Raw genomic sequence first — 144,179 nt, forward strand, 5'->3', positions numbered from 1 at the left:
CTTTCGCATCAAACAATATGCGAAAAAGAACACTCCGCAGCCTCGCCGAAGTCTATCAAGTTGCAACAATAAATCCATGGAGCGACACTGCTATTACCTTCAACGCAAGTGATGAACCTAGATTCCGAACAGCCCGAGCACCAGCCGCATTGGTCCTCAGTCCCATAGTGGACGGCTTTCGCCTCACCAAGGTGCTCATGGATGGAGGCAGCGGACTGAACCTCATTTATGAGGAAACCCTTCAAAAAATGGAAATAGACTGGAACCACAACGAGCGAAGCAGCACAACCTTTAGAGGAATAATTCCCAAGTCGGGAAGCGCGCTGCACAGGAAAAGTCACACTAGATGTGGTGTTCGGCACGCCGGGTAATTACAGGTCCGAAGAAGTCACGTTTCAGGTGGCCTCGTTTAAGAGCGGACATCACGCTTTACTAGGGCGGGAAGCATTCACAATCTTCCAAGCAATACCCCATTACGGGTACATGAAGCTTAAGATGCCCGGGCCGAATGGAATTATCACTCTAGCTAGTGATCCGGACATAGCACTCCGCGCCAAAAACAAGACGGCCGCATTAGCCCTTAAGGCGCTATCCAAAGCCTTAGCGGCCGAGGAACTGACTGCGCTGTGCTCCACGGTTAACAGGGATGATGTGATACTCGATAAGAGATCCAAATCCACATCCTTCAAGCCAGCCGACGAAATAGTCAAATTCCAGGTCCATCCAACGGACCCCAACAAAACAGCTTCAATCGGGGCAGGACTGAACCCTGATGCAGACGCCGCACTGCGAGAGTTCCTACGAGAGAATTGGGACATCTTCGCCTGGCACCCTTCAGACATGCCAGGGATCCCACGCAGGCTGGCCAAACACAGCTTAAATATCCTAAAAGGATTTAAACCTGTCAAACAAGCCCTTCGGCGTTTTTCCGAACCCAAGAGACGGGCTATGGGAGGGGAGCTAGCCAAGCTATTAGAGGCCGGATTCATTAGAGACATAAAACATCCGGACTGGCTAGCAAACCTGGTGATGGTACCAAAGAAGGACAAATCCTGGCGCCTGTGTGTCGATTTCAAAGACCTTAACAAGGCTTGCCCAAAGGATCCCTTCCCCCTCCCCCACATCGATCAAATTATCGATGCCACCGCAGGACACGATTTGTTGTGTTTCCTCGACGCATACTCCGGTTACCATCAAATCAAGATGGCAGAATCAGACCAAGCTGCAACAACATTCATCACACCATACGGCCCATTCTGCTTCAACACAATGCCCTTCGGGCTAAAAAATGCCGGCGCAACATATCAGCGCATGATCCAGACATGTGTGGCAAACCAGATCGGCAAAACAGTGGAGGCGTATGTGGATGATGTGGTCATCAAATCAAGACATGTCGAATCCCTAGTAAACGACTTGAGGGTTACATTCGATAACCTCCGACAATATGACATCAAGCTCAACCCAGAAAAATGCGTCTTCGGCGTTCCAGCCGGAAAGCTCTTGGGCTTCATTGTATCCGGTAGAGGAATTGAAGCAAACCCAGCCAAGATCCGAGCTTTGTCACAATTGGATGTCCCAAAGGACCTTAAACAAATACAAAAATTAACCGGGTGCGTGGCGGCTTTAAGCCGCTTCATTTCCCGCTTGGGAGAAAAAGCACTACCCCTTTATCGCCTCCTTCGGCGCACCGAACACTTCGAGTGGACGGATGCCGCCACGGCCGGACTTGATGAAATAAAATCCATATTGGCAACAAACCCAGTCCTGGACACACCAATTACCGGCGAACCAATGTTATTGTACATTGCAGCAACACACCAAGTTGTCAGCGCAGTGCTCGTTGTCGAGCGGGAAACGGATGGACACAAATTCCCCCTTCAAAGGCCGGTCTACTACGTGTCCACTGTCCTCACTCCATGCAAATCACGGTACCCGCATTATCAAAAGATTGCATACGCGGTATTCATGGCATCCCGGAAGCTACGACACTACTTTCAAGAGTGTTCCATAACAGTAGCCTCGGAAGTGCCACTAAACGATATTATCAACAATCGCGATGCAACGGGCCGGATTTCAAAATGGGCCATCGAGCTTCTCCCGTTCGATATAACCTATAAGCCATGGCGAGCTATTAAATCGCAAGTTTTGGACGACTTCATCGCAGAATGGACGGAGGCCGAGCTCCCTAAAGAGTACGGCACATATTCAAACTGGATTATGCATTTCGACGGCTCCAAAATGTTGGCCGGACTGGGGGCTGGCGTCGTCCTGACGTCCCCCACAGGAGACACAGTCCAATACGTGCTCCAGATCATGTACACGGATTCCAACAATGCAGCCGAATATGAGGCCCTCCTACATGGTCTTCGGATAGCAGTATCCATGGGTATCCAGCGCCTAGAGGTACGCGGGGATTCAAACCTCGCGATATCCCAAATAAATGGAGACTTCGACGCCAAGGACCCAAAAATGGCAGCTTACCGCAACACCGTCCTAGAAATGTCAGCTCAGTTCGAAGGGTTGGAGTTTCACCATATAGCCCAAGAAAACAATCAAGCAGCGGACGTCCTGGCACGCATCGGAGCAAAACGCGATGTAGCACCCCCCCCAACATCTTTTTGGAAAGATTGTTCAAGCCATCCATAGCATGGGAGGGGGAACCCGCAAATAACAGCCGGACCCAGCCGCACAACTCGACGCCGAACAATCTGACAAAATTGGAGGCTCTACCAATGAAATTACACCTTCAGTCCACGTAATAATGGTGGTCATCGCCCCGTGGACAGAACCATTCCTAGCCTAACTTACTAGGCAGGAACTCCCGGAGGACCAAAACGAGGCCCGCTGCATAGTGCGGCGATCTAAAGCCTATACAGTCCATGAGGGAGAGCTTTATAAGAAAAGCGCTATCGGAGTCCTTCAAAGGTGCATCTCCGAAGAGGAAGGGCAGAACCTTCTGGCCGAAATTCATGCCGGACTCGATGGTCACCACGCCGCTGCTCGGTCCCTTGTTAGCAATGCTTTCCGTACAGGCTTTTATTGGCCGACGGCCCGGGCAGACGCTCAGGACCTAGTCCAACGATGCGCTGGTTGCCAACTTTTTGCCAACCAAAGCCATATGCCACCCACCGCACTCCAAACTATACCCATCACCTGGCCTTTTGCGGTCTGGGGGCTTGACATGGTCGGACCCCTTAAAGGTGGGACCGATAGAAAAAAATACCTACTGGTCATGGTGGATAAATTCACCAAATGGATAGAAGCCAAGCCTATTAAAACGGCCGAATCTGGACCTGTGATAGACTTCATATCCGGGGTTGTACACCGTTATGGCGTCCCCCACAGCATCATAACCGATAACGGTACAAACTTTACCGCCGACGAGGTAAAACTCTGGTGCAAAAACATGGGCATCAAGCTCGATTATGCTTCCGTCTATCACCCACAAACCAACGGCCAAGTCGAATGTGCAAATGGTCTTATCATGAGCGGCATTAAACCCAGACTGGTGCGGTCCCTCAAGGAATCTAACACGCACTGGGTAGAGGAGCTCGACTCCGTGCTATGGGGGCTGCGGACCACGCCAAATCGCACCACCGGATACACACCATTTTTTATGGTGTACGGCGCAGAGGCAGTTCTGCCCTGCGACATAATTCATGACTCACCTAGAGTGCGCATGTACGAAGAAAGAGAAGCCGAGCTCGATCGGCAGGAAAACTTGGACGCCCTAGAGGAGGAGCGTGACGTGGCAAAAGCCCGTTCCGCATTTTATCAACAGCAGGCCCGAAGATATCAAAGCAGAGAAGTACGGGCCAAAAATTACAATGTTGGCGAACTAGTTCTACGCCTGCCGGATAAGAAAAAGGACAAACTCAAGCCCAAGTGGGAAGGTCCATTCATAATCGACCAAGTCCTGACTGGCGGGGTGTACCGCCTCCGAGATGCGTCGGATAACCGACTCGAGCCGAACCCGTGGAATGCCACCCGTCTCCGAAGATTCTATGGCTAGCGCCGGACTCTGTGTTTGTCTCCTTCCTCTGTCCACTTTTTGCATTTTTCTGTCTTACATTTCTCCCCTTCCCCTCTTTTCTTTTATAGCCCTTAAAGGCTCATCTAGTGACGCGCCACTCGCGCTCATTAAACCTGGGGGCTTCTTTAACAGAAGCTTATTTATATGGGCTTCACGCCTAACACATGCGTCAAACTTCCGCATGTACCTTTTTCCTGACCATTATATGCATCAATATGACTTAAGTTTTGGCCAAGCTGGGTTGCCTGGCTCCTGTGCTTACCCCTACGTTCCCGATTGTTCGGCTAGGCGGTAAAGGGAGCACCTCTGCGATTGTTACTGCCGGGTCAGCCGGATGTGTACCGCAGACTGGGTGAAGCCGAAAGCTAGCGTTCTTAAGGGAATATTCGGTCGGTGAGATAAAAGATGATCTTTTTACTCATTTTATGCGCCCCCAGATGCTTTTTTCTGCGTCTTTTTACGCAGTCCGGACATGCACTTTAGGGCATGCCTCCCAGCGAAAGGAACCCCTAATGGAACTATTCTCTCTGGAAGATGTTTCTTACTAACCATGTAATATAACATAACTAGTTGGGCCCTTGTCTGATAAAGCACTAATGACCCCTATGCCTGGTCTCCACGCATACCACGGTTCTTATATAACCGCTATGGTATTCGGACACACTCCGGACCGTCAGGTCCCGAGGTTGAAGCGAAAAGGTCGGCAACGACAAACGATCTACAATCCGGCTAGAAGGCATTACACATGTCAATTTAAAATTACATAGTCATTCTGACTGATTGTATTCCTCTTCTATACCATCCAACAGGCTGTCTAATTTACAGTCCTGCTGGGAATACTTCGCGGCTAACTCTACTTGGCCGTATACTAAGCTTACAGGGATCTCCTTCCCGTCAGGCTCCACTAGTCCGACCTCGGCCATGTGGTTTGGGCCAGACTTCGTAAAACGGGTCTTCACCATGGCCCAGGCCTCCCTAGCGCCTTGTCGGCTGGCCGATATCTTCCACAACCGGAAGCGCCGCGGAGCTCCCTTCAGCTTCTCCACAAGCTCTCCAAGGCCCTCAGGCATGGAGTGGGCAAGCCATAAGGCTTGGGCAACGCCTCGCATCACCTGCCGAATTCGCTCGTGCAGTTGCATGAGTTCGGGAAGAAGGTCACCCGTAGAACCGGGCATCTCCTCTGCAGGACGACCTATGAGCATACCTACAGACATTACTCTGTTAGTCGACTTCCTCGCCGAACTCTTTTTTCAAAGTTCGTTCAAGCACTTACTAAAAATGCCGCGTCAAAGCCGTTGATTCTCCTTCGTGGAGTCCGACAGCTGGCCACGAACATCTTTAAGTTCGACGTCCAGCTTGGTGTTGGCATTCTGAAGATCATTCTTCTCTCGCCTCACCTTTGTCAACATACTCTCACCGGCCTTTAGCCGGCGTAAGAGTTGTTGCTTGTCCGGATCTAGTCCGGCGCCATCTGCAATATGATTTGTCAAATTTGCACCCACACCGCACAATACTAATCTTTCGAAGTGTATCTTACCTGAGGGGGTCTCTTTGGGCTCCCCTGCTGCGGCTAGTGCGGCCTCTAGTTGGGCCTTGCACTTTTCCAGCTCCTGGGACAGTACGGTATTCTTCTCTGTAAGAAGCTGCATATTAAATGATCCTTAAATCGGTTGCTCTAACTGTTTCAAGTCTCGGGGGCTACTGGTATATATATATTTGACCAAAATTTTCTTACCCGTATGTCTTTTACATACTGCTCCGTGGCTCTGGCAAAACCATTTTGAGCGGCATGGAGGTACGCATCTCCCGAACTAAAGGCATCTAAAGCCTCTTGGGAGAAACAAGCGTCGCGTAGAACTATCCGGCGACGCCTGTGGTTCATGGCACTCTCCACTTCAGAATTTGTGGCAGACAGCCTGTCCGCATCCTCTGTCGGAGGAGCGTCTGGTACGCGCCTTGTGCTCGCCTCCGCTTCCTGGCCAGACGATGGAGCCTGGCTGGTGGAGGCGCGATTGGCAACCTCTCCAGATGTAGTCCAGCGAGGTCTCTTCCTTCTGAAGATAGCACGAACGTTAATATGCCCTGACAGAATAACACCAGGGAAACAGAGGGTGCGCTATACCTTTGCGCCGGCATCTTAGTCCGGACTACATTCCTTTTTGCCCCACGGGGCCCTGCGGCCCCTCGTTGGCTAGCCGCCGCAGGTTTGGCCTCCTGCCTCGGAAATCTCCCCTGCAAAACACGGTTGTCGTCAGAAACACCGGAATACGTGAGAGTGGAATCTCTCTCAAGGGAACGAGACTCCGGTTTCTGTCACCTGGGAGGCCGGGATTAACCCTGGGTAATCAGCCGTGATGGCTACCAAGGTATTGTCCTTGCTTAGCTGGTGGAACACCCCGTCGATTAGCTCCACCGATATGTCCGGATCCTCTTCAGAGTCCGGATCGAGGGACCGTTCTGGGTCCTCGGGCTGTGGAGGGCGGCTGTTTATATCCTTTACCACCTGTCGCAGTTCCTGCATTGAAGTCGTTAGACTACATATCTAACCATGGGAGTATAAAACAAACGGGCAAGCGCAGTTGTTCACTTACCCAACTTGGAGGATTGTACATAGTAAATCCGGCCTGCGGGTTGACGTGGAGGATTTCCTCCTTTTCTCCCTTATACAAAGAGGATAAGATCTTTACTAGAGCGGCAGCTGAGGCCAGCCCCTTACGACCGTAACGGGTGGCGTCATCCTCCCCGTTGAAATCCCACATGGGGTGGCCTCTATATTGAAGTGGCTGCACCCCCCGCATAATGCATGCGGCCATGACTCCAATCATGGTTAGTCCGGAATGAGCCAACAGTCTTATCCGGCCCATCAGGTAAAGGACGTCTCTGTCGCTTTCTCTCTGAGAGCTCCGCGGACGCCAGCTCAAGCGTTTCTTCAATGGAGCACTGTTGAACTCAGGGAGACCGACTCGGATAGGGTCCGGTAGCGGGACGTCATCTATGTAAAACCATTCCGAAGGCCAGTCCTCGGACGCCTTCTTTGGGGTTCCGGATAGGTATTCGGTTCCGGCGATGCGCCATACTTCGGCTCCGCCCACTTGGTATATAGACCCCTCTCGAGAACGGGGCACCAGGCAGAATAACCTCTTCCATAGCGCGAAATGAGCCTCAACGCCTAAAAAATAGCTCGCAAAGGGCGACGAAACCCGCAATATGTAATACGGAGGCGGGCGTGAGATTGTGCAGCTGGAGGCCGTAGAACTCCAGAAGCACGCGGAGAAATGGATGAATTGGAAACCCCAGTCCCCTTATTAGATAGGGGACGAGGCACACCTGCTCTCCTTTAGAAGGATTGGGGGTTCTCTCCGCTTGTTTTCCGCCATTATAGGTGGCGAGACCGGCTCGGACCGGGACCATGTATGCCTGAGGGAGAAATCCCTTGGCCTGAAGCGACACTAACTCGCTATGCGGGATGGTGAAACTCTCCCAGTCCCCGGGTTTGGGACCGGAGGGGCGAGGGGAGGAGCTGCGACGGATGGTCATGTTGGAATGGACCTTTGCTGGAAGCGCTCTGATGATAACTCGCGGAGAGGAGAAGATGTGGTTTGGACCTAAATCCCCATCCCGTTAAATACGCGGCTCATTTATACGGCTAGGGGCGTGGATGTAAAAACGCCCTGGCTTTTCGTATTCGTTTGACACATGGAAGACGGCCATTATTGGGCATGGAAGCCGAGGAACACTACATTACAAAAATCGGACATTATTCCTACAGGTACACAAGATTTGGAGAAGAACCCGCCTTGCAATGCCTAACAATCTGCGCGCCGGACTCGTCGTCATTGAAGCCTGGTTCGGGGGCTACTGAGGGAGTCCTGGATTAGGGGGTGTTCGGGTAGCCGGACTATACCTTCAGCCGGACTCCTGGACTATGAAGATACAAGATTGAAGACTTCGTCCCGTGTCCGGATGGGACTTTCCTTGGCGTGGAAGGCAAGCTTGGCAATGCGGATATTCAAGATCTCCTACCATTGTAACCGATTCTATGTAACCCTAACCCTATCCGGTGTCTATATAAACCGGAGGGTTGTACTCCGTAGGCAATAAACTCCATACACAACAATCATACCATAGGCTAGATTCTAGGGTTTAGCCTCCTTGATCTCGTGGTAGATCTACTCTTGTACTACCCATATCATCAATATTAATCAAGCAGGAGTAGGGTATTACCTCCATCGAGAGGGCCCGAACCTGGGTAAAAAACATCGTGTCCCTTGTCTCCTGTTACCATCCGGCCTTGACGCACAGTTCGGGACCCCCTACCCGAGATCCGCCGGTTTTGACACTGACAGTCGTCATTCCCGAACACCTTTGATCACCGTGATCATCCAACTAGCATCCGTCATGGTGGTTCGGCCGCATTGGTACTCGACCCAATCATCGACGGATTTCACATGACACGAGTCCTAATGGACGGTGGTAGCAGCCTCAACCTACTCTATCAGGATACAGTACGCAAAATGGGCATTAATCCCTCACGAACCAAGCCCACGATAACTACCTTTAAAGGATTATACCAGGCGTAGAGGCCCGTTGTACGGGCTCAATCACACTGGAGGTGGACTTCGGTTCCCCAGATAACTTCCGAACCGAAGAGTTAATCTTCAATATCGTCCCCTTCCGCAGCGGCTATCACACACTGCTCGGACGAACCATGTTTGCTAGATTCAACACGGTGCCACATTATGCTTATCTCAAGCTCAAGATGCCCGGTCCACGCGGCGTCATTACAGTAAATGGAAACGCGAAACGTTCCCTCCGTACAAAGGAGCATACTGCAGCCCTAGCAGCAAAAGTACAGAGCGGCCTTCTCAAGCGGCACCATAATCCGGCCGCCGAGCCCCTGTACATCGTTAAGAAGGTCCAGACTATACTGCAACAGGGCAGCTCGGTTAGTCAAGAGCTGACTTAGTAAATTCGGCCTCCGTCCCAGCCCCGATGAGGAAACGACATCCGTACCACGCGTACATAACTACACACTCAAAACCCCATGGGTAGTGACGGCGGCATAACTCGCTCGTGATCGACAACGCGGCTTGATCGACCCTAGAATTCGCACACCTTTAATTTTTCCTTTTATTACGGGTTTTTTCTCTTTTCGAGGTCTATGCGGACGACCCGTTTGCAGAACAAACAAAGGAGGCAAGGAGCGCTAGCATACAAGGAAATCCACATGTGGTCTCTATTAAACGATTGCCATACTTGTTTTACATACCCACACGCAGCTCGCACTTGGTTGCGCCATGTTAAATAGATTTACTTGCTTATCAAATTACTTGCACAAAGTATGCCTCGACGTACTAATTACATCACAATGGTGAATAAATGGTGCCGTCAGCTTATTACTTAATTTTCTTGTTTCCTCACCTTTGTATATATTACTTATTGGACACGTATACCATGATAAGTATTACGGTGCCAGGGGCTTCATTACACCCTGCATTACGACAATAAAAGTCCGAACACTTTTCCATTATAGTTCGGCACCCCGAACCTATAGCATTATATGCATCGGCTCTGAATCATGTCTTTGGTCAATAGTTGGGTTGCCCGGATCCTCTGCTTACTACCTTACGTTCCTCTATATCGGCTAGGGTAGTAAAGGGAGAACTACTGCGATTGTGTCCCGGTTCTTCCGGACGAGCACCTCAGTAGAGAAAGCAGAAAACTAACTGTCATGATGCGGCGAGAGCTGGTCAGCTGTTCGAGAGGTTCCAAATCGTTAGAGATTTTTCCGCTTCTTGCGAAGAATCGGTTCCTCCGATTAGGCGTGTATAACGCCCCTAGTTCGGCCTTCTGAATACCAGGGGCTTCGCCAAATCTCTTAATTGTCAAACTCCTTTGGCTAAGTGAGGGCGGTAATGGCCGCATAGTCTAATTGCCTTGTTCGTTGCGCTAAACACCTCCTTTAAGGACCAGAATGTGGAGTAAAGAGTGTTTAGATTTATCCCTAACACCCCCGTACTATCTACCTGGGGGCAGAAGCCGACGACTGGTCAACCATCAGATTTCATAAACGGCCGCACAGGAGGTAAAATGTAAATCTCAAGCATTATAATACATAACATCGTTGTTCCATATTACAGGACAGGATAATACAAATGTTCTCATGGGAATATGATATCCTTCGAACATTGCTCCGCCACATGGCGGGACCCCTCCAGGACGCCATCAAAAGAGAGCCCGGGTCGACGATGCTCCTTGCCCTTCGGCGGCCCCTCGGTCATCAGCTTCTTGGCATCCAGCTTTGCCCAATGCGTCTTGACACGGGCAAATGCCATACGCACACCTTCAATACAAACCGACCGCTTCACGGCTTCGAGCCGCGGATAGGCACTTACAAGCCACGTAACAAGTCCGAAGTAGCTGCTTGGTATAGGCTCGGCAGGCCACAGCCAGACTATTAGGTCCTTCATGGCTAGCTCTTCCGACCTATGCAGCTCGACCAACTGCTTCAGCATGTCGCTGAAGGGCAACGGATGTTCGGGTCCAAGATATTGGGACCAGAGTAGCTTCTCCGTAGACATCCCTTCTTTGGCTCTATAATGCTTGGCAGCATCTGATATACTGCGCGGCAGATCCGTAAACGCCCCTAGAAAACCCTTCGGATAAGTACAAGGAACGTTTCTTCTACATAGTTGCTTTGCATGGTGAAAGACTTACCCGCCGCAATCTCCTTGGCTGACTGAATTTCCTGGAGGGCGTTCTGGGCTTCAGCTCGTGCATCCTATGCGCTCTGGTGGGCCTTCGCTAGTTCGGACTCTTGCGCCTTGCAATCGCGCTCCAAGGACTCAAATCTCTCGATCGCGCCCTGGAGCTGTTGCTGCACCTTGCCAACCTAGGCCTTGTGCTTTCCGCGCGCAGCGCGTTCCATGGCCGCTTTGTTCTTGGCCTCAGCTAACGCCTTCTTGAGGGCTGTCACCTTGATCGTGGCCCCTAATAAAGCATATGACACCTTAGTCCAGACGGCCTATTCATTTTTTCTTAATGCGTACCCACATGTTACTGCATACCTTGGCTATGCTCCAGCTTCTTCACGAGGCCGAGCTCTTCCTCCGCCCGCTCCATTTTCCGCTTCAGTTCGGAGACCTCCGCGGCTTGAGCAGTGGCAGCCTGCAATGATACCTGCTTATTCACACAGACAACTTATGTTAGATTCCTGCAATATTTCTTATCGATCCTCTGTTTGGCTATTTCTTTCCGAACACCAAACAGAGCATCAGGGGCTACTGTCTATACTATGATATTCTTCCTACAAATGCATTACTTCAAAGCCCGATAGAAGGCTAGTGTAGGCTTCGGTCAGTCCGCTTTTCACGAACTGGACCTTCTCTATTATCGTGCCCATAAGGGCGCATTGTTCATCCACAATAGAGGTGCCTCGTAGCGCCTTGATACGTCTTCGTCGTATCTACTTTTCCAAACACTTTTGCCCTTGTTTTGGACTCTAACTTGTATGATTTGAATGGAACTAACCCGGACTAACGCTGTTTTCAGCAGAATTGCCATGGTGTTGTTTTATGTGCAGAAAAGGAATATTCTCGGAATGACCTGAAACTCCACGGAACATCTTAGAAAAAACAATAAAAAATCCTCGCCAAAGATGAAGACCAGGGGGGCCACACCCTTCTCACGAGGGTGGGGGGCGCCCCCCCTAGGGCGCGCTCCCCTACCTCATGGGCCCCCCTGGAAACCCTCTGACGCCAACTCCAACTCTATATATTTGCTTTCGGAGAGAAAAAAAATCAGAGAGAAGAAATCATCGCGTTTTACGATACGGAGCTGCCGCCAAGCCCTAAAACCTCTCGGGAGGGCTGATCTGGAGTCCGTTCGGGGCTCCGGAGAGGTGGATTCATCGCCGTCGTCATCATCAACCATCCTACATCACCAATTTCATGATGCACACCGCCGTGCGTGAGTAATTCCATCGTAGGCTTGCTGGACGGTGATGGGTTGGACGAGATTTATCATTTAATCGAGTTAGTTTTGTTAGGGTTTGATCCCTAGTATCCATTATGTTCTGAGATTGATGTTGCTATGACTTTGCTATGCTTAATGCTTGTCACTAGGGCCCGAGTGCCATGATTTCAGATCTGAACCTATTATGTTTTCATGAATATATGTGAGTTCTTGATCCTATCTTACAAGTCTATAGTCACCTACTATGTGTTATGATCCGGCAACCCCGAAGTGACAATAATCGGGAGCACTCTCGGTGATGACCATAGTTTGAGGAGTTCATGTATTCACTATGTGCTAATGCTTTGTTCCGGTTCTCTATTAAAAGGAGGCCTTAATATCCCTTAGTTTCCAATAGGACCCCGCTGCCACGGGAGGGTCGGACAAAAGATGTCATGCAAGTTCTTTTCCATAAGCACGTATGACTATATACGGAATACATGCCTACATTACATTAATAAATTGGAGCTAGTTCTATGTCACCCTATGTTATGACTGTTACATGATGAACCACATCCGGCATAATTCTCCATCACTGATCCTGTGCCTACGAGTTATCCATATACTGGGTTACGCTTATTTACTTTCCTGCTGCTTCTGTTACAATCACTACAAAATACCAAAAACATTACTTTTGCTGTCTTTACTTTTGTTGCCACTACCACCACTATCATATTACTTTGCTACTAAACACTTTGCTCCAGATACTAAGTTTCCAGGTGTGGTTGAATTGACAACTCAACTGCTAATACTTGAGAATATTCTTTGGCTCCCCTCGTGTCGAATCAATAAATTTGGGTTGAATACTCTACCCTCGAAAGCTGTTGCGATCCCCTATACTTGTGGGTTATCACGCCTCCATTAGATTATCGGTGTGTCTGGTTGGATAGAGGTCACCGGCGGAACGGGCACATTCCTTCCTTTTTGGGGAATGCCGTTCGATGGACTCCGGAGCCGCATAGATCTCCGGAATAGTATCCGGATCAGGTCCAAAGGGAACTCGGCCCCCGTCACCAGTCCCCATAGGGGCTTTTTGCCCCATGTGTCCGGCGAATGAGGAATCGTCCTGGGGTGCCATCCCGACGATCTCCGGAAGCCCCCCCCCCCCCGATCGGGGAAGGTCTTTTGCGACACCACCTTGTCGTCACCCTTGGGAGAGAAGGAATGAGTAGGTCATGGAGACATGCTAGCCATCTCCTTTGAGTCTAGCGACCCCTCTGTCGAGGATCGCGGGGAGCATCGTGTGCTGGACTGCAATAACAAGGTTTAAGGTATATCAATATTACAAACCGGGAAGGCCAGAAGTTTTCGAATTCTGGTACTTACGAGGCGGCCTGATGCTTGGTCCGGCGAGGTCGCTCCGGACTGCTATAAACATCCCACACGGAGTTATCCGCGAGGGAGGCTCTAACCCTCTCAGGCGCTTTTGCCTCCGGATTTGTGGGGGGCGCTCTCTTATTCCTCCCCACTTTAGGTGGGGAGTCGCTTTCTTCTTCCTCTTCGTCGTCATCGTCAGCAGAGAAAGAGGAAGTCTCATCTTCGGACATCACGTCCGGAGCGCCTTTTTGGAGAGGGCCCTTCTTGGCCCCTTTGGCTGCTTTCTTGGCCGTCTTCTCTGGCACCTCATAAGGTGCTAGAAAAAGCATTTTCGTCAGTAATGGGAATTCTTGGTCTTCGGGCAGCGGAGCCGGGCAGTTAATACCCTCAGCTATCTTGATCCAAGCCTGAAAACACGGGTAGCTTAGGCTTTTTCTCAAAATATGCTAGTAAAGGGTACGCATTGAAAACACTAAAAGAACTTACCGGGTTAGCCTAGCGTTTTAAGAAAAGCCTACAATCTTTGGTCGTGGGTGGTGGCGTCTCGCCGGCCTTGAAGAGCACTTTCCATATTTCTTCATGCATCGTGCCGAAGAGCTCTAGTAGCGTCTGGTGCTTGGCCGGATCGTACTCCCACAGATAGCAAGTCTGGCGTTGGCACGGAAGGAACCGATGAATGAGCATGACCTGGACCACATTGACAAGCTTGATCTTCCTATCTATCATGTTCTGGATGCACGTCTGGAGCCCAGTCAGCTCGTCTGAGGGACCCCAGGTTAGGCCCCTCTCTTGCCAGGAGGTGAGCTGCATCGGGATTCCAGATCGGAATTCAGGGGCCGCCACCCAGTTGGCGTCACGCGGCTCGGTGATATAGAATCACCCCGATTGACACCCTTTCATCGTCTATGCGAATGAGCCTTCGGTCCAGCTAATGGTGGCTTCTTGTTCACCATGGCACCTCCACATTCTACTTGATGGCAGCTCACCACTTTCGGCTTCACATTGAAGGTCTTCAGCCATAGGCCGAAATGAGGCGGGATGCGGAGAAAGGCCTCGCACATGACAATGAATGTCGTGATGTTGAAGATGAAGTTGGGGGCTAGGTCATGGAAGTCTAGCCCATAGTAGAACATCAGTCCACGGACGAAGGGGTGAAGAGGGAAGCGCAGCACGTGGACGAAATGTGTGAGAAACACAACCCTCTCGTGGGGCTCTGGAGTGGGGACGATATGTCCCTTGGCCGGGAGTCGGTGAGCGATCTCCTTGGCCAGATATCCGGCCTCCCAGAGCGCCTTGATATCCCTTTTCTTGACAGAGGAGGCCATCCACTTAGCCCCAGATCCATATCCGGACATCTTTGGAGTGCTTTCTTGGACGAGGGAGAAGCTAAAAGCATGGGCGCTGGAGCTCAGGGACGGAAGGACTGAGGAGGAGCCGAGGTGTGGGTGAAGAAAGGGAATCCTTATCCCCTTATAAAGGCCGTGAATATCAAGCGTGTCCCCACTCGCCTATTCCCAAGGGCCGTGCAAACGGCACGGTTGGGTCGTCCACACCCGTATTGATGAGAATCCCGTAATAAGGGGACACGATCTCTACTTCGACAAGACGTGCCAATGGCAACCGCGTCTCGAAACATGGAGCGGCAGACGAAAACGGTTCGAAATTATGACTGGACAAACATGATTTCATGTTGTAAAAAGCTGACAACAGATTAGACTCGTGCAAAAATATATTCTCTCTGCAGTTATGTATGGTGTGTGTGACAGGTCCGGATACTATCATCACATCCGCAGACTATCTTGAAGTTCGGGTAGAAGGGAACCCGCCTTGCAATGCCGAAGACAATCTGTGCGCCGGACTCCTCATCATTGAAGCCAGGTTCAGGGGCTACTGAGGGAGTCCTGGACTAAGGGGTCCTCGGGAGTCCGGCCTGTTATCCGTGGGCTGGACTAATGGGCTGTGAAGACATGGAGGCCGAAGACTGTACCTCTGTCTGGATTGGACTCTCCTTGGTGTGGAAGGCAAGCTTGGCGACCGACTATGAAGATTCCTTCTTATGTAACCGATTCTATGTAACCCTAGACCCCCCCGGTGTCTATATAAACCGGAGGGGTTAGTCCGGAAAGGATATACTCATTACCATAGTCATTCAGGCTAGGACTCTAGGCTTTAGGCATTACGATCTCGTGGTGGATCAACTCTTGTAACACTCATATTCATCAAGATCAATCAAGCAGGACATAGGGTATTACCTCCATAGAGAGGGCCCAAACATGGGTAAACATCGTGTCCCCCGTCTCCTGTTACCATCGATCCTAGACGCACAGTTCGGGATCCCATACCAGAGATCCGCCGGTTTTAACATCGACACTCCGCCTTACGGCCACGGGCATATTCAGCATGCTCGTCACACAGGATCTTCACCTCGGCCTCCAGCACCCGGCAGCGACCTTGGGCGGCCTCGGCCTCCTCGCGAGCAACTGCTGCCTGAGCCGCGGCTCGCTTCTCCCTCTCAGAGGTCGCGCGACCTGGCACAACGCTGCCCGAATGGTCATGTCAGAATGGAGCCAACCAGAGACTAGCTCCAGGCGACCAGCTGCCAGCTGGAGGGCTTCGGTGCTTTGGATATCTTATTGCATCCGGGCCATCTCAAAAAGGGCCCGCTCGAGGACGTCGGGAGAAGCGGAGGAACCTGGTGTCTGCAACATGGCAGAAGAAGGAGGAAGAGGTGTCGTCGTCACCATGGCCTGGGAGGCAGGAAGCTCCAGAGCCTCTTGGACCTCAGCACTCGAGCCGGACACTGGCACCTCCTGAGTCAGCGGCGCCTCGGGGGCTGACTCCTCCCGAGGATGCTCCACCCAGCCTCGCGAGGATGATCGGGCTGGAGAAGCACGAGCACCGTCCCCACCTTTGCTCATGGAGAGGGGCGCGGCCGCAGGAGGCGACCTGGGCTCAAGCAGCACCACCTCGCTCTCGCTTCTCCTCTTCACCGCAGGCGTCGGCCTAGTTACACAATAAGGAAGAAGAGTCAGAAACAAGCACCAGCAGCGAGAACAAGGCAGGACGATAACACTTACTGATCCGCCGCGACATAGTCCCTCTGCTTCGGGAGCTTGAAGCCGGAGAGCTTCGCAACCCGAGGCGCGGGCGCGCCAGCTCCCGGAGCAGAAGCAGGAGTGGCAGCTAGGCCAGAAGCGGCTCCAGGCGGCATCGGAGCAGAAGCAGTGTCCCGGGAGATCAGCACCGATTGGTCCCTCGTCGGGATGATGGACGGCTCTCCCTTCTCCTGACGGGCGTCAGCCTCGTCATCGTCAGGAAGGGTGTGGAGGATGTCAGCTTTGCTCAAGGGGGAGGTCTCCCCCATCCCTTCAGGGGGCACCTCCGAGTCTTCCTCCTTCTACTCTTCCTCCCTACGGGATTCACCTGAAGACAGCTCCACCGGCGTCGGCGCCACAGGGGCCCCGGTGGGCGCCGGCGGCACCAGTCCGCGCCCGACAAAGGTCGGCCTAGAGGGAACGACTAGCGCCCCATCCTTGCAGCGGAACAAGGGAGTGAACACATTCGGCGGGTACTCCTGGTCGTCCCCGACCAGGATATGGAGAGCCGCAGCCAGCTCATCATCGGACAAGGCGCTCACGCTCAGGCGAACCTTGTCCTCTTCATTACAAAGCTCCCACAAGGGGCGCGTACGCGCCTGAAGTGGGGCTACGCGTAGCATCAGGAATTCCCTCAGGAGCATGGCCCCTGTCACCTTCGCAGCCTTCGCATTGCCCAGCTTCAGGTCGGGGTTCATCTGCTCCAGCACCAACATCGCCCGTTCATCAGTGAGCTTCGCGCGAGACCACCCCTTGTCGGACTGGAGCATCTCCGTCTGCAGCGTCAAGCCTGGGTGGATGCACTTTGCGTTCATCATGGCCCACTTGCTCCGGAAGCCGTCAGCCTTCTTCCCAGTCTTCGAGATTGAGTTGGCCTTGCCGGCCACGATGAAATTGTCACACCTGGAGGTATGGCCATCGTTGATGCGGAGGAAGAAGAAGTGGCATAGTAGAGCCACGGACGGCATCATGTCGAGGTACGCCTTGTAGTAGAAGGCGAAGATCGACAAGAGAAGGATAGATTTGGGATGAAGATGCAGCGCCTGCAGTCCGTACTGGTCAAGGACCTCGTAGAAGAAGTCAGAGAAGGGGGAAACCAGCCCCGCGATGATGCTGCTCATGAAGAAGGGGAAGAAGGTGCTTCCCTGAGGCTCCGGCATGTCAAAGCCGGCCCGGAGCTCAGTCTTCCCCCTCTCGTTGCTTTTCCCCACAGTCAGCAAGCGTGTGGAGGCGAGGTTCTTCTCCGAGACATTGGGCGTGTCGAGAGCTGGCTCGTACCAAGCTGGTGACGAGGCGGGCTTGACCCTCCGGGGCGCCATTGGCCGCTGATGCGGAAAAGGATGGGGGTAGATCTGGAGATTTCGGAAGCAGGGAGCAAGAAAGGGGATCTGGAGCAAGGCGAAAGGAGGCAGTGAAGGCAAGCGATGTCTAGGCCAGCCTTTTGACAGTTGGGAAGTATCCGAGACAACGTGGGTAGCGGAGACGCCCACGTCCAATCAACTGCCATGCATCGACCAAGGTCGCACGCTATTAGGGCCTGCGGCACTCTGCACTTGCCACTTGGCTACGCCTCGAAGTCAAGCCCGAGCGCGCCTTGGGCCCGGGGGCTACTATCGGTGTTCTGGGAACGGGGGTCCCCAGACTTGCCAAACTGCGGCCCATGGCGTGGCTCTGCAAGCGGGCCCTTACGACCCATCTTCACCAACAAGCATTCAAGACCCTTGCGAGGGGCCAAGCCTCATGAGGCGAATGACACAAGACCTCCTCAGGAGCGGCCTCACCAGGCTGGCTCGCGAGGGGCGGAGAGATCAAGGCAAGGCAAACCTCGTGAGGTTCCAATGACGTGAGCCATGACGATCGAGACCAGGCGGGTGCTAGGAGGGCGCCAGCGTGCACAGTGTCCTTGTTTCCTCTTTGGTGCTAAGGAGGCAACCATAGACGAAGAGTACTAAGGCGTCAAGCAATGGTTTCCATATCGTTGCAACAAGACCAAGACCAGCAGGACGGCAAGACGGAGGTCACCGTGGAGCCCAAGGCGGTGTCACCGCCAGAGCCTTTGGCAGGCGAAGACTGCTTTTGTCAGGATAACTTGTACTAGCTGTCCCCTTTCAAATTGGCCATTGTTGGCTCCATTCCTGGTCAATATTTGGGGAGAGGGTCAGGGCCTCTGTAAACAGGATTAGCCACCACAAGTAGGAGAAGGATCGGAGCCACCTCAACTTGGACTAGATCCAACCCATCCTCACATCCACCAAGCACAAGAACACCTCGCCTCAGGATGTTGTTCTTCCCCTTGTACTGTTCATCCTCAGCCCAAGAGGCAATCCACCACACCACACTGGAGTAGGGTATTACACCACAACGGTGGCCGAACCAGTATAAATCTCGTGTCTCTTGTGTTGCGAGTTCAGGGAGCTAGCCTTTGAGATCGTGAAGTGCTTGAGGGCGTGATCAGTGAGGGGGAGATCTTCGCGCACACCCAAGTGTTCGAACCTTAAGGGTTTTGCCGGAACCCGAAATCTGACATATTGCATGGTCTCCGGATGGCTATCTCCATGGGCATACAGCGCCTCGAGGTGTGTGGGATTCTGACCTCGCAATAACCCAAATAAAAGGAGACTTCAACGCAAAAGATCCGAATATGGCGGCCTAACGCAACACCGTACTGCAAATATCAGCTTGGTTTGAGGGCCTCGAGTTTCATCACGTGGCTCGAGAGAGTAATCAAGCCGTGGACATCCTTGCTCGCATGGGCGCTAAACGTGACCCCGTCCCACCTAACACCTTGGAAAGGCTCTCCAAGCGATCCGTGGCATGGTAGGATGAGAACGGGAGCACCGACCCAGAGCCAATCATAACCCCCGATTCCGAACACAGTCCCGATATCATCAGGGGCTGAGGCACCAAAATAACACCATCGGCCCATGAAATTAGGGTTGTAATTGCCCCATGGACCGAGCCTTTCCTTGCCTATCTCACCAGGAATGAGCTCCCTGAGGATCAGACTGAGGCCCGTCAGATTGTTTGAGGTTCGAAAGCCTACAAAGTTCATGAAGGAGAACTATACAAGAAAAGCACTACCGGGGTCCTTCACTGATGTATCTCCGAAGAAGAGGGATGGAAGCTCTTGGCTGGAATACACGCTGGTCTTGGCGTCCATCATGCCGCAGTTCGGGCCCATTAAGTAAAGCCTTCCGCATGGGTTTCTTTTGGCCCACAGCCCGGGCAGATTCACAAGACCTCGTGCAGCGCTGCATTGGATGCTAGCTTTTCGCTAACCAAAGCCACATGCTGCCTACCGCCCTCTTGGCCCTTTACGGACTGGGGCTCGATATGGTCGTACACCGTTACGATGTCCCACACAGTATTATTACTGACAACGGCTATAAATTTACAACTGATGAGGTGAAAACTTGGTGCGCCAACTTGGGCATCAAACTTCATTACGCCTCTGTATACCACCCTCAGACAAACGGACAGGTCTAACGGGCTAATGGCATGATAATGAGCGACATCAAACCCATACTAGTGCGATCTCTGCAAGAATCAGACAAACACTAGGTCGAGGAACTCGATTCCGTACTTTGGGGGCTGCGGACCACGCCCAATCACAACATTATTCATGACTCACCTCGAGTGTGCATGTATGAAGAGAGAGAAGCCGAGCTCGATTGGCATGACGACCTGGACGGCCTAGAGGAGGAGCGCGATATCACGAAGGCATGTTCTGCATTCTATCAACAGCAGGCTCGGCAATACCAAAACAGAGAACTACGGGCAAAGACCTACAATGTCGGTGAACAAGTTTTACGCCTACCAGAAAATAAAAATGACAAGCTCAAGCCCAAATGGGAGGTTCCCTTGATTATAGATGAAGTTCTCACTAGAGGAGCCTATCGTCTTCGCAACGCTCCGGACAATCTCATGGAGCCAAACCCATGGAATGTTGCAAGGCACCGAAGATTCTACGCCTAAGTCTGCACATCTCCCTATTTTTCTCGTTCTGTCTTCTCTCCCTTTTTACAACTTTTTCCTTTTTTGCCTCGTTTCTATATGACTTCTAAGTTCGTGTTTGGATAAACCGTACACCTAAAGGGTAGACATCCTCAAATGTACTTACCCCACAATACTTGGGGGCTTCTTTTCACAAGAACCTTATTCTTGTTATCATATTTCGAGTCTCAAGCTCATCATATATATATATATGTGTCATCTATCCATATATGTCCTTTATTCACCATCATATGCACCTTTATGACCTATGTTCTCGTTTTTGCTAAGCTGGGTTGCCTGGCTCCTATTCTTATGCCCTATGTTCCCGTTTGTTCGGCTAGGGCATAAAGGGAGCACCTCTGCAATTGTTATAGCCGGGTCATCCGGACTTGTACCTCGGACTGGGTGAAACCGAAAGCTAGCGTTCTTAAGGGAATGATTGGTCGGTGAGCAAAAGACAAACTGCCCTCGCGGCACTACAAAGCCCCAGCATATAAACGAGTACTGTGATTTCTTAGCATCACAGCCTCGGTATGCACAAATAACCGCATACTAGCCCAGGGAAAGGAACCCTTAACAGAACTATTCTCGCTAGAAGATGTTTCCTACAATCAAATGTAGTATAACATAACTCCCCGAATACAACTTGTCTATTCAAGCAATGATGACCGGACTGCCTGGTTTCCGAACATACTTTGGTGTTTACCTATGGTATAGTATTTGGCAACACTCCTAAGCTCGGATTGTAGGAGGTCGAAGGAGAAAGTTTGCCATGAAAATTGTTTTACAAATTCGACTGGAGATAAGTTTGTTGACAAAAGTACATTGTTACTTAGACACAAAAACTTCTTCTTCCTCTAGACCCTCTAGCAGGCTTTCTAGTTTATAATCTTGTTGGGAGAACTTGGCGACCACCTTCACTTGGTCGTACACCAGGCCGACCGGAATTTCCTATCCGTCGGATCCTCAAGGTTTGACCCAGGCCATATGATTGGGATCAATTCCGGTGTACCGTGTTTTTACCATTGTCCAGGCTTCCCGAGAACCTTCTTGGCATGTCGATATCTTCCATAGCCGAAAACGGTGCCGAGCTCCCTTGAATAAATTCACAAGGTCCTCCATACTTCCTGGAGGAGAATCGGCTAGCCATAAAGCCTTAGCAATACTTCTCATCGCCTTCCGTGCTCGCTCATGCACCTTGGACAGCTCTTGTAGCAGGTGGCCTTGAAATCCGGACACCTCTTCTTTGGGCCGCCCAGTCAACACACCTGCAGACATAAAACTTGTCAGGATTCGCATCAGCGAACTATACGACAAAAAGATAAAGGACATACTGAATATGCCGCCTCTCAGCTTTTTGTTCTCCTTCAAGGAGTCTTCTAATTGGGCTCGCACATCTTTCAGCTCTTCGCCGAGCTGGGTGTTGGCATCCTACAACTTGTTCTTCTCATCCTAGTCCGTGTTAGTACACGCTGACCAGCGGCCTCTTGCCTTTTGGCATGTTCTTTGTCTGCCTGCGCGGCCTTCAGCTTCTCCTCCAGCTGCGCCGCCGATCCTGCCATTGTAAAACAAAACTCTGCTAATTTGCACACACATGACTAAGACATTCTTATCTTTCCAAACGGAAGGGAACATTACCAATGAGTGCCTCCTTGAACTTCTCAAGTTCGGCAGTAGCAGCAGTCAGTTGCGTCCGACACTACTCCAGCTCCCAAGATAGCATGATGTTCTTCTGCGTGAGTACCTAATTACACATAGATCCTTAAAATCAGTTGCTTCAACTGTTTTCAATTCTCGGGGCTACTACTATATGGATATTAAATCTACTCAAAATTATCTTACTCGCATATCCTTTGAAAGTTGGGGAGTGGCCCCAGCAAGGCCATCCTGAGCAGCTTGGATGTATGCCTCCGCCGAACTAAAGGCATTAAAGGCCTCTTTAGTAAAGGTAGGATCGCACATGGAGGCCCTCCGGCGTCGATGGTTCATAGCACTCGCCACCTCGGAGTTGGTGATGGATACATTGTCCGACTCATCAGAGAGAGGACAATCTGGCCTGGCACCCGTATCGACTCTCGCCCTAGAGGCAGGTTCCGAGGCTAGATTGATGGGCGTATGTACGGCGAGATCTCCGGATATAGTCCGATGAGTGCTCTTCCTGGAATATGGGAAAGAGAAAAACATCACAGTTCGACATGTTTGCCGCAGGGCGTATCAAAAGCTGTACCTTTTAGTTGAATGTCGGAGCTTGGAAGAATCGCCGTCCGCCTTCATTTTTGAAGATCCGCGTGGTGTCGACGTACCCTTCTTAAGGGATGACCCCGATGCGGCATGACGAGATGAGCGCTGCCCCTTTTAAAAACACAAGACATTAAAGTGGGTAAAGCGCAGTAAGAAAACTCTTTTTGAGGAAACACCTTCACGGTACATACGTGGGAGGAAGGGAGAAGGCCGGGGTACTCGGCTATAATGCCACTTCCGTGCCATCATAAATCATTTGATAGAAAACCCCCTCCATGAGCTCTACGGATATGTCCGAATCCTCTTCGAATCCGTGATCCAGGTCCCGATTATGGTCCTCCGGCTGCGGGGCGGGGCTATAAATCTCAGCGACAACTTTCCTCCATTCCTATCAAGAAATGGTGGGGTTGAGTTCGGCGAGGTACGACTCGGGAGGATCATTAAGTAAAATTACTGAGCGAAGGCTTACCCAGCTGGGAGGATTGTACATGGAAAAGCCATCTTGGCACTTAAGGCGAGTGAATTCCTCTTTCTCCCTATGGAACCCCAGCTTAGAGCAACCAGTTTACCTTGCATTGCCAGCCCAGAGATCACGTCTTCTGGCAATACACAACAACATGGTATAGAAACAACAACTTTATTAATGCTAGAGGATTACATGAGTCTGATATTACATCGAGATACGAGGCCAAGCAGCACACTCGGTGCGGCTGAACAGTATGTACATTATTTAATGAACATGACGGGGGCCTCGATCACACGAACTACGCGGCGGCGAAAGAACGACGAAGTGGTAACTCCATAGCATAGGGACACCAACGTGGACACGGCCTAGATGCGAGATGCACTCCGATTCGAACCGACTAGCCTAAAAGCTGGCATGACATGCCAGGTCACTACATAGAATGTACTTGCAAGCTCACAACAAACATAAGCACGATGACAAACAATATCATGACAATTAATCAGGTTAATGCAATAAAAGAAATACTAGTAATGCGGTGCAATCCACGTGTGCACCGAGTCCCGCGGACTCGTTTACCAGATGGGTTACCTCGTAACCAAATGGTGACGATACCTGGGTCACAACTGAAACCAATCACTCATGATGCAACTCGTGAGTTCATGAATCATCACGAAACCAGTGCCAACAACAATTATTTAGGATGGGAGATTAATGATAAAAGTTGATCCATGGTGTGACTTACTTCCGAGTTATGCCCATAACCGAGGACGCGGCTATCGATAGATTAAATACAGTCTGCAGAGGTAGCGCACTTTATCCACACCACGGAACCCATGGCCTCGCACTCCCATTCGGGTGGACCAAGGACGTTCCAATGAAACCCTCCCCTTGTCATGACACTCTCCCGACCACTCCGACAAATTCCCCCTCAGGCTAGGTCTTGAGTGTCCTTGCGCCTACCAAAGGCACCAATGGCCACCGTCGTGGCAAAAACGGTCCCAAATGGGGACAAGGTACCATAAAAACAAAACGAGCACACAAGGTTATGTCTGCTTACCGGGCCAGGGTATGCACGCCCATAACCTTCCCTCGCGGGAGGCACCGGTGAGAGGCACAACAAAGGACCGAATCAAGACCCCACCATAAGGTAAATGTGGCCGCACTGAGTAAAACCCGATTCAGTGGCACCATGACGGGATCAACATCATATTCAAGTTGGACTTAATCAGGTTTAATTTTAAAACAAAAACTTTATATAAACAACCCATACTATGCCATGGTCATGCAACTAATCAACATAATTATCTTTCACTACTCAGGATCAAAAACATTACTGGTTCTACCTCATTTTTAGTATCATGCAATATTTTGATTAACTCGTAATTCATATGAATATATAACTTATTAAAAGAACCATCATTATTTATCATAGCAATATAACTAAAGCAAAATTTTATTCTACTTGACTAATCTAGTCCATGCATTCAACTAGAGACTTAAACAAGCACTTGCAAGCATGATAAAGTAACTAGCACTCAACAAAATTTATTTAACAAATTTTAAATGCAAATAAGAACTAATATTCAAGTAGAAAATCATAGACATTGAGATACCACCATCCAAATGCTGGTGTGGCTTGCCTTAGTGCAGAGGAGGATCACACTCCTCGTGGTTGACTTCAAGACAAGTTTCTTCTTCTGAAAATATTAAAAAACCACAAAAACAAAAATCAAAAACCTCTCTGAATAGCACCAGAAATTATATACAGCAAGGAAAAATCCACATTTTGGTGTGCTACTAGAGCTTTCTGAAATAAACCCAATGCAAGAAGAATCAACTCATTTGGACTTATAGGCTAGAAGTTGTGGCTGGTCAAAGTTTTAGTCAAAATCTGATTAAATTTGAATAATTCAGAAAATCCTGGGGGTGACGTCGAGGCGTAAAGAGGGAGTACGCCCCCACTCGTACCGCTTCGGGCGTGAGTGGTGAGGCTGACGATGGGCCCCAGCCGTCAGGGGAGAGAGATCAGAGCGTGACAGCGCTTACGCCGGAGCTTACGTCGGTGAGGAGTGGGTTTGGGGTGAACTGGAGGGATAGAAACAAAGAGGGGTTCACGGCGCACCTGCGCATACACGTGGCTTGCCGTGGGATGGACGGAGCTTCTCGCGGTCAAGCTCGCAAGTGACGGTGGCCGACGGGACATGCCGAAGAGGAAGAAGGCGACGGTGAGAGGCGGGTCTGAGGGCTCAGCAGCATCCAGGAGGAACTAGAGGATCGCCAATGCCACACCAAAGAGGTTGGTCGACCTCGAGGGCCACCGGAGTGAGGTGGCGGGGCTGCAGAGATCGCCGGAGTTATCTGGTCGGGTTCGACGGCCAGAGGCCTGCCCGACCGGGCTATGGTGTTCCTACATGGTCGTGGTGGTGGTGAGGAGTGTTGTGAGGCTTGGAAGCGAGGAGAGGGGCTCTATATATAGATGGAGCGAGAGGGGGTAACGTGGCACCGCCAGAGTGCTTTGGAAGCCGGCGAACGGCGACGAAAGGCGCCAGTGCGAGGGGGCAAGGTTTCAGCGTCACGACGGAGGTTGTCCATGCTCGCGGACGTGCATAGGGAGCAGTGGAGAAGAAGACATGGGCACGAGCGCACTGTGGCGTTTGGCCGTGATATGCCCGTGCTCGCTGCAGCATCTCCGGCGTCGGCGAGCGCCAGGGAGGGGTCATGAATGATGGGTTGAGGCTGGTGGCACGGGGCGACAGTCATCGGCGAGCTCTGGCTTGAGCACACGCCAAACAAAAACATTGGCACTACCCAGAGCACGTCGAATGTGTGCCAGACGCCATGTCCTCACGCGGTCACCGCCCTGGCATGGTCAAAACGGTGCCCACGCGTGGCCAAACCATGTCTGGGCTAAAGTCCATGCAGTGTTTAGTCTAGAGGAGCTGAGGACACATCACCGAGCCGACCAGTTTTGATGCAACCAACTTGGCAAGTTTCGGACCAAGAACTTGGTTGCCAAGTTTGGCTAGCTTATAGATGGCCATGAGGGCTTATCTCCTGGGGTTAAGGGTTTCTTAGGAGGGTAATTAGGCTCAAGAAAAATCAGGGCCAAAAGATCAAGGAAAAATGTACTTGATGTACAAACTGAAACTTTGGGCCAGAAGAGAAATTATTTTCTCTAGCAAAAATATTATAAAAAGTCATGCAATATTTTTGCTTGGGAATGTGTGCCAAGCTCCAAAGATTATTAAGGAATTATTTCAGATTTTTGGGAGCAATAAAAATTAGTGTTGCTTTGGAGCACTATTTTGGAGGTTTATCAGAGAAATAAGGTTATTCATTTGATTATTTTGGAGGTTTATCAGAGAAATAAGGTTAAATGAGAAGTAGATAGGTCACTTGGTTGAAAGTCGAGGGCATACCCAAGTGACAAGTCCATTTGAATTGATTCCAAAAAATCCAAATCAAGGCAAAGGCAAAAACAAAGTCCGAAAAAAGAGAGAAGGCAAAATCCAAGCTGTCACAAACCTCCCCCACTTAGGATGAATCTCATCCTAGAGATTTGGTTGCTTGGGAAAACCATTCTGGGTATGTAGTCCTTAAAAGGTCATCTCTTTCCCAGGTTGCTTCCTCCTCGGTGTGATGTTCCCACTGAACCTTGTAAAACCTTATTTCTTTGCTGCGAGTGACTCTTTCTGTCTCATCCAATATTCTGATTGGCTTTTCTTCGAATGTCAAATCTTTAGCCAATTTTATCTCTGCCATATCAATCCTTTTATCTGGTGGCGAGATGCATCTCCTTATCTGCAAGATATGAAACACATTGTGTACTTCTGATAGTTCGGGTGGCAATTCAAACTGATAGGCAACAATTCCGACTCTGGCCATGACTAGAAATGGACCAAAGTATCTGGTTGCCAATTTTCTACGGGTCTTAAACCTTTTGACTCCTTTCATAGGGGTGACTCGGAGATATACGTGTTCTCCGGGTTCGAAGCTGATCTGGCGGTGTTTGGCGTCATAATAACTCTTCTGCTGTGATTTGGCCAACTGTAGTCTGTCTCGGATTTCCTTGACTTGCTTCTCGGCTTCGAGCATTAAATCAATCCGATAATACGGCTGTCTCCTGTTTCAGACCAGTTCAGTGGAGTGCGGCATTTACGGCCATACAGAGCTTCATAGGGTGACATCTTTAAGTTGGTATGGATACTGTTGTTGTAAGAAAACTCGGCGTAGGGCAGACAGTCTTCCCACTTGGGTCCTTGGGCCAATGCAAATGCCCTGAGCATATCTTCGAGTATTTGGTTTACTCGCTTAGTCTTTCCATCTGTCTGGGGATGCTAAGTCGTGCTGTACCTCAGAGCAGTCCCCAAGGCTTGATGTAGTCGAGACCAAAATGCTGAAGTGAAGAGAGATCCCTTGTCTGAAGTGATAGTCGAGACCAAAATGCTGAAGTGAAGAGAGATCCCTTGTCTGAAGTACTCCATGCAGACTGGCGATTCGGGACACATACAATTGTGCAAGCTGATCGGCACCGTAGGTGGTCCGGATGGGAAGGAAATGTGCCACCTTTGTTAGGGTGTCCACTATGACCCAAATTGCATCATTTCCTTGGTGAGTCCTCGGTAATCTGGTGATAAAATCCATGCAGATACCGTCCCATTTCCATTGGGATACTGACAGAGGTTAGAGGAGTCCGGCAGATTTTTGGTGTTCCGCCTTTACCTTGTTGCATATATCGCAAGATGCCGCAAAGTAGGCGATGTCTTTCTTCATTCCATCCCACCAGAATACTTGACGAAGGTCTTCATACATTTTGGTACCACCGGGGTGAATTGAGTATGGCGGTTCATGTGCTTCTGTCAATATCTTCTTCCTCGGACTTTCGTGGTTGGGTGCGCAAATCCTTCCTCGGAACCTTAGGATACCTTGCTGGTCTTTAGAGAAATCCGGTGTATGCTCGTCATGCATCTTCTTAGCATATAATTGCAATGATTTATCATCTGCCTGAGCTCTGCGAATTCCTCCTTCGAGAGTAGGGGCAACTTCAAATATGTTGGTAAGACGGGCATTGGTAATCACCAAGTTGAGCTGAGTGATTTCTTCATGAAGCTCAGGAGGCAAGGAATCCATTAGAGTATTTAGGTTGGCTGGTTTGCGGCTGAGGGCATCAGCCACCACATTAGCTTTGCCCGGGTGATAATTTATACCAAGATCATAGTCTTTAAAAAATTCGAGCCATCTCCGCTGGCGAAGGTACAAATCGAGCTGACTGAATATATACTTGAGACTCTTGTGGTCGGTAAATATCTGTCACTTCTTTCCAATCAGATAGTGTCTCTAAATCTTCAAAGCGTGCACCACCGTGGCCAATTCCAAACCATGAGTGGGGTAATTTCCTTCGTGTGGCCATAGTTGTCTGGATGCATAAGCCACAACCTTGCCATATTGCATGAGTACACATCCAAGACCTTTTCTGGAGGCGTCACAGTAGACATCAAAACTGCGGTAGATGTCTGGAAGAGTTAATATTGGTGCTAATGTCAGCTTGATTTTTAGCTCATTGAAACTCCGTTCGCAGTCCTCGGTCCATTCAATCTTCTTATCCTTATTTAGGAGCTCGGTCATTGGCTTGGTAATCTTGCAGAATCCTTCAATAAAGCAGCGATAATATCCGGCTAGTCCAAGGAAACTCTAGATTTCTGAGACTGCCAATGGTGCAGACCAATCAAGTATATCTTTCACCTTGCTTGGATCCATGGATATTCCTTCTGCCGAGAGGACATGCCCGAGATATCAAACTTGCTGGAGTGAAAACTCACATTTGCTGAACTTGGCACAAAGCTAATGGTCGCGAAGCCTTTGCAAAACTGCTCGGAGGTGGTCCTTGTGTTCGTCTTTTCTTTTTGAGTAAATGAGGATGTCATCAAGGAAACACCACCACAAATTTGTCCAAGAAATCCATAAACACCTTGTTCATCATATGCATGAAGAAGGTTGGGGCGTTGGTGAGGCCGAAGGACATAAAGGTATATTCATAAACACCATATCGAGTGGTGTATGCGGTCTTGGGAATATCCTCCTTTATTTTGAGCTGATGATATCCGGTCCTCAAATCAATTTTTGAGAATACTTTGGCCCCAGTGAGTTGATCAAACAAATCGTCAATCCTCGGCAGTGGATACTTGTTCTTGATGGTGACGTCATTCAGTTGTCGGTAGTCTACGCACATTCGTAGACTGCCGTCCTTTTTGTCCACGAATATCGCTAGTGATCCCCATGGTGAAGAGCTTGGGCGGATGTATCCTTTCTGCAGCATCTCATCTAGCTGTTCCACCAATTCTGAGGAAGGCATCCAATAGTATTTCTTGTGTATCGATGCGGTTCCAAGCACCAAGTCAATTGCAAACTCAAGTTCTCTGTCTGGCGGCATTCCTGGTAATTCTTCATGAAATACATCTGGATACTCAGTGACCACTGGAATTAGTACCACCTCTTCTGCCACGGCGGTGAAAATCATATCCTTCTTGGGTATGCTTTTGCGGGCATAAAAACTCGTGGTGCGACCTTCCGTATTTGTCATGGTAACTTCTTTGGTCGCACAGTTGATGCATACTTGGTATTGGGTCAACCAATTCATGCCGAGAATAATATCCAATTTGCTAGACTCGATGATTATCAGAGATGTTGGAAACTTGACGCCCTTGATGTCAATTTCCAAATTGCGGTAGACCGGATTGCTTCTGAGCAGGGATCCCGGGGATTGTACTAGCATGTGTTTTCCCAAAATTGAGCAAGTAAATTTGTTTTGGGCAGCAAAACTCTGTGAAATAAAAGAGTGGGAAGCCCCAAAGTCAAATAAAATTACAGCGCGTATGTTATTAACAAGGAACATGCCAATGATGACTTCCGGGTCCTCTTGGGCTTCGTTTGCAGAGATATGATGGATTTGCCCTTGGATGGTACTTGGGGCGGAATACGGCTCCATGTAGTTGACTTGCGGATGGAATGAAGCTGTGTTTTTGTTGTTCTTGGGGCACTGTCTAGCGTAATGTCCTGTTTGCCCATAGCTGAAAAAGGAATTGTTGCGCTGACAATCTTCGCGCACCATGCTGGTCACGATATTCTTGACTTGGGTGGTGGTCCTGTTGACATTTTTCTTCCAGTTGGGTTTTTACTCAACCTGAGTCTGTTGCCAAGTACGAGCCTTCTACACTGGTTGCATATCCTTTTTCGGCTCGAATTTGCGCTTGTGGTCATTAATAGCTAGCTTGTTGTCATGTAGGAGCTTGTGTTCCCTTTATGCGATGCAGGCCTTGTTCACCAGAGTTAGGAAGTCTGGAAAATCAAACATGCTTAGCGTGCACCTGAGATGCTGATTCAGTCCTCCAAGAAATCTGTCAATCTTCCGTTCTTCTGTGGCCACATCATAGAGAGAATAGCGGGCCAAATGGTTGAATTTATCTAGGTACTCGCTGATTGTCATGCTTCCTTGAGTGAGGGCGAGGAATTCGCGCTGCTTGATTTTCATAATCCTGGTGGGAATATGATACTTGTGGAAATGATCCTTGAATTTAGTCCAAGTAATTTCCTCGTCCGCGGGCCATATGGCCTTAGCATTATCCCACCATATAGCGGCAACTCCTTCGAGATAATGCGCTGCAAAGGGAACCTTGTCTCCCTCTTTAGTGCAAGAAATCTCCAGTTTCCTCTCAATAGTCCTAAACCAATCATCGGCGTCCAATGGATCAATAACTTGGCAGAAGCTGGGAGGCTTGGTTCACTGAAAATCTGACAGCTTGGAGTGATGACCATTCTGGTTTCCATTCTACCCAACCATAACTTTCACACTTTTCAATATTTCCAGCAGATCGTTGCTCCTTCTTTCTCAAACATTCGTAGGATTTGCTCAGTGGAAGGCGGATGTGGCGGTGGAGACGGAGGTGGCTTTTATGGCTCGGGGGAATGTCCTGCCTGTCTTGCGGAGCGATGGGCAGTGGCAGCCTCACAATCTTGGCTGCTGCTACCTCCCCGCATCATCCTATTATTTATTTTCCCAATACATAGCAACCACGATGAGAAAAATCCAACACGGGAGGAAATCCATTGACAAATCCTGAAGGAAAATAGCGAAAGAAAACCAAAGCGAATAAAAGGTTCCAACATAATTATACATAGACTCAACATGAAAGTAAACATCACAACGGGTCTACTACCCTCATACATGAGACTAAGCATCATGACACATGCTATTACACCCATACATCATACTCATGACAAAAATGATACTCTAACGGTCTACTGCTCGGACGGTGCTGCTGCAGGCTCCTCTCCTAAGCCGGACCTAGATCCTGAACTGATAGTAGAGACCTCCGGGTTAAGAGAGATGCGCCGGCACTGCCTCGAGGGGTCACTGCCAGAGGGTTAACGGTACCCTACCAGGTCACCGGAGGAACGGAAACTATAGGAGCGAAACCGATAGTAGGAAGACGGTTCCTAGTACGAGCAGCAGCGAGAGCTGTTCGGGCGCGGGTTAGCTGCCAAGCTAACTCCTAGTTTAGGAGATAGCTGGCAGTGATATAACGGGTAAGGTGGCTAGTGGGACGATCGCACGCCGGATTAATGAATGGAAAGCGGATACGCCCATTCTCGTGCAGAGATGGGTAGTAGAAGAGACTTGGGTGGGTGTGCATGTGAACCTCGTTGTAGTGCAAGTCTACAAGAGCCTCGATAGCGGCAAACAGGACCGCATGAGATGGCTTAGAAGTGAGACCACCCTTAGTAGAACGAGTGTAAGCGCCGGAAAGGGAACTGTGGTGTAGAGTGACCTCAACATAATACTCATACAATGCACCGGCCAGATGCTCCCAATACACCCAATACTTTGGATCAGCACCCTCTGGGTAGAGTTGTCGCCACACGTTCTGAAGTAGGTGCGGTGATGTGTACGGAGCTAGCTTAGGATGGTACAAGATCGGTACTGGAGCCATCTACACTCACAAACCATACAGTTAGTAATAACAACAGATAAACATGCATGCAATGCAGCAACCAATTTCTATGACTACCGGCACTCAGGCGAAGCTATCTACTGTTCCACTGATGCACTAACGGTCTAGCGTGTCCTACAAACAGCGCGGATCTGATACCAAGCGTTGTGGCACCCCGGCTCAGAGCAACCGGTTTACCTTGCATTGCCAGCCTAGAGATCACGTCTTCTGGCAATACACAACAACATGGTACAGAAACAACCACTTTATTGATGCTAGCGAATTACATAAGTCTGATATTACATTGAGATACGAGGCCAAGCGGCACACTCGGTGCGGCTGAACAGTATGTACATTATTTAATGAACATGACGGTGGCCTCGATCACACGAACTACGCGGCAGCGGAAGAACAACGAAGTGGAAACTCCATAGCACCGGGATACCGACGTGGACACGGCCAAGACGTGAGATGCGCTCCAATGCGAGGTGACTTGCCTGAAAGCTAGCATGACACACCAGGTCAGTACATTGAATGTACTTGTAAGCTCACAACAAACATAAGCACGATGAAAAACAATATCATGACAATTAATCAGGTTAATAGAATACAAGAAATACTAGTAAGGCGGTGCAATCCACATGTGCACCGAGTCTCGTGGACTCGCTTACCAGACGGGTTACCTCGTAACCAAACGGTGACCATACCTGGGTCACAACTGAAACCAATCACTCATGATGCAACTCATGAGTTCATGAATCGTCACGAAACCAGTGCCAACAACAATTATTTAGGGTGCAAGATTAATGATAAAAGTTTATCCATGGTGTGACTTAATTTCGAGCTACACCCATAACCGAGGACGTGGCTATTGATAGATTAAATACAGTCTGCAGAGGTAACACACTTTACCCACACCACGTAACCCATCGCCTCGCACTCCCATTCAGGTGGACCAACGGCGTTCCGACGAAACACTCCCCTTGTCATGACACTCTCCCGGCCACTCTGACCAATTCCCGCTCAGGGCTAGGTCTTGGGTGGCCCCGCGCCTACCAAAGGCACCAATAGTCACCGTCGTGGCAAAAACGGTCCCAAACAGGGACAAGGTACCATAAAGACAAAACGAGCACACAAGGCTATGTCTGCTTACCGGGCCAGGGTATGCACGCCCATAACCTTCCCTCATGGGAGGCATCGGTGAGAGGCACAACAAAGGACCGAATCAAGACCCCCCATAAGGTAAATGTGGTCGCACCGAGTAAAACCCGATTCAGAGGCACCATGACGGGATCAACATCATATTCAAGTTGGACTTAATCATGTTTAATTTTGAAATAAAAACTTTATATACACAACCCATATTATGCCATGGTCATGCAACTAATCGACATGCAAAGCTAGGAACTCATAGATACGGATCAACATAATTATCTTGCACTACTCAGATCAAAAACTTTACTGGTTCTACCTCATTTTTAATATCATTAAATATTTTGATTAACTCATAATTCATATGAATATATCACTTAACAAAAGAACCATCGTTATGTATCATAGCAATATACCTAAAGCAAAATTTTATTATACTTGACTACTCTAGTCCATCCATTCAACCAGAGAATTAAACAAGCACTTGCATGCATGATAAAGTAACTAGCACTCAACACAAGTTATTTAACAAATTTTAAATGCAAATAAGAACTAATATTCAAGTAGAAAATCATAGATATTGAGATAACACCATCCACATGTTGGTGTGGCTTGCCTTAGTGCAGAGGAGGATCACACTCCTCCTGGCTGACTTCAAGACAAGCTTCTTCTTCTGGAAATATTTAAAAACCACAAAATCAAAAACCTCTCTGAATAGCACCAGAAATTCTATATAGCAAGGAAAAATCCACATTTTTGTGTGCTGCTAGAGCTATCTGAAATAAAGACAATTAAAAACAAATAAACTCATTTGGACTTATAGGCTAGAAGTTGTGGCTTGTCAAAGTTTTAGTCAAAATCTGATTAAATTTGAATAATCCTGGGTGGGTGACGTCGAAGGCGTAAACAGGGAATACACCTCCAATCGTACCGCTTCGGGCACGAGTGCTGAGGCTGACGCTGGGCCCCGCCCGTTAGGAGATAGAGGGGGAGAGAGATCAGAGCGCGACGGCGCTTCGCTGGAGATTACGCTGGCGAGGCGTGGGTTTGGGGCTAAACCAGAGGGATAGAAACGAAGAGGGGTTCACGGCGCACCTACCCGTACCCGTGGCTTGCCGTGGGATGGCCGGAGCTGCTTGCAGTCGAGCTCGCAAGCGACGGTGGCGGACGGGACTTGCCGGTGAGGAAGAAGTCTATGGTGAGAGGCGGCTCCGAGGGCTCAGCAGCATCCAGGCAGCACCAGAGGATGCCCAATGCCACGCCCGAGAGGTTGGTCGAGCTCGAGGGGCACCGAAGCGAGGTGGCGGGGCTGTGGAGATCGCCGGAGTTCTCTGGTCGGGCTCGATGGCTAGAGGCCTGCCCGACCGGGCTACAGTGTTCCTATGTGGTCGTGGCGGTGGTGAGGAGTGGTGTGAGGCTTGCAAGTGAGGAGAGGGGCTCTATATATAGCTGGAGTGAGAGGGGGTAACGTGGCGCCGCCAGAGTGCTCTGGAAGCCGGCGAACGGCGACGAAAGGCGCCAGTGCGAGGGGGAAAGGTTTTAGCGTCAAGGCAGAGGCTGTCCACGCTCGCGGACAAGAACAGGGAGCAGTGGAGAAGAAGACAAGGGCACGAGTGCATTGTGGCATTTGGCCGCGTCGTGCCCTTGCTCGCTGTGGCGTCTCCGCTGTCGGCGAGCACCAGGGAGGGGTCATGGATGATGGGTCGAGGCTGGTGGCGTGGCGCGACAGTCGTCGGCGAGCTCTGGCTCGAGCACGCACCAATCAGAAGTGTTGGTGCTACCCAGAGCGCGTCGAACGTGTGCCAGACGCCGTGTCCTCACGCGGTCACCACCCTGGCATGGTCAAAATGGTTCCTACGTGTGGCCAAACCATGTCTGGGCTAAAGTCCACGTAGTGTTTAGTCTAGAGGGGCTCAGGACACATCACCGGGCCGACCAGATTTGACGCAACCAACTTGGCAAGTTTCTGACCAGGAACTTGGTCGCCAAGTTTGGCTAGCTTCTAGATGGCCATTAGGGCTTATCTCCTGGGGTTAAAGGTTTCTTAAGAGGGTAACTAGCTTCAAGAAAAATCAGGGCCAAAAGATCAAGGAAAAATGTACTTGCTGTACAAACTGAAATTTTGGGCGAGAAGAGAAATTATTTTCTATAGCAAAAATATTACAAAACATCATGCAATATTTTTGCATGGGAAGTTGTGCCAATGTCCAAAGAATATTCAAGAATTATTTCAGATTTTTGGGAGCAATAAAAATGAGGGTTGCTTTGGAGCACTAGTTTCTGAAAAGAGTTTCAGAGAGGAAAATGAATATTTTTCTTTTATGAAAAATATTCATTTGATTATTTTGGGGGTTTAGCAGAGAAATAAGGTTGAATGAGAAGTAGATAGGTCACTTGGGTGAAAGTCTAGGGCATGCCCAAGTGACAAGTCCATTTGAATTGATTCCAAAAAAATCCAAATCAAGGCAAAGGCAAAAACCAAGTCCGGAAAAAGAGAGAAGGCAAAATCCAGACTGTCACACTCCCCCTTAAAAATGTCAGCCAACTTAACAGTCAATGCGATGAAGCTGTCCGGGCCCTTACGTCCGCATTGTGATGCATCGTCTTCTCCGTTGTAGTGCCACATGGGGAGTCCAATGGATTGGAGTGGCTGAACTTCCCGCATTATTTAAATCGCTATTACCCGAATAATGGACATTCCGGATTGGGCGAGTGTCTTAGTCTTGTCCAATAGCATCTGAACCTCCGCACTATATTCCTCCTCGTGGCTTCAGGGGCACCAGCTGTGGCGCTTCCTTAATGGAGCATTGGAAAATGCGGGTAGGCCTCGTCGGATTGGGTTTGACAGTATGACATCTTCAATATAAAACCACTCTAAGGGCCACTCTTCGGATGCCTTCTTTGTGGTGCCGGATAGGTATCTTGTCCAAGCTATGCGCCACCCTTCGGCGCCACCCACCTCGAATATGGATCCCTTTTGGGAGCGAGGTACGAGGAAGAAAAAGCTTCCTCCATAATTCAAAATGGGCCTCGCAGCCTAGGAACAGCTCGCAAGGAGCGACGAAGCCCGCGATGTGCAGAATAGAGCCTGGCGTAAGGTTGTGTAATTGGATGCCATAGTACTCGAGGAGACCTCGGAGGAAAGGATGGATTGGAAATCCGACGCCTCTTAATTAGAAGGAAACGAAGCACACTCGCTCCCCTTTTGGAGCGTTTGGGAAATTTTCCACCAGGCCTTCGCCACTAAAGGAGGTTAATCATGCCCGAACGGGGACTAGATCCACAGGGGGGAGATATCCCTGCATCTGGAGCTTGGTCAGCTGGGCATGGGATACAGAACAACTCTACCAATCGCCTTTTTGCGGACCGTGGGGGCGGGAAGAAGAACTGGGAGCACTGGCCATGTTGGCGTGGTTTCTTGTGACAAGCTCTAAGGATTTTCCGCCTGGTGTGGAATGGCATCTGAGATTCAATCTCTTTAAATAGATGCTTTCCTTGCACGGCCCGGGTGTTCTGTGTAAAAATGCTTGGACCCTTCATATTCGTCTGCCACGTGGGAGCTGGAGCAGCGATGATGCAGAAGCCGAAGGATATAACATTTACTGTAAAGCCGAAGCCCGAAGACCGAAGATGTAGATCTGAATACTGTCCTTTGGTTCAGACGCTTGAAAAATTCGGAGGAGGAACCCTCCTTGCAATGCCAAATACAATCTACGCGCCGGACACATCATGATTGAAGACTAGTTCGGGGGCTATTGACAGAGTCCTGGATTACAGGGTCCTCAGTCCTCTGGGCTATCCAACATGGGCTGGACTAATGGGCCGTGAAGATAAAAGATATAAGACTTTCCCCTGTGTCCGGATGGGACTCTCTTTGGCGTGGAAGGCAAGCTTAGCGTGTGGATATGAAGATTCCTTTCTCTGTAAACCGACTCTGTACAAACCCTAGCCCCCTCTGGTGTCAATATAAACCAGAGGATTTAGTCCGTAGAGGCAATCACAATCATAATCATATAGGCTAGACAATTAGGGTTTAGCCATTATGATCTCATGGTAGATCAACTCTTGTAACCCCTATACTCATCAAAGTCAATCAAGCAGGACGTAGGGTATTACCTCCATCAAGAGGGCCCGAACCTGGGTAAACATCGTGTCCCTTGTCTCCTGTTACCAATGATCCTTAGACGCATAGTTCGGGACCCCCTACCCAAGATCTGCCGTTTTTGACCCGACAGCATTGTCCCCCTGCCGAACCAACAAGGGGCCACCCGGTCCCATAGGTGGTCGCAGGAATCCCACGACACCCGGAGTCCCAAGGAAGAAGAAAATGCATAAGTGAAGAGGTTAGTCAGCAAGGTCAGATTATTTGCACATTCTGAGTTCTCAATAATCAAAGTCATGGCCATCGTGATAAAGCGATGTATTCATCCCCTCTAGTCCAGAGTGACCCCTTTATGGTGTTACAACAGAGAGGACGACGCATCTCGTTACAGACGCAAGGACCCGGATACCCCAGCCAAACTGGCCCTAATCTTGGCCGATCTTTATAAGGGGCATAAAGAAGATTTCCCCCGTTTAAATTGTCGGGAAGGCTTTTCCATGTACAACCCCATTGAACGGGTAAGTTTTTGATTATCGGCGCTGTTGTACCTCATTATTGAGGCATGCTAATCAAATTGTCTTTGTTGTCTTAAAGAAGTCATGGAGGAAGGTAGTCGAGAACATTCATTTCCCCTCCCCACAGCCAGAGGATTATGCTCATAATGAAGACCCCGACTTCCTATGGGATCCGTATATATAAACAGAGTTTGATGATGGAGTATTTTATCAAGCGAGCCTTGATGGTTCGGAAGTGGCAATTACGGCCGACTACCCACGCCTTTACCCTTTCTCCATCGTAAGTATTCGGAAAGCTTCCTCAAAAAGGAGCGCCTATTTGCACCTTATCCATCACATTAAACTATGCTTCATAGGATTGGCGCTCAGCAAGCCGCACTCCACCGAGATCGGCATCTAAGAAGGCACCCTCTAGGCAGGGCGATCGTTCAAAATGAAAGGAAACCAGTAGCGCTGTCGAGCCCCCTCCTTCTTCAAAGAGGTATGTCCTTTGATATGTTCCTAAGCATGTGATCAGATTGTAAAACTTCTCCTCCACCTTTATTTTAGGAGGAGCACACGGCAAACCGTAGGTAAATGCCCTGTTAGCCGAGTATCAGCAAATCCGGCCCCGGGCTCGTCAATCAGGACGAGAGCTGATACAGTGCTAGATCCGCCCCCTCATGAGGATTCGAATGACGTATCTGTCACAAATTCTGAGGTGGAGAGCGTGATGAATCATTATCGACTAAAAGAGGCCATGCATGCTCCAATTTTTATTGAACAGGAGTTTACCGCCCTCAGCTCCGTGGATGCATACATCCGAGCCGCCCGGGACGGACATGCTGGAGTTACTCAACTATTTTCAAAGGATATGCAGGTATTGTTTGTGCAAATTTAATAGATATAGGCCAGTAGGCCTCGAGACTTGAAGCGGTTAGGCCAACCGATTTAAGGATTGTTATGACCTGCAGGTTCTTAGGGAGAAGAACAACACGCTATCCCAGGAGCTGAAAACAAGCCAGACGAAGTTGAATGCCGCCACCACAGAGCTTGCGGATATGAGAAAAGCCACAATGACCACTGACCAAAAGAATAAACTCGAGGGGGAAAAGTATAAGCAAGCCGAAGATATAAAGAGCTTAAAGGCTCAGCTATCGGTCACGCAAAAAGAGAATAAGAAGTTGAAAGGCGGCATATTCGGTATGACCTTCTGAACCATCCAAGGGACTCATAGTATCTCATAATTCAGATTGTCACAACTCTTTTGTTGCAGGTCTACTAACCGGTCGGCCTGAAGAGGAAGTATCCAGATTTCGAGGCGACATGCTTAAGGAGTTGTCTGTGGTGCATGAGCGGGCCTGGGAAGCTATGAGAATTATGGCTAAGGCCCTATGGCCATCCGATGCCCCTCCAGAAAGTATGGAGGGGTTGGCGAACCTGTTCAAAGGTGCCTGACGCCGTTTCGAGCTATGGAAGGTGTCTGCATGCTGGGTAGGTGGACGAGAGGCGTGGGAGATGGTGAAAACACGCTACACCGGACTCGATCCGAATCATATGGCCTTAGTTGGACCCCAGGGACTAGATGGAAAAGAGTTTCCATGAACCTGGTATATGACCAACTGATGATAGCTGCGAAATATTCACAAGAAGACTGTAGTTTAAACAGTCTTATAGATGGCATGGACAAGGAGTAGGCGTTCGAGTCAATGTATCAATGTACGTTTATCATCGAACTTATCTCCAACCGAACATGTCAAAATTTGTCATCGCAGTCTTTCGGTTTCAACCTCCAAACCAGGAAGGTGGAGTGTTTTCGGATACCATGTTTAGAATGTAGGAAACATTCGTTATGTCCAGAATCCAGGCAATCCATTCATATTGCTCAAACAGACAAAATTTGTTCGGGGATTTATGTTGTATTACTTATTTAATGTAAGAAACATCTTCCAAGGAAAATAGTTCCATTAGTGGTTCCTTTCCTTGGGTTGGCATGTTTAATTATGCATGCCTAGGCTTTGATCTGAATTACGGGAAGCCTATCCCGTATTTATTTTGAAGAGCTAAAAATGTAAGAAATCTGTTGTTTGCTTGCCAACCAATTATTCTCTTAAGAACGCTAGATTTTGGCTTCACCCGTCTGATGTACAGGTCCGGTTTACCCAGTTGTAGCAATTGCAGAGGTGCTCCCTGGACACGCTAGCCAAACAATCGGGAACATAGGGTATAAACACAGGAGCGAGGCAACCCAGCATGGAAAAAACGTAAGTCATAGAGGTGCATATAATGGCAAAAAGTTTATCAAACCAACAACATAGACAATGTAAGCCACAAGCTTTTAGTAATAAGCTTCAACAAAGAAGCCCCCAGCCACAGTGGGGTGTATACATTTAAAGATGTGTACCCCTAATAGTTCGGCAGATCCGAACATACCATGGGATGTATATAAAAACGGAAAAACTAAAAAGAAGAGGAGAAAAAAGGAAACTAGAAAAAATAAAAAGGGTGCAGCGGAATTATCCGTAGAATCGTCGGAGGAGAGCAGCGTTCCATGGATTCGGCTCAAGGCGATTATCCGATGCATTACGAAGGTGGTAAGCTCCTCCTTTGAGAACTTCATCTATGATGAAGGGGCCCTCCCATCTTGGTTGAGATTATCCATCTTCTTATCTGGGAGGCGCAAAACGAGTTCGTGGACGTTATAAGTCTTGGCCCGCACTTCTTTGCTTCGGTATCGCCTAGCTTGTTGTTGATAAAATGTGGAACGTGCTCGTGCAATATCATGCTCCTCTTCAAGGCCACCTAGGTCGTCCTACCGATCGACCTCGGCTTCTCTCTCTTTGTACATGCGCACTTGAGGTCATTCATGAATAATGTCACGGGGCAAGACAGCTTCTGGGCCGTACACCATGAAAAAAGGTGTGTATCCGGTCATTCTTTTAGGTGTAGTATGAAGCCCCCAGAGCACTGAATCAAGTTCCTTAACCCAGTGCTTATCTGACTCCCATAGGGGGCGCACCAGTATGGTTTTAATGCTGCTCATTATTAGTCCATTGCCCCGTTTAGCCTGACCGTTTGTTTGAGGGTGGTAGACGGATGCATAGCTGAGTTTAATGCCCAAGTTAGCACACCAGTTTTTCACCTCATTGGCTGTAGAATTGGAGCCATTTTTAGTGATGATACTATGTGGGACACCATAACGGTGTACCACACTGGATATAAAGTCGATCACTGGCCCTGCTTCAGCCGTTTTTACTGGGTTGGTCTCTATCCGCTTAGTGAATTTATCCACCATAACCAGTAAATATTTCTTCTTGTGGCTTCCCCCTTTAAGGGGTTCGACCATGTCTAGCCCCCATACCGCGAAAGGCCAAGTGATGGGGATTGTTCTTAAGGCAGTGAGAGGCATATGACTTTGGTTGGCGAAAAGCTGACATCCCACGCAGTTGTGCACAAGGGCTCGTGCATCTGCTCGAGCTATTGGCCAGAACAAACCTGTCCAGAAAGCCTTGCTTGCGTGGGCTCGAGCTACGGCGTGATGGCCGCCTAGACCAGCATGTATTTCATCCAAGAGTTGATGTCCCTCCTCTTTATAGATGTGATACGTCAATTTTGCATCATGCTTTTATATAGATATTTATCGCATTATGGATTGTTATTTCACTTTATATCACAATACTTATGGCTATTCTCTCTTATTTTACAAGGTTTATATAAGGAGGGAGAATGTCGGTAGCTGGAATTCTAGGATGGAAAAGGAGCAAATATTAGAGACCTATTCTACACAACTCCAAAAGTCCTAAAACTCCACGGAACGTCTTAAAATAAATAAAGAAAAATCCATGCCAAAGATGAAGGCCAGGGGGCCCACACCCTTCTCACGAGGCTGGGTGGCGCCCCCCCAGGGCGCGCCCCCCTACCTCGTGGGCCTCCTGGTGGCTCTTCAATGCCCATCTTCTCCTATATGAGGTCTTTCGATGAGAAAAAAAATAAGGAGGAACTTTTCGGGACGATACTCCGCCGCCACGAGGCGGAACCTTGGCGGATACAATCTAGAGCTCTAGCAGAGCTGTTCTGCCAGGGATACTTCCCTCCCGGAGGGGGAAATCATCACCATCATCATCACCAACGCTCCTCTCATCGGGAGAGGGTAATCTCCATCAACATCTTCACTAGCACCATCTCATCTCCAAACCCTAGTTCATCTCTTGTATCCAATTCTTGTCTCAAAGTCCGGGATTGGTGCTAGTAGGTTGCTAGTAGTGTTCATTACTCCTTGTAGTTGATGCTAGTTGGTTTAATTGGTGGAAGATCATATGTTCAGATCCTATATGCATATTATTACGCCTCTGATTATGAACATGAATATGCTTTGTGAGTAATTACGTTCGTTCCTGAGGACAAGGGAGAAGTCTTGCTATGAGTAGTCATGTGAATTTGGTATTCGTTTGATATTTTGATAAGATGTATGTTATCTAGCCTCTAGTGGTGTTATGTGAACATCGACTACATAACACTTCACCATTATTTGGGCCTAGAGGAAGGAATTGGGAAGTAATAAGCAGATGATGGGTTGCTAGAGTGACAGAAGCTTAAACCCTAGTTTATGCGTTACTTCGTAAGGGGCTGATTTGGATCCACATGTTCCATGCTATGGTTAGGTTTACCTTAATACTTTTGTTGTAGTTGCGGATGCTTGCAATAGAGGTTAATCATAAGTGGGATGCTTGTTCAAGCAAGAACAGCACCCAAGCACTGGTCCACCCACATATCAAATTATCAAAGTATCGAACGTGAATCATATGATCGTGATCAAAGCTAGCTTGACGACATTCCCATGTGTCCTCGGGAGCGATTTTCCTATTATAAGAGTTTGTTCCGGCTTGTCCTTTGCTACAAAAGGATTGGGCCACCTTGCTGCACTTTATTTACTTTTGTTACTTGTTGCTCGTTACAATTTATCCTATTACAAAACTATCTGTTACCACTTATTTCAGTACTTGCAGAGAATACCTTGTTGAAAACCGCTTATCATTTCCTTCTGCTCCTCGTTGGGTTCGACACTCTTACTTATCGAAAGGACTACGATAGATCCCCTATACTTGTGGGTCATCAAGACTCTTTTCTGGCGCCATTGCCGGGGAGTGTAGTGCCTTTGGTAGGTGGAATTTGGTAAGGAAAAATTTATATAGTGTCCTGAAATTTACTGTCACTTGTTACTATGGAAAGTAATTCTCTGAGGGGCTTGTTCGGGGTATCTTCACCCCGTCCAGTAGAGAAAAGAGTTGCTCCTCAACCTACTAAACCTATTGAAAATGAAATTCCTTATGAGTATCCTTCGGGTATGATAGAAAAACTGCTAGCTGATCCTTTTACAGGAGATGGAACAAGGCATCCTGATGAGCACTTAATATATGTGGATGAAGTTTGTGGATTATTTAAGCTTGCAGGTATACCCGATGATGTTGCTAATAAGAAGGTCTTCCCTTTTTCTTTGAAGGGAGACGCATTGGTACGGTATAGGCAATGTGATGATATGAGATCATGGGACTATAAAAGATTGAAGTTGGAATTTCATCAAAAGTATTACCCTATGCATCTTGTTCATCGTGATCGCAATTATATATATAATTTCTGGCCTCGTGAAGGATAAAGCATCACTCAAGATTGGGGGAGGCTTAAATCAATGTTATATTCATGCCCCAATCATGAGCTCCGGAGAGAAATAATTATGCAAAGTTTTTATGCTCGGCTTTCTGAAAACAATCGCAACATGCTCGATACTTCTTGTGCTGGCTCTTTTATGATGAAGACTATTGAATTCAGATGGAATTTATTGGATAGAATTAAATGCAACTCTGAAGATTGGGACCTCGACAAAGGTAAGGAGTCAGGTATGACACCTAAGTTTGATTGTGTTAAATCTTTTATGGATACCGATATTTTCCGTAAGTTTAGCACTAAATATGGACTTGACTCTGAGATAGTAGCTTCTTTCTGTGAATCTTTTCCTACTTATGTTGATCTCCCTAAGCAGAAGTGGTTTAAATATCATCCTCCCATAGAAGTAAAAGTAGCTGCACCTATTAAAGTTGAAGAAAAGACTGTCACTTATAATGATCCTATTGTTCCTACTTCTTATGTTGAGAAACCACCTTTCCCTGTTAGAGTAAAGGATCATGCTAAAGCTTCAACTGTTGTTCGTAAAAGCAATATTAGAACTTATACACCTCCTGAGCAAGTTAAAGTAGAACCTAATATTGCTATTGTTAAAGATCTCTTGTCTGATAATATTGATGGGCATGTTATTCAGTTCGAAGGTGAAACTGCTAGAATTGCTAAGCCTTGTGCTAAAGATAAACATAGACCTGTGGTAGGCATGCCTGTTATTTCTGTTAAAATAGGAGATCATTGTTATCATGGCTTATGTGATATGGGTGCTAGTGCTAGTGTTATGCCACATACTTTATATGAAGAAATTAAGAATGAAATTGCACCTGCTGAGTTAGAAGATATTGATGTCACAATTAAACTTGCCAATAGAGATACTATTTCAGCAATGGGAATTGTTAGAGATGTTGAAGTCTTGTGTGGGAAAACTAAATATCCCGCTGATTTTCTTGTTCTTGGTTCCCCACAAGATAGCTTTTGTCCCATTATATTTGGTATACCCTTCTTAAACACTGTCAATGCTTCCATACATTACACAAAGAATGTTGTTACTATTGGCTTGGATGATATGGTTCATGAGTTTAATTTCTCTAAATTTAGTAAACAACATCGTGAGGAAGAATTACCCAGTAAGGATGAGATTATTGGTCTTGCTTCTATTGTCGTACCTCCTAGTGATCCTTTAGAACACTATTTGCTAAACCATGAAAATGATATGTTCATGAATGAGAGAAGGGAAATAGATGAAGTACTCTTTAAATAGGAACCTATTCTGAAACACAATTTGCCTGTTGAAATTCTAGGGGATCCTCCTCCACCCAAGGGTGATCCCGTGTTTGAGCTTAAACCTTTGCCTGATAATCTTAAATATGCTTATCTTGATGAAAAGAAGATATACCCTGTTATTATTAGTGCTAACCTTTCAGAGCATGAAGAAGAAATATTATTGAAAACTCTGAAGAAGCATCGTTCTGCTATTGGATATACTCTTGATGATCTTAAGGGCATCAGTCCCACTCTATGTCAACATAAAATAAATTTGGAGGCAGATGCCAAACCAGTTCATGATCCTCAACGATGTCTGAATCCTAAAATGAAAGAAGTGGTAAGAAAAGAAATACTAAAGCTTTTGGAGGCAGGTATAATCTATCCCGTTGCTGATAGTGAGAGGGTAAGTCCTCTCCATTGTGTCCCTGAGAAAGGAGGTATTACTGTTGTTCCTAATGATAAAGATGAATTGATTCCACAAAGAATTATCACAGGTTATAGGATGGTAATTGATTTCCGCAAATTAAATAAAGCTACTAAGAAAGATCATTACCCCTTACCTTTTATTAATCAAATGCTATAAAGATTATGCAAACATACACACTATTGCTTTCTAGATGGTTATTCTGGTTTCTCTCAAATACCTGTGTCGGCTAAAGATCAATCAAAAACAACTTTTACATGCCCTTTTGGGACTTTTGCTTATAGACGTATGCCTTTTGGTTTATGTAATGCACCTGCTACCTTTCAAATATGCATGATGGCTATATTCTCTGACTTTTGTGAAAAGATTTGTGAGGTTTTCATGGACGAATTTTCCATCTATGGTTCCTCTTTTGACGATTGCTTGAGCAATCTTGATCGAGTTTTGCAGAGATGTGAAGAAACTAATCTTGTCTTGAATTGGGAAAAGTGCCACTTTATGGTTAATGAAGGTATTGTCTTGGGGCACAAAGTTTCTGAAAGAGGTTTTGAAGTTGATAAAGCCAAGGTTGATGGTATTGAAAACATGCCATGTCCCAAGGACATCAAAGTTATAAGAAGTTTCCTTGGTCATGCCGGATTTTACAAGAGGTTCATTAGGGACTTCTCAAAAATTTCTCGGCCTCTGACTAATTTATTGCAGATATACCATTTGTCTTTGATGATGATTGTGCAGAAGCATTTGAAGTACTTAAGAAAGCATTAGTCTCTGCACCTGTTGTTCAACCACCTGATTGGAATTTACCCTTTGAAATTATGTGTGATGCTAGTGATTATGCTGTAGGTGCTGTTCTAGGGCAAAGAGTTGATAAGAAATTAAATGTTATCCATTATGCTAGTAAGACTCTAGACAATGCTCAAAGAAATTATGCTACTACTGAAAAAGAGCTTTTAGCAGTTGTATTTTCTTGTGATAAGTTCAGATCTTATATTGTTGATTCTAAAGTAACTATTCACACTGATCATGCTGCAATTAAATATCTTATGGAAAAGAAAGATGCTAAACCTAGACTTATTAGATGGGTTCTCTTGCTACAAGAATTTGATTTGAATATTGTTGATAGAAAGGGAGTTGAGAACCCCGTTGCAGACAACTTGTCTAGGTTAGAAAATATTCTTGATGACTCACTACCTATTAATGATATTTTTACTGATGAACAATTAAATGTTATAAGTACTTCTCGTAGTACTCCATGGTATGCTGGTTATGCTAATTATATTGTTGCTAAATTTATACCACCTAGCTTCACATACCAACCAAAGAAAAAGTTCTTCTATGATTTGAGACGTTACTTTTGGGATGACCCACATCTTTATAAATAAGGAGTAGATGGTGTTATTAGACGTTGTGTACCTGAGCATGAACAGGAACAGATCCTATGCAAGTGTCATTCCGAGTCTTATGGAGGACACCACGCTGGAGATAGAACTGCACATAAGGTATTGCAATCTGGTTTTTATTGGCCTACTCTCTTCAAGGATGCCCATAAGTTTGTCTTGTCTTGCGATGAATGTCAAAGAATTGGTAATATTAGTAGACGTCAAGAAATGCCTATGAATTATTCTCTTGTAATTGAACCGTTTGATGTTTGGGGCATTGATTATATGGGACCTTTTCCTGCCTCTAATGGATACACACATATTCTAGTTGCTGTCGATTATGTTACTAAGTGGGTAGAAGCTATTCCAACTAGTAGTGCTGATCATAACACTTCTATTAAAATGCTTAAGGAAGTTATTTTCCCGAGGTTTGGGGTCCCTAGATATTTAATGACTGATGGTGGTTCACACTTTATTCATGGTGCTTTCTGTAAAATGCTTGCTAAATATGACGTTAATCATAGAATTGCATCTCCTTATCACCCTCAGTCTAGTGGTCAAGTAGAGTTGAGGAATAGAGAGCTCAAATTAATTTTGCAAAAGACTGTTAATAGGTATAGAATGAATTGGACTAAGAAACTTGATGATGCATTATGGGCTTATAGAACTGCATATAAAAATCATATGGGTATGTCTCTGTATAAAATGGTTTATGGAAAAGCATGTCACTTACCTCTCGAACTAGAACATAAGGCATATTGGGCTATTAAAGAGCTCAACTATGATTTTAAACTTGCCGGTGAGAAGAGGTTATTTGATATTAGCTCACTTGATGAATTGAGAACCCAAGCTTATGAGAATGCCAAGTTGTTTAAAGAAAAAGTTAAAAGATGGCATGAGAAAAGGATACAAAAGCGTGAGTTTAATGTAGGTGATTATATATTGCTATACAACTCTCGTTTAAGATTTTTTGCAGGAAAGCTTCTCTCTAAATGGGAAGGCCCCTATGTTATCGAAGAGGTCTATCGTTCCGGTGCCATGAAGATCAACAACTTCGAGGGCACAAATCCGAAGGTGGTAAATGGTCAAAGAATTAAACATTATATCTCAGGTAATCCCATAAATGTTGAAACCAATATTATTGAAACTGTAACCCCGGAGGAATACATAAGGGACACTTTCCGGAACGTTTCAGACTCCGAAAAGGAATATGTATGTGGTACGGTAAGTAAACCGACTCCAAAACAATTTTTAAGGCAATATTTCTCCGTTTTGGAATATTTAGAAAAATAGAAAAATAAGTAGCAGTCCGGGAAGGACACGAGGGTGGTGGGCGCGCCCTACCCCTGGGCGCGCCCCCCTACCTCGTGAGCACCTCGTGTGCCTTCCAGACTCTGTTTTCTTACACAATACGTATTTTGGTCGGTAAAAATTCATTATATATTCTCCCAAAGGTTTTGACTCATGTATCACGCAAACCTCCTCTGTTCTTGTTTCGAGCTGTTTTCTGTCAGGGTTTTCCAGGCTAGGCATCATGTCGTTTCTCTCCTCCAACAATGGTGACAACGGTGCTTGGCTAATGAAGATAGATCTAAAGAGGGAAGAACCCACGAGGGTCAACAAGGATGAAAGGATCAAGAAGGCCACAGAGGATCAAGCTCCAGCAGCAAAAGACACCCTTCAAATTGATCATAACCTTCTTACCCCAACTGAGATCGATGGTTTCAATATGATTGAGTTAGCTAGTGTTCAAAACAAGTATCTCACACAAGAAAATATTTTGTGGAAGGAGCATATTGTTGCACTCAAGGGCATTATTCGCAAGCTGGAGGACCTCTTACGCTCGATGTGCGATTATCCGTCACCGCCACCTTCTTAACCAACCAAGAAGAATTGAGTATATGGGTATGGGCACTCCCCTTGGCAACTGCCAACCTTGAGGGAGGTGCCCCGGTATCATATCACAATCACAACTTCTATCTTTACCGTTTTTCTTAGTTCAATCCTATTAGTAGTATCTTGATCTAGTAGAATAAAGTTTATGGCATGATCTAGTTTTGAGTTTTGCTTTATGATTTCTCTATGTAATCGAGTCCGTGAGCTATATATAATAAATATTAGTGTTGAGTCAAGGGCTTGATTATTTTCCATGGTCTTGGGTGAATAAAAGAAAAAAAGGGAATAAAAAGAAACAGAAAGTTCATATTGATCTTATTGAGAGTAATGACTTCACATAGAAAGAGTATGATGATTAAAAGTTGTTGGGAGTTGGCAGACATAGCTTTGGTCATTGTTGCAATTAATAGGAAGTAATAAGGAAAGATAGGTTTTCACATATAGATATATTATCATTGACATCTTTTATGATTGGGAGCACTCATTAAAATATGACATGCTAAAGAGTTGATGTTGGACAAGGAAGACAACGTAATGAGTTATGTATTTCTTATATCTGAGATAAAGTATGTTGTCATGGATCCTCTAACTTGTTGAGCTTGCCTTTCCCCCTCATGCTAGCCAAATTTTCAGCACCGAGTAGAAATACTACTTGTGCTTCAAATATCCTTAAACCAGTTTTGCCATGAGAGTCCACCATATCTACCTATGGATTGAGTAAGATCCTTCAAGTAAGTTGTCATCGGTGCAAAGCAATAAAAATTGCTCTAAATATGTATGATTGATTGGTGTGGGAGAAATAAGCTTTATACGATCTTGTGATGTGAAAGTAATAAAAGCGACGGACTGCATAATAAAGGTTCATATCACAAGGGGCAATATAAAGTGACATTCTTTCGCATTGAGATTTTATACATCCAACCATAAAAGCGCATGGCAACCTCTGCTTCCCTCTGCGAAGGGCCTATCCTTTATTATTATCTTCTACCTTATGCAAGAGTCATGGTGATCTTGACCTTTTCTTTTTCATTTTATCCTTTGGCAAGCTCAGCATGTTGGAAAGAACATGATATATATATATATCTAACTGGATGTAGGGGAGCATGAACCATTATTGTTGACATTACCCTTGAGGTAAAAGGTTGTGGGGCAAAACTATAAGCCCCTATCTTTCTCGGTGTCCGATTAAAACTCTGTAACCACAAGTATCGCGTGAGTGTTAGAAATTATGGAGGACTAAATGATAGTTGAGTATGTGGACTTGCTTTTTAGCTCTGACATAGACTCTTTCTGATGTTATGATAAATTGCAATTGCTTCAATGACTGAGATTATAGTTTGTCGGAGCCCAATAAGGTTTATGATTTATACTTTTGCATTGTGAATAGATCATCACTTGAACATAAGTAATCATATGACAAAATCTATATATGTTGCTGTTATGAGAATAATCATGATGCCTTCATGTCCGTATTTTATTTTTATCGACGCCTCTACCTCTAAACATGAGGACATATTTATTGTTATCGGCTTTTCGCTTGAGGACAAGTGAGGTCTAAGCTTGGGGGAGTTGATACGTCCATTTTGCATTATGCTTTTATATCGATATTTATCGCATTATGGACTATTATTTCACTTTATATCACAATACTTATGGCTATTCTCTCTTATTTTACAAGGTTTACATCAGGAGGGAGAATGCCGACAGCTGGAATTCTGGGCTAGAAAAGGAGCAAATATTAGAGACCTATTCTGCGCAACTCCAAAAGTCCAGAAACTCCACGGAACATCTTAAAAGAAATAAAGAAAAATCCACGCCAAAGATGAAGGCCAGGGTGCCCACACCCTTCTCACGAGGGTGGGGACGCCCCCCCTAGGGCGCGCCCCCCTACCTCATGGGCCCCCTGGTGGCTCTCCAATGCCCATCTTCTCCTATATGAGGTCTTTCGATGAGAAAAAATAAGGAGGAACTTTTCGGGACGACACTCCGCCGCCACGAGGCGGAACCTTGGCGGATCCAATCTAGAGCTCCGGCAGATCTGTTCTGCCGGGGATACTTCCCTCCCAGAGGGGGAAATCATCACCATCGTCATCACCAACGCTCCTCTCATCAGAGAAGGCAATCTCCATCAACATCTTCACCAGCACCATCTTATCTCCAAACCCTAGTTCATCTCTTGTATCCAATTCTTGTCTCAAAGTCCGGGATTGGTGCTAGTAGTGTAGATTACTCCTTGTAGTTGATGCTAGTTGGTTTAATTGGTGGAAGATCATATGTTCAGATCCTATATGCATATTATTACCCCTCTGATTATGAACATGAATATGCTTTGTGAGTAATTACGTTCGTTCCTGAGGACAAGGGAGAAGTCTTGCTATGAGTAGTCATGTGAATTTGGTAGTCGTTGGATATTTTGATAAGATGTATGTTGTCTAGCCTCTAGTGGTGTTATGTGAATGTCGACTACATAACACTTCACCATTATTTGGGCCTAGAGGAAGGCATTGGGAAGTAATAAGTAGATGATGGGTTGCTATAGTGACAGAAGATTAAACCCTAGTTTATGCGTTGCTTCGTAAGGGGCTGATTTGGATCCACATGTTTCATGCTATGGTTAGGTTTACCTTAATACTTTTGTTGTAGTTGCGGATGCTTGCAATAGAGGTTAATCATAAGTGGGATGCTTGTTCAAGTAAGAACAGCACCCAAGCACCGGTCCGCCCACATATCAAATTATCAAAGTATCGAACGCGAATCATATGATCGTGATGAAAGCTAGCTTGATGATATTCCCATGTGTCCTCGGGAGCGCTTTTCCTATTATAAGAGTTTGTTCTGGCTTGTCCTTTGCTACAAAAGGATTGGGCTACCTTGCTGCACTTTATTTACTTTTGTTACTTGTTGCTCGTTATAATTTATCCTATTACAAAACTATCTGTTACCAGTTATTTCAGTACTTGCAGAGAATACCTTGCTGAAAACCACTTATCATTTCCTTCTGCTCCTCATTGGGTTTGACACTCTTACTTATCGAAAGGACTACGATAGATCCCCTATACTCGTGGGTCATCAAGATGCACCTTTGGAGGATTCCAGTAGTGCTTTTCTTGTACAGTTCACCTTCATGAACTTTATAGGCTTTCGAACATCGAACTATGCGATGGGCCTCATTCTAATAATTGGGAAGCTACTGCCTATTAAGGTAGGCCAGGAAGTGTTCGGTCCATGGAGCAATAATGCCCATGATTTCGTGAGAAAAGGGTGTTATTTCGGTATCCGAATCCCCGACGATATCTGTATTGTATTCGGCTGCTGGGGGCATGATCAGGTTCGGGGTGGTGTGTCAGATTCAGGGTTCTGCAGACCCTTTCGAAGTTCGAACACTGGGTGCGTGCAAAGAATTCGTCCACCCCAACCTGCCTACTCACCGATCCCATGGCCTAACTCAACAAACCCAATGAACAAGAGATGCAGCAGTCTACCTAGGTTCGGGCCACCTTGCGGTGTAAAACCCTTCTCCTGCTTTATGGTGGATTGGCCTCGAGGGGCTGAGGATGAACTAGTATAGTGGAGAACAACCTAAGGAGGAGAGGTGTTCTTGCACTCGATGAGCCGATGGGTGTGAGGATGATCTAAATGATCCGTCCCCCTCTATGGTGGTGGCTAAGTCATATTTATAGTGGCCTTGGTCCTCTTCCCAAATGTAAGGCAGGAAGGGATCCCACAACGGCCAAATTCAAAGGGAGACAACTAGTACATGCTATCTTGACAAAAGTAGTCTTTACCTGCAAAAGCTCCTGGTCGTGACGCCGCGGTGGGCTCTGCAATGACCTCCGTCCTGCCATCCTGGAGGTCTTGGTCTTGTTGCCTCAGAATGGTAACCTTTTGCTGATCCCTCGGGACTCCGCGCCTACGCTTGCCTCCTTAGCACCAAAGAGGAAACTGGTACACTGCGCCCGCCGACGCCCGCCTGGCCTTCATCGTCATGGCTCATGTCATATGAACCTCGCGAGGTGCACCTTGCATTGATATCTCCACTCCTTGGGAGCCAGCACAGGGAGGCCGCCCCCCAGGGAGGTCTTGGTGTCATCCGCCTCACGAGGCTTGGCCCCTTGCGAGGGTCTTGAGTTGTCGATGCTCAAGCTTCGTCGTACCAGGCCGCTGACAGAGCCACGCCGTGGGCCGCAGGCAGGCAAGTCTGGGTACCCCGTTCCTAGAACGCCGACGTAGCCCCCGGGCCCAAGGCATGCTCGTACATGGCTTCGAGGCGAAGCCACAGAGCAAGTGCGGAGCGCCACGGCCCCTAACCGCCTGCGGCCTTGGTCAACACGTGGCGATTGATAGGACATGGGTGCCTCCGCTTCCCCATGCTACCTCGGCAACCGTCCTTCCTTGGTAAAAAGGCTGGCGCCAGCTATAGAGCTTTCATTGCCTTCCTTCGTCTTGCTCTAGATCCCCTTGTCCTTTTGCCCAAAAAACCTCTAGGTCCACCGAAACTCATCCCAAATCCGTGACCGATGGCCGCCCACAAGGCGAAAACCTCCGCCATGGCCGGGCGTCAAGTGGTTCGAGCCAACCCTGAGAGCGTCCATCATCGCCAGGAGAAGCACCTCACCATCGCGCTCCAACTGACGGCCGACAGCAAGTACATGGGGAGAGAGACGGTGCTCCTGTCCGGCTCTACCAAGCCGGAGACCTTGGGCGGCATGTTCTACCCCTTATTCCAGCATAGCGTCTTCGCGGGGCTGGTCCCCCCTTTCTTTGACTTCTTCTACGTCGTTCTTCGCCACTACAAGCTCCACGCCCTCCATCTTCACCCCGACTCCATCCTCCTCCTATCAATCTTTGCTTTTTTACTTTGAGGCATTTCTGGGGGTAATGCCTTTCGTGGCGCTGCTCCACCACTTCTTCTACCTTTGAATTAATGGCACCCAGTGCTAGGGGTGCGTCACCTTCATCGCGGCCAACGGCAGCAACACGACCTTGCGGGCCAGGAAGAAGGTGGAGGATTTCAGGAACAAGTGGATCTTCATGGATGCCAAGCGCTCTCGCCCCCGGCTGGTGCTGCCGACCTCGCAGCGAATGCCACTGGAAGGGTGGGTTCACGAGAAGCTCATGATGTCGCTTGAAGCTACGTCGGTATTTCCCCAAATAGGAAGGGATGATGCAGCACAACGGCGGTAGGTATTTCCCTCAGATGTGAAACCAAGGTTATCGAACTAGTACGAGAACCAAGCAAGACAACGTAAACAACACCTGCACACAAATAACAACCTATCACAACCCGACGTGTTAAAGGGGTTGTCAGTCCCTTCCCGGGTACGGCGCCTCAAGATAGGCAAATGGACGTGAGGTAAATTTGCAGTGGATTTATAGATCGAACACCAAATAAATAAATGAGAATAAATTGCAACAAAGTATTCTTGGGTTTTTGGATCAATAGATCTAGAAATAAACGCAAAGGAAAATAGATCGCGAAAGCAAATAATATGAGAAAGAGACCCGGGGGCCGTAGGTTTCACTAGTGGCTTTTCTCGAGAAAAATAGCAAATGGTGGGTGAACAAATTACTGTTGGTCAAATGATAGAACTTCAAATACTCATGATGATATCCAGGCAATGATCATTACATAGGCATCACGTCCAAGATTGTAGACCGACTCCTGCCTGCATCTACACTATTACTCCACACATCGACCGCTATCCAGCATGTATCTAGTGTATTAAGTTCATGCAGAAACGGAGTAATGCAATAAGAACGATGACATGATGTAGACAAGATCTATCTATGTAGAGATAGACTCCATCGTTTTTTCCTTAGTAGCAACGATACATACGTGTCTGTTCCCCTTCTGTCATTGGGATCAAGCATCATAAGATCAAACCCACTACAAAGCACCTCTACCCATTGCAAGATAAACAAATCAAGTTGGCCAAACAAAACCCAAATATCGTAGAAGATATACAAGGCTATAATATGATGCATAAAAGAGATCAAAGAAACTCAAATAATTTCATGGATATAAAAAGAGATAGATCTGATCATAAACTCAAAGTTCATTGATCCCATCAAACACACCGCAAAAGAGTTACATCGTATGGATCTCCAAGAGACCATTGTATTGAGAATCAAGAGATGGAGAGGAAGCCATCTAGCTACTAACTACGGACCCGACGGTCTATAAAGAACTACTCACGCATCGTCGGAGAGGCACCAATGGAGGTGGTGAACCCCATCAAAGATGGTGTCTAGATTGGATCTGGTGGTTCTGGACTCTGCGGCGGCTGGATCAATATTTCGTCGAATCCCCTAGGGTTTTGGGAATATTGGGGTATTTATAGAGCAAAGAGGTGGTCCAGGGGGCACCCGAAGTGGGCACAACCCACTAGGCACACCTAGGCCTCCTGGTGCGCCCTGGTGGGTTTGCTCCTCTCGGGGAACCCCCCCCCCCCCCAGGCACAACCAGGGGTCTCCGTAAAGTTTCGTGGCATTTGGACTCCATTTGATATTGTTTTTTGCGATGTAAAAAACGTGGAAAAACAACAACTGGCACATAGCACTATGTCAATAGGTTAGTACCAAAAAATGATATAAAATGATATAAAATGACTATAAAATGATTATAAAACATCCAAGATTGATAATATAACAGCATGGAACAATCAAAAATTATAGATACGTTGGAGACGTATCAGCATCCCTGAGCTTAACTCCTACTCGTCCTCGAGTAGGGAAGTGAGAAAAATAGAATTTTTTATGTGGAATGTTGCCTAACATGTCATATCATATTTCTTTCTATATAGCATGGACATTTGGACTTTTATATTGTTCAAAGCAATAGTCTAGTTTTGACATGATAATTTAAATACTCAAGCATATCAACAAGCAACCATGTCTTTCAAAATATCAATCATAAATAAGCTATCCCTAGCCCATCATGCTCAACCATTGATCCATTCATGAAACACACTCACATATTAGCTACGTCCAATACTCAAGCACGATCATATTGCCTCCTAGTTGGTGCTTTTATAAGAGAAGATGGAGAATCAAATTCAAAATAAAAATAACACAAAGTAAAAGAAAGGCCGTTCATAGAGGGAAGTAGTGATTTGTAGAGGTGCCAGAGCTCAAAGCGAAAAACATAGAGATAAAAACATTTTGGGAGGTGTATCCATCCCACCAACGAAAATGACTTAGAGTTCCCAATACTTTTCATGCTTACATATATCATACGCGGTTCCCGAACAGAAAATAAAGCTTATTCATTTTTCCACCATACTTTCACTTTCCATGGCTAACCGTATCCACGGGTGCCCTCCATACCAATACTTTCCAAGGAATTTATTATTGACAACATATAGTAAATTCATTTTTTTCATTTCGGGACTACGCATCCATAATACCTTTGCCTTACTCTCGTGCAATGACAAGTGAATAAACAGTCACCTTGAGAATAACACATCTAGCATGGAAAATATTATCCACCCCTCACCGCTCCGCGAGCGAAACAAACACACAAAAGAGAAGTTTATTTTTGAAAATTAGAGATGACACATGCAAATTTGTTTAGAACGGCAAAAAAATACGGCATATATGTAGATATAGTGGACTCATGTGGCAAAACTGGTTTAAAGGTTTTTGGATGCACAAGTAGTGATCATACTAAGTGCAAAATAAAGACTAGCAAAAGATTGAGAAGCGACCAACCAAAAAATGAATTATCTCATAAGCGAGCATTAAGCATAACTAACACCAAATAATGCACCATAACTAGGATATAATTTCATTGCATAACTATTGACTTTCATTCTTGCATAGGGAATCACAAACCTTAACACCAATATTCTTACTAAAGCATAATTACTCATCAAGATGACTCACATATCACATCATCATATCTCAAAACTATTACTAAGAATCAAGTTTATTTTGTCCAATGATCTTCATGAAAGTTTTTATTATATCCTTATTCGATATCTATCAGTTTGTGACTAATTTTCATGTGTTGCTTTTGACAAGCTCAAACAAATATAAGTGAAGATCATGAGCATAATTTTTCATTCTCTCAAATTAATTTAAGTGAAGCAAGAGAGAATTTCTTGAAAATTTTACTAACTCTCAAATAAATCTAAGTGAAGAAAGAGAGCATTTCTTCAAAAAATACTAAGCACACCATGCTCAAAAAGATATAAGTGAAGCACTAGAACAAGTCCATAGGTCATAAAAATTTAAGTGAAGCAAAGAGAGCAATTCTAACAAGTCATGACATAATTTTGGCTCTCTCAAATAGGTGTGTCCAGCAAGGGATCAAGACTTAAAACACAAAATAAAACAAGAAAAGACTCATATCATACAAGATGCTCCAAGCAAAACACATTGTATGTGACGATTTAAAATATAGCTTCGAGTAAAATAGCGATGGTCGTTAGAAGAAAGAGGGGATGCTACTCGGAGGCATCCCCAAGCTTAGTTGGTTGCTCATTTTTGGATATTAGCTTGGGATGCCAGGGCATCCACAAGCTTAGGATCTTCTAGTCCTTATTCCTTCATCCATCGTAAGATAACCCAAAACTTGAAAACTTCAATCACACAAAACTCAACAAAAACCTTCGTGTGATCCATTATTATAAGAATAATAAATCACTACTATAAGTTTTGTATCAAACCAATTCATATTTTGTTCTTGAATTATATCTACTTTATTCCAACTTCTATATGGCAAAAACTCATCAAAGAAAACCATCGATCCATCAAAATAAGCACACAACACAAAGAAAACATAATTTGTCAAAACAGAACAGTCTGTAGCAATCTGACTATTTCAAATACTTCTGTAAGTCTAAAAATTCTCAAAAATTAGGATGGACTGAGAAATTTGTATATTGATCTACTGCAAGTGGAATGGGTATTTTATCGCTCTCTGATAAAAAATAAGAATTATTTTCGTGAGCGCAAACTTTTCTGTTTTTCAGCAAGATCAAACAATTATCACCCAAGAAGATCCTAAAGGCTTTACTTGGCACAAACACTAATTAAAACATAAAGAACACAATTATAACAATAGCATAATTGTGCTAACACTCAAGAACAAGAAGTAAAAAGAAGAAATAAATTTTATTCATTGGGTTGCCTCCCAACAAGCGCTATAGTTTCACGCCCTTAGCTAGGCATAAAGCAAGGATCTAAGTTTTGTCATCTTTAGTTCGAAATCCATAAGATGCCCTCATGATTGATTCATATGGTGCCCTAATACTTGTTCTAGGAAAGTGCTCCATACCATGCCTCAAAGGAAATTGGAAATTAATATTACCGTCTTTCATATCAATCACGGCACCAATAATGCATAAAAACGGTCTCCTAAGAATAATTGGACAAGACAGATTGCAATCAATATCAAGAACAATAAAATCTATGGGCACATAATTCATATTGTCAAGAATAATAAAATCATTAATTCTTCCCATAGGCTTTTTAATAGTAGAATCCGCCAAGTGCAAATTCAAAGAACAAGATTTAAGATCGGTAAGACCAAGCACATCACATAAAGATTTCAGAATAGTAGAAACACTAGCACCCAAGTCACACAAAGCAAAACACTCATAATTTTAAATCTTGACTTTGATAGTAGTCCCACTCATCATGCAATTTTCTAGGAATTGAAACTTCTAATTCACATTTTTCTTCAAAAGCTTTCATCATAGCATCAACAATATGTTTTGTAAAAGCTTTATTTTGTAAATAAGCATGGGGTGAATTTATCATGGATTACAACAAAGAAATACAATCCATAAAAGAGCAAATATCATAATTAAAGTCTTTGTAATCCAAAAGATTGGGCACATCACTAGCTAAAGTTTTGACCTCTTCAAACCCACTTTTATCAATTTTCTCAACAAGATTTTCACCCTCCGAATCATTGGTACGCCTTCTACATAAAGTTGACTCTTATCTAGTCCCTTTTTCATCAATATTAACTTTACTAAACAAGGAATCAATAGAAGACACACCAATCATTTTTAGATCTTCATCACTTTTGCGAAAGAAATCACTAGAAAATGCTTTTTCTAAAAATTATCTTTTAGCTCTAAGCATAGCGGTTCTTTTCTTACTTTCATCCATAGAAACATAAAGAGCTTTAATTGATTCATCAACCTTAGGCACAAAATTTTCCATGTTGAGATTTTCCACATCATGAGCAATTCTATCAACACTTCTAGACAAATCATCAATCTTACTCAACTTTTCTTCTATGGAAGTGTTGAAAACTTTTTGCATATTTATAAATTCTTCAATATTGTTCTCAAGATCATTGGTGTTCCTATTATTATTATAAGATTTATTTCCATAGGAATTACCATAATTATTAGAGGAATTACTAGGAAAAGGCCTAGTATTAAAATTACCTCTATAAGCATTTTTATTGAAATTATTTCGGGAAATAGAATTCACATCTATGGCATCACTATTTTGCTCAATCAAAGTAGACAAAGGCATATCATTAAAATCAATCGGAGCACTTCTACTAGCAACCAATTTCACAAGAGCATTAACTTTTTCACTCAAAGAAGAAATTTCTTCAACCGAATTAACTTTTTGAGTAGTAGGACCCCTTTCGGTATGCCATTGCGAATAATTTGCCATAATATTATCAAGAAATTTGGTGGCTTCACCCAAAGTAATTTCCATAAAAGCACCACCCACGACGGAATCTAAAAGATTACGAGAAACAACATTCAACCCCGCATAAAAAATTTGTACGATCATCCAAAGATTTAACCCATGAGTTGGGCAATTCCTTAGCATCATTTTCATCCTTTCCCAAGACTGTGCAAGATGCTCATGTTCAATTTGCTTGAAAATCATGATCTGGGTTCTAAGGGAAATAATTTTTGCGGGCGGAAAATACTTAGTGCTAAAAGCATCTTTGCACTTATTCCAAGAATCGATACTATTGCATGGTAAAGAAGAGAACCAATTTTTTGCAGAATCACACAAAGAAAATGGAAATAGTTTCATCTTGACCACATCATTGTCCACATCTTTTTTCTTTTGCATATCGGATAATTCCTTGAAGGTATTAAGATGTGACGCGACATCCTCATTAGAAGTACTGGAAAATTGGTCTTTCATAACAAGATTCAGCAAAGCTGTATTAATATCACAAGTCTCTGCACTAGTGGTGGGAGGAGCAAGCGGAGTGCCGATTAAATCATTGTTGTTGGTATTTGATAAATCACATAACTTGGTGTTCTCTTGACTCATGATGACCGGACAACAAGATTGCACTCAAAAATAGATCCGGCAAGAAAACGGCGAACGAAAAAAGAGGGGTGAATAAAACTGTAATTTTTTATGAAGTGGGAGAGAGGAAAACGAGAGGCAAATGGAAATAATGTAAATTCGGAAGAGATTAGATTTGTAATTAGGAACCTGGTATATGTTGAAGATCCTCCCCGGCAACGGCGCCAGAAATTCCTTTTGATGTCGCTTGAAGCTATGTAGGTATTTCCCCAAAGAAGAAGGGATGATGCAGCATAGCAGCGGTAGGTATTTCCCTCAGATGTGAAACCAAGGTTATCTAACTAGCAGGAGAACCAAGCAACACAACGTAAACAACACCTGCACACAAATAACAACTTCTTGCAACCAGACATGTTAAAGGGGATGTCAATCCCTTCCGGGGTACGGCACCTCAAGATAGGCAAACAGACGTGAGGTAAATTTGTAGTAGATTGATAGATCGAACACCAAATAAATAAATGAGAATAAATTGCAGCAAAGTATTTTTGGGTTTTAGGATTAATAGATTTGAAAATAAACGCAAAAGAAAATATAATATGAAAGCAAATAATATGAGAAAGAGACCCGGGGGCCGTAGGTTTCACTAGTGGCTTCTCTCGAGAAAAATAGCAAACGGCGGGTGAACAAATTACTGTTGGGAAATTGATAGAACTTCAAATACTCATGAAGATATCCAGGCAACGATCACTACATAAGCATCACGTCCAAGATTAGTAGACCGACTCCTGCCTGCATCTACTACTATTACTCCACACATCGACCGCTATCGAGCATGTATCTAGTGTATTATGTTCATGGAGAAATGGAGTAATGCAATAAGAACGATGACATGATGTAGACAAGATCTATATATGTAGAGATAGACCCCATCGTTTTATCCTTAGTAGCAATGATACATATGTGTCGGTTCCCCTTCTATCACTAGGATCAAGCACCGTAAGATCGAACCCACTACAAAGCAGCTCTTCCCATTGCAAAATAAATAGATCAAGTTGGCCAAACAAAACCCAAATATCGAAGAAGAAATACGAGGATATAAGCAATAATGCATAAAAGATATCAAAGAAACTCAAATACTTTCATGGATATAAAAAGAGATAGATCTGGTCATAAACTCAAAGTTCATTGATCCCAACAAACACACAGCAAAAGAGTTACATCATATGGATCTCCAAGAGACCATTGTATTGAGAATCAAGAGAGAGAGAGGAAACCATCTAGCTACTAACTATGGACCCGTAGGTCTATAAAGTACTACGCATGCACTATCGGAGAGGAACCAATGGAGGTGGTGAACCCCATCCGAGTTGGTGTCTAGATTGGATATGGTAGTTCTGGAGTCTGCGATGACTGGATCAATATTTCATTGACTCCCCTAGGTGTTTGGGAATATTGGGGTATTAATAGAGCAAAGAGGCAGTCCGCGGGGCTCTCAAGGTGGGCACAACCCACAAAGGAGAGCCTTGGCCTCCTAGCACGCCCTGGTGGTTCGTGCTCCCCTCAGGGCACCCCCAGGTGCAGCTAGGGCCCGTTGTGTTCCATTTGGCCCATAAAAATTCTCCGTAAAGTTTCCTGGCATTTGGACTCTATTTGATATTGATTTTCTGTGATGTAATAAACAAGGAAAAAACACCAACTGGCACTTGGCACTATGTCAATAGGTTAGTACCAAAAAAGAAATAAAATGACTATAAAATGATTATAAAACATCCATGATTGATAATATAACAGCATGGACCAATCAAAAATTATAGATACATTGGAGACGTATTATGTCACCGATCCCAGGACTGAGCTGGTGCTGTAGAAGATGATGGCAGACTTGAGGGCTGACGATCTGAAGGCGGAGAAGCTGAGAGGGGCCATGATCGTCAAGGAATTCCTGACGCAACACCTAGCTCCGCTCCAGGCATGCTCGCGCCCCCTATGGAAGCTCACGGGCATAGAAGACGACCTCTGGCTGCATCCGGATGACTTGTCCAAGGAGGAGCTAGACAAGATCGTGCGCTCCCTGCTCGGGAAGGATGAGGGCAGCCCCCCAGACTCCCATCTCCCACTGTATTGCCGCCCGAATGGGCAGAAGATCGCCGATGCCATGCCCGTCTTTGATGAGTGCGGGCTCGTTCTTTTGGAGCCCTCCCGGCTCCTGGGCTCCCCGGTGCCAGTGTCCTCCGGCGAGTCCGACCAAGTGGAGGGGGTGGATTCGGAGGCGACCTGGGAAGGGGCGGGGGAGACCTCACCCCCATGACAGACCGGTATCCTCCGCAACCTTTCTGACGATAACGATGTCGGCGAGCACCAAGTCCAGGAGTCTCCACGTCCCTTCGGGGTCACCACGAGGTCCAGGGGCACCCCTCTGAGGAAGCTGGAGCAAGGGGTCCCGAAGAAGATCAAGTAGGCGCTGATTCCCCGAGGTGATGCCCCTGCCTCGTTGCCAGCCGCCACCATTACAAAGCCGGTCGTGCGCCCGCCTGCCCTGGAGGGCACGACGGCTCCCATGCCCATGCCACTCGTGGGGCTCGCACTTCTGAAGAGGCCGAGGGATTACGTCTCCATGGACCAGTAAGTGTGTTGTCCTGTCTTGATTCCTTGATCTTGTCGTAGTGTCTTGATGCTTTCCTCTTGTACGACTAGGCAAATGCCGGTGGTGAAGAAGAAGAAGCAGTTGGCCAGGACCACCAAGGTCAAGCAGCCAGCCGCGGCCACGCCACCTCTAGCATGGAAAGACTGGGCCAGCTTGCGCGCTCCTGCAGCTGGGTCCTCCCCGCGAGGCTCGGAGGCCCAACCTTGATACGTCTCCAACGTATCTATAATTTTTTATTGCTCCATGCTATATTATCTACTGTTTTGGACTATATTGGGCTTTATTTACCACTTTTATATTATTTTTGGGACTAACCTATTAACCGGAGGCCGAGCCTAGAATTGCTGTTTTTTGCCTATTTCAGTGTTTTCAGAAAAGCGAAATATCAAACGGAGTCCAAACGGAATAAAACCTTCGGAAACGTCATTTTCTCACCGAACGTGATCCAGGAGACTTGGACCCTACTGCAAGGGATCAAAGAGGTGGTCACGAGGGTGAGGGCGCGCCCCCTACCTCGTGGGCCCCTCAGTGCTCGATCGACGTACTCCTTCCTCCTATATATACACACGTACCCCAAACGATCAGAACAGGAGCCAAAAACCTAATTCCACTGCCGCAACTTTCTGTATCCATGAGATCCCATCTTAGGGCCTGTTCCGGAGCTCCGCCCGAAGAGGGCCGTCATCACGGAGGGCTTCTACATCATCCTAGCCCCTCCGATGAAGTGTGAGTAGTTTACCTCAGACCTTCAGGTCCATAGTTAGTAGCTAGATGGCTTCTTCTCTCTCTTTGAATCTCAATACAAAGTTCTCCCCCTCTCTTGTGGAGATCTATTCGATGTAATCTTGTTTTTGCGGTGTGTTTGTTGAGACAGATGAATTGTGGGTTTATGATCAAGTCTATCTATGAATAATATTTGAATCTTCTCTGAATTATTTTATGCATGATTGGTTATCTTTGCAAGTCTCTTCGAATTATCCACTTGGTTTAGCCAACTAGATTGGCAGTTCTTGCCATGTGAGAAGTGCTTAGCTTTGGGTTTGATCTTGCGGTGTCCTTACCCAGTGACAGAAGGGGCAGCAAGGCACGTATTGTATCATGGCCATCGAGGATAACAAGATGGGGTTTATTTCATATTGCATGAATTTATCTCTCTACATCATGTCATCTTGCTTAAGGCGTTACTCTGTTTTTTAACTTAATACTCTAGATGCATGCTGGATAGCGGTCGTTGAGTGGAGTAATAGTAGTAGATGCATAATCATTTTGATCTACTTGTCACGGACGTGATGCCTATATACATGATCATGCCTAGATATTCTCATAATTATGCTCAATTCTATCAATTGCTCAACAGTAATTTGTTCACCCACCATAGAATACTTATGCTCTTGAGAGAAGCCACTAGTGAAACCTATGGCCCCCGGGTCTATTCTCATCATATCAATCTCCATCACTTTTATATTGCTTTGCTATTTACTTTGCCTTTACATTTTACTTTGCATCTTTATATCAAAAATACCAAAAATATTCTATCTATCAGATCTCACTCTCATAAGTGACCGTGAAGGGCTTGACAACCCCTAATCGCGTTGGTTGCGAGTAGCTATCGCTTTGTGCAGGTACGAGGGACTTGAGCGTGGGCTCCTATTGGATTGATACCTTGGTTCTCAAAAACTGAGGGAAATACTTAAGCTACTCTGCTGCATCATCCCTTCCTCTTCGGGGAAAACCAACGCAAGCTCAAGACGTAGCAAGAAGGATTTCTGGCGCCATTGCTGGGGAGTCTACTCAAAAAGTCGTATACCAAGTACCCATCACAATCCCTATCCCTTGCATTACATTATTTGCCATTTGCCTCTCGTTTTCCTCTCCCCCCAATTCACCCTTGCCATTTTATTCGCCCTCTCTCTCTATCCTCCCTCTCTGTTTGCCTCTTTTGTCCGCTTACTTTTTGTTTGCCCATGTGTTAGATTGCTTGTTTGTCGCGATGGCTCAAGATACTACCAAATTGTCTGATTTCACCAATACCAATAATAATGATTTCCTTAGCACTCCGATTGCTCCTATTACCGATGCTGAATCTTGTGAAATTAATACTGCTTTGTTGAATCTTGTTATGAAAGATAAATTCGCCGGCCTTCCTAGTGAAGATGCCGCTACTCATCTGAATAGCTTGGTTGATTTATGTGATATGCAAAAGAAAAAAGATGTCAATAATGATGTCGTTAAATTGAAGCTATTTCCTTTTTCGCTTAGAGATCATGCTAAAGCTTGGTTTTCGTCTTTGCCTAAGAATAGTATTGATTCATGGAACAAATGCAAAGATGCTTTTATCTCTAAGTATTTTCCTCCCGCTAAGATCATCTCTCTTGGAAACGATATAATGAACTTTAAACAACTTGATCATGAACATGTTGCACAAGCTTGGTAGAGAATGAAATTAATGGTACGTAATTGCCCTACTCATGGTTTGAATTTGTGGATTATTATACAAAAAAAATTATGCCGGATTGAATTTTCCTTCTAGAAATCTTTTAGATTCGGCCGCGGGAGGCACTTTTATGGAAATCACTTTAGGAGATGCTACTAAACTCCTAGATAATATTATGGTTAATTATTCTCAATGGCATACTGAAAGAATTTCTAATAAAAAGGTGCATGCGATAGAAGAAATTAATGTGTTGAGTGGAAAGATGGATGAACTTATGAAATTATTTGCTACTAAGAGTGTTTCTTCTGATCCTAATGATATGCCTTTGTCTACTTTGATTGAGAATAATAATGAATCTATGGATGTGAATTTTGTTGGTAGGAATAATTTTGGTAACAACGCTTATAGAGGGAATTTTAATCCTAGGCCATATCCTAGTAATCCTTCTAATAATTATGGGAATTCCTACAACAACTCTTATGGAAATTATAATAAGATGCCCTCTGATTTTGAATCTAATATTAAAGAATTTATTTCTTCGCAAAAGAATTTTAATGCTATGATTGAGGAAAAATTGCTTAAGATTGATGATTTGGCTAGGAACGTTGATAGAGTTGCTCTTGATGTTGATGCTTTGAACTTAGATCTATTCCACCTAAGCATGATATTAATGAGTCTCTAAAAGCCATGATAATTTCAATTGATGAGTGTAAAGAAAGAACCGCTAGGATGCGTGCTTCAAAAGATGCCTTTATTTAAGCATGTTCTTCCAATTCCTATAAAATTCAAGATGAAGATCTAAAAGTTATTGATGTATCCCCAATTAAATCTTTATTTTGCAATATGAATCTTGATGAAACTGAATATGATCTTCCTTTACCTAGAAGGCGTTCTAAAAATTCAGAGTGTTTAGATCCTAATGATGAAATTAATGAAAGTGGGATTGAAAGAAATAAAAATCTAGATGTTGCTAAACCCACTATATTGGATTTCAAGGAATTTAATTATGAAAATTGCTCTTTTATTGATTGTATTTCCTTGTTGCAATCCGTGCTAAATTCTCCACATGCTTATAGTCGAAATAAAGCCTTCACCGAACATATTGTTGATGCCTTGATGCAATCTTATGAAGAAAAACTTGAGTTGAAAGTTTCTATCCCTAGAAAACTCTATGATGAGTGGGAACCAACTACTAAAATTAAAATTAAAGATCATGAGTTTTATGCTTTGTGTGATTTGGGTGCTAGTGTCTCTACTATTCCCAAGACTTTGTGTGATTTACTAGATTTCCGTAATTTTGATGATTGCTCTCTAAACTTGCATCTTGCGGATTCCACTATTAAGAAACCTATGGGAAGAATTAATGATGTTCTTATTGTTGCAAATAGGAATTATGTGCCCGTAGATTTCATTGTTCTTGATATAGATTGCAATCCGTCTTGCCCTATTATTCTTGGTAGAACTTTCCTTAGAACGGTTGGTGCGATTATTGATATGAAGGAAGGGAATATTATATTTTAATTTCCATTAAAAAAGGGCATGGAACACTTTCCATGAAAGAAAATAAAATTACCATATGAAACTATCATGAGAGCCACTTATGGATTGCCTACCAAAGATGGCAATACCTAGATCTATCCTTGCTTGTTACGCCTAGCTAGGGGCGTTAAACGATAGCGCTTGTTGGGAGGCAACCCAATTTTATTTTTATTCCTTTATTTTTTCTCCTGTTTAGTAATAAATAAATTATTTATCCTCTGTTTTGGTTGTGTCTTTTGTGTTTAATTAGTGTTTGTGCCAAGTAGAACCGTTGGGAAGACTTGGGGAAAGTCTTGTTGAACTTGCTGTAAAAAACAGAAACTTTAGCGCTCATGAGAACTGCTGTAATTTTTATTTGAAGAGTGATATTTAGTTAATTCTTTTTTCAGATGATTAATAGAGAAATTACTCACGTCCAGAAATTTATTTTAGAATTTTTGGGGTTCCATATCTTGCGCTAGCTACAGATTACTACAGACTGTTCTGTTTTTGACAGATTCTGTTTTTCGTGTGTTGTTTGCTTATTTTGATGAATCAATGGCTAGTAAAATAGTTTATAATCCATAGAGAAGTTGAAATACAGTAGGTTTAACACCAATATAAATAAATAATGATTTCATTACAGTACCTTGAAGTGGTCTTTTGTTTTCTTTCGCTAACGGAGCTCACGAGTTTTCTATTTTGAGTTTCGTGTTGTGAAGTTTTCAAGTTTTGGGTGAATTCTTGTGATGGATCATGGAACAAGGAGTGGCAAGAGCCTAAGCCTGGGGATGCCCATGGCACCCCGAAGATAATACAAGGACACCAAAAAGTCAAAGCTTGGGGATGCCCCAAAAGGCATCCCCTCTTTCGTCCACTTCCATTGGTAATTTACTTGGAGCTATATTTTTATTCACCAACATGATATGTGTTTTGCTTGGAGCGTCTTGTATTATTTGTGTCCTTGTTTGTTAGTATGCCACAATCATCCTTGCTGTACACACCTTTTGAGAGAGCCATACATGAATTAAAATTTGATAGAACACTCTATGTGCTTCACTTATATCTTTCGAGCTAGATAATTTTGCTCTATGTGCTTCACTTATATCTTTTGAGCTAGACAATTTTGCTCTATGTGCTTCACTTATATATTTTGAGCTAGATAATTTTGCTCTATGTGCTTCACTTAGATCTTTTAGAGCATGGTGGTGGATTCGTTTTAAAGAAACTATTTGTGATGGCCTGGCTTATTAGGGATGATAGACTACTCATATAAATAAGGAATTCCTTCTTTTCCGGGAGCCCATTCAGACAGAACTTCAAAGTTTAGCGTGCTCAACTTGGAGTAGTGTCAGGATGGGTGACCGACCGGGAAGTTGCTCCCGGGTGCGCACGAGTGAGGACAAAGTGCGCATAAAAGACTAGTATTGATCTGTGGGGCCAGTCTAGATCCTGTCAGGAGTAACAACCACCGGCGGGTGTGTCCGGGGCGTTACAAGTTGGTATCAGAGCCGACCCTCGCAGTTACACGGATGGTTGTGGACAGGTGCGTGGTCATGTTGTTCATGACGTTTGTGACCCGTCGTGGCACCCGGCATGACACAGGTACCGGACTGGAAGCACAGACGTTTGTGCCAAGAGGGAACATTCCTTTGGCCCGACGAGGACGTCGGTTCCTCTGAGTGGGGGTGTATGTGATGGCCTGGCTTATTAGGGATGATAGACTACTCATATCAATAAGGAATTCCTTCTTTTCCGGGAGCCCATTCGGACAGAACTCCAAAGTTAAGCGTGCTCAGCTTGGAGTAGTGTCAGGATGGGTGACCGACCGGGAAGTTTCTCCCGGGTGCTCATGAGTGAGGACAAAGTGCGCAGAAAAGACTAGTATTGATCTGTGGGGCCAGTCTAGATCCTGCCAGGAGTAACGACCACCGGCGGGTGTGTCCACTTAAATTAATTTGAGAGTCTCTTAATAGCATGGTAATTTGCCTACTAATAATATGCTTGGTATTCAAGATTTGTGAAACTTTCTTTTGAGTGTCTTGAATACTAAGAAAAGATTGAAGCATGATAATTGTTTTGAGATATGGAGGTGATAATATTAAAGTCGTGCTAGTTGAGTAGTTGTGAATTTAAAGAATACTTGTGTTGAATTTTGTGATTCCCGTAGCATGCACGTATGGTGAACCGTTATGTGATGAAGTCGGAGCATGATTTATTTATTGATTGTCTTCCTTACGAGTGGCGGTCGGGGACGAGCGATGGTATTTTCCTACCAATCTATCCCCCTAGGAGCATGCGCGTAATACTTTGCTTTGATAACTTCTAAATTTTTGCAATAAGTATATGAGTTCTTTATGACTAATGTTGAGTCCATAGATTATACGCACTCCCACCCTTCCACCCTTGCTAGCCTCTCTAATACCGCGCAACTTTCGCCGGTATCATACACCTACCATATAACTTCCTCAATACAGCCACCATACCTACCTATTATGGCATTTCCATAGCCATTCCGAGATATATTGCCATGCAACTTTCCACCATCTAGTTCCTCATGACACATCCATAATTGTCATATTGCTTAGCATGATCATGTAGTTGACACAGTATTTGTGGCAAAGCCACCGTTCATAATTCTTTCATACTTGTCACTCGTGATTCATTGCATATCCCGGTACACCATCGGAGGCATTCATATAGAGTCATACTTTGTTTTATTATCGAGTTGTAAGCATTGAGTTGTAAAAAATTGAAGTGTGATGATCATCATTCAATAGAGCATTGTCCCAAAAAAAGCAAGGCCAAAGAAAAAAAAAGAAGGCCCAAAAAAAAGGAGCAATGCTACTATCCTTTTTTCCACACTTGTGCTTTAAAGTAGCACCATGATATAGCGAGTCTCATATATTGTGCTTCAAAGTAGCACCATGTTCTTCATATAGAGAGTCTCATATGTTTTCACTTTCATATACTAGTGGGAATTTTACGTTATAGAACTTGGCTTGTATATTCCAATGATGGGCTTCCTCAAATTTCCCTAGGTCTTTGTGAGCAAGCAAGTTGGATGCACACCCAATAGTTTGTTTTGTTGATCTTTCATACATTTATAGCTCTAGTGCATCCGTTGAATGGCAATCCCTACTCACTCACATTGACATCTATTGATGGGCATCTCCATAGCCCGTTGATATGCCTAGTCGATGTGAGACTATCTTCTCCTTTTTGTCTTCTCCAGAACCACCATTCTATTCCACCTATAGTGCTATATCCATGGCTCACGCTCATGTATTGCGTGAAGATTGTAAAAGATTTGAAAAAGTTAGAGTATGAAACAATTGCTTGGCTTGTCATCGGGGTTGTGCATGATTTAAATACTTTGTGTGGGGAAGATGGAGCATAGCTAGACTATATGATTTTGTAGGGATAACTTTCTTTGGCCATGTTATTTTGAGAAGACATAATTGCTTTGTTAGTATGCTTGAAGTATTATTATTTTCTATGTCAATATAAACTTTTGCATTCAATCTTTCTAATCTGAATATTCATACCACAATTAAAAAGATTTACATTGAAATTATGCCAAGTAGCACTCCGCATCAAAAATTCTCTTTTTATCATTTACCTACTCAAGGACGAGCAGGAATTAAGCTTGGGGATGCCTGATACGTCTCCAACGTATCTATAATTTTTGATTGCTCCATGCTATATTATCTACTGTTTTGGATTATATTGGGATTTATTTTCCACTTTTATATTATTTTTGGGACTAACCTATTAAGCGGAGGCCCAGCCCAGAATTGCTGTTTTTTTGCCTATTTTAGTGTTTCGGATAAACAGAATATCAAACGGAGTCCAAACGGAATAAAATCTTCGGAAATGTGATTTTCTCACCGAACGTGATCCAGGAGACTTGGACCCTACTGCAAGGGATCAAAGAGGTGGTCACGAGGGTGGGGGGCGCCCCCCCTAGGGCGTGCCCCCAGCCGCGTGGGCCCCTTGGTGTTCCACCGACGTACTCCTTCCTCCTATATATACACACGTACCCCGAAACAGTCAGAATAGGAGCCAAAAACCTAATTCCATTGCCGCAACTTTCTGTATCCACGAGATCCCATCTTGGGGCCTGTTCCGGAGCTCCGCCGGAAGAGGGTCGTCATCACGAAGGGCTTCTACATCATCCTAGCCCCTCCGATGAAGTGTGAGTAGTTTACCTCAGACCTTCGGGTCCATAGTTAGTAGCTAGATGGCTTCTTCTCTCTCTTTGAATCTCAATACAAAGTTCTCCCCCTCTCTTGTGGAGATCTATTCGATGTAATCTTGTTTCTGCGGTGTGTTTGTTGAGACCGATGAATTGTGGGTTTATGATCAAGTCTATCTATGAATAATATTTGAATCTTCTCGGAATTCTTTTATGCATGATTGGTTATCTTTGCAAGTCTCTTCGAATTATCCATTTGGTTTAGCCAACTAGATTGGTAGTTCTTGCCATGGGAGAGGTGCTTAGCTTTGGGTTCGATCTTGCTGTGTCCTTACCTAGTGACAGAAGGGGCAGCAAGGCACGTATTGTATCATTGCCATCGAGGATAACAAGATGGGGTTTATTTCATATTGCATGAATTTATCTCTCTACATCATGTCATCTTGCTTAAGGCGTTACTCTGTTTTTAACTTAATACTCTAGATGCATGCTGGAGAGCGGTCGATGAGTGGAGTAATAGTAGTAGATGCAGAATCATTTCGATCTACTTGTCACGGACGTGATGCCTATATACATGATCATGCCTAGATATTCTCATAATTATGCTCAATTCTATCAGTTGCTCAAAAGTAATTTGTTCACCCACCGTAGAATATTTATGCTCTTGAGAGAAGCCACTAGTGAAACCTATGGCCCCCGGGTCTATTCTCATCATATCAATCTCCATCACTTTTATATTGCTTTGCTATTTACTTTTCCTTTACTTTTTACTTTGCATCTTTATATCGAAAATACCAAAAATATTCTATCTATCAGATCTCACTCTCGTAAGTGACCGTGAAGGGCTTGACAACCCCTAATCGCGTTGGTTGCGAGTAGCTATCGCTTTGTGCAGGTACGAGGGACTTGAGCGTGGGCTCCTACTGGATTGATACCTTGATTCTCAAAAGCTGAGGGAAATACTTACGCTACTCTGCTGCATCATCCCTTCCTCTTCGAGGAAAACCAACGCAAGCTCAAGACGTAGCAGGCCTCAGGAGGATGTGATCTCCGCCGCCAAGCCGGCTGTAGGATCAAGAATAGGTGTCTAGAGGGGGTGATTAAACCCTCAACAAGAAAAAGTAGCAGTTTTAAATTTCTTTAAGTTAAGGTGGAGTTTTAGCACAAGTTTAAACATTCCCAACACATTTCAAGCAATCGTGGCAAGAGTATATGAGCAACGGAGAGTAAAGCTTGCAAGTTGCAAGAAAGTAAAGGGATGGGATTGGAGTGTGTAAACGCAATTGGAGACACGAAGATTTTTGGCATGGTTCTGATAGGTGGTTCTATCATACATCCACGTTGATGGAGACTTCAACCCACGAATGGTAACGGTTGCGCGAGTCCATGGAGGGCTCCACCCACGAAGGGTCCACAAAGAAGCAACCTTGTCTATCCCACCATGGCCATCGCCCACGAATAACTTGCCTCACATGGGTAGATCTTCATGAAGTAGGCAATCTCCTTGCCATCCCGTACAAACTCCTTGGTTCAACTCCACAATCTTGACGGTGGCTCCCAAGTGACACCTAACCAATCTAGGAAACACCACTCTCCAGAAGGTAATAGATGGTGTGTGGATGATGAACTCCTTGCTCTTGTGCTTCAAATGATAGTCTCCCCAACACTCAACTCACTCTCACAGATTAGGATTTGGTGGAAAGATGATTTGAGTGGAAAGCAACTTGGGGAAGCCTAGAGATCAAGATTCTTGTGGTTGGAATAGAATATCTTGGTCTCAACACATGAGTAGGTGGTTCTCTCTTAGAAAATGTATTGTAGAAGTGTAAGAACGTTCTGATTGCTCGCTCCACTTATGAAGGTTGGGTGGAGGGGTATATATAGCCTCCACACAAAATCTAACTGTTACACACAATTTACCAAACTCGGTGAGACCGAATACACAAACTCGGTGGGACCGATATGGTCAACTCGGTGGGAGTGATGTGCTAGGGTTAGGGTAAAACCTCAACTTGGTTTGACCGATTACACAAACTCGGTGAGACCGATTTTGGTAATAAGGAAAATAGAGACTTGGTCTAGCAAACTCGATGGGTCCGATTGCTTATCTTCGTGAGACCGAGATAATTGCAATAGGCAACACAGAGTTTGCAAGCCCATCTCGGTGAGACCAAGATCCAACCGGTGGTACCTAATTGATTAGGGTTTCTGGCAGTGGCTATGTTAAGTGAACTCGGTGGCACCGGATAGATAAAATTGGTGGGGCCGAGTTTGATTTTTGGTTTGGGACATATGTGGAAATGAGAAAGCGGTTGAGGGCTTTAGAGCATATCACTAAGCACTTTGAGAAAGCAAGCCATTAGGCAACACCTCATCCCCTTTTAATAGTATTGGCTTTTCCTATGGACTCAATGTGATCTTGGATCACTAAAATGAAAATGTAGAGTCTTGAGCTTTTGCCAATCCTGGTCCTTAGCTTCTTGAAGGGGTTCCACATCCTCTTGTTCATGCCACGCCTTCGTTGAACATTCTGAAATACACTAGATAAAAGTATTAGTCCAATAAGAGCTATGTTGACATTAATTACCAAAATCACCCAGGGAGCACTTGTGCTTTCAATCTCCCCCTTTTTGGTAATTGATGACAACATACATCAAAGCTTTAGATAAGGATATAGAGAATATCAAGTAAAGCTTTGGAAGGACATGTAACATGCATAGGCTCCCCCTACATGTATGCATTCATGTAAATATTGAATATAAGAGCATGTGAATGCATAAGCTTGACAGAGCAAGCAATGAGTCACATGTATCTTGGCTATATGCATCAGAGCAAATGATGTAGATACAGGAAATATACCTTCATGTTCATGAGTCCTTCTTGCAAACCATATGTACATCAGCAAGAGATCATCATGCACATGAGTGTGATGCATATACTTACCTTGTGGTGTTGAGGTAACTTTGAAAGAGATGAACCTGAGTAAACAAGGTTAGATAACATAGAAACACCTATTGAACAGAGCAAGTAGTAAACCACAAGAGTACCAAGATTGGGATGACATGTAGAGAGTGAGTACTAGGTACCCTATGTGATATAGACATTTCCGCAAAGAGGTAAAGATATGGAATGAATTCGAAGATTTCCTTCCCTTAGAAGTCTTTCTCCCCCTGAATCTTATATGGGATAATGGGAGAAGATAGGGAACGGAAAATCAGAGCAAACAAGAAAAGCATAACAACATAGTCATAACACATACCAGGCATCTAGGGTCTCTCTCCCTTTGATGTGATTGAGCACTCTCCCCCTTAGATGGGATTAAGCTTTGATGTGATCTCTCACCCCCTTTGACATCAATTTCCAAGAAGGGTCTTCTGGAATGTGAGTCAAATAGGTTTTGGTCCTTGAGTCACATAGCAAAGCCGCATATAGAATGTGATGCAGGTAGAGGACAAGAATCACTGAGTGGAGCTGGAAAAAATATGTAGGATGCAAATGACAAAGTGTTTCCTCAGCATGGAAATCGGTAACACCGAGTTGTTTTCTTCGGTGGCACCGAAATGGTTTGGTTGGACCAAAAGAGACATGCCGGTGTGTCCGAGTTCAACACAGAGAGAGAACAATTGTCATCTCAGCTCACTATGTAAATAAGATCTCACAAAGATTTGCAATGAATTGGATGCAGGGAATGCAAAAACGAATAGAGAAATTAAAGAAATCTAGATGAATTTTTTTTATTAAAGAAGGGGAACAAATATGCAAGAGATAAATGCAAGAACTCAAACAAACACTAGAGAACTTCATCTAAAATTGGTCGGCGACAAAGTCACCTATGTTCGAGTATATTGACTAAGGAGTCAAGTGAGAACACTTGATCGTAGGTCATACTCATCGTTTAACCTCAAAATGGGGTTACCATTTTTTGTTTAAGCATTTTGATGTATTCACATCTTGTTGAGCTGCTTTGACCCATGACTTGGGGTAAAGCTTCTCTAACATGGAATGAAATACCTTGGGTGGTGGTGTTGAACTTGATCATGTAGTTGAACTTGTGTAGGATGCTCAAAGTTGATGTAGCTCATCAAAGGTTGGGAGCACGGCTTGTAGTTTTGAGTTCATCTACCTATATGGGTTAGTCTTGCAAGGAAGAGCACTTGTGTATCCAAAATGACAATCATGAAATTTGATATCAAGTGAAATTTGATATAAATAAATTGTCAAAGGATATGTTGAAAGATTTCATGCTTCCTTTGTCTTCAACCACCATATTGTAGAGGCTTGGTGATGTAGAGATTGCTCAAGATGTGAGTGTTTTGCAAATATTGATGAATATTGGCATTTGGTATCCTAAGAGGTGTTTGAGATACTTTATCATCAAGCGGTTTGGTGAATATATCTGCCAATTGCTTATCGGTACGAACATGCTTAATATGAATGTCCCCTTTAGCAACATGATCTCGAATGAAATGATGACGAACTTCAATATGCTTAGTTCGAGAATGTTGCACGGGATTATGAGAAATCTTAATAGCACTTTCATTGTCGCAAAGCAATGGAACATGTTTCACATAGATCCCATAATCTTTAAGAGTTTGGGTCATCGAAAGTAATTGAGCACAACATGAACCGGCGGCAATGTATTCCGCTTCTGCGGTAGATAATGATACCGAGTTTTGTTTCTTATAGGACCAAGACACAAGAGATCTACCAAGAATTTGACATGTACCCAAAGTGGACTTTCTATCAACCTTGTCTCCGGCATACTCCGAGTCGAAATAGCCAACAATATCAAAAGAACACCTCTTAGGATACCAAATGCCAATATTTGGTGTATGAATTAAGTATCTCACTATCCTTTTCACAACCTTAAGATGACATTCTTTGGGGGGCGCTTGATATCGTGCACACATGCACACACTTAGCATAATATCGGGACGGGAGGAACATAGATATGACAATGAACCGATCATAGAACGATAGACCTTTTGGTCAACCGGTTTGCCATCCTTAGTCAAGTCAAGATGTCCACTAGTAGGCATGGGCGTATTCATACACTACAAAAAAAGACACATCCGTGACATTGTGGGCCTGTGACGCCCGGGTAATTAAGCTACAGTAATCCCCACTAATGATGCCACGTCACCTCGGTTACTGTGGATAAACTTGTGTTAGTTCGGAACCTAGTTCGAATTTCAAATTCAAAATCGAGCAAACAATAAAAGTTTTCAAATATTAAAAGTTAAATGTTCGGAGTGAACCAAATAATACATAGGTAATTATGGTGGAGAAACCAAACTTCGATAAAATGTTTAAAGGCCCTAAAACAATTAAAACAATAGTGAAAACAATTATTTAAATACCTTTTGTAATTAATAAAATTTCAAACTAATTTATTTGCGGATTAGACTTTTGGTGACTATGTACTAAGTTGAAATACTAAATTAAATGCTACGTGTATATTTTAATAAAACTAAAATAATAGGAAACAAAACTAAAACAGAAAAGGTAAAATAAATAAAAAGTAAAAACAAAAGAAAAGAAAAGGGACCCCCACTGGGCCAACCGGCCCAGCTGACAGCCAGGCCAGCCCAACTGGCCCACCCGCACGGCCCAGCCGACCCCCACTCCTCCCTTATCCTCTCACCCCCACCCGAACCCTATGCACTCGCCCCCGCACTCCCCCCCCACGTCGTTTCCCCCTCCCGATCCAATCCGGATCGGGGACGAGACCCCCACTCGCCCCACCCCGCTCGCCCCCCTCGCTTCCCCCGATCTGGATCTGGGGAAAAGGCGCCCCGCCGCCGCCCGGAACCCCCGCCGGAGCCGCCCCGCCGCGGCCTGCCTCGTCGACGGCCACCTCGCCGGCGTGCCCGCTGCCTGAGGTCTCCGTGGACGCCACCATCGCCCCGCGTGCCTCGGCCTCCTCCTCGCCCCGTGCCGAGGCCGCCGTTCCAGCGCCGCGCCCCCCGACCTCGTCGCCCGCCGCCCTCGTCGCCGGACCGCCCCGTCGCCGCCGAACGCCTCCTCGTCCTCCTCCTCGCCGGTCTTCCCCGACCGCCCCCGAGCCTACTGCCCCGTTGCCCTACTCCCCCCCCCCCGTGAGCTCCCCCCTTCGCCCTCCTCTCCCCCTAGGTCGCCTCGGCCGTCGCCGCTCGACGCGCTTCGGCGCCACCGTCGCCCGCGCCGGGCCGTCCCGCCCCCGGCCCCTCCCCGCTTCCCCGTGCGGCTCCCCTGCCGCGGTCGCCGCGCCCTTCCCCCCTGGTCGCCTCGGCCACGTGCACCGGCACCACCGACCGCGACCTCGACCCCGGCCCTCCCTCTCTCTCCGTCTCGCGCGCACTCGCCCTGACCGGCGTGCCTCCGCCCGCGCCGGCCTCGTCTTGCCCCGGACGGCATCGCCCTCCGCCCGGCCATGCCCCGGTCCTCCTCGCCCATCGATTTGGGCGAACGCCCAGTCGGGCGCCGCAACGCCCTGTGCCCGCTAGCCCCCCCCCCCCCCCCGGGCCACTGACTAGGGGGCCCCGCCCCATAACGTTTTTTTTTAAAAAGGAAAAGGAATTAAAAAAATAAAATAAAATAAATATAATTAATAAAAATAAAAATGATTTAATAAAATTAATTATTAATTAAGAAATTAATTAAGAAATTAATTAAGTTAATTAATCCGGTTTAATTAATTTAATTAACTAGTTAAGTTTAATTAAACTGTAATTAGATTAACCTAAACCCTAATTAACCTAATTAGAGGATGACAGGTGGGTCCCCCCCTGGACCCACATGTCAGGTTGACCAAGTCAACTCTGTTGACTGCTGATGTCAGCATGACATCATGCTGATGTCATTAAATCATTTTCGAATTAATTAAATAATTAATTAAATCTCAGAAATTAATAAAATCTTTAGAAAATCATATCTTTTAATCCGTAACTCGGATTAAAATATTTTCAACATGAAAGTTGCTCAGAACGATGAGACGATTCCGGATACGCAGCCCGTTCGTCCACCACACACCCCTAACATATTAAACACGCATCTTTCCCCCTTCGGTTCATCTGTCCGAAAACGCGAAACACCGGGAATACTTTCCCGGAGGCTTTCCCCCTTCGTCGGTATCACCTACTACCGCGTTAGAACATGTCTAGCTCTGCTTGTTGTCCTGTTATGCACTTGCTTGCTATGTATTTACTGTTTCTCCCCCCTCTTCTCTCCGGTAGACCCCGTGACGATGTTGATGCCCCTGTGGTCGACTACATCACCGACGACCCCTCTCTCTTGCCAGAGCAACCAGGCAAGCCCCCCCTTTGATCACCAGATATCGCCTACTCTTCTCTATACTGCTTGCATTAGAGTAGTGTAGCATGTTGCTGCTTCCCGTTAATCCTATCCTGATGCATAGCCTGTCCTTGCTACTACTGTTGTTACCTTTACCTGCAATCCTAATGCTTAGTATAGGATGCTAGTTTATCATCAGTGGCCCTACATCCTTGTCCGTCTGCCATGCTATACTATCGGGCCGTGATCACTCGGGAGTTGATCACGGGTATATACTATATACTTTATACATGATACATGTGGTGACTAAAGACGGGTCGGCTTGAGGAGCACCCGCGAGTGGATCTTTGAGGCGGAGCGACAGGGAAGGTTCCGACCACCTAGGAGAGAGGTGGGCCTGGCCCTGGTCGACGTTCGCGAATACTTAACACGCTTAACGAGATCTGGGTATTTGATCTGAGTTTGGCCATTTGGTCTATACGCACTAACCATCTACGCGGGAGTAGTTATGGGTATCCCGGTGTCGTGGTATCAGCCGAAGCCTTCGTGACGTCAGCGACTGAGTGGCGCGCGCCGGATTGGAACGTAAGCCTGCTCTTGTATTAAGGGGGCTAGTTCTGCTTCCGGCCGCGTACGCAACGTGCAGGTGTGCTAAGGGCGATGGGCCCAGACCCCTGTGCGCTTAGGTTTAGACCGGCGTGCTGACCTCTCTGTTGTGGCTAGGTGGGGCTGCGACGTGTTGATCTTCCGAGGCCGGGCATGACCCAGGAAAGTGTGTCCGGCCAAATGGGATCGAGCGTGTTGGGGTATGTGGTGCACCCCTGCAGGGAAGTTAATCTATTCGAATAGCCGTGATCTTCGGTAACAGGACGACTTGGAGTTGTATCTTGACCTTATGACAACTAGAACCGGATACTTAATAAAACACACCCTTCCAAGTGCCAGATACAACCGGTGGTCGCTCTCTCACAGGGCGACGAGGGGAGGATCATCGGTTAGGGTTATGCTATGCGATGATACTTGGAGGACTTCAATCTACTCCCTTCTACATGCTGCAAGACGGAGGCTGCCAGAAGCGTAGTCTTCGAAAGGATTAGCTATCCCCCCCTCTTATTCTGGCTTTCTGCAGTTCAGTCCACCGATATGTCCCTTTACACATTTACCCATGCATATGTAGTGTAGCTTCTTGCTTGCGAGTACTTTGGATGAGTACTCACGGTTGCTTTCTCCTTCTTTCCCTCTATCCCTTCTACCTGGTTGTTGCAACCAGATGTTGGAGCCCAGGAGCCAGACGCCACCGTCGACGACGACCCCTACTACACCGGAGGTGCCTACTACTATGTGCTGCCCGCTGACGACGACCAGGAGTAGTTTAGGAGGATCCCAGGCAGGAGGCCTGCGTCTCTTTCGATCTGTATCCCAGTTTGTGCTAGCATTCTTAAGGCAAACTTGTTTAAATTATGTCTGTACTCAGATATTGTTGCTTCCGCTGACTCGTCTAGGATCGAGCTCTTGTATTCGAGCCCTCGAGGCCCCTGGCTTGTAATATGATGCTTGTTTGACTTATTTTATTTGTAGAGTTGTGTTGTGATATCTTCCCGTGAGTCCCTGATCTTGATCGTACACGTTTGCGTGTATGATTAGTGTACGATTAAATCGGGGGCTTTACAAGTTGGTATCAGAGCCGACTGCCTGTAGGAATCCCCCTTCCACACTTCTTGGCCGAAGTCGAGTCTAGACATTGCAAAACTTTTACTAACATGGCTGTGTGCCTTACGGGCCCACGTCGCCATTGGGTGGTACTAGGATCTTTTACTTCTCGACCCTTACTCTGGGATTCTGAACTCTCTTCTGTTCGGGTTAAATGATTTTTACTAAAATCTAACTTTAGGTTCTCGAAAATACTTTCTCCCGGAGAGGCCCTTCAGTCCAGATGATCACCGACGGCACCAGAAGATTTCGGAGATACTCTTTGATATTCTCTCGAGACTTTGTGCCCATCACTTTTGCTATTCCCGACCACCGATAAATCCTTATGGATAACTACTTACACTTGCCATTCATGCAATCATCCCCCATTGATCTTGTTATTACAAGATGCCCCGAAGTTTTCTCTATTGTTCCGAGAATACTTCGTGCCTACTGCCTAGCAGTTCCTTGCCACATGAATACCCCTTCAAATAAATCCTCGCACTTGTCGAGTATCCGCTCATCCCTAGTTGTTCATGAGTTTCACAAAAGTCTTCAAAATAATATTCGATCTTCCGAAAATCCTCTGGAGCCTTTGGCTCTTGAAATTCTTGCTTGCTTGCATTATGGTTAGTCCCATAAGTCTCGTAGTCTTAATGACACTCCTTGTCATTATCATTTTGAGACTGTTGACTCAATATGTTTGCGAATACACGCAATCATCATTGATCCTTATAAATTACTTCTCCGGCTAAGCTGCCATTCTTTTAACTAGAATTGGTTCTCGACCAATCCAATTGTCGTTGATTGTACCCTAAGGCTATTCAACTTATCCATCTCTAATCAGAGCATTGCTTCTGATCCCTTGATTTGGAGATCATAATTCCTTTGCATTTGACAATTGAGTTAGTCAGTTGTTTCTATAATTTGACCTCCTTGCACTCTTCTTCCTCTAGTTGAGTACCGATGCTCACGTCAGATCCCTTGTGGACCATCAGGTCCATTGTTGGATTTTATCCGTCAGGATCCTTCATATTCAATAACTTTGTGAGACCTTCCCCTGATGCATAATGCATTTGGTAAATTGTATCCTTTCCTTTTGTCAACCATGCTCTGCTTTCGAGCTGGTAATATTTACTCTTGAAGCTTATGGTATACGTTCCTAAGATGCCTTGATGGGTTGAACGTATGCCCTCCTTAATATGTGTGAACTCGAAAATTTTCACGAGTCATACTCTTCCAGTGTTTTGCTAGATAAAGTTTAAACATTACAACTTCTCCGAAAAATGAGAAGTGAATGGAAGGTTATGCATTGAGGGAGTGGGAGTCGACATTGAACCTTTGTGTTCATGCCCATGGACACGATGTAGATCCTATCATGGAAGCTTCTTGAAATAATAACTATTCCTTTGGTATAAGTTCATCTTATATCTGGGATCTGGCCTTTTGCAATCGTGGTTCTGACCATGTTCTCTTTTAAATACCATTTCTCGTGCAAGATTAAGCACTTGTCTTCTGTAGAGCAATACCCCCAGTCCAACCTCTACTTTGGTCTGTCATCGAGTATTACCCCCCTGGTATCTCGAGATTATCATGGAACTGCATAAAATCTTATGAGTTCTTCATCAAGTGCTACATTCCCACTAGTTCTAATTTTTTCACGGGCTTTGAGTTATTAAACACTCAAAGACACCGATAACTGACTCGAGTCCGCATCGCGATTAAGCAACTCTTGTAACCCTCATTACTTACGAGTTTGAACTCAATCACGTCATTCCTAGCCTGATTGGCTATATCCTTGTCGTGCCGATCTTAACTGGGCTACCTGGTCCTTCTTCCCAGAGCGTAATTTTTACGATGAGCTAAGCTTACGTCGAATTTTCCTCATCATACCCTTTCACCTTAAGCAACAAGCTTGAGTTCGAGTTTGTGTCGTAACTGTGGTTCCAATAACCTTTCGCTTCACCATTAATTTGACTTGATGTCATCGCCGATCGATTACATCTTGAAATCTCTCGACAAAGTGTGTTGTGATCATCATCAATCTTATGAGCTCTTCCAGGATATCAAATGAGTTCATGATGAGAAATACCATCCTTGCCCTTGATGATCTGCGTTATCATCGACCTTTATTGCCTTCCCACCAACACAAGCTTGTTCGTGTTTGGTGTTATACCTTGAGTTCCTTGCTACCCAGCATTGTTCTTCTTTACCTTGGAGAATTACCACCTTTTATGTCAAGAATGTCGTGGGAATTGCTCCACCTCTTAGAAATTCTCAGTAAGATGATACTTTTCACCATCACCATTCTTCCTTGGTCCCCGTGTTGTTTTTTTAACCGGGATACCAATATGCTGACGATGCTGCTTGGGTTCTGTACTTCTAGCAACCCTATTGCTTTGAAGTTAATGATCGACATTTCGATCTTAGACTGTTGGATATTGAATCGTCACTCTAACAGTGATCTTGCTACCTAAGGTCACGGTCACACCTTTCAACTAATGATTAATGGAGTATGTTTTCCTCGAGCATACAACATTATATCATTTGAATTGACAGGTGTCATCTTCTTGCTCACATTATTATGGAAATCCATCCGTTTGGAATTCTCAATGAATTGTCGCTGAGCCCGTCAGCCATCTCCTCATCCTCTCCTTGGGTTAATGATGAACTCTTGTCAACGGAAATCACTTCATAGTTCATTTCCCGAGAATCTTATAGTGTCATCCCATCAATTTGTGTTGCACCTTTCTTCTCAGGTATCCTGAGCCTGAGGTATCCTGACACCAATCATACCTGAATCTCCATCAGATATGATGGTTGGGACAACTTTCCAAGAGTTATGATGTTGATCCTTTGATGACCCGGTAACATGATGTCATGCCTAGCACACCCCCCTCGGCTGGAGGACCTATCATTATAGATTCCTTTTCAGCAAGGTTATCCGTTCATCCATGAGGAAATTGTAAGACTTATTCTACTAGTTATTCCTGATGGATCCTTCGTGTTTCCAAAGTCTGATCTTCACCTGAAGACCATGTCAATGCTATCTCGAAGCATGTCAATGGTACTCCGATTTTCAACAGGAACATTTGAAGCACGATGCTAAATTTTATTTATCATTTATCCTAACACCGTTGTATGGGTAATATCATGAGATTCCTCCCCCCTTACCTAAAGAGTTTTCTACATTATATCCTGCCACGGATATCATGCTCTGCTTGTCCTTGGGAAGGATATATCCCTGAAATATGTGTTTAAACACATTTTCCTTTCCATTGTTCTGTTTAATATGATAATCATATTTTACTTTCCATTGGTTGTTTGAACCTTTCTTGTGATCTATATGATCTAAGCAGCAATATTCTACTGCTTATGTAAACTCCCCGGTGTGCAATTCTGTCAGTAAGACCCTGTTACTATTGTTGATGACATTCTGGTAGCCACCGATGGACGAGAACCTTGCCTATTGGTCCGCCTCGTTCAACGAGCAGGAAAGTGGTTCTCTTCGTCCCTCGTCCTTGGTACCAACGTTGATGCCAGCATAACTGACTTGGTACTCTCTGACATGCCTTGCTATCATGACCGTGAAAGATGTCACTGCTCCTATTAAAAAAAAACCACATGGTGGGCCCATAACCCACAGTTCCACAGGATCGAAACCTGACTGTCCTGCACACCCCCTATTCCCAAAGTTATTCCTCGCGCGTGGACTCGTATGTAATCCACGGGCCACTGTCCTAGTGGTCTATTCTGGTATCAGACGCGATACTTACTCTCGCTACTCTGAACCCCTTTCTCACTCTGGTTCAGGCTTCGAGCAACTATCTATCCCCCTGGAGCCTATTATGGTACCTTCGTACCTTACTCTTGAGGTATTTCATATGTTCAACTCGAGAGATAATCTTATACTAATTCATGGGTTAACCCCAGATTGTTTCCCTCAAAAGCATTATGTCGTAGTGAGCTGCCCCTTATCTTTTCGTAAGTACGATGGAGTTCCCGAAGAAATGATGACAAGTTTATCATGATGCATCGGAATCAAGGATTCAAGACATCAACGAAAGGAATTAACTTCTTCGAGAAGATCCGTTAGAATATCGTAACCAGAACTTTCCCCTTACTCCCCTCTTAAATCTCGGGACGAGATTTCTTGTAGTGGAGGAGAATTGTGACGCCCGGGTAATTAAGCTACAGTAATCCCCACTAATGATGCCACGTCAACTCGGCTACTGTGGATAAACTCGCGTTAGTTCGGATCCTAGTTCGAATTTCAAATTCAAAATCGAGCAAACAATAAAAGTTTTCAAATATTAAAAGTTAAATGTTCGGAGTGAACCAAATAATACATAGGTAATTATGGTGGAGAAACCAAACTTCGATAAAATGTTTAAAGGCCCTAAAACAATTAAAACAATAGTGAAAACAATTATTTAAATACCTTTTGTAATTAATAAAATGTCAAACTAATTTATTTGCAGATTAGACTTTTGGTGACTATGGACTAAGTTGAAATACTAAATTAAATGCTACGTGTATATTTTAATAAAACTAAAATAATAGGAAACAAAACTAAAACAGAAAAGGTAAAATAAATAAAAAGTAAAAAAAAAAAGAAAAGAAAAGGGACCCCCACTGGGCCAACCGGCCCAGCTGACAGCCAGGCCAGCCCAACTGGCCCACCCGCACGGCCCAGCCGACCCCCACTCCTCCCTTATCCTCTCACCCCCACCCGAACCCTATCCACTCGCCCCCGCACTCCCCCCCCCCCACGTCGTTTCCCCCTCCCGATCCAATCCGGATCGGGGACGAGACCCCCACTCGCCCCACCCCGCTCGCCCCCCTCGCTACCCCCGATCTGGATCGGGGGAAAAGGCGCCCCGCCGCCGCCCGGAACCCCCGCCGGAGCCGCCCCGCCGCGGCCTGCCTCGTCGACGGCCACCTCGCCGGCGTGCCCGCTGCCTGAGGTCTCCGTGGATGCCGCCATCGCCACGCGTGCCTCGGCCTCCTCCTCGCCCCGTGCCGAGGCCGCCGTTCCAGCGCCGCGCCCCCGACCTCGTCGCCCGCCGCCCTCGTCGCCGGACCGCCCCGTCGCCGCCGAACGCCTCCTCGTCCTCCTCCTCGCCGGTCTTCCCCGACCGCCCCGAGCCCACTGCCCCGTTGCCCTACTCCCCCCCCCGTGAGCTCCCCCCTTCGCCCTCCTCTCCCCCTAGGTCGCCTCGGCCGTCGCCGCTCGACGCGCTCCGGCGCCACCGTCGCCCGCGCCGGGCCGTCCCGCCCCCGGCCCCTCCCCGCTTCCCCGTGCGGCTCCCCTGCCGCGGCCGCCGCGCCCTTCCCCCCCTGGTCGCCTCGGCCACGTGCACTGGCACCACCGACCGCGCCCTCGACCCCGGCCCTCCCTCTCTCTCCGTCTCGCGCGCACTCGCCCTGACCGGCGTGCCTCCGCCCGCGCCGGCCTCGTCTTGCCCCGGACGGCGTCGCCCTCCGCCCGGCCATGCCCCGGTCCTCCTCGCCTGTCGATTTGGGCGAACGCCCAGTCGGGCGCCGCAACGCCCTGTGCCCGCTAGCCCCCCCCCCCCCCCGGGCCACTGACTAGGGGCCCCGCCCCATAACGTTTTTTTTAAAAAGGAAAAGGAATTAAAAAAATAAAATAAAATAAATATAATTAATAAAAATAAAAATGATTTAATAAAATTAATTATTAATTAATTAATTAATTAAGAAATTAATTAAGTTAATTAATCCGGTTTAATTAATTTAATTAACTAGTTAAGTTTAATTAAACTGTAATTAGATTAACCTAAACCCTAATTAACCTAATTAGAGGATGACAGGTGGGTCCCCCCTGGACCCACATGTCAGGTTGACCAAGTCAACTCTGTTGACTGCTGATGTCAGCATGACATCATGCTGATGTCATTAAATCATTTTCGAATTAATTAAATAATTAATTAAATCTCAGAAATTAATAAAATCTTTAGAAAATCATATCTTTTAATCCGTAACTCGGATTAAAATATTTTCAACATGAAAGTTGCTCAGAACGATGAGACGATTCCGGATACGCAGCCCGTTCGTCCACCACACACCCCTAACATATCAAACACGCAACTTTCCCCCTTCGGTTCATCTGTCCGAAAACGCGAAACACCGGGAATACTTTCCCGGAGGCTTTCCCCCTTCGTCGGTATCACCTACTACCGCGTTAGAACACGTCTAGCTCTGCTTGTTGTCCTGTTATGCACTTGCTTGCTATGTATTTACTGTTTCTCCCCCCCTCTTCTCTCCGGTAGACCCCGTGACGATGCTGATGCCCCTGTGGTCGACTACATCACCGACGACCCCTCTCTCTTGCCAGAGCAACCAGGCAAGCCCCCCCTTTGATCACCAGATATCGCCTACTCTTCTCTATACTGCTTGCATTAGAGTAGTGTAGCATGTTACTGCTTCCCGTTAATCCTATCCTGATGCATAGCCTGTCCTTGCTACTACTGTTGTTACCTTTACCTGCAATCCTAATGCTTAGTATAGGATGCTAGTTTATCATCAGTGGCCCTACATCCTTGTCCGTCTGCCATGCTATACAATCGGGCCGTGATCACTCGGGAGTTGATCACGGGTATATACTATATAATTTATACATGATACATGTGGTGACTAAAGACGGGTCGGCTTGAGGAGCACCCGCGAGTGGATCTTTGAGGCGGAGCGACAGGGAAGGTTCCGACCACCTAGGAGAGAGGTGGGCCTGGCCCTGGTCGACGTTCGCGGATACTTAACACGCTTAACGAGATCTAGGTATTTGATCTGAATTTGGCCATTTGGTCTATACGCACTAACCATCTACGCGGGAGTAGTTATGGGTATCCCGGTGTCGTGGTATCAGCCGAAGTCTTCGTGACGTCAGCGACTGAGTGGCGCGCGCCGGATTGGAACGTAAGCCTGCTCTTGTATTAAGGGGGCTAGTTCTGCTTCCGGCCGCGTACGCAACGTGCAGGTGTGCTAAGGGCGATGGGCCCAGACCCCTGTGCGCTTAGGTTTAGACCGGCGTGCTGACCTCTCTGTTGTGCCTAGGTGGGGCTGTGACGTGTTGATCTTCCGAGGCCGGGCATGACCCAGGAAAGTGTGTCCGGCCAAATGGGATCGAGCGTGTTGGGGTATGTGGTGCACCCCTGCAGGGAAGTTAATCTATTCGAATAGCCGTGATCTTCGGTAACAGGACAACTTGGAGTTGTATCTTGACCTTATGACAACTAGAACCGGATACTTAATAAAACACACCCTTCCAAGTGCCAGATACAACCGGTGGTCGCTCTCTCACAGGGCGACGAGGGGAGGATCATCGGTTAGGGTTATGCTATGCGATGATACTTGGAGGACTTCAGTCTACTCCCTTCTACATGCTGCAAGACGGAGGTTGCCAGAAGCGTAGTCTTCGAAACGATTAGCTATCCCCCCCTCTTATTCTGGCTTTCTGCAGTTCAGTCCACCGATATGGCCCTTTACACATTTACCCATGCATATGTAGTGTAGCTTCTTGCTTGCGAGTACTTTGGATGAGTACTCACGGTTGCTTTCTCCTTCTTTCCCTCTATCCCTTCTACCTGGTTGTCACAACCAGATGTTGGAGCCCAGGAGCCAGACGCCACCATCGACGACGACCCCTACTACACCGGAGGTGCCTACTACTACGTGCTACCCGCTGACGACGACCAGGAGTAGTTTAGGAGGATCCCAGGCAGGAGGCCTGCGTCTCTTTCGATCTGTATCCCAGTTTGTGCTAGCATTCTTAAGGCAAACTTGTTTAAATTATGTCTGTACTCATATATTGTTGCTTCCGCTGACTCGTCTATGATCGAGCTCTTGTATTCGAGCCCTCGAGGCCCCTGGCTTGTAATATGATGCTTGTATGACTTATTTTATTTGTAGAGTTGTGTTGTGATATCTTCCCGTGAGTCCCTAATCTTGATCGTACACGTTTGCGTGTATGATTAGTGTACGATTAAATCGGGGGCGTCACAGGGCCGAAAGAAAATTTTCTGTCATGCTTATCACACTTCTATGACGATAATTGTGACAAAACCCGGTATCATAATTGATGTGGCGGGCTTCTACTTCTATGACAAAAAAACATGACAGAAAATGGGCTTTTCATTCTGGGTGGGCCGGAGACGCAGCTGCATGACATTCTTTGGGCCGTGCATGATAGAAAAAATAATGGTAGAAGCGAGGGCGAGGAAAATATCGAGGAGTTTCTGGTTATGGTGGGTGGTCGGGGTCGAGCGATACATGGAGGTTTGCGTGTTTCTCTCAAACACGTATGCGCGTGTGTGCGAGGAGTTGCACTCTAACTGAACCTGAGCGAGGCGTTGGTCTCTAACTGAACCCGAGTGATTGCACTAGCTACGTTACTGAACCCCGATCGATCCCTTGTTGTTAATTGAACCCGGGTGATTCCTTCGCTACTGTTGCTAACTAAAGCCGACCGATACTGCCTCTGGATGAACAATGAGCGTTGTTGGGGGGTGGATGAACAGTTCCCGGTGGGGGTTGGATGAACAGGACCCCGTGGTAGTAGAGGTCATTGCCGCTGGATGAAAAGGACCCCGATCGAGCCGGTTGGGGGTGGATGAACATGACCCCCTGGAGGGCTGGATGAACCTTGTGGAGGGCTAGATGAACATGACCACGTGGAGGGGTGGTTGAAGAGTAGCCAGTGGAGAGGGCTGGTTGAACAATAGCCGGTGGAGGAGCGGTGGAGGCTGGATGAACAGGAGCCCGTGGCTGAACAGTCGCAGGTGGAGGCTGGAGGAGGTCAACGGTGGATGAACAGTAGACCGTGGAAGCTGGAGGAGGTCGACGGTGGAGATGAGCAGTATCCCATGGAGTCTCGTTTTGCGGTATGCCACACCCCTCTCGATGAACAGGACCCCCATTTCGACCGTAGCACTCTAACACAAGTCTATTTACTCCATTTAGCGGTATGCGACACCCCTCCCAATCAACAGGACCCCGTTTTGACCGTAGGAGCTCCAAGAGAAGTCTGTTTCCTCCATTTTGCGGTACGCTAGACCCCTCCCGATGAATAGGATCCCGTTTCGACCTTGGTTAGTCGAACACAAGGCCGTTTCCTCCGTTCTGCGGTACGCCAGGCCTCATTTCGATCGGCTATTCCGTCCAAGCCAGTTGGCTCTCGATGAACACGGCGTATTTCGTTGCCTCCCGATGAGCAGGACGCATTCTGTTGCCTCCCCATGAACACGACAACACAATTTCTCTGTTCCGACCCAGCCATGTACAAGAGCCATGGCCATACGTATGCACGAGTAGGCGTTTAAGACCCCGCCCGTATGTACGTGTACATGCTATGTGTGAGCCTCTACTACGACACATGCACGCCTATACTACGACACTCGTCCTTCCTTACACGACCACGGTTCATTGCTGTAGCCTGCAGACAGACCGATCATATGAATGTACACATTCGCGACCAGAATGACAACGCTACGTACACTTGGACCAGGTGGGTCCTGACTGTCAGGCACTTCCTTGCGTGCGAAGATGTAGCTGGTGGGTCCCAGCAGTCAGGGGGCGAATCATTTTTTTTGCCTGTAATATGGACGCACTTCCTTGCGTGCGAAGATGTAGCTGGTGGGTCCCAGCAGTCAGGGGGGCGAATCATTTTTTCACGAAATACGGTGGCCCGTCCGGTGGGTCCCAGCTGTCAGGTGGAGGAATAATTATTTTCCGTGTAATAAGGAGGCACGTCCTTGCTGCGATCATGGACCCAGTTGTCAGCCTATTCATGTATAGTACTCTTTCGATGGAAGTCGTTCCTTGACCACGTTGACCACGCCACACCGAGAGCACCAAGGCGGTGGTCGACGGCGAGGCCTAGGAAGGCGACAACGCGGAGCTGGGGAAGGCGCGGCAGTGGAAGCTCACACAGAGAGGAGTATGAGGGTTCACTGGTTGGGCTGCGATGTGAGGCTGTCGTCGCCGCAGGGCCTGGCCAGCGGTGGGAGTAGTACGGGCGGTGAGGCCTCAATGGCAGCACAGCCGGCCACTGGAGGTAGGAGCAGGTGGTCTCGTCGGCGCTGGTTTGGGCGACTGGTGCAAGAAGAGCAGCGATTGAAGAAGCAGCAGGACCATTCGATTCAAATACAATGGTCACTGCTTCTAGAATCGTTTCTTCACTAAGTTGACAAAGCACTGCGTATGCGTCAACTTAGTAGGCCCACAAGTCATCCTCTAAATCGGTGCGCCTCAGATGTTAGTGGGAGGAATCATTTTTCTCGTGTAATAAGGAGGCAGTTGATTGCGTACGGCCAGGCTAGCGGAGGGAGTAGGGTGGGCCGATGAAGCCTACGCGGCATCACAGCGGGCCACAAGAGGATGGAGCGGGCAGTCCCATCGGCACTGGTTTAGGCGGCTGGAGTAGGAAGATGAGAGATTGAAGAAGTACGTCGGTCGTTGGATGGACATCCAACAGTCACTGCTGCTAGAATCGTGTGTTGACTAACAAAGCCTTGCGTAAACAAGTCAGCCTCAAAATCGTGGGGTGTACAACCCATTTGCTATTATTTTTATAATTTGTACTCATTTTATAATTCGTATGGAATTTATTGCAGCTCATTTTCCATTTTTTTAATTGCTAACGATTTTCTGGTCAGTACCCGGGTTAAAAAATTGAACTAAAAATGTGCGAAATTTTGAAAATTCGCAATTTTTTGCCGGGGAACAAAATTTTTTAATCCAAAAATTAGTAGCCATACTAAAACAAATTTAAAAATAAATTAGTACTATGTCATGTTAAAATCCAATGAAATAGAAAATATCAGTGAAGAACAAAAATAGAAAAAAAACTAATTTCCCATTTGCTATATTTTTTTAGAATTTTCAACCCCTTTCATATTATATTTAACAGGTACTGACCATACTCTTTGGCCAGGCCGGAATACATACCTCCTCGTCTTGAAAGATTTGCAGCCCAGTAAGTCGGAGAAAACAAATAGGCCTAGCTTGGGTATTCTTCAAATAGAAATAGTGGGCTACCTATTCTCCCAAAGAAAAATCTCCTGGGCTGGTCATGTTGTTAGACGGGCCACAGAGACCGCACAACCCAGTTTATATCCTGCTCCTCCGAACAAATTCTCAAAAAAAGTTGTGCAATTCTGTCGTTAATTGAATATACGTTGAAAATGATGTGGGTCCCAGATATCAGCAGAGTGTATTAGAGTAAAAAAATGAGGGGTGCATATGAGTAGTAGAAGAGGCGCTTGCTTGTGTTCGGGAGTGGATCTGGTGGGTCCGTACTGTCATACTCACAACTACAGTCCTCTCCCAATTCACTATGTTGACAGGGCCGGACGGCGGCGCCGCAGCGAGCGCACCAAGGCGGAGGATAAAGTGTTGTCGGCAATGTGTTGGGCTGGGTTGAACATTCTTATTGAAAAATAAAAATGGACCGGAACTATTTACGATGTTGACTACGATTTGCATGGGTCTGCTGGTTGCAGGAAGCAAATGGTGGGAGAAAGAACACTGGTCTCTATCTTTGCCTAACAATAGTATCGACTGAATGTAACGACACTATCATAGGAAATAATATCCTCCTATTAAATCGTGAATTTAAAGAACTGGTGCATGAAAATTTAGCTTTATTTATTTACTTATTTATGTTTAGGGGACCGTGAGCATGTACCTGGGCCGGATTCATGTGAGAGCCTCCCTTCCAGTTAATTATGGGCTCCTCTAATGGGCCCTCATCAGTGGGCTACGTGTTATCAACAAGTGGAAAATGTGTTTCATACCAAAAATAGTATTTGCTACGTACGGTACGGGGCACTAACGGCGCCAGAAAATAGTCTTGATAACCCACAAGTATAGGGTATCGCAACCGTTTTCTAGGGTAGAGTATTCCACAAATTTATTGATTCAACACAAGGGGAGCCAAAGAATATTTCAAGAATTAACAGTTGAGTTGTCAACTCAACCACACCTGAAAGACTTAATATCCGTAACAAAGTATTTAGTAGCAAAGTAATATGATAGTAGCGGTAATGGTAGCAAAACTAACAGTAGCAGTTTTGTAGTGATTGTAATAGTGGCAACGGAAAAGTAACTAAGCAAAGAACAATATGTGAAAAGCTCATAGGCATTGGATCGGTGATGGATAATTATGTCGGATGCGATTCCTCATGCAACCGTTATAACATAGGGTGACACAAAACTAGCTCTAGTTCATCAATGTAATGTAGGCATGTATTCCGACTATAGTCATACGTGCTTATGGAAAATAACTTGCATGACATCTTTTGTCCTACCCTCCTGTGGCAGTGGGGTCCTATTGGAAAACTAAGGGATATTGAGGCCTCCTTTTAATAGAGTATCGGACCAAAGCATTAACACTTTGTGAATACATGAACTCCTCAAACTACGGTCATCACCGGTAAGTATCCCGATTATTGTCCCTTCGGGGTTAACGGATCATAACACATAATTGGTGACTATAGACTTGCAAGATAGGATCAAGAACTCACATATATTCATGAAAACATAATAGGTTCAGATCTGAAATCATGGCACTCGGGCCCTAGTGAGAAACATTAAGCATAGCAAAGTCATAGCAACATCAATCTCAAAACATAATGGATACTAGGGATCAAACCCTAACGAAACTAACTCGATTACATGATAAATCTCATCCAACCCATCACCGTCGAGCAAGCGTACGATGGAATTACTCACAGACGGTGGTGAGCATCATGAAATTGGTGATGGAGGAAGGTTGATGATGACGATGGCGACGGATGCCCCTCTCCGGAGCCCCGAACGGACTCCAGATCAGCCCTCCAGAGAGAGATTTTGGCTTGGCGGCGGCTCCGTATCATAAAACGCGATGACTCCTTCTCCCTGTTTTTTCTCCCTGAACGTGAATATATAGAGTTGGAGTTGAGGTCAATGGAGCACCAGGGGGCCCACGAGGCAGGGGGCATGCCTAGGGAGGTAGGCGCACCCCTACCCTCGTGGACAGGGTGTGGGCCCCTGGCCTTGATTCTTTCACCAGTATTTTTTACATATTCCAAAAATATTCTATGTTGATTTTCAGGTCATTCTGAGAACTTTTATTTCTGCACAAAAATAACACCATGACAATTTTGCTGAAAACAGTGTCAGTCCGGGTTAGTTCCATTCAAATCATGCAAGTTAGAGTCCAAAACAAGGGCAAAAGTGTTTGGAAAAGTAGATACGATGGAGACGTATCAACTAACTGGCTTAGTTAGAAGTTACTATTTATTAAGCCGTGGAGATTGGCTGACGGCTTGAACGAGATTGGTGCCTGACGGGGAAAACTCCAGCTAGCAGGTCGAAGTCTGATACTTGCGACCCTCTCTCCTACTTTGGGCTACAGAGCATGGCGGCACATATCAAGGTATGGTGCATGCGGAGACGCATGGTACGCTGTGTACACACAGTTTTGCCTGATGAACGAAACCACGCTGCCATCATGATCCTTGCCGTCGATTATCTACTGGTTAATCGGATAATTCAGTCCGAGAAACAGAGAGCGTTTACCAAGGCTACTTACCAGCCTCCGGTCAAAAAATCCTGAAGGCCCAGAGAAGCTGGGATCCTACTCAAAGACCTTGTAGTGACTGTGATTGTATTCCGTGAAACAACATGTCAGGTACATGCGAACGATCATCAATCGTTCTCCAACGACTGATCGAGCCAGGAACCACCTGCAACTACCATGCCACTTTTCTTTGAAAGGTTCTGGGATTAGGAAGGGTAGCGATAGCAGGCGGCCTACAACATCATATCAAGTTGGAGTCAAATAAAAAAGGGCTCTTAATGTAGTCAATCTGAAGAACAACATGTTATGAGCATGAATATTTTTTTAGTAAATATTGACAGTAATAGGCAAGCCATCATGATATCATAGGAAAGTAACATACTGTTGTAACAGCCGTTTATAGCGATGACTACAGTAGGCCATAAATACGTCCAGCCATAGAAGGAGTTGACAACGTAAATGAAGCCCTTGTGTTCAATGGCATCAGAGAACCATAGAGGATGTATGATCCTACGATGGACGTGTAGATTTATCCACTTACCATAGTGACATGTCAGATAGGCGAGACCGTGGTTGAAGAACACAATTAGCCTGAAGTCTCTATAATTCGTAGATCTTGTGGGCACTTGGCAGATTACAACCTTGAGCAAATAAAAGTTGGTATCATGTTGGCTACTGTAAGATTCAGAGTATTCTGGGCCACGGTGCCGAAGCAGTGTAGTGTTAATCGAAGGAAGGGGGATCAATCGCCTGCTGTAGACCTCCACAAGCATCCAGCTACTGCGACTGTCATCGAGCACCATCCAAGACGTGTTCATGCCGGCCCAGTACATATCGTTAATGTAGTTGAGGGTGACGGGGATCGGATCGCAGTCTAGGGGGTTGATGCTCGCCACCCTACGATCGTTTTGCTGCGTGACACGCCGTTTCTGAAGATCGGGTGGCATCAGCAAGCAAGGAGCTGGCTTAAAAAGCTCCGGCCTGAGGGCTATGAGTAAACGGTACAACCCCGACGAGCACTCGGCGAGCGGCATGGTACTAAGATTGTCCACAAGTGAAACAGTGACCTTGATTACCTCTGTGGGGAGCGAATTCCAGCCACTCTTTCAGCGGACGCTGCTTGGTTCTACCATTGTTAGTGCTTGGGTTTTGGAAGAGGGGGAGGTGCCTTAGCGGGGATGCAAGATTGGACGATTATGCGCGGACAAAGATGGAGAAGCGAATATGTGCTGCGGGAAGTGGACAGGTGATGATGACTACAGCACACCGCTTGACTTACGAGACACATACCAGCAGGGTAGGGTCATATCGATGCCAGATAACTTTCTTGAGTGATCATAATACTGTTACACCCTACAGTACCTAATACTATGCCCTATTCTACTTTGGATCCATTGCAACGAACGGGCTCATTGCTATAAAGGTTTATCTCTTGCATCATCCGCAACGAACACCTGGTGTACTGGTCCGAGCCGGATGCTTGCAACGTGATGACCTGAGTTCAAATTCTATCCTAAACTATAGTTTTTTATATTTTTAATATATACTTCTTTTGCTACTGTACTGGGAGTGGAACCCACAGAATACTTAGAACACAAGATTAAGGATGGATTTGTTTCTTTTTAACTTTCTGTATGAATCTGTAGCAAGCCTGCAAGTCATGTACACTATACTGACAGTGGAACCCACAGAGTACATAGAATACAAGATTAAGGACGCAATTAACTTTTTATAGAGGGAGAATCATACACGCAATTAACTCAAATGGATTGGACATGACTCTATTATTCTCAAACGGCAACCGGCAAATTTCCTCCCACGGGCCGGAGTAGGTTTCTCGGTTTTCATGTAGGTTTAACGGAGCCGTTTAATGGAGGCGAGGAGGCGTGTTCAGCCGGGCATGCAGCAGGCGGCGCAGTACTATTCTATTTGAAAGCTACTAGTATATTATAAAAAAGAAAGAAGAGTAGTAGAGATAGAGATAAGAGTAGAGATAGACACTAGGGTGGAGCACCATCTACTGCTTCGTGTGCTACTCCTACGCTTCATTCGGCGGCCGCGACGTCCCCTGCAGCCACTCCCTCCTGCGCTCCATTCGACGGGCGCTGTTGAAATTTGGGGAGCGCACTCTCGCGACTGTTGGCAGCGACGACTTCACCGACGACGACATCTTCCCCGTCCTCGGCAACCTCTTCCTCAACGACATGGGCGACAACCTCAACTCCAATGGTGCTGCCCGTTGCATCGTATGTGTTTTTGTCCTTCCTGTTCGAAATCATGGTAGAATTCATGTTTCTAGTCTGTGTCCTAGATTCGATCTGTTCATCTACTATGTTATTCCACATGATTAGTTTAATATCTATTATAGTCGTCATGATTTATTTTGTGCTTATTCGGACTAAATCTCATAGTAACTTTCTCATAGATTCAATTGGCACAACGTCCCCTACAGTCACTCCCATTTCATGGACGGCCTGGTCGATGCCTCCAAGGAGACCTTTGTCTACTGCTATGAGTGCCCAATGCCGTTTTGGGGCTCACCGGCGGACCTCATGCAGGCGTCCGGCGATCACTACTGGCCCTTGGCAGAGAACATCAAGTACGAGACGTGTTACCCGTTCGCCGTGCGGGAGTCACTGGTGGATCACCGCCGCCTGCTAGTCTCGGAGGAGGACGACAGCGTCTTCCTCTTGATCATGGGCACCAGCAAGGCCCGCAGGCTGCCGCCCCGTCTCTGTGGTGTGAATCAGGGGCGACGCCGCTAACACTGACACTGACACGAGGCTGATGTATGGGTGCATGCTCACTATTACTGCCCCTCAGAGGTACATGGGCGACACCTGCTCCATGACGCTGACTAGGACTGTGCGGAGCTGGGACCTTCCCACCGATGTGGACATGGAAGATGCATGGTATGATATCCCCCCCAACATGATGCACCAGGACTCCAAGGACGTTCACCTAGACATATGCATTATCAAGTTAAATGATGATCATTAGTCTTTGCTCAATGTAATCCGCTGTCTAAGCATGTGGAGACTTCTTATTTATATAGTATAGAACCTTCCATGCATGGTCTTGCTCTATTAGAGTATCGCGCTTGAGTAAAAGTTTATCCACTTATGGTTTAGTCTAGAATCTTCCATGTATGATTTTGCTCCGTTAGAGTTCTCGCTTGCCATTTATGAGATTAACTGAGAATTTTACTACAGTGCTGGTGAAAGACTTATGATGAACCATTTCTTACATCTCCTCTGCCCCCTTCCAAATTATCCCGATTTAATCCCTCCGTCTAGGTGTATATGAGCATCGTTAATACTTAATAGTACATGCAACTGCTGACTATAAGAAAGTGCCATGTCATCTGTAGCCAACATGTATAACAATTGATACTCAAAAACTAATTCTTAAAGATCATTTCTTGCAAAGCACAATAAGTGTTATTTCTTTACAAGTTTTGGATGCAGGTTGAACAATTGAACGCTTTTGCTTGCAAAAGATATTTTTTATCTATTTCACCCGGATGTTTGTGAGCTCTAGAGATGAAATAATATCCGAAGAAACCTATCGATACCCATTACACATGAGATGACCCCCACATTCTTTGTCAAAATAAACAACTCCCCGATCAATGCATTTCACTGTTCTGTGCAACGCACGGGCACCTTACTGTAGATTAGTATGACCAAAAATTTAACTAACATTATATATAGTACGATAAATGCTCATGCATGTCACCTAAAATTATATCATTGAAACTATGTTCAAATACGAATCCAACGGTATCATTTTGTTGACATGCACTAACATTTTGTCAGTTAAATCTTCAGTCAAATTCAAAAGGGGACTAATAAACCACGACCGATGTAGTACTAGTTTAGAGGGCGGCGCTGCACCGGAGTCTCAACCCGCTCGTGGCGTGGCAGTAAAGCCGGCATATCACAAAACCCAACCACTCCCAGTAATAAATGGCCTGGTAAAATAAATGGACAAGCAACCATCACATCCCCCCGTCTTTCTTGCATTTCATCTCTCTGCATTTTCTTTCTCTGGTTCATCTCGCACACTCGATCCCTAGCTACTACTTGATACGTCTCCAACATATCTATAATTTTTGATTGCTCCATGCTATATTATCTACTGTTTTGGACATTATCAGGCTTTATTATCCACTTTTATATTATTTTTGGGACTAACCTATTAACCGGAGACCCAACCCAGAATTGCTGTTTTTGCCTGTTTTAGGATTTCGAAGAAAAGGAATATCAAACGGAGTCGAAACGGAATGAAACCTTCGGGAACGTGATTTTCTCAATGAATAAGACCCAGGAGACTTGGACCCTACGTCAAGGCGCAAGAGAGGAGGCCACGAGGTAGGGGGGCGCGCCTGCCTACCCCAGGCACGCCCTCCACCCTCGTGGGCCCCTGTTGCTCCACCGACGTACTCCCTCCTATATATATCCACGTACCCCAAAACGACCAGATACGGAGCCAAAACCCTAATTCCGCCGCCGTAACTTTCTGTATCCACGAGATCCCATCTTGGGGCCTGTTCCGGAGCTCCGCCGGAGGGGGCATCGATCACGGAGGGCTTCTACATCAACACCATAGCCTCTCCACTGAAGTGTGAGTAGTTTACCTCAGACCTGCGGGTCCATAGTTAGTAGCTAGATGGCTTCTTCTCTCTTTTTGGATCTCAATACAATGTTCTCCCCCTCTCTTGTGGAGAACTATTCGATGTAATATTCTTTTTGCGGTGTGTTTATTGAGACCGATGAATTGTGGGTTTATGATCAAGTCTATCTATAAATAATATTTGAATCTTCTATGAATTCTTTTATGTATGATTGGTTATGTTTGCAAGTCTCTTCGAATTATCAATTTGGTTAGGCCTACTAGATTGATCTTTCTTGCAATGGGAGAAGTGCTTAGCTTTGGGTTCAATCTTGCGGTGTCCTTTCCCAGTGACAGCAGGGGCATCAAGGCACGTATTGTATTGTTGCCATCGAGGATAATAAGATGGGGTTTTCTTCATATTGCATGAGTCGATCCCTCTACATCATGTCATCTTGCTTAAGGCGTTAGTCTATTTTAGACTTAATACTCTAGATGCATGCTGGATAGTGGTCGATGAGTGGAGTAATAGTAGTAGATGCAGGCAGGAGTCGGTCTACTTGTCTCGGACGTGATGCCTATATACATGATCATACCTAGATATTCTCATAACTATGCTCAATTCTGTCAATTTCTCAACAGTAATTTGTTCACCCACCGTAGAATACTTATGCTCTCGAGAGAAGCCACTAGTGAAACCTATGGCCCCCGGGTCTATCTTTATCACATTAATCTCCTACTAGTTAGTTATTTCCTTTGCTATTTACTTTGCCTTTATTTTACTTTGCATCTTTATCACAAAAATACCAAAAATATTATCTTTATCATATCTATCAGATCTCACTCTCGTAAGTGGCCTTATAGGGATTGGCAACCCCAATTTGCGTTGGTTGCGATGATTTATTTGTTTTGTGCAGGTATAAGGGACTCGTGCGTAGCCTCCTACTGGATTGATACCTTGGTTCTCAAAAACTAAGGGAAATACTTACACTACTTTGCTGCATCGTCCCTTCCTCTTCGGGGAATACCAACGCAGTGCTCAAGAGGTATCAAGAAGGATTTCTGGCGCCGTTGCCGGGGAGGTCTACGCAAAAGACAACATACCAAGTACCCATCACATACCCTTATCTCCCGCATTACATTATTTTCCATTTACCTCTCGTTTTCCTCTCCCCCACTTCACCCTTGCCATTTTATTTGCTCTCTCTCTCTCTCTATCCTCCCTCTCTTTCTTTATTTGCCTGGGAGAGAATGAAAATAATGATACGTAATTGCCCTACTCATGGTTTAAATTTGTGGGTGATTGTTCAAAAATTTTATGCCGGATTGAATTTTGCTTCTAGAAATCTTTTAGATTCCGCCGTGGGAGGCACTTTTATGGAAATCACTTTAGGAGAAGCTACTAAAATCCTAGATAATATTATGGTTAATTATTCTCAATGGCATACTGAAAGATCTACTTATAAAAAGGTGCATGCGATAGAAGAAATTAATGTTTTGAGTGGAAAGATGGATCAACTTATGAAATTATTTGCTAATAAGAGTGTTTCTTCTGATCCTAATGATATGCCCTTGTCTACTTTGATTGAGAATAATAATGAATCTATGGATGTGAATTTTGTTGGTAGGAACAATTTTGGTAACAACGCGTATAGAGGAAATTTTAATCCTAGGCCTTATCCTAGTAATCCCTGAAATAATTATGGTAATTCCTACAACAATTCTTATGGAAATTATAATAAGATGCCCTCTGATTTTGAATCTAATATTAAATAATTTATTACTTCGCGAAAGAATTTTAATGCTATGATTGAAGAAAAATTGCTTAAGATTGATGATTTGGCTAGGAACGTTGATAGCATTTCTCTTGATGTTGATTATTTGAAACTTAGATCTATTACACCTAAGCATGATATCAATGAGTCTCTCAAAGCCATGAGAATTTCCATTGATGAGTGCAAAGAAAGAATCGCTAGGATGCGTGCTAAGAAAGATGCCTTTATAAGAGCGTGTTCTTCTAGTTGCTATGAAAATAAAGATGAAGATCTAAAAGTTATTGATGCGTCCCCTATTAAATCTTTGTTTTGAAATATGAATCTTGATAATGATGGGACTGAATATTATCCACCTTTACCTAGAAGGCGTTCTAAGAATTCGGAATTTGTTGATTTTGATGCTAAATTTGATAAAAGTGGGGTTGAAGAAATTAAAACCCTAGATGTTGCTAAACCCACTATTATGGATTTCAAGGAATTTAACTATGAAACTTGCTCCTTGATTTATTCTATTTCCTTGTTACAATCCGTGCTAAATTCTCCTCGCGCTTATAGTCAAAATAAAGCGTTTACTAAACATATCGTTGATGCCTTGATGCAATCTTATGAAGAAAAGCAGGAATTGGAAGTTTCTATCCGTAGAAAACTTTATGATGAGTGGGAACCAACTATTAAAATTAAAATTAAATATCATGAATGCTATGCTTTATGTGATTTGGGTGCTAGTGTTTCCACGATTCCAAAGACTTTGTGTGATTTGTTAGGTTTCTGTGATTTTGATGATTCTCTCTAAACTTGCACCTTGTGGATTCCACTATTAATAAACCTATGGGAAGAATTAATGATGTTCTTATTTTTGAAAATAGGAATTATGTACCCATATATTTTATTGTTCTTGACATAGATTGCAATCCTTCATGTCCTATTATTCTTGGTAGACCTTTCCTTAGAAGGATTGGTGCAATTATTGATATGAAGGAAGGAAATATTAGATTCCAATTTCCATTAAGGAAAGGCATGGAACACTTTCCTAGAAATAAAATTAAATTACCTTATGAACCTATTATGAGAGCCAGTTATGGATTGCCTACCAAAGATGGCAATACCTAGATCTATTCTTGCTTGTTTGCCTTGCTAGGGGCGTTAAACGATAGCGCTTGTTGGGAGGCAACCCAATTTTATTTTTATTCCTTGCTTTTTGCTCCTGTTTAGTAATAAATAATTTATCTAGCCTCTGTTTTGGTTGTGTTTTTTGTGTTTAATTAGTGTTTGTGCCAAGTAGAACCGTTTGGAAGACTTGGGAAAAGTCTTGTTGAACTTGCTGTAAAAAACTGAAACTTTAGAGCTCACGAGAACTATTGCCATTTTTATTTTGAAAGTGATATTTAGTTAATTATTTTTGCAGATGATTAATAGATAAATTTCTCACGTCCAGAAATTTATTTTAGAATTTATGGGTTCCAGATCTTGCGCTAGGTACAGATTACTACATACTGTTCTGTTTTTGACAGATTCTGTTTTTTGTGTGTTGTTTGCTTATTTTGATGAATCTATGGCTAGTAAAATAATTTATAAACCATAGAGAAGTTGGAATAAAGTAGGTATAACACCAATATAAATAAAGAATATGTTCATTACAGTACCTTGAAGTGGTCTTTTGTTTTCTTTCGCTAATGGAGCTCACGAGATTTTCTACTTTAAGTTTTGTGTTGTAAAGTTTTCAAGTTTTGGGTAAAGATTGGATGGATTATGGAACAAGGAGTGGCAAGAGACTAAGCTTGGGGATTCCCATGGCACCCCCAAGATAATCGAAGGACACCTAAAAGCCAAAGCTTGGGGATGCCCCGGAAGGCATCCCCTCTTTCATCTACTTCTATCTGTAACTTTACTTGGAGCTATAGTTTTATTCGCCACATGATATGTGTTTTGCTTGGAGCGTCTTGTATGGTTTGAGTCTTTTCTTGTTAGTTTACCACAATCATCCTTGCTGCACACACCTTTTGAGAGAGCCATACATGATTTGGAATTTGTTAGAATACTCTATGTGCTTCGCTTTTATCTTTTGAGTCATATAATTTTGCTCTAGTACTTCACTTATATCTTTTAGAGCACGGTGGTGGATTTGTTTTATAGAAACTATTGATCTCTCATGCTTCACTTAGAATATTTTGAGAGTTTTAAATAGCATGGTAATTAGCTTAAAATCCTAATATGTTTGGTATACAAGATTAATAATAAAACTTTCTTATGAGTGTGTTGAATACTATGATAAGTTTGATGATTGATAATTGTTTTGAGATATGAAGATGGTGATATTAAAGTTGTGCTAGTTGAGTAATTGTGAATTTGAGAAATAATTGTGTTAAAGTTTGTGATTCCTGTAGCATGCACATATGGTGAACCGTTATGTGATGAAGTCGGAGCATGATTTATTTATAGATTGTCTTCCTTATGAGTGGCGGTCGGGGACGAGCGATGGTATTTTCCTACCAATCTATCCCCCTAGGAGCATGCGCATAATACTTTGCTTTGATAACTTGTAGAGTTTTGCAATAAGTATATGAGTTCTTTATGACTAATGTTAAGTCCATGGATTATACGCACACTCACCCTTCCACCTTTGCTAGCCACTCTAATACCGCACACCTTTTTGCCGGTATCATACACCCACCATATACCTTCCTCAAAACATCCACCATACCTACCGATTATGGCATTTCCATAGCCATTCCGAGATATATTGCCATGCAACTTTCCACCGTTCCGTTTATTATGACACACTCCATCATTGTCATATTGCTTAGCATGATCATGTAGTCGACATCGTATTTGTGGCAAAGCCACCTTTCATAATTCTTTCATACATGTCACTCATGAGTCATTGCATATCCCGGTACACCGCTGGAGGCATTCATATAGAGTCATACTTTGTTCTAAGTATCAAGTTGTAATTGTTGAGTTGTAAGAAAAATAAAAGTGTGATGATCATCATTATTAGAGCATTGTCACAGTGAGGAAAGGATGATGGAGACTATCATTCCCCCACAAGTCGGGATGAGACTCCGAACAAAAAATAAAAAAAAAGAGAAAAGAGGCAATAAAAAAAAGAGAAAAGGCCCAAAAAATGAGAGAAAAAGAGAGAAGGGACATTGCTACTATCCTTTTACCACACTTGTACTTCAAAGTATCACCATGATATTCATAGTAGAGAGTCTCTCATGTTATCACTTTCATATACTAGTGGGAATTTTTCATTATAGAACTTGGCTTGTATATTCCAATGATGGGCTTCCTCAAAATGCCCTAGGTCTTCACGAGCAAGCAAGTTGGATGCACACCCACTTAGTTTCTTTTTGAGCTTTCATATACTTATAGCTCTAGTGCATCCGTTTCATGGCAATCCCTATCTCACTCACATTGATATCTATTGATGGGCATCTCCATAGCCCGTTGATATGCCTAGTGGATGTGAGACTATCTTCTCCCTTTTTATCTTCTCCACAACCACCATTCTATTCCACCTATAGTGTTATATCCATGGCTCACGCTCATGTATTGCGTGAAAATTGAAAAAGTTTTGAGAATGTCAAAAGTATGAAACAATTTCTTGGCTTTTCATCGGGTTTGTGCATGATTTAACTATTTTGTGTGGTGAAGATAGAGCATAGCCAGACTATATGATTTTCTAGGGATAACTTACTTTAGCCATGTTATTTTGAGAAGAAATAATTGCTTTGTTAGTATGCTTGAAGTATTATTATTTTTATGTCAATATGAACTTTTGTCTTGAATCTTTCGGATCTGAATATTCATACCACAATTAAGAAGAATTACATTAAAATTATGCCAAGTAGCACTCCGCATCAAAAATTCTATTTTTATCATTTACCTATTCGAGGACGAGCAGGAATTAAGATTGGGGATGCTTGATACATCTCCAACGTATCTATAATTTTTGATTGCTCCATGCTATATTATCTACTGTTTTGGACATTATTGGGCTTTATTATACACTTTTATATTATTTTTGGGACTAACCTATTAACCGGAGGCACAGCCCAGAATTGCTGTTTTTTTGCCTGTTTTAGGGTTTCGAAGAAAAGGAATATCAAACGGAGTCCAAACGGAATGAAACCTTTGGGAATGCGATTTTCTCAACGAATAAGACCCAGGAGACTTGGACCCTATGTCAAGGCACAAGAGAGGAGGCCACGAGGTAGGAGGGCGCGCCTGCCTACCCCAGGCGCGCCCTCCACCCTCGTGGGCCCCCTGTTGCTCCACCGACATACTCCTACCTCCTATATATATCCACGTACCCCAAACGATCAGATACAGAGGCAAAACCCTAATTCCACCGCCGTAACTTTCTGTATCCACGAGATCCCATCTTGGGGCCTGTTCCAGAGTTCCGCCGGAGGGGGCATCGATCACGGAGGGCTTCTACATCAACACCATAGCCTCTCCGATGAAGTGTGAGTAGTTTACCTCAGACCTACGGGTCCATAGTTAGTAGCTAGATGGCTTCTTATCTCTTTTTGGATCTCAATACAATGTTCTCCCCCTCTCTTGTGGAGAACTATTCGATGTAATATTCTTTTTGCGGTGTGTTTGTTGAGGCCAATGAATTCTGGGTTTATGATCAAGTCTATCTATGAATAATATTTGATTCTTCTATGAATTCTTTTATGCATGATTGGTTATGAGTTTGGTTTGGCCTACTAGATTGATCTTTCTTGCAATGGGAGAAGTGATTAGCTTTGGGTTCAATCTTGCGGTGTCCTTTCCCAGTGACAGTAGGGGCAGCAAGGCACGTATTGTATTGTTTCCATCGAGGATAACAAGATGGGGTTTTCTTCATATTACATGAGTCTATCCCTCTACATCATGTCATCTTTCTTAAGTCGTTACTCTGTTTTTAACTTAATACTCTAGATGCATGCTGGATAGCGGTCGATGAGTGGAGTAATAGTAGTAGATGCAGGCAGGAGTCGGTCTACTTGTCTCGGACGTGATGCCTATATACATGATCATACCTAGATATTCTCATAACTATGCTCAATTCTTTTAATTGCTCAACAATAATTTGTTCACCCACCGTAGAATACTTATGCTCTCGAGAGAAGCCACTAGTGAATCCTATGGCCCCCGGGTCTATCTTTACCATATTAATCTCCTACTACTTAGTTATTTCCTTTGCTATTTACTTTGCCTTTATTTTACTTTGCATCTTTATCACAAAAATACCAAAAATATTATCTTTATCATATCTATCAGATATCACTCTCATAAGTAGCCTTATAGGGATTGACAACCCCTATTTGCGTTGGTTGCGAGGATTTATTTGTTTTGTGCAGGTACAAGGGACTCGCGCATAGCCTCCTACTGGATTGATACCTTGGTTCTCAAAAACTGAGGGAAATACTTACGCTACTTTTCTGCATCATCTCTTCCTCTTCGGGGAAAACCAACGGAGTGCTCAAGAGGTAGCAAGAAGGATTTCTGGGGCCGTTGCCGGGGAGGTCTACGCAAAAGTAAAAATACCAAGTACCCATCACATACCCTTATCTCCCGCATTACATTATTTTCCATTTGCCTCTCGTTTTCCTCTCCCCCACTTCACCCTTGACGTTTTATTTGCCCTATCTCTCTATCCTCCCTCTCTTTCCCTATTTGCCTCTTTTTCCCCGCTTTCCTTTTGTTTGCTTGTGTGTTAGTTTGTTTGCTTGTCACGATGGCTCCAGATAATACTAAATTGTGTGACTTCACCAATACCAACAACAATGATTTTGTTAGCACTCCGATTGCTCCTCTTACCGATGCTTAATCTTGTGAATTAATACTGCTTTGCTGAATCTTGTCAAGAAAGATCCATTTTCCGGCCTTCCTAGTGAAGATGCCGCTACCCATCTAAATAGCTTCATTGATTTGTGTGACATGCAAAAGAACAAAGATGTGGATAATGATATTGTTAAATTGAAGCTATTTCCTTTTTCGCTTAGAGATCGTGCTAAAGCTCTGCTTTCGTCTTTGCCTAAAAATAGTATTGATTCATGGAATAAGTGCAAAGATGATTTTATCTCTAAGTATTTTCCTCCCGCTAAGATCATCTCTCTTAGAAACGATATTATGAACTTTAAGCAACTTGATCATGAACATGTTGCACAAGCTTGGGAGAGAATGAAATTAATGATACGTAATTGCCCTACTCATGGTTTAAATTTGTGGATGATTGTTCAAAAATTTTATGCCGGATTGAATTTTGCTTCTAGAAATCTTTTAGATTCCGCCGCGGGAGGCACTTTTATGGAAATCACTTTAGCAGAAGCTACTAAACTCCTAGATAATATTATGGTTAATTATTCCCAATGGCATACTAAAAGATCTACTTATAAAAAGTGCATGCGATAGAAGAAATTAATGTTTTGGGTGGAAAGATGGATGAACTTATGAAATTATTTGCTAATAAGAGTGTTTCTTCTGATCCTAATGATATGCCCTTGTCTACTTTGATTGAGAATAATAATGAATCTATGGATGTGAATTTTGTTGGTAGGAACAATTTTGGTAACAACGCGTATAGAGGAAATTTTAATCCTAGGCCTTATCCTAGTAATCCCTCAAATAATTATGGTAATTCCTACAACAATTCTTATGGAAATTATAATAAGATGCCCTCTGATTTTGATTCTAATATTAAATAATTTATTACTTCGCAAAAGAATTTTAATGCTATGATTGAAGAAAAATTGCTTAAGATTGATGATTTGGCTAGGAACGTTGATAGCATTGCTCTTGATGTTGATTATTTGAAACTTAGATCTATTACACCTAAGCATGATATCAATGAGTCTCTCAAAGCCATGAGAATTTCCATTGATGAGTGCAAAGAAAGAACCGCTAGGATGCGTGCTAAGAAAGATGCCTTTATAAGAGCGTGTTCTTCTAGTTGCTATGAAAATAAAGATGAAGATCTAAAAGTTATTGACGCGTCCCCTATTAAATCTTTGTTTTTCAATATGAATCTTGATAATGATGGGACTTAATATGATCCACCTTTACCTAGAAGGCATTCTAAGAATTCAGAATTTGTTGATCTTGATGCTAAATTTGATAAAAGTGGGATTGAAGAAATTAAAACCCTAGATGTTGCTAAACCCACTATTATGGACATCAAGGAATTTAACTATGAAAATTGCACTTTGATTGATTGTATTTGCTTGTTACAATCCGTGCTAAATTCTCCTCACGCTTATAGTCAAAATAAAGCGTTTACTAAACATATCGTTGATGCCTTGATGCAATCTTATGAAGAAAAACTTGAATTGGAAGTTTCTATCCCTAGAAAACTTTATGATGAGTGGAAACAAACTATTAAAATTAAAATTAAAGATCATGAATGCTATGCTTTATGTGATTTGGGTGCTAGTGTTTCCACGATTCCAAAGACTTTGTGTGATTTGTTAGGTTTCTGTGATTTTGATGATCGCTCTCTAAACTTGCACCTTGCGGATTCCACTATTAAGAAACCTATGGGAAGAATTAATGATGTTCTTATTGTTGAAAATAGGAATTATGTACCCATAGATTTTATTGTTCTTGACATAGATTGCAATCCTTCATCTCCTATTATTCATGGTAGACCTTTCCTTAGAGCGATTGGTGCAATTATTGATATGAAGGAAGGAAATATTAGATTCCAATTTCCATTAAGGAAAGGCATGGAACACTTTCCTAGAAAGAAAATTAAATTACCTTATGAACCTATTATGAGAGCCAGTCATGGATTGCCTACCAAAGATGGCAATACCTAGATCTATTCTTGCTTGTTATGCCTTGCTAGGGGCGTTAAACGATAGCGCTTATTGGGAGGCAACCCAATTTTTTTTTATTCCTTGCTTTTTGCTCCTGTTTAGTAATGTAGCGACCAGACCTCAAACGGTCTGATCTCTGTGCTCCGGTGTCATCCCTGGATCTGTAATGCTGACACCACACAGTACTGGGAGGATTTATAGCAGAGTAGAAATCACACACTTATTACATCGAGTGTCTCAAAAGAGAACTTATTACAATAAATATGGCTTAAGGCCATCTAATAACGATAACAGCGGAAGGCTTGGAAGATAAGTGAGTCCATCAACTCCATCGGCATCCCTGAGTATAGAACCACGACCTAAAAACTCCTTAATCATCGTCTGAAAAGTCTGCAACATTAATGTTGCAGCCCGAAAACGGGTCAGCACATGGAATATACTGGCAAGGTAACACATAGAGAGTAATGGAATGAAACAGCTATACTATATGCATATTTGGCTGGTGGAAAGCTCTATAGTTACAATTTTGCGTAAAGCCAATTTTTCCCTACTTCAAAGGAATAAAATTTATTTTTCTATCATGGTAGTTGTTAAACATTGAAAATGGTTGACAGCATTCTCAATCCCAATTAAGCATCATCATTAAACATAACCCAACAAAATTAATTTAGAGTAACATGTTGAGATTCACATGATAATCCAAGTACTAGATACTCAAGATGTCCATAACCAGGGACACGGCTAATCATGATTAGTTTATTACACTCTGAAGAGGTTTGCGCACTTTTCCCCGCAAGACTCGATCGCCTCCGTTTGGTTTCTCGCACTACATGGTGTTTGAGAAGACGGATGACCGAGACATAGTCTTTCAGAAGCGCTAGCACCTTACGATCGGATAGACCGTACCACCTACATCCCCTACATCTACTAGTCTACCACTGTAAGAGTTTGCATGACTTAGTCAACTATGCTAGAGCCCATAATAGCTTGTGGCTGCACACGAAAGTTTCTAGTATGAATAGTCTCGTGATCTCTTTAAGCCTGGGTGGCGGTCCAAAAGAAAACAGGCAAGTCCTGGAATACCCAGGTGCCTCAATCCACCCAGATGTGTGTTTATGTTGCCACCTTAAATAAACCATTAATTAACAATCTCACATCTGTCATGGATATCACTCACCCAATCCACATCTACTAGCATAGCATGGCATAATAAGCAAACGCAGAAGTAACTCCCAAAGGTTTGATAATAACAGGTAATAGGTACTACCTCATCTACTTCCCATCCCACAATTTAATTAGATCCTAATCATGCAATGTGTGAGGATTGATATAATGCAATAAAACTGGGTAGTAGAAAAGGTATGATCAAAGTGTTACTTGTCTTGCTGATGATCTGGGAAACTTAACGATTCGAAGTAACAGGCGGCCCACTCCGGGTACTCTATCACAGACAAACAAACAAGAATGCAATAAGTACTCATCTAATGCACAGGTAAAACTCAAATAAGAGATCTAACCAGAAGGTTCAACTTAAGAACTCCGGTTGGCAAAAAGAATCAAATCGAACGAAGCAACGAAAATCTAACGGCGAAAGAAAACACTTCGTTCTAGTAATCTGGATCTAACGCAAAGTTTACAGTAGCAAAATCTTGTTTAAGTTGGTTAAATGGATAGAGGGTTTCGAGACGAAACTCTAGGCACTTGAATCGCCTGATTCCGATAAACGAGTGAAAAGTTATACTAAAACGAAAATCTGATCAGGAATCTCGATCAGAAAAATCGCGGATTTAATTCGAGAAAAAGAAAAACGACGAACGCTCGCTAGAATGAATGAACGAACGAACGCTCACTATTTAAATAAACCGGAAAACCGATCTATTTAAAAAACCGAATCTAAAAAAAACCGACGAAAACCGATCTATTTTTTTAAAAAAAACCGATGGCATGGAAGTCGAGGCGCGGCGAACCTCGGCGGCGGCGGCGGCGTCCGGCGACGGTGGCGCGGCGGCGGGCGCAGGCGGCGGCGGCGGGACCGGGTGGCGGCGCGGCTTGGGGGCTGGGGCGGCTATTGTTTCCCCAGGGCTGGGCCTCGGCTTATAAAGGCCCCCTCGGGCCGGAGTCCTAGTCGGACACGGCCCGTAGGTCGGTTCGTTTTTTTTTAAATTATTCCGCTCGGAAGAAAAATAAAAAGAAATACTAAACGGACTCCAACAATTCCGAAATAAACTTTCACGGCTTCTAAAATCAAGCCGCACAAGGTGAACATTTATTTGGGACCTAAAGGAAATTTTGAAAAACACACATTTTTCCTAAATTCAAATAAAACACCGAAAAACTCTGAAATAAAATCTTATTTGATTTTATTATTAAATCCTCAATATTTCTTTATTTTGGGAAAGTCATGTTATTCCCTCTCTCATATTTTTGTAATAGAAATAATTGATGATAAAATATATAAAATCAAATGATCCTATTCTCAAAATTTGAGAGAACTCAAATATGAAAATAACAAAATCCCCAACTCTCTCCCTGGGTCATTGAGTTGCGTAGAATTTCTAGGATCAACCAAATGCAAAAATAAAATATGGTATGCATTGATGATCTAATGTATAACATTCCAAATTGAAAATTTGGGATGTTACAGACCTACCCCCCTTAAGATGAATCTCGCCCTCGAGATTCGGGTTGGCTAGAAAATAGGTGAGGGTGGTCTTTGAGCAAGTCTTCCTCTCGTTCCCTGGTGGCTTCATCCTCTGTGTGGTGGCTCCACTGAACTTTGCAAAACTTGATAACCTTGCTGCGAGTGACTCGACTGGCAAACTCGAGAATCTTAATTGGTTTCCCCTCGTAGGTCAAATCATTATCCAACTGAATAGTTTCCAATGGCACTGTGTCTCTCAAAGGTATGTCAGCCATCTCCGCGTGACATTTCTTTAACTGAGAAACGTGGAACACATCATGAACTCCTGACAATCCTTCGGGCAATTCCAACTTGTAGGCCACATCTCCCATACGCTCCAAAACTCTATATGGTCCTACAAATCGTGGCGCTAACTTCCCTTTAACTCCAAAACGCTTTGTTCTCCGAAGTGGAGATACTCGAAGATAAGCTCTATCTCCAACTTCGTAAACTGTCTCCTTACATTTAGAATCTGCATAACTCTTCTGTCTGGACTGGGCTACCTTGAGCCTATCGCGAATCAGCTTCACCTTCTGTTCAGACTCTTTATTCAAGTCAGGTCCAAACAACTGGCGGTCTCCAACTTCGTCCCACGACAACGGTGTCCTGCACCTTCTTCCGTACAAGGCTTCGAAAGGGGCCATCTTTAAACTGGTTTGATAACTGTTGTTGTAAGAGAACTCTGCATATGGCAAATTATCGTCCCAACTAGATCCATAATCTAGCGCACAAGCTCTCAGCATATCCTCCAAGATCTGATTGACTCTCTCGGTCTGTCCATCTGTCTATGGATGAAAAGCTGTACTGAATTCTAGCCTGGTTCCCAAAGTTTTGTGCAACTGTTTCCAGAACATTGAGGTAAACTGGGTTCCTCTATCTGATACGATACTCCTCGGAACTCCATGCAGACATACGATCCTAGTCATGTATATCTTTGCCAACTTAGTACTGGTGTAAGTGGTCTTTACCGGGATGAAATGAGCTACTTTCGTAAATCGATCAACTACAACCCAAATTGAGTCATAGCCTAAATGAATCCTGGGCAATCCCGTGATAAAATCCATGCCTAGCTTATCCCACTTCCATTCGGGTATCGGCAATGGTTGTAACAATCCTGCTGGCTTCTGATGCTCTGCCTTTACTCTCTGACATACATCACAAACTGCTACGTACTCCGCAATATCCTTCTTCATTCTGGTCCACCAGAAAATATCCTTCAAATCCAAATACATCTTGGTATTTCCTGGGTGAATCGAATACGGTGAGTCGTGTGCCTCTTGCAAAATCAACTTCCTGATCTCCGGGTCATTGGGCACGTAAACCCGGTCTTCAAACCATAGGGTGTCGTTCTCATCCTCACGAAATCCTTTAGTTTTTCCTTTGCTCAGTTTCTCCTTTATAGCAGCAATCTCTTTGTCAGCTTTCTGAGCTTCCCTGATTTTATCCATCAAAGTTGACTGAATCTCCAATGCTGCTACATAGCCTCTCGGAACTATTTCCAAACATAGTTCACGAAGATTTTCGGCTAACTCCCTTGGTATTTCTCCCGTCATTAATGTATTGACATGGCTCTTACGGCTTAATGCGTCAGCTACTACATTAGCCTTTACAGGATGATAATGCAATTTCATATCATAATCCTTGATAAGCTCCAACCATCTCCTCTGTCTGAGATTTAACTCCTTCTGTGTGAAAATGTACTTCAAACTCTTATGATCCGTGTACACCTCACAATGATTTCCAATGAGGAAATGTCTCCATGTTTTCAATGCATGCACTACGGCTGCTAACTCCAAATCATGCGTGGCATAATTCAACTCATGGGGCTTCAGTTGTCTTGAGGCATATGAAACAACTCTCCCTTCCTGCATAAGCACTGCTCCAAGTCCTCGACGTGAAGCGTCGCAATACACCTCATAATCTTTGGTCTGGTCTGGCAAAATCAATACTTGTGAGGTAACCAAACGTTTCTTGAACTCTTGGAAACTAGCCTCACATTCCTCTGTCCATATGAACGTGGTATCTTTCTTCACCAACTCCATCATAGGCTTCGCAATCTTTGAGAAATTCTCAATAAATCTCCGGTAGTACCCTGCGAGTCCAAGAAAACTCTGGATCTCTCCAACTGTTGTTGGGGCTTCCCACTTGGTCACGTTTTCAACTTTAGCGGGATCTACTGCTATACCTTCTCTAGATATAACGTGTCCGAGGAATCCTACTTCCTTCATACAAAACTCATATTTGCTGAACTTGGCATATAATTGATGTTCTCTGAGCTTTCCAAGTACCAAACGCAAATGCTCCTTATGTTCCTCTTCATTCTTCGAATAAACCAGGATATCATCAATGAACACTACGACAAACTTATCCAGAAACTCCATAAACACTTTATTCATCATGTTCATAAAATAGGCAGGGGCGTTAGTCAAACCAAATGACATAACGGTATACTCATACAGCCCATACCTATTGGTAAAAGCTGTCTTCGGAATATCCTGTTCTCGAATCTTCAACTGGTGGTATCCTGATCGCAGATCGATCTTGGAAAATACCTTAGCTCCTTGCAATCGATCAAATAGATCATTGATCATTGGTAGTGGGTACTTGTTCTTGATCGTAACTTCATTCAATCCTCGATAATCAACAACCATCCTTAATGATCCGTCCTTCTTCTCCACCAGAAGTACTGGTGATCCCCAAGGCGAAGAACTTGGGCGGATATATCCTTTATCCAGTAACTCCTTAATCTGCTTCTTAATTTCCACCAAATCCTTTGCTGGCATCCTATATGGTCTCTTTGATATTGGCCTTGTTCCTGGGAATAGCTCAATGAAAAACTCAATATCTCTATCCGGTGGCATGCCTGGCAACTCCTCTGGAAATACATCAGGGAAATCCCTTACCACTGGTACTTCCTCCTGCACAACTCCTGTTAGGCAATTTACTTGAGTCCTCTTTGGCACATGCCGGGATACATACTTGATCCTTCTCCCTTCAGGCGTGGTAAGCAAAATTGACTTACTAGCACATTCAATATTCCCTTCATACTTTGATAACCAATCCATGCCTAATATCACATCCAATCCTTGAGATTCCAATACTATTAGGTCTGAGGGAAAAACATAGTTACCAATCCTTAATGGTAACCGATCACACCATAGGCTAGCCACAAACTCTGCTCCAGGCAAGGTTACTAACATGGGTGACCTAAGGGCTTGGGTTGGTAGGTTATACTTATCCACAAATCCCCTTGAGATGTATGAATGCGGTGCACCAGTATCAAAAAGAACAAGTGCGGTAAATGACTTAACCAAAAACTTACCTATTACTGCATCGGGCTGAGCTTCTACCTCCTCCACGCTAACGTGGTTCACCTGTCCCCTGTTGAAAGGGTTCGGCTTCTTCCCAGAACTTCCATTGCCATTTTGGCCTTCAGGACATTCATTGGAATAATGTTCGGTCTTCTGACACTTAAAACAAGTGACTTGGCTCAGGTCCTTCTTGGCTGGGGTTGAGGGGTTGGTGCGGTTCTGGCCGTTGCTTCCTCCATTGCCATTTCCATTCTTGGTGCCATTGTGATTGTGCGAGCTACCTCCTCCATGGGTATGCTGAAAATGTCCTCCCGGTCTAGGGGTAAAACGTGGCTTTTGCTAAGCTCCTGAATTGTACTTCCCTTGTCCATACTTCCTCTTGCGATTTTCAATTTGCTGCTGCTTGCCTTCAATCATAAGAGCGTGATCTACCAACTCCTGGTAGTTGTTGAAGGTTGCTACCATCAACTGCATGCTCAACTCACCATTCAGTCCTTCCAGAAACTTCTCGTGCTTATCTGCATCCATAGCAATGTCATCTGGGGCATAACATGCTAACTTACTAAAGTCCGCTACATACTGGCCAACTGTCCGTCCTCCTTAGCGCAAGTTGCGAAACTCACGCTTCTGCATGGCCATAGCTCCTGCTGAAACATGGGTAGTACGAAAAGCCTGCTAAAACTAGTCCCATGTGACAGTGTCAACTGGGAAAATGGCTGTGAAATTCTCCCACCATGATGTTGCTGGTCCTTCTAGCTGATGTGCGGCAAACTTCACCTTCTCCGCATCTGTGCATCCTGCTGTGGCCAACTCCCTAGCTGTCTTGCGGAGCCAATCATCTGCTACTATAGGCTCGGTGCTACTGGAAAATACCGCAGATTCAGCCTAAGAAAACGGTCTAAGTGGTCAACAGGTGGTGGTGGTGGTGGGTTGTTGTTGTTGTTCCCTTGATTCTGATTTCGAACTAGTAACTGCATCAATGTGTTCTGCTGCTGGATCAACCGGGTGAGCTCCGGTGGAAAGGCAAATCCGGGGTCACGTCTCGGAGGCATCTGAGGGTTTAGAAAAGATGAGATATAAGAATAGAGGGGGTCTAAAGAGAAAACACTACCCATATGCACATGAGGCAAAAGCAAACAATTCACTTCAATCAATCAAACCAGGGCATACAATCGATCTAACTATCGCAAAAGTGCTCGGACTACTATATTTACATGGTGGACTACTACTACTGATGAGGGGGTCTACTAGAAATATTCTTCGGTTGCAGACTCCATGATATCTGCTCCAGCTTCATCAACATAGTCATCATTGCTACTATCTGGTTCCGAGTCGGTGCCATCGATGATGATGTAGTCTTCCGGGCTAATCTCCTTGGGTTCTTCGTCTTCATCTACTGTCGTAGGGCCTCCCATAAATATTCCAATCTTCTTGATCAGGTCATCATTCTTCTCCACCAATACTTCAATTTCTTCTTCATAATCTTCACGTGTAGCCTTGAGTTCTTCCTCCAGTTCCTTGATTCTAGTCTTAGCCTTCTTCAGATCTATCATGTCGCCACACATCTGGTTCTCCTGTCGTCGAATGTGCTGATTTAACTGTTGGATAAAAGCTGCGATTGACCTATCCTTCCTAGTGTTGATCATCTCCCAGTGTTCATCTCGGCGTCCACAAATCTGGTAGATAGTATCCTTGAGATCCTTGCGGTAGACATCTCCAATGCGTCCCATGGCGATGTGAGCTGCCATGCTCTTTCCTAGACTCCAAGTTGGTGCATAAAAAAAACTCTATGGGCTCAGTGAGTGGCATGAACGTCCTTCCTGGAACTTGAACTTGAATCATCCATCGCTCTTCTTCAGGTAAAGTGGCGTTGTAGGTTCCTGTGAAGCTTGGTACTCCTATGTTCAGGTACCTGTGACTTCCTTCAAGTGTCGTCCAAAGGGTGTATCTTCATCCGGTTGTGTGAACTTGTTCCTTGCATCTGCCATCCTAAAGAGTAGAAAAGATGAGGAGTCAGAAGAGAAGAGAGTGAAAAGTGATCTAGGTCTTTTAGCTTAGTGGTCGTGTCCTATAGTCAGCACGTGCTCTGATACCATCTCTATAGCGACCAGACCTCAAATGGTCTGATCTCTGTGCTCCGGTGTCATCCCTGGATCAGTAATGCTGACACCACACAGTACTTGGAGGATTTATAGCAGAGTAGCAATCACACACTTATTACATCGAGTGTCTCAAAAGAGAACTTATTACAATAAATATGGCTTAAGGCCATCTAATAATGATAACAACGGAAGGCTTGGAAGATAAGTGAGTCCATCAACTCCAACGGCATCACTGAGTATAGAACCACGACCTAAAAAAATCCTTAATCATCGTCTGAAAAGTCTGCAACATTAACATTGCAGCCCGAAAACGGGTCAGCACATGGAATATGCTGGCAAGGTAACACATATAGAGTAATGGAATGAAACAGCTATACTATGTGCATATTTGGCTAGAGGAAAGCTCTATGGTTACAGTTTTGCGTAAAGCCAATTTTTCCCTACTTCAAAGGAATAAAATTTATTTTTCTATCATGGTAGTTGTTAAACATTGAGAATGGTTGACAGCATTCTCAATCGCAATTAAGCATCGTCATTAAACATAACCCAACAAAATTAATTTAGAGTAACATGTTGAGATTCACATGATAATCCAAGTACTAGATACTCAAGATGTCCATAACTGGGGACACGGCTAATCATGATTAGTTTATTACACTCTGCAGAGGTTTGCGCACTTTTCCCCACAAGACTCGATCGCCTCTGTTTGGTTTCTCGCACTACATGGTGTTTGAGAAGATGGATGACCGAGACATAGTCTTTCAGAAGCGCTAGCACCTTACGATTGGGTAGACCGTACCACCTACATCCCCTACATCTACTAGTCTAACACTGTAAGAGTTCGCATGACTTAGTCAACTATGCTAGAGCCCATAATAGCTTGTGGCTGCACATGGAAGTTTCTAGTATGAATAGTTCCATGATCCCTTTGAGCCTGGTTGGCGGTCGAAAAGAAAACAGGCAAGTCCTGGAATACCCAGGTGCCTCAATCCACCCAGATGTGTGTTTAAGTTGCCACCTTAGATAAACCATTAATTAACAATCTCACATCTGTCATGGATATCACTCACCCAATCCACGTCTACAAGCATAGCATGGCATAATAAGCAAACGCAGAAGTAACTCCCAAAGGTTTGATAATAACAGGTAATAGGTACTACCTCATCTACTTCCCATCCCACAATTTAATTAGATCCTAATCATGCAATGTGTGAGGATTGATCTAATGCAATAAAACTGGGTAGTAGAAAAGGTATGATCAAAGTGTTACTTGCCTTGCTGATGATCCGGGAAACCTAACGATTCGAAGTAACAGGCGGCACACTCCGGGTACTCTATCGCAGACAAAGAAACAAGCATGCAATAAGTACTCATCTAATGCACAGGTAAAACTCAAATAAGATATCTAACCAGAAGGTTCAACTTAAGAACTCCGGTTGGCAAAAAGAATCAAATCGAACGAAGCAACGAAAATCTAACGGCGAAAGAAAACACTTCGTTCTAGTAATCTGGATCTAAGGAAAATTTTATAGTAGCAAAATCTTGTTTAAGTTGGTTAAACGTATAGAGGGTTTCAAGACGAAACTCTAGGCGCTGGAATCGCCTGATTCCGATAAACGAGCGAAAAGTTATACTAAAACGAAAATAGGATCAGGAATTGCGATCAGAAAAATCGCGGATTTAATTCGAGAAAAAAAATGACGAACACTCGCTAGAATGAACGAACGGACGAACGCTCACTATTTAAATAAATTGGAAAACCGATCTTTTTAAAAAAACCGAATCTAAAAAAACCGACGAAAACCGATCTATTTTTATTTTATTTAAAAAAACGGATGGCACGGAAGTCGAGGCGCGGCGAACTTCGGCGGCGGCGGCGGCATCCAGCGACGGCGGTGCGGGGTGGCGCGGTGGCAGGCGGCGGCGGCACGGCGCGGCGGCGGGCGCAGGCGGCGGTGGCGGGACCGGGTGTCGGCGCGGCTTGGGGGCTGGGGCGGCTAGGGTTTCCCCGGGGCTGGGCCTCGGGTTATAAAGGCCCCCTCGGGCCGGAGTCCTAGTCGGACATGGCCCGTAGGTCGGTTCGTTTTTTTAATTATTCCGCTCGGAATAAAAATAAAAAGAAATACTAAACGGACTCCAAAAATTCCGAAATAAATTTTCACGGGTTTCTAAAATCAAGCCGCACAAGGTGAACATTTATTTGGGACCTAAATGCAATTTTGAAAAACGCACATTTTTCCTAAATTCAAATACAACACCAAAAAACTCCGAAATAAAATCTTATTTGATTTTATTATTAAATCCTCAATATTTCTTTATTTTGGGAAAGTCATTTTATTCCCTCTCTCATATTTTTGTAATAGAAATAATTGATGATAAAATATATAAAATCAAATGATCCTATTCTCAAAATTTGAGAGAACTCAAATATGAAAATAACGAAATCCCCAACTCTCTCCCTGGGTCATTGAGTTGCGTAGAATTTCTAGGATCAACCAAATGCAAAAATAAAATATGGTATGCATTGATGATCTAATGTATAACATTCCAAATTGAAACTTTGGGATGTTACAAGTAATAATTAATTTATCTAGCCTCTATTTTGGTTGTGTTTTTTGTGTTTAATTAGTGTTTGTGCCAAGTAGAACCGTTGGGAAGACTTGGGGAAAGTCTTGTTGAACTTGCTGTAAAAAAGTGAAACTTTAGAGCTCACGAGAAATACTTCCATTTTTATTTGGAAAGTGATATGTAGTTAATTATTTTTGCAGATGATTAATAGATAAATTCCTCACGTCTGGAAATTTATTGTAGAATTTATGGGGCTCCAGATCATGCGCTAGGTACAGATTGCTACATACTGTTCTGTTTTTGACAGATTCTGTTTTTCGTATGTTGTTTGCTTATTTTGATGAATCTATGGCTAGTAAAATAATTTATAAACCATAGAGAAGTTGGAATACAGTAGATATAACACCAATATAAATAAAGAATGAGTTCATTACAGTACCTTGAAGTGGTCTTTTGTTTTTTTTCGCTAACGGAGCTCATGAGATTTTCTACTTTAAGTTTTGTGTTGTGAAGTTTTCATGTTTTGGGTAAAGATTTGATGGATTATGGAACAAGGAGTGGCAAGAGCCTAAGCTTGGGGATTCCCATGGCACCCCCAAGATAATCGAAGGACACCTAAAAGCCAAAGCTTGGGGATGCCCCGGAAGGCATCCCCTCTTTCGTCTACTTCTATCGGTAACTTTACTTGGAGCTATATTTTTATTCGCCACCTGATATGTGTTTTGCTTGGAGCGTCTTGTATGATTTGAGTCTTTTCTTATTAGTTTACCACAATAATCCTTGCTGTACACACCATTTGAGAGAGGCATACATGATTTGGAATTTGTTAGAATACTCTATGTGCTTCGCTTTTATCTTTTGAGTCATATAATTTTGCTCTAGTACTTCACTTATATCTTTTAGAGCACAGTGGTGGATTTGTTTTATAGAAACTATTGATCTCTCATGCTTCACTTAGATTATTTTGACAGTTTTAAATAGCATGGTAATTTGCTTAAAATCCTAATATGCTTGGTATACAAGATTAATAATAAAACTTTCTTATGAGTGTGTTGAATACTATGATAAGTTTGATGCTTGATAATTGTTTTGAGATATGAAGATGGTGATATTAAAGTTGTGCTAGTTGAGTAGTTGTGAATTTGAGAAATACTTGTGTTAAAGTTTGTGATTCCCGTAGCATGCACGTATGGTGAACCGTTATGTGATGAAGTCGGAGCATGATTTATTTATTGATTGTCTTCCTTATGAGTGGCGATCGGGGACGAGCGATGGTCTTTTACTACCAATCTATCCCCCTAGGAGCATGCGCGTAATACTTTGCTTTGATAACTTGTAGATTTTTGCAATAAATATATGAGTTCTTTATGACTAATGTTAAGTCCATGGATTATACGCACTCTCACCCTTCCACCTTTGCTAGCCTCTCTAATATCGCGCACCTTTTCGCCGGTATATACACCCACCATATACCTTCCTCAAAACAGCCACCATACCTACCTATTATGGCATTTCCATAGCCATTCCGAGATATATTGCCATGCAACTTTCCACCGTTCCGTTTATTATGACACCCTCCATCATTGTCATATTGCTTAGCATGATCATGTAGTCGACATCGTATTTGTGGCAAAGCCACCGTTCATAATTCTTTCATACATGTCACTCATGAGTCATTGCATATCCCGGTACACCGCCGGAGGCATTCATATAGAGTCATACTTTGTTCTAAGTATCAAGTTGTAATTGTTGAGTTGTAAGAAAAATAAAAGTGTGATGATCATCATTATTAGAGCATTGTCCTAGTGAGGAAAGGATGATGGAGACTATGATTCCCCCACAAGTCGGGATGAGACTCCGGACGACAAACAAAAAAAAGAGAAAAGAGGCCATAAAAAAGAGAAAAGGCCCAAAAAATGATAGAAAAGAGAGAAGGGACAATGCTAATATCCTTTTACCACACTTGTGCTTCAAAGTAGCGCCATGATCTTCATAGTAGAGAGTCTCTCACGTTATCACTTTCATATACTATTGGGAATTTTTCATTATAGAACTTGGCTTGTATATTCCAATGATGGGCTTCCTCAAAATGCCCTAGGCCTTCATGAGCAAGCAAGTTGGATGCACACCCACTTAGTTTGTTTTTGAGCTTTCATATACTTATAGCTCTAGTGCATCCGTTGCATGGCAATCCCTACTCACTCACATTGATATCTATTGATGGGCATCTCCATAGCCCATTGATATGCCTAGTTGATGTGAGACTATCTTCTACCTTTTTGTCTTCTCCACAACCACCATTCTATTCCACCTATAGTGCTATATCCATGGCTCACGCTCATGTATTGCGTGAAAATTGAAAAAGTTTTGAGAATGTCAAAAGTATGAAACAATTTCTTGGCTTGTCATCGGGGTTGTGCATGATTTAAATATTTTGTGAGGTGAAGATAGAGCATAGCCAGACTATATGATTTTGTAGGGATAAGTTTCTTTAGCCATGTTATTTTGAGAAGACATAATTGCTTTGTTAGTATGCTTGAAGTATTATTATTTTATGTCAATATGAACTTTTGTCTTGAATCTTTTGGATCTGAATATTCATACAACAATTAAGAAGAATTACATTACAATTATGCCAAGTAGCACTCCGCATCAAAAATTCTATTTTTATCATTTACCTACTCGAGGATGAGCAGGAATTAAGATTGGGGATGCTTGATACGTCTCCAACGTATCTATAATTTTTGATTGCTCCATGCTATATTATCTACTATTTTGGACATTATTGGGCTTTATTATCCACTTTTATATTATTTTTGGGACTAAACTATTAACCGGAGGCCCAGCCCAGAATTGCTGTTTTTTGCCTGTTTTAGGGTTTCGAAGAAAAGGAATATCAAACGGAGTCCAAACGGAATGAAACCTTCGGGAACGTGATTTTCTCAACGAATAAGACCCAGGAGACTTGGACCCTACGTCAAGGCACAAGAGAGGAGGCCACGAGGTAGGGGGGCGCGCTTGCCCAACCCAGGCGCTCCCTCCACCCTCGTGGGCCCCCTGTTGCTCCACCGACATACTCCTACCTCCTATATATATCCACGTACCCCAAACGATCAGATACAGAGCCAAAACCCTAATTCCACCGCCGTAACTTTCTGTATCCACGAGATCCCATCTTGGGGCCTGTTCCAGAGCTCCGCCAGAGGTGGCATCGATCACGGAGGACTTCTACATCAACACCATAGCCTCTACGATGAAGTGTGAGTAGTTTACCTCTGACGTACGGGTCCATAGTTAGTAGCTAGATGGCTTCTTCTCTCTTTTTTGATCTCAATACAATGTTCTCCACCTCTCCTGTGGAGAAATATTCGATGTAATCTTCTTTTTGCGGTGTGTTTGTTGAGACCGATGAATTGTGGGTTTATGATCAAGTCTATCTATGAATAATATTTGAATCTTCTATGAATTCTTTTATGTATGATTGGTTATCTTTGCAAGTCTCTTCCAATTATCAGTTTGGTTTGGCCTACTAGATTGATCTTTCTTGCAATGCGATAAGTGCTTAGCTTTGGGTTCAATCTTGCGGTGTCCTTTCCCAGTGATAGTAGGGGCAGCAAGGCACGTATTGTATTGTTGCCATCGAGGATAACAAGATGGGGTTTTCTTCATATTGCATGAGTCTATCCCTCTACATCATGTCATCTTTCTTAAGGCATTACTCTATTTTTAACTTAATACTCTAGATGCATGCTGGATAGCGGTCGATGTGTGGAGTAATAGTAGTAGATGCAGGCAGGAGTCGGTCTACTTGTCTCGAACGTGATGCCTATATACATGATCATACCTAGATATTCTCATAACTATGCTCAATTCTGTCAATCGCTCAACAGTAATTTGTTCACCCACCATAGAATACTTATGCTCTCGAGAGAAGCCACTAGTGAAACCTATGGCCCCGAGTCTATCTTTATCATATTAATCTCCTACTACTTAGTTATTTCCTTTGCTATTTACTTTCCCTTTATTTTACTTTGCATCTTTATCACAAAAATACAAAAAATATTATCTTTATCATATCTATCAGATCTCACTCTCGTAAGTGGCCTTATAGGGATTGACAACCCCTATTTGCATTGGTTGCGAGGATTTATTTGTTTTGTGCAGGTACAAGGGACTCGCGCGTAGCCTCATACTGGATTGATACCTTGGTTCTCAAAAACTGAGGGAAATACTTACCCTACTTTGCTGCATCATCGCTTCCTCTTCGGGGAAAACCAACAAAGTGCTCAAGAGGTAGCACTACTCCTAGGGCCAGTTATTTTGGCAGATTAAAAAATAAGCCGTCTCTTCCCCAGCTTTTCCCATAAGACTACTCCCTCCGCCTCACTCATTTATTTGGGCTTCTAAACTACTACTAGTACCTCCATCCTGGTTTATTTGTCACCATTGTAATTTGTGCTAAATTTTGACCAAAGATTTAACTGATAAAATGTTAGTGCATGTGACATGCACAAACATTTCATAAGTAAAATTTATGGTCAAAATTTGACACAGATTATAATGGGGACCAATAAACTAGGACGGAGGTAGTAGTTATGGGATTACTAATCTAGAAGCCTAAAAGAACTGGCCCCTGGTACTCCTAGTAGTAGTACTCAAGTTGGAATTCCAACATCTTTCCTTCAAAAAAAGTTGTAATTCCAACACGGCACAACTTGTTAGGCAAAAATTTCGATAGAGGGTGTAGGAAACGGTTTGGGAATTTGCATGCCTTCCCGACTAGTGAGATACTCCGTACAAAGTACGATCGAGAAATAACCATAGAGAAGGAAGCTAAAAGTAAACAATCAAACGAGAATTTTTGCATTTGTTTTGCATTGAATCGTTTCATAAGCTTGACAAGTGCTATTTTTCTACTTTTACAAAAAACCGTATCGTAATGCTGAAATGTGCATTTGCACGTACATAAGTAATAGTAGTACTACATCATTCTAGGTGTATAAGTCTTCCCTCCTTCTTGGTCACGGTGCACAACCAAAGATGACTTATTCACCTGGACGGAGGGAGTAGCACAGTCTACAAGCATATATAGAGAGAGATGTGTAGTGAGATAGTATATAGTAAAGTTTGTGCTATATGCACGTACTTACAAAATGCGTACGGATACACAAGGTTTACAAACTTTTCCTTTTACATATTTAATTAAGGACGCCAATAATTCCTAAACGTTTGGGATTTATCATTTGCGTCCCAAAACTAATGAGATCGCCTTACGAAACTAAATTATATTCCTAATAAAAGCCAGGACACTCGCAGGAGCACTTGCGACGCGCCACGAGTAACCTGGTGCGCGGCCATTTCCCAGCGCGCCGGCGCAACGCCTCTTCCTCAGCCTCACAACTCGTGAGGTGCTGATTGGCGGCTTGCCGGCGGGCGAGCATGATCTCACCGGTGTGGTGATCCAGCGCCAACGGGTACTCCTCCTTGCTGGAAGCGTGCAACTGGTCCACGTACCACGAAGCATAAATGAGGCACTTGGGCCCGACTGCACTCAGGGCTTCGAAACAGGCGTCCTCCGCTACCCTCACGACCCTCGCACGAGCCTTCTGCCAAAGAGGCAATTGCCTGACTCTCTCAGATGCGACATAGGCCTGCCAGGCAGCTTCCCCCGCGGCGCGCTTCTTGCTACCTCTTTTAGCACTGCGTTGGTTTTCCCCGAAGAGGAAGGGATGATGCAGCAAATTAGCGTAAGTATTTCCCTCAGTTTTTCAGAACCAATGTATCAATCCAGTAGGAGGCTACGCGCGAGTCCCTCGTACCTACACAAAACAAATAAATCCTCGCAACCAACGCAAATAGGGGTTGTCAATCCCTATAGGGCCACTTACGAGAGTGAGATCTGATAGATATGATAAGATAATATTTTTGGTATTTTTATGATAAAGATGCAAAGTAAAATAAAAGCAAAATAAATAGCAAAGTAAATAACTAAGTAGTAGGAGATTGATATGATAAAGATAGACCCGGGGGCCATAGGTTTCACTAGTGGCTTCTCTTGAGAGCATAAGTATTCTACGGTGGGTGAACAAATTACTGTTGAGCAATTGATAGAATTGAGCATAGTTATGAGAATATCTAGGCATGATCATGTATATAGGCATCACATCCGAGACAAGTAGACCGACTCCTGCCTGCATCTGCTACTATTACTCCACTCATCGACCGCTATCCAGCATGCATCTAGGGTATTAAGTTAAAAATAGAGTAACACCTTAAGCCAGATGACATGATGTAGAGGGATAGACTCATGCAATATGAAGAAAACCCCATTTTGTTATCCTCGATGGCAACAATACAATACGTGCCTTGCTTCCCTTACTGTCACAGGGAAAGGACACCGCAAGATTGAACCCAAAGCTAAGCACTTCTCCCATTGCAAGAAACATCAATCTAGTAGGCCAAATCAAACTGATAATTCGAAGAGACTTGCAAAGATAACCAATCATACATAAAAGAATTCAGAGAAGATTCAATATTATTCATAGATAGACTTGATCATAAACCCACAATTCATCGGTCTCAACAAACACACCGCAAAAAGAAGATTACATCGAATAGTTCTCCACACGAGAGGGGGAGAACATTGTATTGAGATCCCAAAAGAGAGAAGAAGCCATCTAGCTACTTACTATGGACCCGTAGGTCTGAGGTAAACTACTCACACTTCATCGGAGAGGCTATGGTGTTGATGTAGAAGCCCTCCGTGATCGATGCCCCCTCTGGCCGAGCTCTGGAACAGGCCCCATGATGGGATCTCGTGGATACAGAAAGTTACGGTGGTGGAATTAGGGTTTTGGCTCCGTATCAGATTGTTTGGGGTACGTGGATATATATATAGGAGGTAGGAGTACGTCGGTGGAGCAACAGGGGGCCCACGAGGGTGGAGGGCGCGCCTGGGGTAGGCAGGCGCGCCCCTACCTCGTGGCCTCCTCTCTTGTGCCTTGACATAGGGTCCTAGTCTCCTGGGTCTTATTCGTTGAGAAAATCACGTTCCAAAAGGTTTCATTCCATTTGGACTCCGTTTGATATTCCTTTTCTTCGAAACCCTAAAACAGGCAAAAAACAGCAATTCTGGGCTGGGCCTGCGGTTAATAGGTTAGTCCCAAAAATAATATAAAAGTGGATAATAAATCGCAATAATGTCCAAAACAGTAGATAATATAGCATGGAGCAATCAAAAACTATAGATACGTTGGAGACGTATCACTTCTCTTCCTCGGGCTTCTTCTCCGCCTCTATTTTGGCACCATCTGCCAGAGGCAAAGCCTCCCACAAGGCGACATCCATTTCTTTCCAAAGCTCCTCAAGGCTGGCGGGATCGGAAGGCGGCGCGGCGTTCTCCTCGTAGCGGGGAGCCGACGCGTCCTCCGACTTGCATGCTAGCGAGATTGGTAACAGCAATGCGTCCACCTCGACGCGTCGCGGTGAGGAGCGGAATGTCGACGCATCCTCCTCGACGCGTCGCGGTGAGGAGCGGAACACCGACGCGTCCTCCTCGACTAGTCTTGGCGAGGAATGGAATGACGACGCGTCTTCCTCGACTAGTGGCGTCAAGGAACGGAACGACGACGCATGACCGTCCACGTGGTGCAGCGAGGGGCGATGCCATGGTGGTCAACGTGAGAGGAAGGGGGAGGAGATAGCGATGAACGTGTGCGTTCTTCCAAACGCCGTGGGAGGCACAGTATTTATTGCAGGCAATGGCACACCTATGTAATATATGGACTGAGCTTCACTGACTTAATTGCAGGTCTAGTTGCGTCACTGACATGTGGGCTAGTTGCCTGTTGGGCCCAGATGTCAGTGACCCAATGCACCTGCAGTTAAGTAACTGAAGCAGCTACGTGGGCATATTTGTTAGAGTAAATTACGGGTGAGGGAAGGGGTGGAAATATTGCTGGTCACAACGGATTGGACGAGCTCGGGGAAGGAGAGTCATGCATGCAGATTTTTTTCCACACGGGGTGGAGTGGTGGGACTGCTGGAGGGAGAAGGAGAGTCAAGCAGGCGTTCAGATTTCAAGGTGCACTAAATTATTGCATGTGATGATTAAGGCTGGCCATAGTGGTGGTAATGTGGTACTCCCTCCTTTCGGGTTTATAGGGCTTAATTTGAAAATCTCTTCAAGCAAGATAGATGATGAATGGTGGAATTAATTCCGTAGTTTGCAAAAGTACTTAATTAGTACTCTTGTTTTTTCTCAAAAAATTTTGTAAACCGATGCATTAATTACACCACATGCATGCACGACCACTCCTATAAAAATTTCATTTAGTGGTGATGGTATGTCTGCCTCTAGACAACGTGAGCCGTTCGATCTACTTGGAACCAACGACTGAGATGTGTGTGCATAGAGACATGGCCTTTCCACTGGAGGTATAGCAGATATTTACCCACCTCTGCCACTATATAAAATACAAAACTACTCATTCCAGCCTCATTTCCTTTTTGGTTCATCTCCTTGCATTCTTGCCGGCGGCGACGAAGGTTCCTGAAAATGGAGTCCAGACTCTAGAAACCACTACAAAAACTATTCCACCGCCTCTATCTTGGTAAGAGTAGGTGAATTTTTTGAATCGACCCCTTTAAACTAGAAGGGAGGTAGTACTAATCTAATAGCTAACCCTGTTGTGATGACTAGATAGGACATGGCACACACCTGGACGGAGGAACTACTCCCTCCTTCCATCTATATAGGGCCTAATGCGTTTTTCAAGACCGCCTTTGACTATTGACAAGATTAATAGTACATGAGATGTATAATGTGAAAATTATATCATTGGAAGGTCCTTTCACATACGAATTTGCCGTATGCTTTGTGTAAGTTGCATGTCATGTATTATTGCTCTAACATTTGGTCAAAGTTAGCCTCAAAAAACGCACTAGGCCCTATATACATGGAAGGAGGGGGTAGTCTGCATTGTGTATTTAAGTTTTGTCTGAAGTCAATGTACCTCTACTTTGACCAAACTTATAGAAAAATGTACATCAACATTCACAATGTCAAATCAATATTTTTATACTCATTATAAAACGTAGTTTTTATACTCATTGTAATAAGTATTGTAGATACTGATATTTTTAGTATAAATTTGGTCAAAAACTTTGCAAACGGTTGATGGAAGTAAAAAGGACCAGAGGGAGTATCATGCATGTGGAGTTGGCAAAAAAATTGCTCATTTATAGCCGGTCAAAGTCTCAAAGGGTGCGAAAACGCAAGGGAGGCGAAGGTTGTGGGAGGTGCAACAGTTGACGGAATTAAGTGAAGTTACATCCACGCGCCGGCATGGCGTGCGAACATGCAGAAGCTATACCGTCAGGCCTCCGATATGGGTCTAGTAGACAAGACATCTACTAGGTCCCGCATAGTACTCGAGAACTCTTTGGGGGCTTACAACCGTTTATCCACCGGGCAAGCCAACAACCCCACGTCGTTCGCACGCCCTACTCGTCCCCGTCTTCTACCTTACAATAGTTAGCTCCCAGTCGTCCTGTCCTTTCACATTACACCAGTTCACCCTCTCCTAACCCTCTTCCAAAATCCATGGCCTCCCAAATCTCCATGGTCACCGCTGAGTACCAGGTTATAGCCATCATCGGCGATGACTTCATTGTCATCTACACCCGTGGATCCGCAATGGTGAAAGCATGCCTTGCTCGCTTCCTACACATGTTCAACAATTCAAAGAATGAGTGGGTCGCTGGGCTAGAGGTTGAGTACACTAGAGTCCTGGAAAGCGAGAAGATTCTAAAGGAGGCAGAGAAGAAGAAGCCCGTCGTGATCCAGGTTTGCATACATAACATGTGCTAGGCCTACCACATATGCCATGCCGACGTTGAGTGCCAGGATTTTAAGAAATTCCTCAAGGACGAAAGAGTGAAATTCGTTACTATAGACTTTAGGAACGACAGGGATGTCCTGGGTCGGATAGGCCTCGTTGTAGGCCAGCCCTTCGATCTCCAGAAAGCAAGCCTGGTGTCCTCCTCTCAGCCTTCAATGCCGACCCTGGCAGCAGCCATGATTGATCCTTCGTATGCTAAACTGAAGAAACCTCACCATGGGTTTCATCATGCATGGGAGTCAAAGACATTAGATGAAGATCACATCCTGTACGCAACAATGGATGCCTACCTTTGTTTAAATATCTACAAGCTTTGGATGAAGAAGCAGAGCCCAGTGTCCAGTTCAAGCAAAGAAGTGTCGACGAAGAGGAAGAGGAAGAGGGACAAGGACGAAGTCGAGGACGTGGACTCGGACTCCGAGTAAGGTGGCAGTGCCGTCGCTCATGCTGGTTCTACTGCAGTGTCAAGCGGACTAGTTACTTAGTTTTATTTCAGGGGTGTGTTGTGCTGAGCCCCCAGCAGAACTATGTTTAGGGTTCTTTCTTGTTATTTGAACTTTATGTTCTTTCTCGTTATTTGAACTCTTTAGTACGTACAATAGTACTAGTACTATGTCTTACTACTATTCTTCTTGCAGTTGGTACTACTTCCCATATCTAGGTGTTCCTACTGTACTTACTAGTATGTTTGTACTAGTAGTATAATTTGGGTCAGTCGATTTGTGAAAGCAGTTCGATGGAGCGAAGGAAGAAGACGCAGAGAAGCTACCCCAGTATCTATATTACGGTGGCAAGGTGCCCAAGATCTATCTTTTGAGTGTTGGGTGTGGAATGCAGTTCGCTGGAAAAAATGGATCGTGCCTGGGGTTAAACGAATGGCGAGGGTGGGGGAGGGGGGAGCATGGCGGTGGCAGGTGGTTCAGGGGAGGGCCGGGTAGCGGTGGCAGGCGGTTAGGCGTGTGGCGGGCTGGCGGCTCGATACATGAGAGAGAAGATGAACAGTGCGTCAATTTCGGAGGTTGAAGAAGCCCTTCTGGCCATCCATGTTGCATCCAACGGCTCACAAGAGTCGACTGACCCAAATTTCTCCTTCAGATTGCAGGATCCACCTGGCATTCAAGGTCTCGAAGGTACATTCCGCGTCCGCACCCGGTTTGCAGGCTCAGCGCGGGTGCGACCGGCTTCCGCCACGACAACCACCATGCATGCCTCCTCCGCGTGAGTGGAGACAACAATGACACGCTAGTTCCTCCTCGCTGACGTGTTGGAGCACGCGCTCGTCCTCCTCTTCATATGCTGCGTACATAGACGCGGCTCCATCCAGCTGCTCGCGTGCTTGGCAGCACGGCGACATCGCGAGGAGGGACTACAGACGACGTGAGTGGGCGAGCCTTCGGCTTCATGGCACAGGGATGGTGGCGACACGGCGGTGATGGGTGAGAAATGTTTGGCCGGACCAAGCGGGCTCCAGCATGCGCAACGGCGGCGGCATATTGATGAGTGCGCGTATGGGAGCTTAGTTTACTTTTATATAGGGTTGGTCAAACTTAAGAGAAAACCGTACTAGTACACGTAAAAATTAGACTGAGGCAGCGCTTATATTTGTTACCACAGCCACGATAAGGAATCTTGTGCAAGCGCGTGAACCACGACCGCGCGGTCGATCGAATGGTGCGTCACCGTGTCACGCTCAAAGGACATCCACCGAACCTATTTGTGTGTGTGAAAACAATCCCCGAATATTACTCAACTTTTTTTCCTGGAGAAGTTCTTGACGCTACAATATATCCATATATTTGAATTTAGCTCCAGTTTGTGTTTATTTGGATTTGGACGTTTTAGGTGCGCCCTAGTTATTTTTAATACTGATTTTGTATGTGTGACTGAGAGAGAACATGTGTATGTGTCCATATGTGTGTTGTGGTGGAAGGGCAATGTGGAGATGGTGTGCGTGTGATAGAGACATAGAGAGGTGTGAATGTGCAAATGATCATGCATGAATGAGACATAGACAGATGCCGATACGTTGTGTATACATGAGAGAACGTTCTTCTATTTGCACTTGTGTGTGTGAGAGAGAGAGGAGCATCTGTAACACAACAATCATCTCACTGGATTTGTCCGTCCCTCGCACGATCGCATGTAACACATGCATCAATGCACACATTTTGACACTCTCACCCGGCCCCTGCCCACCTCAAGGCCTGCACATCGCTCTCTATCTCGCACGCACAATCTCTTCATGAAAACCCTATTTAGCATGTAGCTTTCTGTCACATACACACACATTTCTCTCCATACGTTTGATTTCTCTCAATATCTGAGACACACACACACACACACACACACCGCACACACACTCCCCCTCCCCCGAGCACACAATTCATCCTAATCGAAGGTTATATGGTGTAACACCCACAATGCGGCTATATCTCCCACGTGTCGGGGCATGACTTAGAGGCATAGCCGCGTGGTAGGTTTGTCGCAAGAGGGGTAATCTTCACACAATCCCATGTACTGAATAAGAAAGGGGTAAACATTTGGCTTACAATCGCCACTTCACACAAATACAAGTTAAACATACATAATTCAGAATACAATCAAGGTCCAACTACGGAACCAGATAGAAGAAGAAAACCCCAATTGCTAGACTCCCGATCGTCCCAACTAGGCTCCACTACTGATCAATAGGAAACGAAACAACACAACGAACAAGATCTTCATCAAGCTCCCACTTGAGCTGGATTGCGTCACCTGCACTGGTATCATCAGCACTCGCAATTGTTTGGAAGTATCTGTGAGTCACGAGGACTCAGCAATCTCACACCCGCGAGATCAAGACTATTCAAGCTTATGGATAGGAAAGGGTAGTGAGATGGAGCTGCAGCAAGCACTAAGCATATATGGTGGCTAACTTACGCAAATAAGAGCGAGAAGAGAAGCAATGCAATGGTCGTGAACTAGAAGTGATCAAGATGTGATCCCGAAACTACTTACGTTCAAGCATAACACAAGAACCGTGTTCACTTCCCGGACTCCGTCGGAAAGAGACCATCACGGCTACACACACGGTTGATTCATTTTAATTAAGTTAAGTGTCAAGTTTTCTACAACCGGATATTAACAAATTCCCATCTGCCCATAACCGCGGGCATGACTTTCGAAAGTTCAAACCCTGCAGGGGTGTCCCAACTTAGCCCATCACAAGGTCTCACGGTCAATGAAGGATATTCCTTCTCCCATAAGACCCGATCAGACTCAGAATCCCGGTTACAAGACATTTCGACAATGGTAAAACAAGACCAGCAAAGCCGCCAGAATGTGCCGACAAATCCCGATAGGAGCTGCACATATCTCGTTCTCAGGGCACACCAGATTGTCCAAGATTCCGGTAGGCCAACGCAGAGTTGCCCCTGGTGGCCACTGGCTGCTGACAGGTTGGACCAACACTCAGAGGAGCACTGGCCCGGGGATTTAAAATAAAGATGACCCTCGGGCTCCGGAAACTCGAGGGAAAAAGGCTTAGGTGGCAAATGGTAAAACCAAGGTTGGGCCTTGCTAGAGGAGTTTTATTCAAAGCAAACTGTCAAGGGGGTCCCATTCCCCCAACCACGTAAGGAACATAAAATCAAGGAACATAACACTGGTATGATAGAAACTAGGGCGGCAAGAGTGGAACAAAACACGAGGCATAAGGACGAGCCTTCCACCCTTTACCAAGTATATATATGCATTAAAGTAAACAAGATATAATAATGATATCCCAAGAAAACCCATGTTCCAATAAGGAACAAACTTCAATCTTCACCTGCAACTAGCAACACTATAAGAGGTGCTGAGCAAAGCGGTAACATAGCCAAACAACGGTTTGCTAGGAAAGGTGGATTAGAGGCTTGACATGGCAATATGGGAGGCATGATATATCAAGTGGTAGGTATCGCGGCATAGCAATAGAGCGAGCAACTAGCAAGCAAAGATAGAGGTGATTTTGAGGGTATGGTCATCTTGCCTGAGATCCTGCAAGGAAGAAGAACGAGTCCATGAAGAAGACAAACGGGCGAAGTCGAACGGATCCTCACAAACGCGACGTTATCGGAACTAACCCGAAGAAGCAACACCGGAAAGAAGCAAACAACATAGTAAACAACCATCACATAATCATGGCATGATGCACAACCAAGTATGATGCATGTCCACTTTAATGAAGCATGGCATGGCAAAGTGCACAAACAATACTACAAATTAAGTGGAGCTCATTATGCAACGAGTTGCATATTGACGAAACACCACGTGACTTATTTAGTTCTATCTCGTTTAGGTACTCAACAAAATTAAATGTTGGTTAGCATGGCAAGAGGTGAAGCACAACAAAACTACCTATCTAGGCAAGTTTAAATGAGGCTGGAAACAACAAACAACAAATCCGAAAAATCATCATATGCATATATTAGGTTTGATGCTGTTCTTCCCTAAACACAATTTTAGAGTTTTTAAAGATGCAAAGCAAGAACACCATGTTAATCTATGCATTTTTCTACCCCATTTACATATAAAGTTTATTTAAAACCGACCTACAGTTAATTAGTTATGAAATAAATCATCTTAGCATGTCATTAGGGCAAATTTAAACAAACAGCATTTTAAACACTTTAAACATGCATGAAAGTTGGATATTATTAAACTAGAAAAAATTCTAGACATTTTACATATAAAGTTTGTTTTAATCCGATGCACGGTTGTGAAGTTATTAAATGCATGAAGTTTAGGGGCGATTCTGCAAAACTGGCAATTCTCAGGATAATTGGACAAAATAGCAGGCGAGGGAAAAAACACATAGTGGGCCGAAACTGGTGCAAGTTGGGCCAACAGAGAGGAGGGGCTGGGGGGAGCTACTCACAGCGGGCCTTGGGCCGGACGGTGGAGGTTGCCGGTTGCTGGGCCTGCTGTGGATCTGGCCCACGCGCAAGGTTGTGGTCAGCGGGCACGCGCTCGTCTCCTTGAAGTAGGACGACGGTGGCGGCATAGCACGGCTCCAGCGAGGGCGGCGCATAGGGAAACAATGATGCGCGCGGATGGTGAGGTAGGGAACGGGCAGTTCCAGGCGAGGGGGTCCCGGATCCGACGGCGGTGGACGGCGAGGGGCCGGCGACGAGCGCGGCGACGATGGCTAGGCCATCTCCGGCGACGGGCGGCGGATCTGCAAACGGCGGGGAGCTGAGGCTGCATCAGGGGGGGAGATAGAGCACGGGAGAAGGGGAACTGGGAGCGGCGACTGGCTTGGTGGCGCGGGGTCGATGGAGCTCTGGCGCGGCGGGGTCACAGCCTGTGGGGCGCCCACGACAAGGCAGGGCACGACGGCGGCAAGGATCCGGCGAAGATGACGACCGGCGACGAGGTTGGGGCGGTGCTGGAGTAGGTAGCACGGGGAGGGGCCAGGGAAGCGGCGGTGGATCTCTCGGGCCCCGATGGGCTTTCCAGGGCCCGATCCGGATCCTGGCAGGCCCGCGGGCTTCATGGCGGCGCGGGGTAACCAGGGGGCGACGTGGAGGCGTGGGAGTGGCCCTGGCGGCGGCGTAGGTGGCGGCCGGCCTTGTGAGACGGAGCCAAGTGGTGAGGAGGGGCTGGAGCGGCACGGAAATTGAGGGGGAGGGGGCTAGAGGTAGGTGGAGGGCTAGGGATGCCCAAAAAATGGCAAGGGGACTGTTTAAATAGGGTAGGGGTTAGGGTTTGGTGGGTTTAAGGCCGTCTCTGGACCCTCTGATCGCAATCGAACGGTTCCGGTCAGAGGGGGGTTAGGTGGGCTACAGGCGGGCTGTGCAGAGTGCGATGGCTGAGAGGAGAGAAGAGAAAGCCACCCGTCAATGGTTTCCGGAGACCGAAAATGTTCGACGTTTTGACCGACTATAATGCCTCTATAGTTATCCGTTGGGGTGTCAAACAAACTCCGAATGCGATGAAACTTGGCAGGCGGCCTACTGACAACATAAAAACACCGCATGCCAATTTTCAACCCATTCCGAGAACATTTTCCGGCCACTTATAAAACACTATTTCGGACATGCCGCGGGCGCGTGCAAGTGTGTTTGGGCTCAGAACGGACAACGGAAGGAACTGGGAGATCGGGACAGATGCAAGTTTTGAAAACATGATGATGCAATGCACAAGATGACATGCCAATATGAAACATGCAAGCGAATGACATGGCAACAACGACGCATAAGTGGAAGACACCTCGCGCAAGGGTGTCGCGACGTCACATATGGCGACCACTCTCGCTTGTGCGTCTCTGCACCCCAGCATGCACAACACCACAATCTTCAAAGAGGGCCTCGAGGAGATCGAAGACGGCGACCACACTACAATAGAGAATGGAGGGCCATTTGGAAGCAGGATGATGTGACGACGGCTGACTAACTCCTCCCCCCTCTCTCCCGCACAAAATTATCAATCCCTCAACCCACGAGATCCTTCCCCTCTCGTCCATGTTTTTCTAGCTCTCTCATCGAACATGTTGTGTCTTCTCCTTCCACGTGTACAGAATCTGAATGAACACGCATCTCATGTATATTACATGTCTCCATCTTTCTCACAGACCTAACTTCTTCCTCTCTCTCTCTCTCGTTAGGTTTGTCTCCTACTCTCTTGTCCACATACATACAATCTTTCCCGCCCTATCTACTCCATCTTTGCAAGCTCTATCTGCACGTTTCATTCACACATTGGGATGTGTTCAAAATGTAGCTTTTATAATGGATGATGTAGAGTTATGGTTGGTTTTGTTGCATCCTACAAAGTAATAGCTATGAAATGCATTTAGATTCTCATTTGACTGGGATTGTGTGTGTTTGAGCATATTGTGAAGTACTATAGACCTCCTATAAATCTTGGACTTCAACAATGATTGTAACTATTAAATTTTACAAACCATTACATTGGAAGTCAGTAGCCTAATCTATTTATTTCACAATCACAACAAATGATTAATTCACTACAAACTAAGAAAACAAATGTGTACTCCCTGCATTTTTATTTAAGTCCGCGTATTAGCATTGGTCAGAGTCAAGTTTTGTAAACTCACAGAAAGTTTATAAAAAAAGTATTAGCATATACAATAACAAATAAATACCATTAGACTCATTATTGAATGTACTTTCACATCATACATATTTTTTATGGTAAATGTTTACATTTTTCTATAAACTTGGTCAAACATTAGGTAGTTTGACTTCGGTCAAACCTAATATGCAGAGTTAATAAAGACGGAGGGAGTACTAGTAATTACTAGTACTACAAACTACTAGTACTACTCTCTAGTTGCTTAGCCCAATCACCCAACACGCCACATGGGGAGTTTAGTGTCACAAAATTTTGAGGTCGGCGGGAAAATCTCTCGCGACCCTGAGTCGAGCAGTGCGAAGTTACCATCATAGCCTCCGGAACAGGCCTGCGGATGACGCTTGGTAGGGGGCTGCTTTCATAACTTCCGGTTCACCCTACCAAGCCAACTCCACCCTGGCACCTAGAGTAGTACACCTGAATACTCCCCATTTTATATCCCCACCGCAAAATAGACTTCTCCATGGTACCGCAGCCTTCGTGCTCCTCCCCTTCTACATCGGCGCACTCATCCACCGCAGCGCATCTGCCTTATCATCGACCTCGTACGCCGCACTGGAGCTAGTCCACCGTCGTCGTCGTACACGGAGCCTCTTCCCCAACACCGTCTTCCACGGTCTTGGATCTGCGTCCCGGAAGCCGACGCCAAGCGTAGAAGCACCACCGTCGTGGAAAATGAACTAACTCCATTGCCGACAAGGAAGCCATGGCGCTATGGCCCCAACGCTTCCCGTGGGACATCATCAATGAGCGTGAGTTCTACATGCAAAGGAGGGTGGAGAGGGAGAAGAGGAGGGCGGAGCGAGCCTCCTATCGCGAGGACAAGCATACGCGAAAAGCGGACGCTCAATTCAACATGAGGCTAGGAATCTGATGACGATCGGTATCTTCACGCCTACATTGAGATGTCGGAGGAGGACATCGCCGAGGAGGAGTCGGACGACAAGGAGTACTTGAACTATCTATTTTTTATCTATCTATGCTGAGAACTATCTATGTCTCTACTCTATAGTCTCTACTCTCTATCTCTACTTCTCAATCTCAGCACTCCGGGCCCGCCAAAACTGGCTATTCCGACGATGTAAACGGTTTTTAAAGCGCTGCACGTTACGCTTCTGTTGGAGATGCTCTAACATGGCAAACGAGTGCTTTAATGTTACCCACAAGATGCGTGTGTATTACTACTCCATCCGTCCCATAATATAAGAACATTTTTGACACTAGTGGTGTCAAAAATTTTCTTATATTATGGGACGGAGGGAGTAGTATATTTTTCTTGCCATGTTGAGATTATGAAACCACGAGTGCGAACATGCAGAGGAGCAATGAAGACCAAAAACGGGTATTGCGGACATCTTCGAGGAGCGTGGCAAGTTAAAGAGGAGCTACACCGAACCTGTAAAATGAGCTTTGGTAAGTAACACCCTTCCAATTACTTTCGTTTAGCCTCGTGTTCTTCGATGTGTATATGTTGTAGTTTCTGTTTCTCTTAGACTTGTGTTCTTCGATGTGTAATAAGAAGAGTCTTAATCGTCCTAATGCTTTTGTTTTTAGCTTGATGTAGGAAGTGGGTGTTCTCACCTCGTAGTCTGTTTTTATATTTTTCCTTTTGAATTCACTTCTCCGAGTCTTGTTTATCTGGCTTCTACTAAATGGACCTGGGTTGCTCTGAGTATTGATCTAAAAAAGAAGTAACTTCATGTCAGGATGCAGTTCCTACAAGGAGGGAAGTAAGGTCAACCTCGAGATCATGTTTCCAAAATGAGGCTGGATTACACACAAGGTGCCAGTTCCCTAATGATGCTGGATTAGACAAAAGGTGCAAATTCCCAGATGATGCTGGATTACACACAAGCCAGGTGGAGTCAGCAACTGTTCATGTCCTCGTGGCTCTAGTAAAGGCTGAAAGATAGCACGCAACCGCCCTTGAGAATGTAGTTGAGTTCCTGAAGAAGCAAAAAGAGCAATCAGATGCTCTCTTCACCCAAGCCAAAGAAGAGATGGAAGAAGCCAGAAAGAAGCTAGTAGAGGCAGAGCAGGCTAGTCGTCTCCTGCTATCTCAAATTGTTATCAATACAAATTTTTGTTCATAATATCTATGTTCAAATGTTTATCCAGTCAGCATGCATGTTGTGATGTCCGTGCATCTACTGATGTGGCACAAAATAATTTTTTTAGGGTCATGTGGTAACAACAATTACTTTCCAAACAATAATAGACGAAGCATTGGACATGGTATAGTTCACGCGCAAGCCCAACATTCCATGTTCAACTTCCACATCAAACTCATGTTCACATATATCTGCACATTCATAGATAATGTCCACAACCATGATTCACTTAAAAGCCAAAAAAATGTGAGGAGAGTTATAAATAAAGAAAAACCTCTAGTTCTTGCTACCAGTGTGAACACAACAAGTCAAGACCATGCATAATTAATTATATTTTGGTCATTTTTTGTGTTCTAAAATGCCGGCCGGCTCATGGAAGGACGTGTTGCCGGAACACACGCGGATTCAATGGAGGCAGGCGGGGCAGTCTGAAGTCGGTTGCATGCATCAAGGAGGCGTGTTCAACCAGGCCTGCAGCGAGTGGGGTCCTCTTGGCCGTCGTGACGGTTCAATGCCTATGCTATCAGAGCTCATCTCTGTGTTAGAGCGATCACTCCCTTCTAGTCCTTTTTTGTTTTCCATTCACATTTTACAAGTAAAATTTGTGGACAAAGAGTGACCCAGAATACGATGGGGACTAGTAAACCAGGACAGATGTAGTAGTTTTTATTATCAAAGAAGGGTTTCCCCCTTCCGATTTTCATTACTAAAAACCAACATCTAAACCATTATATTATGAACCTATCATCTTCCAACTATCCTTACTTCTGGAGCCTATTTTTTGTGTACTTGTGCCAGATTATATTAACGCACGCACCATATTACAGCACACATGAGCTCTCTCATCAGAATCCAGTGATAGCACACAAGGGTTTATAGGGGCGCTCCTATATTAGAATATCCTCTACATTACAAAGATAATCTCATTACTATTTATGTTTTCATGGTTCTCAGATATTATATGTAATTACACTGAATATCAGAATCCGTGCATCAGAAGAATATTGTGGAACACTACAAAGACTTACAAAATTGGCACCAAGGCGTTGAGTGCCATTCTGGATGCAATGAAACTCATACGCTCCCCACTTGTAGATTCTTGTTCAGAATATGATCCTAATGACTATTCTGACCTCGAGGAGTCAAAGGCAGATGGCCTGTCTTGTTCACCCATCAAGGTGCCTATTCTAATTTGGCAACGTTTTATTGATTGCACGTATCTTGCATATGTTGTCTTGCATTTCTTATACTTTTTTGCACCGCCATCTACTTAGTTTACTCATCATATATGTCAACATGCCATGCCCATCCATTATCAAGACATTCCATCTGACATCATACCATGTTTTTCCACTCAAATGTTGTTCTTGTGCATCAAACATCAAAAAGGAACAGGGTGATTGCTGAACCTGAAGGAGCACCAGCAAGGTCCTTGAAAAATGTGGTGGTGCCGGAGAAATCAGACAGCACCCTACTTATGTTGGTTGTACAACCAGTGACACAAAACGTAGGACCGACTCCAGCAGACTGTACCCATACTTCACTGGCCACACCACTAGCCCCACCACACAGGACCTGCACTCCAACAAAAGGTATGCCGATTTCAGTTGCCATAGCACCAGCCGTACCACAAAAAATTCCCAATCCAAAAAAATGTACAACAAGTACACCGACGGAAGACCTATCCCAACTGCAGAGACGGCCAATTCCTGCAGATTGGAATCCAATTATTCCTAGTTTAAAAGACAATGCTTTCGATGTTGTTAGTGACTACGTGCATATATTCCCATAATGGGAAGATTATAGTGAAGACAAACACCATTTTCACATCTTCCTGTCCCACTTTCATGTCAGTGCTATTATTCATGGTGATTATTTTCCTGTTTTCTGCTGATTGAACACATCAATGATTTACATTACACTGTTGTAAGTAGGTGATGGTCAATCTGGATAGTCATGACGAGCGAAGCTTGCTTGCACTTTTCAAGGAAGCATTGCAGCAGTATCGATGTTACCTGAGGAAATCACACTTTGATGGAAAGTCTATAAACGAATTTTCGGTGAAGTCTCATGTGCTAATTTAGAGGAGATTGAATGGAAAAACCTTGTTATGCACTTGTCTCATTCCCAGGATGAGGTACTATATATGATATCACATGACAATTTGAACTTCTACTTTTCCACATGTGCCTTACAGATCTTTTTTGCAGGAAATCTGCTCGAAGAAGAATTCCGGTTTGAAGAGAACGACAGGATATCGCAACTATGATGTCCGCTGCTTTGCTCTTGTTAGTACATGTTGTCCTTTATCACTGTACTTGCATTCATACCTTGTTCATTATGTGACAGAAGTATGCATGATAGCTTGCTTATTAATTTTTCGCACCAAATTATCTGATCTATATGAATGGTTACATTAGTGTAGAATATATCCAATGCCAATGAAATTTTTTAGTTCTGCATTGTTCTTGTAAGTACCTACTGTCCTTTATGAGTGTACTTATATTGACAGGTAGTTGTTCATGTACCATCACTCTGCAGCTTATTTTCCTTTGCCCTCCATTTTCTACACATCAGATCTATATTTACTCTTACCATAAGGTTGGATAACATCGATGGTACTAAAGAAGTTTAGCTCTGCATTGCTCTTGGCTATACCTTTTGCCTGTATCACTGTACTTACATTTATAGTTACTTGGTGATGTAGCATCACTCTTCATCTTATCTTAAATATTCTCCATTTTTCTTATATTATCACATCTATATTTACTCTTAACAAAATGTAGAATAAAGGCAATGCTTATGAAGAAGATTCTATGCTAAACTTCTTGAATTACCCCCCCCCCCATCAGCATGGACAAGGGCTTTATTAGCATGTCTTCACCAATATTGTAAGTTTGTCCTTCTCAAGACTTTAAACTTTGTTGTGTATATTTGGTTAGGCATGACTACAACAACTGTTTATTTTTGGTATTTGCATCAAATTGCATGTTTAAAGTTTATTATGTAGTTCATAAACAAAGATTGTCCTTCTCAATTTAAGTTTTCAGTTGTACAACCAAGTTCCTTCTTCATACCCTGTAAATTAAACTATATTGAGCAAGTGATCTTCTTTTGCACTGCATGTATGCTTTTGTTCTTGATCCGTAATCCATTGGTGTGGTGAACCTACCCACTACAGCACAATGTCATATTCTGCAATGCCTCATCTATGAACAATGTCATATCATTCTACTATTATTTAAACCGTCTCTTTATTTGCCAATCTGAAATGGGATAAATTGACAGCATACTAACCATTGATACTTATGAGTTCTTGATCTGTAATCCAGTGGTGTTGTGAAGGTTCCAACTCCTTCACAATGTCATTTCCTGCCATGTCTTAACCTGAACAATACCATATTGTGTTAATGCTATTTTAAACTGTGTCAATTTATTCGTTAGTAAGAAATGTGATGAATTATCAGCATTGATACTTATATGTGCAAAACCTATCATATGTCTGCTTGTTTATCTTTGAGAGTGAGGACGATTAAGTGTCAACCAAGCGCAGTCTCATCAGCTTGCTCAGCTACTTGCACTGCAGCTCCCGAGCAGGGCTAACCTTTCTTGAACTCTATTGAAGTGTTGTCAGTTTTGTATATTATTTTGTCGACGTGTTTAGTTGCACAGGTGACGATCTTTGATGCCTAGTGTATGTAATCTGCTATCTGCTTGTGCTTTATTATCATAGTGGCAAACTTTGATGCCTAGTGGATGTAATATGCCATAATTTCTTTATTGTATAGTATAATTTTTTTCTTATTCACATTGCTGCAGTTATTTTACTGTATATATAGCATGTCTTCGCAGTAAACCGGCCAAACCATAAAATTACGGTACATAATCGGGTCATCATGCAAATCACTATGTATGATCCTTAAACGGTCCAATCTCTGTGCTCCGGTGTCATCCCTGGATCAGTAATGCTGACACCACACAGTACTTGAAGGATTTATAACATAGTAGCAATCACACACTTATTACCTCGAGTGTCTCAATAGAGAACTTATTACAATAGAGATGGCTTAAGGCCATCTAATAACCATAACAGCGGAAGGCTTGGAAGATAAGTGAGTCCATCAACTCCAACGGCATCACTGAGTATAGAACCACGACCTAAAAATTCCTTAATCGTCGTCTGAAAAGTCTGCAACATTAACGTTGCAGCCCGAAACGGGTCAGCACATGGAATATGCTGGCAAAGTAACAACATAGAGAGTAATGGAATGAAACAGCTACTCTATATGCATATTTGGCTGGTGGAAAGCTCTATTGTTACAATTTTGCGTAAAGCCAATTTTTCCCTACTGCAAAGGAATAAATTTTATTTAACTATCATGGTAGTTGTTAAACATTGAGAATGGTTGACAACATTCTCAATCCCAATTAAGCATCATCATTAAACAAAACCCAACAAATTAAATTTTAGAGTAACATGTTGAGATTCACATGACAATCCAGGTACTAGATGCTCAAGATGTCCATAACCCGGGACACGGCTAACCATGATTAGTTTATACACTCTGCAGAGGTTTGCGCACTTTTCCCCACAAGACTCGATCGCCTCCGTTTGGTTTCTCGCACTGCATGGTGTTTGAGAAGACGGATGACCGAGACATAGTCTTTCAGAAGCGCTAGCACCTTACGATCGGGTAGACCTTTACACCTACTTTCCCCTACGTCTGCTAGTCTACCACTGTAAGAGTTCGCACAACTTAATCAACTATGCGAGAGCCCATAATAGCTTGTGGCTGCACACGGAAGTTTCTAGCATGAATAATCTCATGATCCCTTTGAGCCTGGGTGGCGGTCCATAAAGAAAACAGGCAATCCTGGAATACCCAGGTACCTCAATCCACCCAGATGTGTGTTTAAGTTGCCACCTTAAATAAACAATTAATTAACAATCTCACATCTGTCATGGATACACTCACCCAATCCACGTCTACTAGCATAGCATGGCATAATAAGCAAACATAGAAGTAACTCCCAAAGGTTTGATAATAAACATGTAATAGGTACTACCTCAACTACTTCCCAAACCCACAATTTAATTAGATCCTAATCATGCAATGTGTGAGGATTGATCTAATGCAATAAAACTGGGTAGTGGGAAAGCATGATCAAAGTGTTACTTGCCTTGGTGATGATCCGGGAAACCTAGCGATTCGAAGTAGCAAGCGGCGCACTCTGGGTACTCTATCGCAAACAAACAAGCATACAATAAGTACTCAACTAATGCACAGGTAAAACTAAAATAAGAGATCTAACCAGAAATTTGAACTTAAGAACTCTGGTTGGCAAAAAGAGTCAAATCGAACGAAGCAACGAAAGACAAAAGGCAAAAGAAACAGGATTCATTTACTATTATGGATCTAAGGCAATTTTTACAGTGGAAAAAACTTGTTTAAGTTGGTTAAACAGAAAGAGGGTTTCGAGACGAAACTCCAGGCGCTTGAATCGCCTGATTCCGGCTAACGAGCGAAAAGTTAGACTAAAACGAAAACTGGATGAGAAATCGCGATCAGAAAAATCGCGGATTTAATCCGAGAAAAAGAAAAACAACGAACGTTCGCTAGAACGAACGAACGGACAAACGCTCGCTATAAATAAACCGGAAAACCGATCTATTTTAAAAAAAGCCGAAACTAAAAAACGAGCAAAACCGTCGGAAAAACCGAACGGTTTTCGAGAAAACCGGAGACTAAAAAATACTACCTCCGGCGATGGCGGCGGCGGCGGCGCGGCTAGGGTTAGGGTTGGGCAGGGCCGCGACTTGGGCCTCGGCTGGGGCGGCGGGGCGGCTTATAAGATGCCCGGCCAGGAGAGTCCCGACCGAAAATGGCCCGAGGTCAGTTCGGACTTTTTTTTATAATTACGCTCGGAAGAAAAAACAAAAGAAATACTAAACGGACTCCAAAAATCACGAAATAAATTTTCCCCGGCTTCTAAAATTAAGCCGCACAGGGTGAACATTTATTTGGGGCCTAAATGCAATTTTGAAAAACGTGCATTTTTCCTAAATTCAAATAAAATAACAAATAAAACCAAAATAAATCTTATTTGATTTTTTATTAAATCCTCAATATTTCTTTCTTTTTGGAAAGTCATTTTATTCCCTCTCTCATATTTTTGTAATAGAAATAATTGAAGATAAAATAAATAAAATCAAAAGATCCTATTTTCAAAATTTGAGACAACTCAAATATGAAAATAACGAAATCCCCAACTCTCTCTGAGGGTCCTTGAGTTGCGTGAAATTTCTAGGATCAACCAAAATGCAATAAATATGATATGCAATGATGATCTAGTATATAACATTCCAAATTGAAAATTTGGGATGTTACAAACCTACCCCCCTTAAGATGAATCTCACCCTCGAGATTCGGGTTGGCTAGAAAATAGGTGAGGGTGGTCTTTCAGCAATTCTTCCTCTCATTCCCAGGTGGCTTCATCCTCCGTGTGGTGGCTCCACTAAACCTTGCAAAACTTGATAACCTTGCTGCGGGTGACTCGACTGGCATACTCTAGAATCTTAACTGGTTTCTCCTCATAGGTCAAATCACTGTCCAACTGAATTGCTTCCAGTGGTACCATATCTCTCAGTAGTATGTCAGCCACCTCTGCATGGCACTTCTTCAACTGGGATACATGGAACACGTCGTGAACTCCCAACAATCCTTCAGGCAATTCCAGCTTGTAGGCTACTTCTCCCATACACTCCAAAACTTTGTATGGGCCTACAAAACATGGCGCTAATTTTCCCTTAACTCCAAAGCGCTTAACTCCTCGAAGTGGTGATACTCGAAGATAAACTCGGTCTCCGACTTCGTAAACTGTCTCCTTGCATTTAGAATCTGCATAACTCTTCTGCCTGGATTGAGCTACCTTCAGCCTGTCGCGAATTAATTTCACTTTCTGTTCAGATTCCTTTATCAGATCCGGTCCAAACAACTGGCGGTCTCCAACTTCATCCCAGGACAATGGGGTCCTACACCTCCTTCCGTACAAGGCTTCGAAAGGGGCCATCTTCAAACT

Source organism: Triticum urartu, chromosome 6A (genome assembly GCF_056163025.1).
Source record: "Triticum urartu cultivar PI428250 chromosome 6A, HENAU_Tu73, whole genome shotgun sequence".
Classification (NCBI taxonomy): Eukaryota; Viridiplantae; Streptophyta; class Magnoliopsida; order Poales; family Poaceae; genus Triticum; species Triticum urartu.